The sequence below is a fragment of the Xyrauchen texanus genome, chromosome 40, assembly GCF_025860055.1.
Source record: "Xyrauchen texanus isolate HMW12.3.18 chromosome 40, RBS_HiC_50CHRs, whole genome shotgun sequence".
NCBI classification, from domain to species: Eukaryota; Metazoa; Chordata; class Actinopteri; order Cypriniformes; family Catostomidae; genus Xyrauchen; species Xyrauchen texanus.
The window spans coordinates 7,496,980-7,641,158 of NC_068315.1; the positions used below are offsets into that span (position 1 = coordinate 7,496,980).

Below are 144,179 nucleotides of genomic sequence, written 5' to 3' on the forward strand. Positions count from 1 at the left end.
CATCTCTACACTCACATGGGAGATCGAATCGAAGGTCAAGACGGCCTTAGAAGGAGTACGCCTCGGCTCGGTGCCCACCGAACCGTTTGTTTGTGCCGGAGGGATTACTGGTCCAGCGTTATTCAGTGGGGACATTGTTCTAATGTGGCTTGTCATCCAGGAGTTAATCGAACTAAGTTTTTAGTCAAGCAACGATTCTGGTGGCCTTTGATGGTTCGTGGCGTTCACAGTTTTGTTTTGGCTTGCTCAGTCTGCGCCACTGGTAAGAGTTCCAATCGACCCCCAGGCGGGTTACTTCAACCGCTGCGGTGCCATCGAGACCCTGGTCCCATATCGCTCTAGATTTTATCACCGCCCTCCCACCCTCACAGGGACACACGGTAGTTTTAACCGTGGTGGACCCGGTTCTCGAGCGGCCCACTTCATTCCCTTGCCCAAATTACCCTCTGCCAAGGAGACAGCGGTGATTGTCATTGACCACGTCTTTCGGCTACATGGCCTCCCGACAGATGTGGTCTCTGACAGAGGACCCCAATTTGTGTCCAAATTTTGGCGAGAATTTTGTAAATTACTGGGAGCGACTGTTAGTCTGTCCTCAGGGTTTCATCCCCAGAGCAATGGTCAATCTGAGCGAGCCAACCAGGATCTGGAGAGAACGTTACGATGTTTGGTATCCAAGAATCCTTCCTCATGGAGTCAGCAACTGTCTTTTGTTGAGTGCGCCCACAACACGTTACCAGTATCATCCACGGGCCTATCTCCGTTTGAGTGTAGTGTAGGTTACCAGCCACCTATTTTTCCTAGTCTGGAATCCGAGTCGCGGTCCCCTCGGCTCACGCCTTAGATCCAGAGGTGTCACCGCACTTGGACTAGGGCCGGGAGACTCTACTCCAAGTGGGGTCACGCACCAAGGCCAAAGCTGATCGCCACCGGTCTAGGCCTCCCGTATCGTCGTTGGTCAAAAGTGTGGCTTTCTACTAAGAACATTCCTCTACGTTCCGTATCTAATAAACTTGCACCTAAATTTATTGGCCCGTTCAGCTGTCACCAAGATCGTTAGTCCGGTGGCAGTCCGCCTCAACCTTCCTCCAGCGTACAGGAGAATTCACCCGTATTTCATGTATCCAAAATAAAACCCGTCTTTTATTCCGCATTAACCCGCCGGTTCGGTTCCCCCGCCGCGACTTCGTAGGCGGGAACCTACTTATTCGGTCAACCGTATTCTGGACTCAAGGCGGAGGGGCGCGGATTTCAGTACCTGGTGGACTGGGAAGGTTACGGTCCGGAGGAGAGAGGTTGGGTACCGACCAGAGACATTCTGGATCACTCCCTTATCGATGACTACAATCGGCAGGTAAGGGAGCCTGGGAACGCCAGGAGGCGTTCCTAGGGGAGGAGTACTGTCACGGTATTTAATCCTATGTCTCTTCCTTGTCTCGTGCCTTGTTCTTAGTGTGTGTTGTGTGGGTGCGTGAATGTGTGGGCGTGTTGTTTGTACCATGATTAGCGCTCTGCCGTAATCACTCCTCTCACCAGCTGTTACTCATTCCCATTCCCTTTAAATTCTCACCACTCTCTCATCTCCTTGTCAGATCGTTGTTTGTGATGTCCGGTGTTGTTAAGCTCTTCAGAGTTCCAGTCCAGTTCTCTCGTTGTCCCTGTTTCGGTGTCCTGTTTGCTGTTACCCGGATTCGCCGTGTCTGTTCAACACTTCTCTTCACTCTTCTCACCACGATCATCTGACCATTGGAGACTCTGCGCCACTAGACCATCACCCCGGACTTTTCCCCTATCTTCTCAATTTGACTGTCAATAAACTAATTGTCAACTTGCAACTTGCTTCCTAGCTTCATTACGTCACAGAAAGTTCATCGAACAGGCAATTCAGTATGTTTGTGTCTACCTAAAATACATTTTTGAATAAGATTTTATGTAAAACTAAGTGAGTGCCGCGAAGGAGTGGAAAGATGTACTGGAGTTCATGGTCATAGAAAACAATGTTTTCATGAGAAGTCAGAATTCAATGTACACATTCCGTTCTGAGCTTACACACCAAAAACACTAAAAGGTCTGTCTGTTATACAATATTTTGTGTTGTTATCAATTAAAATAATTTTTAAACAATATTTGAAAGGATTTTTTTATTTTTTCTGGTTAATTGAATCACGGCCATTTTTTGCTTTTCAAATGATTTCTGAAATGGCTTCGCTGGCCGGGAAAAATGGTCTCGAGGGCCTTATACGGCCCTGAGGCCTGATGTTCCCCACCCCTGCTTTACAGGAATGACATTGTCCACACAAAAATCCACATACCCACAGATAGAAGCATTTAGCATGTCTACATCATTTACACAGTCTTGAAAAAATACGCTCCAATCTGTAACATATCTGGATATTCATAGTTTGCACTTTCTCAGTTTTTCATTTTTGCCTGTATCGAGGTAAAAGGAGAATAACATGATCAGATCGGCCGAGAGATGGACATATCTTAGAGATGTAGGCACCTAATATATTTCCATAGCACAAGTCCAGTGTTTTTTCCAGCCTGGTGACAGACGTATCATATTGCATATTGCATATTCGGCAAAAGTGTGGTAACGTTGCATTGATTGAAATCTCGAAGTAAAAACACTGGCTGATCTCCAACTCTGTTCACAGTATTGTTAAAAATGTCAGCAATGCTCTCTGAAGCTAACATAAAGTCAGGTCCTGGAACATACAACAGTATGACTGTTATTTGATTAAATTCCCAAGGCAGATAATGTGGCCGAAAGGAGACCACCATTATTTCATAATGTTTTGAGCAGTCAGTGTCTCTCACTATAAATTTTGTTGCCCATCTATTATTCACAGCCATACAAAGCCACCCACCAACAATAGTTTTGAGTCTTAAAAGCATTGCGGTCAAACCAAATTAGTGTAAAGCCATCTAAAGGAAGTCTGCAGTATCCTGGGACAGCGATGTCTTGATAAAACAAAAAAGACTTGTACGATGATTATCCTCATCATACCTCATCAATGCAGACTTCTCTTCAAATGTATTCCTCAGGGATCTAACTTTTGATAAGATTATAGCAGGTAACGGAAATCTGCTACCAATTACCCGTAGCCTTTTGAGTACTCCTCCTCTTGAGCCCATTTTCCTCCATTTCCCTTTAGTCTGTTTGCGGCTTAGGCCGACCAATAGGCACTTTGGGACAATTTTTAAGAGTGTTGAGTTCTTGTTGGTGAAGTAAATGGCTGCAAGTCCAACAGTAGCCTCTGTGAATAAACCAGGTTTTCAGTGGTTGGAATACATGTTCCAGTCAGCGGTTTGCAGAATGTCACAATTAGGTGTAAAATAACTACCAGATGTCCAGAAGTTAGCCATCACATTTATAAATAAGAAAAGCTAAAAACACTTACTACAAAACAAAAACTCTTAAAAACACTTAAATGTGAATGCAAACAAACACACACAGAGCCTGCGTCATGATTCGCACATGCAGCATTGCACCCAGCCATGCAGAATAATAGTCAAGATAGTCAATAACATACACTTCCCTCGTGCCATTGTGAACCCTGACATTTCTTATTTTCCTTGTTAAACCTAACAATAATGTCTAACACCATACCCAGACACTTAACATAACTATGATAGTAATGTGAAAAAGCCCCGTTGTGTGCCATGGAAGATTGTCCATGCTTTGAATGCATATTTTCCTAATTTTAACCCCTAACCCACTTTTTTGATATCGTACAACTTTGCTATCTCGTACTAATTAGTACAAATTGTTATAAAACTGTGTTGGTCGCCCACCATCCACATCCAGTATGTGCTCTGATGGTTCGAGCTAGAATCTTAGTGCTGAACCATAGGACTGGGCTAACACCAATTGATATATGTTATCTCTATGTTCCAATAATCCAGAATTTTTTCTGATAAAAATATTCTTCTTTACTTTAAAATATGTAACATTACAGAAGTTAAACATGTTGTGAAAACTGTCTCATGTTTTTTTTTTACAAATTAAGTTATTGTCTTCAATTCCTACAATCTTCTCTCTTTTTATCATTTTATGTACGCCGTTATTTTTCAGTGGTGCTGATAAGCTTTCTCTCATTTCCAGTGATATAGTGGACAACACAGTCTTTTTCCAGAAGCATCTGGATGCAAGGAGGGGAGATGGGAGAAAGAGACCGAGATGAATTTTAGATTTCTGCTGAAGTGATGGCTTTCTTCAAAGGCAAAGGGGATCACACCTCATTTGTCAACCTTGTATACCCATGACAGTGCATGAAGAGAAAATGGACGTCTGTTATTCCAATCTGACATGCCAAAAGTCATGATGTATTGTTGCATGATAAAATCCCTCACATAGAACTCACTTCCCAAGAATTCATACAGAACAGACTTTGTTACAGTCAACATAGATAACCAGGGGTTTATATATTTCCTGCTGTGCTATTTTTCTCAGACAATATGGAATTTGTACCACCTATATCAGCAAAATGGTTTGGCTGGTTGTTAAAGATCAAGTGAAATGGCTCAACGCACAGTTTTCTTTCCAGTGTTGAAAAAAGATAACTTTAAAGCTAAAACTAACACACATCAGCTAAAACACATCAACTGTAAGCCACAAAACTCCAACTCCAATTTTGATTTGATTTTGATATGCTTTAAAAATAATATTTTTTGTTGTTGTCACAATATACATTTTCTGAGAGTAAGGACAATTAATTCTGTTCCAGCTAACCCAAAGGCTAGGTTAATAATATTATATACAAGATCATTTGTTTTCCTGTCTATGTTAAGCCTCACATATCATAAACAGTGGAAAGCAGTGAAGGATGGTGTGTGTTATCTTGTGAGAGAATGCATATGGCTGTTAACATAATGGAATAAACATTCAACTTCACTTCTCTTGTAAGGAAGTGCGGAGACAACAATGATCTGTTATTTATTTAACAACACAGCAGTGCTGGGAAAGCTTAAAATGGGGGGTGGCGGGGGTGGCATCGACTTCAGCGTAGAGAAGGATGGTGTGTTCATAGGCTTGTGTGCATAGTGGTTGTGTAGTGTAGATCCTCCAGGAATCCAGAGAGAGTAGTATGTTCGTTAGGCTTGTGTGCGTAGAGGGCGTGTGCAGAGCAGTTCTGATGCAGAGAGGAATCGCTGATGAGAAACTCTGGAGAAGCGTCAAAGGAGGTGAGGCAACCTGGTAACCACAATCCCGGCGCACACAGTGCAGACTGGAAACCAATACACAGAACACGATACAGGGAATACTAGGGCAAAGGGAGAGAGTGGTAAGCAACAGGACTCAAACAAACATTCGAGCAACGAACACAAAACAGAGTGAGGTAGATATAGCCAGGGAACTGATGGGATAAGGTGCCGCTCGCCTGCTGCAAGCTGGAATGATCAGTGTTACCATCAGTGTTACCAAACAATCAAGGCTTCCATGGCAACGCTGATTACACAAGCCAGCAACACATGAACCCAACAGAGAGAACATGTAAATCACAAACTAGAACAAAACCAGCTGACTCACCGAGACCATGACATCTCAATCCATCATGCCTAGTTTATTTCTAGAAAATTTTGGAAGAGGATGCTGGGGTCTGCAAATGACATTACACCACAAACAGGAAGAGGATGGAATGATTATGTGTTTTAAGAAAGTTGTTAATACTTACAAATCTAAAACTCTCTCATAAAGAAACATCATTTTAGTAACTTTTAGCCTACACTACCTCAATGTCACTCTGGTGCCATTTCAAGAGACACAAAGATATCTATATAAAATACAGAGATTAAAGAGGCTCAAAGATATCTATATAACAGTATAATTATACAAGAACATCAGTGGGATGAGAATGTCACCACAGCAACGTTTTGATGGTGTGTGGATAAAAATCACAACTGCAATGTCTCCTTTATGATGCTGCTCTGATTTATATAAAAAATACAACCGACATACTCCGCACTTTGCATGTCCATAAAGACTGTAATTGGAATCCATCTCACTCATGCCAGTGGAATAAACACTGAATTAGAAAGTTCAACATTCTGCCAAAGCTGCAATAGGGAGAAAATGAGATGTCATAACTCATCTTAATTTATAACACAGTCATGTCAGGCGTGAATGAATGCTGCTGAAATTCATACACATCATTTGTGGATTAGTAACTGGCCTTAATTAAAACAATCTCATGCAAGTCAGGCCTTTTGCATTTTGTGTACAGTGCTATGGCAGGGCTACAGTGTTGATGCATACCAGTCCCATAATGCAGTGAAATATGAAGTTGGCACTTTCAAAGGGGGAATTGTTGATCTTTATTTTTTCTTAAGAAACTTGGTTGGTGGGGCCGAGTTTTGTAGTATGAGAGTAGGAGGATTTGATGGATACAGAGCATTTATGGTTCCCTTTTAGGGAAACAACGATGTTGAATAATGACTCAATTGGGACAATATCAGTGCTCTGAAGCCTGTATAAAATCACACCAATTTATTGGCTGATGGCACTTAATCGACGCCCATAGGAAGCCACGTCACAGGCTCTATATAGGCGAACCTTAACTGAGTTACCCGTTCATGGTTGGTGTGATCACCAACCATGAACTATGAGAGCCGAATGCTCTAAAAAAATGTAATATTGTCGCTTGAATTTGATATTGATGCAGATGTGCGTTGTGATAAACAGACGACATTGGCAGCAGAAAGCCCAAGACCTTTAAACCATCCTCTAAATACGAATTTATGAATTTGATAGAGAACTTGTCATATTTCTGATGGGAATCAGTTGCTGCCTTGATGCGATGCTTTTGACGGCCTTCCAGCACCGGGTCCTGCATTCCGGATGCCGTAGATGCAGTGGCTCAACTGAGGGAGGTCTCTTACATGACTGAGATCTGGATGAAGATCTCGATTTGCTAATCGTTTACGCCCTGTAGTTTTAATGAAAGTTGACATATCTATTATTATTATTATTCAGAGGGCCACGATTCCACTGAGGAATTGCAGACATGCGCTGCAGCGAGGAGCTGCTGATACTGGATAAGGAGCAGTGATTAAATCCATATTAGCTTGTTGGGGAGTGAAGCTAGCTCGACATTGGACATAGTAAGATGTAGAAAGTCTTGCCATGTTAACACCTGATGGCAGCAGAGTGATTTGCTGCTGGCAGACCTTTAAAGCAAGAGGTGAACAGTGATTGGTTAAAGGAAATTATGAATGGACCAATCAGGTGTACTGCGAGTCTCCATGACCAAACTACAGTTTACGCTTCCATTTCTGTACTGACCAGTTGGATCATTGATGGATTTTTTTTTTCAAAAGTGTTTTGGGGCCACGGTTACCCCTGCAACACGTAAGTTTACATAACTGCTATAGCAGCAGAGCATGCACTGGCGAATGGAGTTTCTATAGGAAGAGATTCTCTTGTCTCTTTATGCACAGAGCATGCAGGCTTAGACCGTTTTGTCCCATCAGTGTCCTTTTGTGGGATTTATCTAGGGTGTAAAACGGCCATGTTATTAGCATTGGCATTATTTTAGGGGTTTGGTGATTTGCATTCCCTGTCGATCAATCCCTTGTGCATGGATTTTGCGCCAGGGTTATCTAAGGTCGTGCTGAGACCTCGTTTGAGCTATTTGCCTAAAGTATCTCTTCGTCCTTTCACTTGCAGATTATTAATTTGCAGCCCTTTTCTTCTCAACCATTTGAGTAGGAGGAACATAAGAGTCTACATATGTTATGCCCAGTATGGACTCTGTGGGTTTATGTTGACCGTAATAGCCAATGGCAAAAGTCAGAGCAGTTGTGTGTGTGATTTGTTCAACAGGGGTGTTTCTGTGTACATGCAGAGACTGTCTCATTGGATTGTGGATATTTCCTTGAAAGGGAACGTCTCGGTTACGAATGTAACCTTGGTTCACTCAGAGGGAACAAGACATTGTGTAGCTGGCCATACTCTCTAGTTGCTGTTTAGTCTCATGCCTTTTACAGAAAATCTGGAGATTTCGAGATGGTGCCAAGTGCTCGCCTATACTGTATATAGAGCCCATAACGTGGCTTCCTATGGGCATCGCTTAAGTGCCAACAGCCAATAAATTGGCATGATTGTATACAGGCTTCAGACCACATGAGACCACTGACAAACTGTGACACAATTGCCAAGACACAAAAATCTGCATAGCTTTCAGTATAAACTTCAAACATTTCTTCAAACAATTCATCAAAAATGCAAGTTATCTATTTTATCTATGTTATCTACACTCACCTAAAGGATTATTAGGAACACCATACTAATACTGTGTTTGACCCCCTTTCACCTTCAGAACTGCCTTAATTCTACGTGGCATTGATTCAACAAGGTGCTAAAAGCATTCTTTAGAAATGTTGGCCCATATTGATAGGATAGCATCTTGCAGTTGATGGAGATTTGTGGGATGCACATCCAGGGCATTATGCTCCCGTTCCACCACATCCCAAAGATGCTCTATTGGGTTGAGATCTGGTGACTGTGGGGGCCATTTTAGTACAGTGAACTCATTGTCATGTTCAAGAAACCAATTTGAAATGATTCGAGCTTTGTGACATGGTGCATTATCCTGCTGGAAGTAGCCATCCGAGGATGGGTACATGGTGGCCATAAAGGGATGGACATGGTCAGAAACAATTCTCAGGTAGGCCGTGGCATTTAAACGATGCCCAATTGGCACTAAGGGGCCTAAAGTGTGCCAAGAAAACATCCCCCACACCATTACACCACAACCACCAGCCTGCACAGTGGTAACAAGGCATGATGGATCCATGTTCTCATTCTGTTTACGCCAAATTCTGACTCTACCATCTGAATGTCTCAACAGAAATCGAGACTCATCAGACCAGGCAACATTTTTCCAGTCTTCAACTGTCCAATTTTGGTGAGCTCTTGCAAATTGTAGCCTCTTTTTCCTATTTGTAGTGGAGATGAGTGGTACCTGGTGGGGTCTTCTGCTGTTGTAGCCCATCCGCCTCAAGGTTGTGCGTGTTGTGGCTTCACAAATGCTTTGCTGCATGCCTCGGTTGTAACGAGTGGTTATTTCAGGCAAAGTTGCTCTTCTATCAGCTTGAATCAGTCGGCCCATTCTCCTCTGACCTCTAGCATCAACAAGGCATTTTTGCCCACAGGACTGCCGCATACTGGATGTTTTTCCCTTTTCACACCATTCTTTGTAAACCCTAGAAATGGTTGTGCGTGAAAATCCCAGTAACTGAGCAGATTGTGAAATACTCAGACCGGCCCGTCTGGCACCAACAACCATGCCACGCTCAAAATTGCTTAAATCACCTTTCTTTCCCATACTGACATTCAGTTTGGAGTTCAGGAGATTGTCTTGACCAGGACCACACCCCTAAATGCATTGAAGCAACTGCCATGTGATTGGTTGATTAGATAATTGCATTAATGAGAAATTGAACAAGTGTTCCTAATAATCCTTTAGGTGAGTGTATATACTGTACGTTATCTATACTTTCTGTCTATTTTTATTCCTCTTATAATTATTCGTGAGAGAAACATCTGAGACAAAGTTGATAAATAAATCCTCATTGAGAACTCCATTAGGTCTCCTGGTCTATACTGTTGGACAATGCCTTGGCAATTATCTTAAAAAAATTATAATTAGTATTCCAAAGCAGATTGTGTGTTTATCAGTGTTTTTATCTATTCAGTTTATACCTAGACTTATTCTAGGTTTTACTGAGTGTTAATTCTAAATTACACACCAATTTTAAACAAATGTGAAAAATTATTTCCTCATCCATTAGTCTCAAATTCAGCAAGGTGTTTTGCCTGTTAGACAATTCTGTGATCAGAGACTCCTCACATGGGCTAGGGGTGGAAAAGTCTTCAAACACATCCTTTGTCTGCCTGTGATCAGATCTGTATTAATGAGCAGGTCTTCACCCTATTTAGTGACTGACACTGAGATGAATAGCACTGGTGGCAAACTACAGGTGGCTGTCAAAGACAAACAAGAGAGCAGGCCACCAATGATCTCACGCCAGACAAGCTGACTGGGTGAAGAGAAAACTTGGAACAATTTGTCTTCTGCCTTAATATATCATAGAGATTGATAGGCATGTAGAGTGGGTCAAAGAGCAGACATGGAATTCCCTTGTGCTTGTTGAAAAGGGAGAGAAAGAATGAACAAAACAAAGCTTGAGAGTTTGATGGAATGACACTTGAGTTCAGGTTTTTGAGGTTTGATAAATTGGGTCAAAATGTAGTTGTGGTTGTATGTTTACAACACAATTATGTAAATAACCGAGCAGAACATCTTTAGGACAAATACTAATAGAATCATAGATTTCAATATGATATATGGTATTTTGACACAGTTTGACATGTCTTGAGAAACTATCAATGACACACTTACTTGGGTTTACTAGGGTTGTTTTCTCTGGAGAAAAATCGTCTCAGGTTACACATGTAACCTCGGTTCCCTGAGATGAAGGGAACGAGACATTGCTGAAACCCTTATACAATCACACCAATCCTTCTGATTGGAAATGGTGTCTGAGCCCCACCCCTTTAGTCGTGCAGTCGGCCTATATAAACGGTTGCTCAGTCACCATTTCTTCAGATTTTATGAGGGACAAGAGTGAGTCACTCGTATTATGACACTCTTAAATAGTAGTGCGAGCTTTCGCATGCCTCGTTCCCTTCATCTTAGGGAACCGAGGTTACATGTGTAACCACAAATGTTCCATTTCGATTCAATTTACTCTTCATTTTTGTAAGCATTATGGAGAACGATATCCTCTCATGCCGCAACACGTGACATTACACTCCCAGATTTATGACACTAAATAAAGATATTCATAAGGGGTCACGGGCCACAGTCTGTTGACTTATAAGTAGGGTTTCAAAAAAACTTTCCATGGGAATTAACGAGAATATATGGGAATTAACAGGAATTAATGGTAATACATTGGAAATTAAAAAAATTGCAGGTTAGCCTATAACAGGGAACTTAAATGTAGTTGAACAAAAATCTGGTTAAATCAACCAGATTTAATGCGAATTCAGTTGAATTTCTACCCCGGACATTCCTCAATCACATGCACAAAGCACACTACTTACTGCAGGCTACTTACTACAGCAGGACTATTGAAGCCACATAGCTAGCAAATACTAACTCAAAATGTGTTTATACAGTAGCTAGCTAGCCAGTAAATCAGATAAATTTAAGCTAGCTAATACCATTTCATTGACAATTTAAGAGGATATCTATCATGGTGCTAGCTAGTTCAACTGTGATGCTGTTTCTTCTGCCTTCTGCTAGCCAGTTTTATGTTATCATACAAGAATGTAGGTTATAGTTTGATTTAGCATGCTGATTCAGGAGTGTTCATCTATTCATCTAGCCTATTTCTATTCATTTGTCCAGCATCAATTGTAAAATATTTTTACTAATCCAGAATATTCAAATTGTTTAGCCAACTATTTATTTATATGTTCATGGCATTGCATTAGTGTTTTTTACAAGCTTTTTTCTAATCTTATTCTACAGAACAATGCCACATGCGCCATCTGATGTGTGTATACATTTCACCTCAGCCAGTGTAGAAGGAAAGGCTGTGAACATTTGAGCAAATACTGTTCAAAGACCTATGTTAAGAATGCCACAAAGATTCAGCAGCATATAGCCAAGTGCCCAAAGTTTCCCCAGGGCTCAAAACAAGCAACCCCAGGCAAGAGTTCTTCTGCTTCCATTCAGAAGTGAAAATTATTCCGATTCAGACACCCTCTCATCAGCTCCCGGTCACTCTGGTTGACACAATGGATTTATGTAGCTAGAGAAATGCTGATGACTGTTTTGCTCGAGCAGTGTATACAATTGGCTCACCTCTGATGCTTGCAGCCAATGTCTATTTGAAGAGATTTCTGAATGTTCTTCGCCCCGCATACACACCTCCCACCAGACATGCTTTATCTACTCATTTGCTGGATGGAGAGTTCAACAGAGTGCAAGCAATGGTCAAGCAACCCATTGACAAAGCAGACTCGACCACCTCGAGCAGTATTCTGTAAGAGCACAGACACAAAGGACAACAGACACACAGGCCCCAACATTGCTGATGAGCTGAATGCAGTCATCAATGACCTTGGACCAGAGATGGTTTTCACACTTGTAACTGACAATGCTGCGAACATGAAGGTTGCATGGGCACACCTGGAGGAGACCTACCCTCACATAGCAAGGATTGGCAGTGCTGCCCATACTCTTAATCTTCTCCTTAAGGACATCATGACACTGAAGACAATGGACACACTGTACAAGAGAGCTAAACAAGTAGTGAAATATGTGAAGGGCAAACAGGTAGCTTCAGCAATCTACTTCTCAATGTAAAAAGAAAGAAACAAGAGCACCACACTGAAGCTGCCCAGCATCACTTGATGGGGTGGGGTTGCCATCATGTTCGACAGTCTACTGGAGGGGAAGGAGTCTTTGCAAGAGATGGCCATATCCCAGACTGCAGCCATCGAAAGTGCCATCATGAGAATCCTGCTGGATGATGTGTCCTGGGAAAGAATGACTGTGGGGTCATAGGGTCATATTCAACATTCATTCATGACTATGGGGTCATAGGGTCATATTCAACATTCATGCTTTTTTGTTGTTCAATGAAAGAATCAATTAAAGTTCTACTCACATATAAATCAAAGTCAAAAATTTCATTTTTTACATTTTATATTTTGGAAGCATGTCTGATTATGACAAAACAAAATTTTTATATTTATGTTTATATATGATACAGTTTGTATGAATTCCTTTAAATTCCCATTAAGTTTCCAACTTTCCCCAGCTTAATTTCCCATGAAAAGTTTCTGGAAAGTTCCCAGAAATTTACCGGAAATGTTCTGTCCCTTTGCAACCCTACTTTTAAGTCATATTAAGTGTATATGAATAGTCCCACTTTGCAGACAACAGATGAAAATTAATCTAGTCTGAGATCTATATGAACCATTTACACAGTATGGATTATTAACCCTCTCACAACAAGTTTGGGAAAGTAGGTTTTATTTCTTATGGGAGTACTTATGACTTCTAAAGAAGCAGTTCAACAGCATATAATTAGGTGGCTGTGTGATTATAGTCGGTAGCCCACCCATAATTAGGGCTTAGCTCACCCACTTGAATGTAGGAAGTGCTATACAAAGACGACTTGTGAGGAGAGGAATGCCACGTTCAGATTATAAAATTTCACAAATGGTTTTTGTGAGGACAATCCTGCTGCCAAACATATCCTGTAAGGACACACCATTTGTCATGTTGCCATGTTTGTTGTTTACAGAAGCTTCGCTGGGTTTACATTGCCACGGGGACACTGCTTTCTGATGAATTCAGTGGAAGGACACGCGTGCAGTTACATGCCTCTCCAATTTCCACAATGTGAATGGCTCAACTGAAATGACTAGGTTTGTAAAAAATGATGGCGATATATATATATATATATATATATATATATATATATATATATATATCAAAAATTTTACTGAAAAAGAACCAGTAACTGAGAGCATCTTTAACGGCGATGTGGAGAACTCTTCACTGGAACACACAGGGGAGCAGAAAGCCTCTCTGTGCAGGTGCTTGGCAAAGGAGATGGTCATCCGGTTTGCTTCTTGCTGAGAAGTTCTGTCTGCTGTAAGTGCACATTGACGGCAAAGCAGAAAGGGTTTCAAGACAAAGACAAAGGTTGCCTATGGGCTGAAATATGTGCCACCAGAAACTGAATTTGAACCATTTATATTTGAATTTGAATGGCTAAACTTGAATAATTGCATTGAAAAACTGAATTTGAATTGTATCATTTGAAATTGAATTTATTCGTTTGGAACTGAAGTCCAATAAAATTTGATCCTCACTGAAATTTAAACTCTCTATATATCTTCACATTCACTTCTCACAATTCAGATTCAGTTCTCAAATTCAATTTCAAGTTACTGAGACAGACATCCGGGTAGTTGGAGGATGAAGGAAGAGCAATCGAGCGCAGATCGATAGATAGCGTTCATTGGCGCACAGGACTCCTCTTGGGCCAATCAGCACCAATGTTTTGGAGCACAGTACGTTACCCGCCATGAAACTATGGAATTACGATTGTGTCAATAATAATGAATGTAACTTTATAAAACTGAACGTAACTTTATAAAACTGAACGTAATTTTTCAGAAACTATCAAAAATATTCCATTACAAAACAAGAAAAACACAATTAAAATGAAAAAAAATGAACTCAGTCGCACGAATTTAACAGGCTCTTCAAATATGCTTCATTTTTTGTTAATGTTTTTCAAAGATTCGTTTTCGCAAATCGTGGATTCTGAATACATTGCCACAGATTTCGCTTACGCTTCACAGTTTTTCGTTTGCTGTTTTGAGACAAACCTCTCGTGGGGGTGGGCTTAACAGTGATCTACTCTGATTGAATAGTGAGCTTTTGATGGACAGGTGCTCTCTGACCTGGATGTACAGACGTCACTCAGTGGCGCGCATATTGGAAAGCTCTCGCGGTGATTTGTAGTTATGCAATACGTCGTGCTTTGTTGTATTACTTACTAACAATATGTAAATAATATTTGACCTATAATTATATAATTTAATATTATATGAGACCTTCGATCGTCTAATAATCGTCTTCGATCAGTCTGTAAAGATGAGCTAATTTAAAAAAAATAATAATAATTTTAATGCAAAGAACAGGAACATACAAAAGAGAAAGCATACGTACATCACATAATATCAACCAAAACAATAAAGAAGACAAAAATAAATAGAAAAAATAATAATAATAATAAAAAAAAAGATAATAATAATAATAATGTATATAACAATAAAAGAAGAGGTAGGGCATTACATCACACAAAAATGTTCACATGAAGAGATCAAATGCAGTGCGGATTCTAACAGTCCTTATGGCTTTCTTATTAGTAGATACTGAAAGCAAATTTAGATAATTTTCTATTTCTTTTAAGAAGACAGAGAAGATAGGTTTACAGTTTAAAAATTTGCATTTGTGAATATAGAATTTGCTTAGGAAAATAATTAAATTAATAACAAAACAGACATTTTCGTTTGTGGGGTCTGAATCAAAATACCCAAATATAATGTTTCTCATATTTATTGAGAAGCCTGGCAAAATCTTACACTTGATAAAAACATCAATATCATTCCAGAGCTTCTGAGTGTAATGACACGACCAAAATAAATGAACCACTGTTTCGTCAGAATTCACACAAAAAGAGCATGTTAGCTCAATGTCAGATTTAAATCTTTGTATAAATTTCTTAACAGGATAGAACCTGTGTATCAACTTAAAGGAAATTTCTTTACCTTTATTTGTGAGAATGAATTTCTGCTGTAAAGACCAGATTTTTTTCCAATTAAGGTTACCAAACAAATTATTCCAAAAGGAAATAACAGGTGAAACAGAAATCAAATCCTTAAGAAATAAAGATCTTATAGTTTTTAGCTTTCGACTCTGAAAAACAGATTTGACCAACAGAAGTATCACAAGGTTTAGGAAAGGATGCAGTAGATACTGGGGTGAAGTAATTACGGTTTTTAAAAAGCATACATAAACCAGAGGGAATAGCATCCATTACTGTAGCAAATTCTTTTGGGGTTACTGGTATTTGGTATTCAGAAAGAAATTCTGAATATCTGAATAAAAGACCTTGCTTATTAACCAGTTGCTCCACTCCTCCTCCTCTTGTCCTTCAAGGCAGCTTGAAGTAAGTTCGTGTTACTGAAGTAACCAATAACATCGCTAAAAGTTTTATTCATGTAACGTTACAGTGTGCAACAGTTCTGGCTTTATTTTGCAAATTTATTGTTTAACCACTTCAGCCCTAATTTTTTAGAGAATTAGGCATATCTGAATTTAAAAGAGCGTCCTGCCCACATACATTGGAGTAAATGGATAGAAATTGTCTAATTTTACAAAAAACACTCTAAATTTCAACACAGTGGTGGAATATTGCATATATTTTATTATATTTATTCACAATGTTTTGATAAACACATAAAAAATATCATATTTTTATATATTTTTTAATAATTTTTTATTGTCATTCACAAGTTTGCAATGCACTGATGTCATGTCATGATGTTATGTAGTTTGATTGTTTGCTCTTTTGCACAGTTATTATATTCAAGGACGTGTCAATGTAGACAGTGCAGATATCAAACTGGTCTTTATTCTACAGCAAGGCAGAAATCTTGGTGCAGATGCTGCATCTGTACATAACAACCTTGAAATTCTTAACCAGTCGCTCGGGAATACCAGCACAAGGCAGGGTCAGCAGCAGTCCGTTCAGCAGTCGGGGCAGAGTCAAACAGTGGACCAAGATATGGCCAGGTTTCAGTTTTGCAGTCATGACAATGACAAAACAGCAACATTTTATTTAGCATGCATTTACAATACAACAATAAATTTGCAAAATAAAGCCAGAACTGTTGCACACTGTAACGTTACATGAATCAAACTTTTATCGATGTTATTGGTTACTTCAGTAACACGAACTTACTTCAAGCCGCCTTGAAGGACAAGAGGAGGAGGAAGATGATGCCGCTCCGTGTCTCTCTGAGAGCTCATCTTTACAGACTGATCGAAGACGATTATTAGACGATCGAAGGTCTCATATAATATTAAATTATATAATTATAGGTCAAATATTATTTACATATTGTTAGTAAGTAATACAACAAAGCACCGACGTATTGCATAACTACAAATCACCGTGAGAGCTTTCTAATATGCGCGCCACCGAGTGACGTCTGTACATCCGGGTCAGAGAGCACCTGTCCATCAAAAGCTCACTATCCAATCAGAGTAGATCACTGTTAAGCCCACCCCCACGAGAGGTTTGTCTCAAAACAGCAAACGAAAAACTGCGAAGCGTAAGCGAAATCTGTGGCAATGTATTCAGAATCCACGATTTGCAAAGCGAATCTTTGAAAAACATTAACAAAAAATGAAGCATATTTGAAGAGCCTGTTAAATTCGATGCGACTGAGTTCATTTTTTTCATTTTAATTGTGTTTTTCTTCTTTTGTAATGGAATATTTTTGATAGTTTCTGAAAAAGTTACGTTCAGTTTTATAAAGTTACGTTCAGTTTTATAAAGTTACATTCATTATTATTGACACAATCGTAATTCCATAGTTTCATGGCGGGTAACGTACTGTGCTCCAAAACATTGGTGCTGATTGGCCCAAGAGGAGTCCTGTGCGCCAATGAACGCTATCTATCGATCTGCGCTCGATTGCTCTTCCTTCATTCTCCAACTACCCGGATGTCTGTCTCAGTAACTTAAAATTGAATTTGAGAACTGAATCTGAATTGTGAGAGGATTCGAATGTGAAGATATATAGAGAGTTTAATTTTCAGTGAGGATCAAATTTTATTGGACTTCAGTTCCAAACGAATAAATTCAATTTCAAATGATACAATTCAGATTCAGTTTTTGAATAAATTCAATTTTAATTAAACAATACAATTTCAAATTATGTGATTCAAATTCAGTTTTTCAATGCAATTATTCAAGTTTAGCCATTCAAATTCAAATATAAATGGTTCAAATTCAGTTTCTGGTGGCACATATTTCAGCCCATAGTTGCCGTCTTGATGGAAGAAAATTCTGAAGAAATGGTGACTGATCGCCCGCTCATATAGGACGACTGTGCACCTAAAGGGGCGGGGCTCAGACACCATTGCCAATCAGAAGGATTGGTGTGATTGCATGAGGGTTTTCACAAGGTCGTGTGAAGGACACTCACTCTAGTGCTTACAGCAATGTCGAGTGAACTGAATCAAAAGGGAACCTTGAAACATGAGACTAAAGCAAAACTCTTCAATTGGTATTCAATCTGTCATGGAGAAACATTTGAGGTATTAAAGGGATCTCACTTGTGATTTTTCTTTTCTATGGATTGGCCTAAAAAATAACAGACTAAACAACTCTGCTCTTAAAATGATATCATAATTGTGTAGCATGAGATCTAAAATGCTCTCAGCACAAAGCAGTAAATAATGGAATCGAATTAAATATCCTAATGACAGTGTTGAAGAATGACTGGAATCAGACCTTTTTTGTTTAGCAACGAAGAAAAGTAAAAACCTAATGCCAGGCAAATAAGCCCTCTGGTTCTTATACATTTTTCATAAAAATGTTTCTTTAATTATGACCTTTCAAAAGAAAGAGACAGAAAGAAGGAAATAAAAAGAAAGACACATGCTTTCTTTAACAATACAATCCGACTCACACTACTAATGTACGTTTAATACTTTGTTAATGTATGTTTAATGAGTCACTACCCTGTTCAAATTTTTAAAAGTATAGATCAGATAGAAATAACCTCTTGAATTAAACGGGTCATGACATGAGGAATCAAAATGTCCTTGATCTTTTAAAATATCCTGTAAGAGGTCATTGTACTATTAAAACATAATATAAGTTTTAGAACTCAAAACTCCCTCCTCACTGCAAAAAGAGCATTTGTTGAAACTATGCTGCAGAAACAATTAATTCTCTACTGTGGTAGACATTTGCATCTGTCACTTCCTTTGCCGGCCCAGTAGCAGTGAGATGGGCTAGGAGAGAGTGGTTCAGCAAGAGCACAGAGACAATCATAACAATGGGTATATACTGTCAAGTCTTAAAGGAGAAGCAGCACCAAAACTGAGTGTTTCTGACAGAGGGTCAGAATGAGGGTGGAAATTGGTCATGTTTTACAAATATTTGACTTTTTTTTCTGGCACTGTTTCTATCCATCCCTCGTTCCTGGCATTGTGATTGTCATTTGCTGTTTGAATCCTCTGAGCTTTTAAAGGCTGTGTCATCCATCCTTGCTCTCTGTCACTGCTCACAATCTCCTCACATCAACTCTTCTCCCAAACTGTCCAGCCTTAAAATGTTTCCCGCACATGGACGCTGACCAAAAGTGGTCAAATTTGAAGTGTTCATCTTCTTATCTCTTTTAAACCAGCGACAGTCTGGTGGCTTCAACACTATTATCACTTGTCTGGCCATGTATAAGTAAGCTGCGTGGGGAAATATTGCACTTGGCAGCAGAAAAGTTATTTTACTGTTGCCAGGAAAAGCGCCTCATGTGGCCAAGCCTGTTTTCTTTAATTTTCAAAGTGTGTATGACAGAAAGAGAGAGCGAGACAAACAAGACAAGTTTACAGAGTCCTAGTATCATAATCCAATGTCTCACTCACACATTAAATGTATAAATGATGTCAGTGTTGCAAGTTAATGAGAGCTGGCAACCAGAAAACAGTTGAAAAATGATTTTAGACTTTAAATTGTGACATCTCTTACCAAACAGTGAATGTTGCACACAAAAAACAGTAAGTAATGAGGATGAACATTTTAAAGATTAAAAAATAGTTTTCTATAATTGATTCCCTAAAGAATCATTATTTATTGTCAGTGCCGGTAAAAGTTTTTTCTGCAAATTTACGTATATGTCACCCAGCCCAGACTCACAAAAGAAAGCTTTCATATTCCAAAACGTCGCCTTGTTAAACTAATATTCCAGGTTTAATACAAGTTATGGTCACTCGACAAATTTTGAAATAGTGAGTTTTTCTCATGACGAGGATTAGTTGTCGGTCGCAGCATCAGAGGGTGGTTTTCTTGCTTTCGGAAGCGGACGAGTCTACTGAACTCCCGATCTCAGGCGGTAGAGATCAGGACGTAGCGGACGCTGAGATGGCAGCCGTGCTTGCCCGGGCAGATTAAACCATCAGGCTCGAGTGGAACCCTATGCCCTGCCCTGAGTGTTCGCAGCTGGATAATTGGTTTCTGGGCTCGGTGCGTGACTTACGGCCAACCCATGCTCCAGTGCCTTTCTTCCCAGAAGTGCATGAGGAGCTCTCGAACTCATGGAAGGCACCTTTCTCCGCCTGTACACGCTTCGCAAGCTCATCCACCCTGACTACCCACGACGGCGGAGTGGCCAAGGGATTTGTCAAGCTTCCCCAGGTCGAGCGCACCATGGCAATGCACCCGTGCCCACCTGGAGGAACTGACCAAGAACCCTTCCAAAGCATTTAAGATTTCTTCGTCGTTAGTGGTGAAGGCTTACAATGTCACGGTTCAGGCCGCCTCCACCCTGCACGCCATGGCCATCCTGCAGGTTCACAAGGCCAAGGCTCTTAAAGACCTGCACGATGGTAGGACCGACCCAGGGCTCATGCAGGATCTGCGACCAAATTAGCTCTAACGGTGACGAAAGACACGGCGTGCGCCCTGGGTCGGACGATGTCCACTTTGGTGGTGTCCTTTTGAAGATGCTTGACGCCGAGAAGGTCCACCCTCTTGATGCGTATGTGGAGTGTAGGTGTCTATAATGCTCGCATTTGCACCTTTCCACTTTCAAGGTGATAATGTGCGCTATCTTGTCCACAATAGTTCCCTGCAACTGGTGAACACAGGACACCTCTTTAATTTCTTAAGCACTATTCGGTGACGAACTTGGCAGAGGAGTAACGCCGCCAGGCCCAGTAGTCGTGTACTTGGGCTCAGTGCTCCGTAAGTGGAGATTCCCCCCTCGGTAATCCTGTATGAAGTGTTTGCACTGTTTGGTTTCCCCTTAGGAGAACCCTGTGTTTCCCCTCGATAGAGTTTTGCTCGTCCACTGTTGCTGTGTACCCTCTCCATAGATAGGGTCCTCCCAGTTGCATCATTCCATATGTGAACTTCCCCGTCAGTAGATATTTCGGCACAAAAACACTTGCTGATTCTTGTATCATTTGGTTTAGGAATTTCTTTTCTAACATTAGAAAGGGTAAATAGACCGTAATATCAATCCGCATGAGCGACAATCAGGTGAACACCAGTTAAGGCAAAAAAATGCGACTTAAGCTGGGTTCCGATGTCAAAAATGGAACAAAAGGCTCTTGGATAATAATGACATCATAAGTAATGCCTCTTAAGTAGCACCTAAAACAGACACCTTAACATGTTTGCTGAAGGTTGCGGATCAGTAAGCAATGTTTCACACTCTTGTACTAATCACTTTGCAGAGCAATAAAAAGGAATTTACTTTTAGGAAAATGTTTGGGTAATTAGGAGTTTCACATAGACCCAAGGTGGGTTTAAGTTAAACCTATAAGGTTTATGGGTGATACCTGTTATTCAGAATTCCTTAAAATCTGCCAGAATTCACTCCTCATTATTTAAGATATAGGCATTATTTCCCATTGCCAAAATTCCCAGATGCTGCTTGATGCACAGATGGAAAATATGAGCTCATAGTTCTGTCTGAGAGAGGCTTATCCACTGGAAAATGTCTCACTGTGTGAATGAATGACTTATAATGCTGTCATTCAGCTCAGCTACTATTCAAGTGCACCCTCACAAGTTCAAGAATCATTAGATTGGATGTGAGAGTTTCAAAATATTAATTTGATCTCCACTGGCAACAATGAAGTCATTCACATCTAGTGTCACTTCCAACACTTTTTAAGAGATAAGCTATTTTCTCACACTGCAAAAATCAGTTAGCATTGTTTGTTTGTTTATTTGTGTGTGTTTTTTCAAAAAGATAAATTTGCTCAAGATGTAAAACTGGAAAAGATAAAAAAAAAAATATTTTTTTTTTTTTTCAATCAGAAATCTCACAAAAGGTAGTAATAATATTATTTAAAGAATCATCTTGTGCAATTTTGTCTTCAACATTTTTTTAAAAGTTATCTGTGCTGGAAAACAAGATGAAAATACTGATAAGAATGTTTTTTATATTTAGTTTTTTTTTTTGCAGTGTCATAGAAGTGTTCGTGTTCCCATCTTCAAAATGTATTAAGCGTCCATAAATGCAAAAACAAAGAATGTAATAATAATATATAAAGACAAGATTTCAAGCATTCCTCCTCAAACCGAAAAATAAATAATTGTTCCTAAACCTTATCACTGTATGAACTGAGAATGAAAGAGAATCACTTCAATAATATTCCTTGCCAGTCTCTTCCACTCTTCTCCTGTTGTTTATTAACTCTAGCTCTATCGGCATGGCACTTCTCTGTTTTCATGTCTGCAGAATGTCCATTGTCATTTCAAGCTTGTTTTCTGTGGCTACAGGCGTATTATATTCCTCTTGCTGTCATTGTTAATCATGAGTGGTGGAATGCCTGTGGAATTAGATCCACCAACACAATCACTATAGCCATCCACTTACAGGTCTGTTTTTACACTGTTCCAAACGTGTTTTCTGGAGCAGTTTGCTTCAGTACACAGATTGAGCCTGAGCTCATGAAAAAATATGTTACATGGCTCCTTACACATATGCAGCAGTTCCGAGGTGAAATGTTCACTGAGTGCCACTTAAATTAACAAAAACTACCTCACTACCTTTAACCTAAACCTAACTGATGGTGTATAAAAAAGCAAATGTGACATGATCAACCATGTCATTTTGTGGTGCATTTATGACACTTTCATTTCACATATGAACTTGCGATGTGCAAGTGCTGCATCTTTCAGTTCTAGCTTATAAATGAGGTTGGTTTAATAATGCATCACCTTAAAAGTCATTCACTATAGCAAAATGTGCCTTGATTCAATGACAAAGCGTTGTATGAGGAACAGGGTGAAAAGTAAAGAATATGAAATGATAACCTGCCTTTTACTTGTGATTTGTGTAAAAGGGAATAAAAGTGATTGTTATTTTAGCACCTCAACTGTTCGTTTCACCAGGAAACTGCTGCGATTTGTTCACTGAGCCATGTAAAACAAAATTAAAAGTTTTGGCATAGAAACATGTTTCTATTAGACCAGGCTGTCCAGATATTACATTATACATCAAGTGGTGACACAACACATTGTCAAACTTGTTTATTGTGCAAAAGTAAACAAAACAAAAAACTAAACCTAACAATATGCAAATATATTAACATGATATAGTGTTGTCGTTATAGTTTGAGTGTTTAGTTCTAAATGTAGCTTGAATTTGGATGGTTTCATGAACTCAGCAGTCAATAATTCACTGCAAAAAAACACATTGTGGACAGCACCATGTTTCTTCATTGCATATGATTAAATGTAATAGTCATATCCTTTACCTTGCATAGTTCTGTTCAGGGTTTTAAGGATAAGAGTATGCCATGCAACCTGTCCATGTTGGTAACTGGATAATGTGGCAAACTTCTACCAAGGTGACAGATGAATTATTGCAGAGTTTGATTGGATGCACAGAACTGGACCACAAAGGAATGGGATATATGAGCATTTTCTCCTCCCTTTTAAAAGCTGATAAGCCTATGTATATGTCTATAGTAATGCACAACTATGTGGTTTGTTGCATTTTATTATTATTTGCATTTAGGATAGTTAATTTGAAGTCCACAACCCTTTCAGAACAGACTTGCAACCCACCAGTTGAGAATCAGTGTTCAATAGTGTGTTTTTTGCAGTCTGGCCCTTGTGAAATTCTTTACTTACTCGTTATTAGTAACCGTTATTAATAAACTATGATGTAACACCTCATAGTGTAAGAGAACTTACACTCTTTTGTAAGTCGCTTTGGATAAAAGCGTCTGCCAAATGAATAAATGTAAATATAAATGTTAACACCTTAAATAGGATTTTCACACATGACTGAAATTGACTCCAGACAATCTCATTCTCACAATTATCACAGTGTTTGTCAAAATTGGATTTATTTTCCACATGCATGGCCAGTGTGAAACTGATAATGAACCGGTTGAACCGATGTAAACTGTAAAACAAGGTTGAACATCTCACCTGTAGCTTACACTATGAGTGAGAAACATTATGCTGAACCCAAATATTAGGGTAGAACATTTCTGCCCCTTTCTACCCATGATGTAGACAGCACTAACACCCTTTCCATCATTCCAGGCATGTTTATATGACAAGTGCTATAGCCACAATTCAAAGTCAAACTAAATATTCTATGCAAATAAAAAAATGAAAGCTGAAACGTTATGCAATGCTCTATTTTGAAAATGGGAGTTGACACATAACATGCATGTGCTTTATCAAAATCTAGATGTTAGGTTCAAATTTCTGTAAATAAGGAAAGTCTAGGTCTATTTTATATGATTTATTATTTATTTAGATATTATTTTTTCACAATTTTTAGCGCATTAGTTCATTTTAAATGGCGAAATGGTCATATTATTTCAACCTAATATGACTTTCTTCTGTGGATCAGAAAAAAGAGAACTTCCAAAGTGAGTAAAAAAATGCAATGAAAGAGAATGGCAACTGAAGCAGACATTTAAATGCACATAGGCTGCATTATATCATGCTTCAAATAATGAATTAATTTCTTCTCATGTCCTCAACAGGATAATAAATACTGTCGTCTTATGGGTCATTTCCACAGAGCATGTTTGTTCTGTATATTAAACATTTGGATAAAACTGTCTCAGTATGGCTCTCTGCAGGTGAATGTCTATGAAATGTCTGCTATGTTGATTGTGGAATGGATAGAGGATATTGGCAGCTGCTGCAATTCCTTTCCAAAAGCTGCACAAATAAATGAAGACCTCTTGCTAATAACAGCAGATATTAGAGGAAGTAAGCCTGGCAGGACATTTTGACACTTGTAGAGCATAAACAGAGAGAGAGAGAGAGAGAGAGAGAGAGAGAGAGAGAGAGAGAGAGTTTGAGAGGGGACATTGGGTATGCAAACCACTAACCCATGGTATTTTTTGTTGTCGTGGGAAAAAAGGCCGCTAAAAGAAATGTAACTCTCCCGACCAAGAAAAACAAGCTTGCATAGGATCAATTGTTACAGCTTATGAGCGTTGGGGATTTGTTAGACTAAAACAGTACTATAGTGGGTCATTACTTTGTGCGAACACACTTAGAAAGGTAACGTTGCCAAGAAACTGGTATTTTGACAGATATTCTGTAGCCTGGGTACATTTACACAACTGGAATATGAACATGGAGCATTACAAGGAAAGACAAGCGAATGGTAGAATAGCTCCTTTCACTTCAACTATATCAGCTGAAATCTCTGGCAGTATCTCTTGCTGGCAGTGCCATGCTTGCTGCTCAAATGTGAGAATAGGTCCTTTTGAAAGGCTCTGGATTCATTTTGTGCAATTTTAAAACAACCAGCTCTCTTACTGGAAAAGGCCATTATTTAGGGCCCACTGACACGGCACAATATCATCTGAGAAGGGTAGGGGCGAGAGTTTCCTCTTAAAGCTTAGTGCTTGACCTTGATGATGACAGATTTAATACAGGCAGAGAGACAGAAGGCAGATCTGATATCAGTATTTTTATTTGTCTCCTTTGAAGCTATTTTCAGCTTGGCAATCACAGACACTTGGGTCACAAATATTGCGCAAATACAGAACTACAGTAGGCCGAAGGCAGCCATTGAAAGGCATGAATGCTTGAAACCACACTGTTTTGAGTTTTAACTTCTAGAGGAGATCTGAACGGGGAAGGCAAGTTTGAAATGATTAGCCATGGGTATTATTTCAAGTTGGTTTTCATTTTCCCACCTTGTTTATAAAACATTACATTCCCCAAGAGTCCCAAAACAACAGCTGAGGTTTCAGCAAGATTATACAGAACACTGTACATGGTGGGACTGGGATATTTGTTACTTTAGAGTAGGTCTTTGGGTGCAATTGGCTAAGTCAAACATTCAATTAGTTTTACTGAAGCATTTGTGGGCAGCCATTACTGTAATGTTTTAATTGCGCAGTCTGTTGGCAACTATTTTGTGCCCGAGCAAGAAAGCCGGCCCTCCTTTTGCTTTTTCTGGCTGACAATGGGCAAACCAAGGAGGAGGTAAAATAAAATGTAAACATCTATGTTCTCATCATGGAAAGGGCTCCTCTGTCAATGTTGTCAGTGCTGTAATATTTTCCAGTTTGATCATGCAAAATTGTGGTTTCATTAGAGCATTTGGTCTAAGTGATAAGAACAGCTCAAAAGGTGTGTTTTGGCCTCTGGTGATGTCATTATGCAAACACATCTGTATTAGAAGATTTATTTCATTCTGTGTTAAAGGTTAAGCAAATATTTCTTCAATGAACAAAATCAAATTAATTTATGATGTTTTTTGATGGTGGCACATTTTCAAGAAACACATGGCGTCTGTGCAATGGTAATCTATACATAAATATTCTTATGCTTATAGTGATAATAGTACAATATTTTCACTATTCAAAGAGGTTGTACACTGAATTAACATGTTACATTACCAATAAACTAAACTTCTGCATTTTATGAATCTTAGTTAATTTACATATACATAGTACATTTTTACCACTTAAAGTATTATTATTATTATTATTATTTTGTAAAGTTGCTTATGCAACAATGCATTTTTCATTTAAAAAATAAAAATAGTGTGGCATCTTAAAAAATAAAAGTTATTCATATTTTAAAGATTTATATCTTTTTAGAAATACATTCATTAAATGTTTACAGTTCATTGTTAGTCCATGATACCTAATACAATGATGCTACCAAATGGAACGTTATTGTAAAGTATTACCACAAGTTCTAGAATAAAGGTTTGTTCTTTTTAGTTATTTATTAGTAATAATAATACTGCTTGAACTTGATGATGACAGATTTATTACTGGCAGAGAGACAGAAGGCAGATCTGATATCAGACATTTCTCTTTTCTTTTTTTCTACTTTGGAGCTATTTTCAGCTTGGCAATCACAGTCACTTGAGTCACAAATATTGCACAAAGATTTATAATTTTTATAAATACATTTGTTAGTCCATGATACTTAATACATTGAATGCACGAAATAGAACCTTATTATTGTATTACCACAAGTTCTAACATAAAAGTTTGTTCTTTTTAGTTATCTATTAGTAATAATAATAATTAGTATTATTATTTTTAGTAGTAGTAGTAGTGTAATAATGGTAGGCACAGTTGTTGAAATTGAGTAGACTATACATCACTTGACTGCATAAAAGTAAAAATATCTTGCAGCAATCTTCCAGTTAGAGTTACCGAATTACAGTGTTGGCACAAGAACTATTGCACCTTAACAGGATGTGGATTTTACAATGGATCTACAAATGTCTAACTTTGAGCTGTGATGATGGCCAGCAATGTGCTTCAAACTGTAGCAACAGAGGTTGGATGCTTTATCCTTTTTCCCTTTAAAAGGAACATTAGCTAGAACTTAGAACCATTACAAAAAGTTCCAACACTGTCCCCTTAGTCTCACTCCTATACTGATTTCCGTTTTTACAACTTGAAGAATTTATGGTGTGGTAAAGATTTACGCCCAACTAACATTATCATCAAACAAAAGATGAAATCATTGTGGCTTTACATGGTGTACAATCAGGAAAAATTGCCTGTTTGTAATATCACATACATCTAAAATAAAACTGAAATGAGGATAAATACTGTATTTGAACTGTTTTGGATATTTTGGATTGTTTTTCAATTCATTTGTGTGTGGTGGTGGCATAGTGGGCTAAATCACATAACTGTTAAGCAGAAGGTCTCTGGTTCGATCCCCACAGCCCCGACCATTGTGTCCTTGAGAAAGCACTTAACTCCAGGTTGCTCCGGGTGGATTGTCCTTGTAATAAATGCACTGTAATTCGCTTTGGATAAAAGTGTCTGCCAAATTTGTAAATGTAAATTTGTCTGCTACTGTATAAATGAATAGTCCTGTTAGGATTTAAAGCTCAAGTGTGTAATTTAATGTTAAAATATATTCTCATATCCCAGCTTGAAATTCAGAGGCAGCTATAAGTAAGCCATTCGTAAGTTGATTTTCCTGAAAAGTGTAAACACTGTGGCACTATCAAAACATGATCAGCTGAACATGGCAACACTGGCACTACCAAAAGGTGTTCGTTTTTGGGTGGGACTGTTTGGTTGACTAGTGGAAGATGAGAGTGTTCAGGAAACCTGTTTGAAAATAGCTATATTATATTTCAATTCTGTTTAGTGATTCTAGTGACAATGGCATAGAAATGGCACACCACTTTTAAATTAATGAAAGTTAGCAAGAATGTAGATGTTAATTCAATAGGAAACAAGAGAGAGGCTCAAAAGTTTTTAATTAAGTGAATAAATCTAAAACCCAAATGTGACCCACAACTTCTGACAAAATGTTAACATGTTCAAAAATGTTTTTTTGGTTTGTGCCCCTATATAAATTTGACTATTGTGAAACAGTGAGATATATGTGCTTACTGGGCTATGCAGAACTGCCCAGTAAGTTTGGTTAAGTGGGTTAACTCTTGGTTAAATTCAGAATTAAATATGGACCTTGATCTGTATATTTATGGCATCATTACCTGAAGTTTTTTTATTTTTCCAACTTAGTATTCAAACGAAACAAAAAAGATTGATAAACAGCCTATATTTTGCTAGATAAAATTGTACAGTAAGCTGCCATATATCTTGTCACATTAGATTTAAAAAGTTTTTCCCTTAACATTTTACTCTGGAAACTCGTTTTAACTTGCCATTTTATTATTCTCACTCCTTGAGAATCACACACTTGCTTTTTAAAGCCAACCAAAACCAAACCAATCAGACCATCAAGCCACTATTTTAAAAAAGAGATGTGATCATCCTTAGATATGCACAAATCCCAAAATATTCCTCTAAGAGGACTTTTCCACTCACTTGGTTGAATTCCCTTGATATGGAACATGCATGTCTGGCCAGAAAATGGATTTGTAGCAGCCGTGGATTTGCAAAGATAATTTCTGACTTCTCCACATCAAATATGTCAGCGTGCAAAGCCCAACATTTGTGGAAGTTTGGCATATCTTACTTATCAAATCAGATCAGGTTACTGCTCTCAGGCACATTTTCTTGGGCTTCAACCGCACAAGGCTCTTAGAAGAATTGTCAAGATCCAAGACCTGAGGGCCCCATTACCAGCTTACTCAGCAGATTGCCACTGATATTTTTCAGGCCCTGTCACTTTGCTTTGCATTTCACTGGCAGACCTCCAGTATTTGTCTTAGTTAACTTGCATATAGCTTCTCTTTCCTGCTAAAAAAAAAAAAAGTTTAAATTGGCCTAAAGCGGTATGTAGCACAGCAAATGGAACAGAACACAAAAAAAAATTATAATAATAAAAGGTTAGCGAGATATATTGCAATGGTCAAAGATATCAATCTAGCACATATTAATACAGAAAAAACAATTCAGAAACGTGTCCTGTGTGAACTAAGTATTATCCTTTTTTTGTTTTTATTTTTTTGCAAGGTTGGCCTGTACAGTCTAATTCCAAAGGGAGTTTGGTTAAAACTCCAGCAACCCATTTACATGCCAACCCAACAGCGGCCAAGGTGCTGAAGGATCAATTTTGTTCCGTTCTTGTGCAATTGTGGCGGAATAAACACCCCAAACAATGCTGTTTATGCTGAGGAGAAGGTGGCCAGAAATATCGTTTTATTATCTCTAGTATTCAACTCTCTCCTCAGCCTCTTAATTTTTGTGCAGCTGTTAACAGATGTTGTGAGGTGAAACTCAGAAATTTGTTTCATTAGAACTGTTATAGGCGGCCAGGTCCAATAAAACAGGCACGTCAGAGCAAACTGACAGCCAAACAAATTCAGCCGTAAAAACATTTGCTCAGACCGAAAAAAACTGAGAAAAAGTTGCTTTTCTTGGGAAGGTTTAGCCCTCTTCATGTCTTTACACCAAGACCAACAACATTAAAACAGATATGAATCTGTGAACATGCTTTTAAAAGCACCAAGGGAGAGAAATGCAGTCTGTGTGTTCTACTGATCATTTTTAAAGTGAGAATATGAATTCAAGGTTAATTACTTGTGTTTAGTCCATTATTGATGTTATGGGGAAAAAAATTTATGATTTAAGTCACATCTTGAAGCTTTCCATTGGTCAAATACCTTTACGGTGTTATAGGATCAAATAATACATATTTTCATTTATCACTTTTCATTAAACTGTTTCAATTCTCTCTCACGATAGTCACAAATTGAAGCAATCACAAAATATCTACAACAGAAATAAATAAACTTTTGAATGTTGAGTCTTGACATTCAAAGGTTCAATCAGATTTTAAAAAGACATTTGATGGTCATTTAGTGCTTATACTATGTAAATACTTTGGCAGTTTGAAGGGAAAATTGAAGTTCGAAGGTTATTAAGCCTAGTGTAGTTTGAATATTTGGGCAGTTTGAAGGTTTAAACTCATAAACTCGATTCAGTTCAATTACCCTGAAATCACCAAAAATCTGTTGAAATATTGATAAGCACCACTCCCCCATCAGATATTTTTGCATCGATTCAGGAGTAATTTATCTCTTAAATTAAATTTTTACTCCACTGATGTTAGGTCTTAGTTTGGATAGGGGCTAGAGTAAATAAAATATACAATCATGTTGACTATAGTTTGCCTTTTGGTAAGCACAGACTGATTTCAGATGCAAAAAGTTTTACCAACAGTTGCTGAATATATAGTGTGATCAGTGTGTAATAACTTCTTTAGGGTAGATGTGAAAGCCAGATGAACTGAACTCTAAATGTATTATCATCACAGCTGCAAATACCTCAGTTGCAACCTTCAAAGATGTGTGATCTCTCCCTTCATCCAAGCCTTTGAATAAGACTATTATTGACCTCATCTCCAGTTCTTTCACTCAGCCAGTTGTGACATATCAATGCAGATCAGACACATAACAGAGACTGGAATATGAGGGTGCCTCTGCATTCACAGCAGGGAAAGAGACAGCGTAAGAGTAAGATTTGAGCGAATAGTGCAAAGCCCCCACAGAATGCATCATGACTTCTCCAATATGCACAGTAGGTACCCTCTGGTGTCCAAGACACCACCACAAACTCTCTATGATGCACAGGCTCTCCCTGGCTTTTAAGAAGAGACTGTATATAGCGAGGATGAGACAGACCTCTGGTAGACAAATGAGTGGAAGAAATTGTAACATTTACTGTAACAACTGTGTGAAAAGTAAGTGCCTCTCAGTTAAAAGAACAAATCAGTGTAAACTTTTTTTTACTCAAGAATGTGAATGTGCATAAGCTGGACCAACCTAAAAAATACAAATTTTGACATGATTTGAGTGAATGAAGTTTATACCATTGTTCTCCGATTATAATACTGTTTTCATATACTGTATGCTATTGAAACATGAACTTGAAGATTCTTCGAGTTTTTGGTTTGTACCATTCAAACAGATATGAGAAGTACTTGGCTATTGCCCACTTAGCCAAAATGGCCACAGTGGGAGGGAATGGTGCTGGGAATGTATTAAGGGTGTTATTGACCGACATTTTAGGTGCACAATTTAAGTGTAGTTTTGTGATGGCTATATAGACAGAATAAATTTGTCCTGTTTCAGCATACATTATTGTGAACATAAAAGCTTCAAATCTGAGAGTGAGCAACATAATTTGAAAGAGAAAAAGAGTTAATTCACAATTTAGCTATCTACAAGAAAAACACAAGTAATCTAATTTCAATGTTTACCACCACAAATGCTCCAGTAAAAACATATTGGTTACTATTGTAACCTCTGTACCCTGATGGAGGGAATTAGATGTTGTGTCGATGTAGTGACACTAGGGGTCGCACTTGGGAGCCCCAAACACCTCTGATATTTTATACACCTCTATTATTTTATTTTTCTCCCCCTTTCTTTTTTTTCTCGAAGAACGAAAAATCATTCAGCTGGGGCCAGATGTATTAGTTTCGGGGAATGTGTTCTTTTTTCGCAAACCACATCCTACCCGAAGGGGAGGTTAACAGGTGGAGAATATGTCACATGGACATACCAACCAATGGTACACATGTGGCAAGAAACCATTGTGGTAGGGAGGGGAGGAGCTCTACAAACATGGTGGCTGGGGGCTGTGGAGGCTCTGCCCAAGAGAAAACATATGTTTGCCATCAGGGAATCTGTACCGTGGAAAATAGATCACATGAGGCTACCACAGGCAACCTCACATGTGGAGCACCTACCCCATTATAGGGCATATCAGCACATGTACTGGGCCCGGCATCGAATTTCTCCACTTAACTCACCTGCCGCAGGGGTGAGAAGGAAAGACATCCAGGGTTCACCTGTCCCGGGAACTCACATGAGGGAAAAAGCACACGGCTTCCCCTCGAGGAGGGTAAAGGCACTGACTCCAGGCCAGTACGGTGCCACCAATACGACCTGTTCTTCTTCCTCCCTGATCTTATACAGAGTTTGTGCAAGCAGGCTCACTGGAGCAAATGCATATTTGCGGAGGCCCTGGGGCCAGCTGTGTGCCAGCGTGTCTTTGCCTAGGGGGTCCTCGGTCAGAGAGTACCAGAGTGGGTAGTGGGAGGATTCCTGGGAAGCGAACAGGTCTTCCTGTGCATCGCCGAATCGACTCAAATCAAATCAGCTGGACCACCTGGGGGTGGAGTCTCCACTCTCCTCTGAGCATCACCTGCCACGACAGTGCGTCCGCTGCGCGGTTAAGATCATCTGGGATGTGAGTGGCCCGCAACGACTTCAGTCGCAGCTGACTCCAAAGGAGGAGACGGCGGGCGAGTTGCGACATCAGCGTAAACCGCCTTTTCCATAGAAAAGAGATGCTCTGTGTGGCAAGAGCTTGCTATTTTCCCAGTTGACCCGAAGCTCCAGTCGGCTGAGGTGTCTGAGCATCAGGTCCCTGTGCACACACAATAGATCTCGAGAGTGAGCTAAAATCAGTCAGTTGTCGAGATAGTTGCATCCTCAACTATCTAGTGGGGCAAGGGCTGCCTGCGACTTCTGTAAAGATGCGAGGCAACAAGGACATACCGAAGGGGAGGATATAACACACACACACACACAAAAACTTTAGCACTTATTGGCTTGAACATACTTTGAACACAAACTGTAGAATGAAGTGGGTTTGCAGTTCGCCAACATAAAAAGCCACTGGTTAACAAAGCTGCTTAGATGGACTGAAAGTAATGGAAAGGGCATATTTTTTTTTTTTTCGAATATCACAACAATGAGATGGCTGAGAGTTTGTTGGTCAGGGTCCCTTGTATGGTCAATATGACAAATGCTCATTGTTGTGAGTGGAATATCATGGTTTTGGCCAGCTCTTAGTTTAGTTTAAACATTTTATACAGCTTTCCGGCTCACAAGAATGGCATGCAGATGAAGAGTTCTATGAATGAAACATCAACCAAAATCCAGCACTATGAGGCACAGATGTAAAACTAAGCCCTAAATTAAATGTATTACTCATCTAAACTGCAGGAGTCAGAACCACCCAACCAACCACATGAACCAGACAAAAGGAAAGATAAAAAGCCTCTGCTTTTAGATTTATTGGGAATAGCTAACTAATATAGAACGTTGTTGTCATTTCTGGAACCATGCTTTTAAAAGCAAATTTATTGATCATACTAATCATTCTCTTTTTTCAATATTTGAAATGTTTCATTCTAAACCAGCACACCGCTGATATACGTTCAGTAAGTCTTTGACTGTTTTCGTAAGAGAGTGAGAGGGTTGTGTGTATTGCACTCAGAACTGATACTCGCTACTAGCCACTCAGGTGCAGTTGGAGCGGTCTACCTCAGCATATAACCACTGGATCTATAGAGATAATTTAATTTTTTTATTTAATTTTAGTCAGCTTCACAAATATATGTGAATGCACTTTTGGATAATATGAATAGTGATAGCTTTGAGACTTTTTATGATGCTGATTCGCAAATATAACTGGTCTGATCTCATACCACACAAGGATGCCTTTGTAAAATGGTAAAATTGCATGACCACCTTTGTCATTTGTGCTCTGGGAACCTGTCCTTAATTTTAGAATTTCCAATAAGAAATGCCTGTTAAGATGAAACATGTTTGAGCCTGTCATTGATGGAGGGCCTAGACCTCTATCAGCATCACAGGGGAAAACATGAAAATATGAAAACTTCCTTTCCATTCATAGTTTTACATTTGCGTTTTTGTACCCAGTTTACCAAACCACATGATGCTTAAAACTCATATGATATTCTTTTCTGTTGCACTAAGTTACATGTTGCACTCACTGTAAATTTATCGTCAACGAAAGTTTGAAATGAATTAAAGGGATAGCTCTTTTTTTTTCAAATTGATTTGACCTTTTTCGATTTAACCCAAAATGAGATGTTAAGCAGAATGCCTTAGTCACCATTCGCATTCGTTGCTTAATTTTTTCCCCATATAATGAAAGTGAAAAGTGACTGAGGTTGTAATCTTGCATCTTCTTTCATGATCCACGCAAGAAAGCCATATTTGGAGCAGCAAGAGGTCGAGTAAAATAATGGCAGTATTTTCATTTTGGGGTGGATTATCCCTTGAATAAAGATCCTACTGTACAACAAAATGTTACTGTACTTTCTTCTTTCCTACACTGCTTATCAAACCCACATTCCAATACTGAAACAAAACTATCCAATATTATTCTGTCAACAAAATCCCACAAATCTCCAAATTGTTAAGTTTTTATTATACAGACTACATATTTCACACAGCTGCCACGAACCGTTTTAATGTGTTTCATGTTGTCACTATTTAAGAATTTTCAGATATTTCAGTAGATGCTTCTTGCAGCTAGATGAGATCCGAGAGAAGCATATTTTCACCATCCCCAGTGGAGGTGTCCATTACACATCACTGGAAATGAATTGGAACCACCAGACGAACAGTGCAGATTATTAAAGTACAGGTTTTGAGTACCGCAGTGGACAGGAATGTCAGTAGTAGAGAAATCCATGCCATTCACCACATCTCCCCAAAAGACACCCTGACTCACACCGCTTGGCACCTAAAGACCACACAGAAACAATTACGGTGTAATTTCTAGTGTTTTAACAGCTGACTTGGTGAGTGCATCTGTATGTGTGTGTTTTAAGGGGTGTTTGTGACTGCGAAGATGACAAGCACAATACTCATCAAGCCGTGTGTTATCATGCAGAGCTGTCTTAGGTGTCGAATCAGGGTCACTGCTCAGCGAGGGTTCATTTTCTCACACTTTAGCCCGAATAGTAGGCTCATCTTAACTTTGTGTCTCAGCTTAGTCCTGGGAAAATAAAACCTTTTGCTGGAAACCCTTGTGCATATTACAGCTGTTAAGCATTTGAACCTCAAATTTACTCAATTTAGATATTTGACAGACACTTTTATACTAAGAAATTTACAGTGCATTCAAGGTTTTAGACTTAGAACAGAACAATTATATACAGCTCTGGAAAAAATAAAGAGACCACTCTAAATGTTTCTTAAATCAGCATCTCTACGTGTATGGCAACCATTCCATTACAGTGCCTGTTGAATTCCTGCTTCAATTTGTGAGCAAGGAGTGGCATAAAATCATCCAACAGCAATGTGAAAGACTGGTAAACGCGTGCAAAGATGCATAAAAGCTGTGATTGATAATCAGGGTTATTCCACCAAATATTGATTTCTGAAATCTTCCTAAGATAATCAATATATTTGTGTTGTTTATAAATGAATATCTTTGCATTATTCAATGTCTGAAAACATGGCATCTTTTTTGTTATTTTGACCAATTTTCTGCAAATAAATGCTCTAAATGACAATATTTTTATTTGGAATTTGGTAGAAATGTTGTAAGTAGTTTATATAATAAAAAAAAAATGAACTCAAAAACACACATATAAATAGTAAATCCAGAGCAACTGAACATTTGGAGTGTCGCTTAATATTTTCCAGAGCTGTATTTTTATAAAACAGTTCTGGTCCTGGATGCTGATTGGTCAATAATCATGCTTTATTCACGATAAAGCACAACTATGACTTTTTCTGTTTGTATGCGCAATACCCAGAGCTGACAGTTATTGCTCTCACATAGCAACATTATTTGTTCTGTTTATTGTCAGGTATTATATTTTGTAATGGAAGGATGGCATTTAATGACTTTACTTAAAAATAATCATAATAATAATTTGTGACTAATATTTTTTATTATGTGGTAACCGTTTTACAAAAGCAATAAGGCACTCGAGGCTGTGCCATATACTGAATATAGTCACTCCTCTTCACTATAATATATATATATATTTATATATTATAAATGTCATGAAGAATATCACGGCACTGTTTTGCTGCCCCCTTCCATATCATGTCCCACTTTGGCATATCGAGGCCCCGTTTAGAGGCCGGCCCAAAGTCCCAGTTCTCCCGATGACCAGTCCGCCTTAGTATACTTTATACTATTCAGTATTGTATATACATATATACAGTGTGTATATATATATATATATATATATAATGTTGCACTAAGAAATCATTTTAAAGAGATAGTACACCAAAAATAAAAATATTGTCATAATTTACTCATCATCATGATTTCTTGTACATTGAAAGTGAACAGAATGATCCTGTCATTCTGCCTAACATCCTTATGTGTTCCACGGAATAAAGTATGTCAGATTGCTAAATACACATTGCAACAACATGAGGGGTGTGTGTGTGTAAATGATAACAGAATTTTATCTTTATTTTAATCGCTTTTGGGTGAACTATCCCTTAAATTGAAACAGTTATCTTAGTGGCTGTTCACACAGGACAGATTCCTGTGTTCCGTTTATGCTATTGTTTTTAATTGTATGTATATGTACACATGCAGCAAATAGACACCTTTGGCCATACTGCAGTTTTTAAGGCATCTTGTCAAGTTAAAAGTAGTTCATCTTTTCACTGTTGTGCTTCTAGCTTTGTCATTTAAACCCAAGAATACATCCTGTATGGAAATGTAACCACAAAAATACCGTCTATTTGAACTGTAACACCCAAACTCTCCACTCTAATTGGTGGAGGTGAACGTGAAACAGACTTTTGAACATCTGGTCATGGTGCATAGGTTGTTTCCTCCATCGCAACAATCGACAATAGAGCTCTTTTAATAACTTAATTTGAAACACAAATCAAGTCATTCTCTTGGTCCACTTTTGGCGCGACACTTGAGTTTATGTGAAAAGGATCGCTTGTGAACGCTGAAGTCAGACAAAGAGAACAATGGGCCCCTATGTTGAATGGCCCTTGAAGTTAACTTATGACTGAACATTAAACAGTGTGACTCTGTCACATCAGAAAAAGAGTCATGGACAGGGTAACCATAACTGTTTCTGAACAATGAACAACATGTTAACTGACATTTAAATTAAAAGCTGTAATCAATCATCAATGACTTCCTAGATCCAACCACCACATTAATAACCTCAGCGTAATTTATCTTCTGATCCATGAAACATGTTTGAGTCATGAAAAGAAGTGTAATTGATATTGCCATAACAGTGTGCTGAAGATTTACTCAGTGTTCTTATGAAACAATAATAAAATATGTATCCATTAGTTTGTACTTGAAGCTGATTGCCCTTAAATGGGGTTAGGTTGCAGGTTTTTATCACTTCATATATTTCAGCATTGATTTTCTCTGAGGACGCGTGGCTGTATTAAACTCAAGCCAAATCTTACAGCCTGCAGTCCCTCTTGGACCAAGTTAAAGCCTGTTAAAGCTCACAGCTTGAATTTAAATCTGATAGTCTCAAGGCCAAATTATATTTGGCACATCCGAGTTGGTGATCGCTCCACGCACAGTAATGCGTGTCATAAATTTCGTCATAATCTTGCAGCCAGATTTTCTGGACTCACGGACAGGCATTGTCTGTGCGCATTGTCTGCGTGTGTGCCGGACATTGACTTTACTAAAAGAAGTTGTAGTGGGCATCCGTCAAAGGCGTTCATATTCACTAGCAGTCAGAAGAGTATACACACAAATGCAATGCGTTCGTCCAGGTGAGAGCCGATCGGGAATGCTCAAAAACAAAGTATACCTGGGCCTTCAGGCCTTGAGAAAAATCAAAGGCAATGCAACTTGCTCTCCTGGTAGCACACCCTGATAAGTAGCCGCGTTGTTCTGCAATGCTTACATAGGTCAGTGTGGTTTTTTCGGTGTGTGAATGTGATCTGTGAATGTGTGTTCATGTCAATAGCTAGATTTCCATCGACAGATTTTAATATTTTTCTATTTTGGGATATCACAAATGCATTTAAATGGAAACACCAAGAAAACCAGCCATGCTTGCTTGAGGTGTATAAAGTTTTGTCTGAACACTCTAAACCGCAATAATTTATTACATTAAATAAAAGAGCCACAGTGGCTTCCTCAGTGGCTACAACCAATTTCCAACCATTTTCCAACCACCAATTTCTCTAGAAGCCTCGATTTCAACACGGGCTCATGAAAATGTTGTAGTAATTCATAGTTTTGTTCAAGTTGGATGGACAAAAACTTACAAATTTTACTCCCATAGAGGAAAATATATGAACCAATGAGCAATTTTTCAAAAATGTAACCCCTAACCCAAACATAAACCTAACCATAAACACCTTACTCACACCCTACACCTAACCATGATTGTAATAGGTTGTAATACCACAGAAAAAAGAAAGCGGGTTTGGAACGAGACGAGGGAAGCATATGTCAGGTTATTGGCATAATTGCATTAAGAAATATGGAACAAGTAATCAAATTTGTTCATAGACATTTCCATTCTTAAAATAAAGTGTTGGATAGGAGGCTAGCTAAAATTTGAAGCATGTAGCATCAATTTTACATTCTGTTTGTTGATTGTTTGGTCTCTATAAGTCATATGATGTCTTATGATTTCGCCATCTAGTAAACACGTGACTTTGTTTTCATTTGAACACATGGGATGGAAAAGATTTATTCGCAAATAGTTTTTGCGATATTTGCATAAATTCACAATTTCATCCATGTGTATGCACTCTTCTATATTTCTAAACTGCTCAGCCGAGCCCGACTGTCACTGACATATCGCACAATGTTCTTCTTTTGTCTCCTGTGCGTTTCAGGACCAAGGAAGAGTAACATTGCTGGGTAGTGTGTGGTAATGGCTAATTGGTTTGACAAACTAGAGTCATGCCTTCAGGATGTCTCTAACAGCACCCTTCATTAACGGTTCTGCTCAGTGACAGCTTTGTCTGTGTTAGTGGACTAATCCCAGTGATCATTACCATTACTTATAAAAACAGCCCTGATGTAAGGAGGCAGAAAAACAGAGAGGAACTTCTTGTTTTAAGGTGGTAATTAATGTTTAACCATTTTATTTTTAACAGTGATGCAGTACATACATTTTTTTTGCCACAAAACAACTTGCACAACAAAACTAGTGTATGTCTATAGAATGCTATGATCCATATTTGTTTTATTCCATTGCTTATTGATTTTTTATTATTTGTTTTTCTAGGCTTTGATTTTGAAACATAATTGGTAACAGTTTATAATAAGGATGTGTTCATTAAGTAAGGAATAATTGACGACGGACCGTTGAATTGTTTAAAAATAATGCACACTAGTCGTGGTAATGGCCTCATGACGTGCAGCGGAGTGACTGTTGCATCTCGGGTGTGCATTCTTTTTTTAAACAATTCAAAGGTCTGTAGTCAGTTATTCCGCTTATACCATGTTTACCACACCTTAAGACTTTCTCAAAACATTTCTGGTTTTCGTCCCTAAAACGCTCGTGATTCGAACTACTTTCTTCCGCAACATATTCAGCGTCTTGCTTTAATACCTTTAAGCCTTCATTGTTAATCCGAAAACGTCACATTAGAATTAGCAACGAGGCTTGTGCTGCTTTACTCGAGGAATTAATGGAGTAAAAGTTTAGTGCGTTTGTGCTTGCGTGTGAGAGTTCGCATTTGAGGGATCAAAAGAGACCGCTTCTGGGATTACCTTTTTTGTTGCAGCTTTTGTCAGAAGTAACATTGCATCAAAATCGGCATATTCCTGTTATAAACCTAACAACTTTTGTTCATCCCCACTGAGATACAGGAGTGCTCTGACATGACGACTCTGTTTTTCTCTCACGAGTACGTTTGGGCCATAAGTGTGTGGGTTACGCATATAATGTGTGTCCTCAAGGGGTTTTCCCATAGATATCTCAGATAATATAGAAACTGTTGTACTGATCAAGTGTATCTAGCATTAATACAGCTCAAGCCTGCGTTGCTAATTCGAAAATGTAATGTTAGAGCAACAGAGGATGTGCTGCTTCCCTTTATCTGAGTGTGTGTGTGTGTGTGTGTGTGTGTGTGTGCATGTGTGTGTGATGGCTTTTTTTTTTTTTACAGAAATTGAAATATATGTAGGATATTTGAAACATTGTTTGATGTTCTTAACAGATATACTTTAACCAATGACTTAGTTTTAATTGGTTATTTTTGTTTTGGTAGCCTGTAGTAGGGCTCTGAAATAATTTGGCGAAGTGATATGGAACCGTTACGCGGTCAAGACCTGGATCTACTTCATAGCCGTGCATTTCAAGTGTGCTGCACAAGCCCTCAAAAGTGAAGCCAAAACGTCTCGATCGCCCCCCGGTGACTGGTCCTAGTATAGGTCATAAACCCCGCCTCCCCATGTTATTCAACGAGATGTGAGACCAACTAAACAATTAAATTACACTTCACATATCTTTTTTCCAAAGATAGTTTCTGTTATTTACAGTAGTTTCTATCACTTTGATGTAATTTCAAGTGTTTGTTTTCAAAATAAGTTTGTTTTAGTTAGTTATTTGATGCAATAAAAACGGTGCTGTGACATCATGATTGACAGCTGTGATTGACAGGTTCTCTGAGCGAAGTAGTCACTGAAGCACCAACAGACTTTTTTCGGGATCTTCGGAGGACTGAGGAGATTGGAGCTTTAAAATTTATATCAAAATTTCTATAATTAATTATTTCACACCGTCATAAGTCAAAGTCAAAAGTGCAGGGGCGTGTGCTTGCTTTTTATTCAGCGAGAGTGAGGGCGGGGGCCTTGATTTCGCGGCTTTACTTCCTGCTCACTACTGCGCAGGTCTGGTCCCGAAATCGCAACTGCGCAGATTCAAGTCCCAAGATGTCAGCGCCATATCGGGACACTGGCGGCTTCAGTTCTCACCAATGGAAAAGAGTGAAGGGGCGTCGTCCATCTTTTTTTACAGTCTATGGTGCATTTACTTGAAAAATAATTGCCCGCCTTAGAGCATACGTGAACCAATCAGAATCAAGCATTCAACAGACCCGTGGTATAACATTAGTCAATGCAATTAGTTCACATGAGGTGATAATAAACTTTTACAGCAGTAATTAATCATGATTGTTAGCTTGACATTGCAGAGATTTTTTTTTTACATTTTATTTGTATACTTAACATCAGTTAATGCAACATGAACAAAAATGAACAGTGTTATTTGATAAATTACCATCAGCCAAGATTAATAAATGCTTTAAACATTAATTTGTATTGTTATTTCATGATACTGTGCCTGATGCATTTATAAATGGTAACTAATAGAACTTTATTGTAAAGTGTTACAACAGTATTGTGTAAAAATACACACTACTTATTTGAATTTATTATTAACATAAGTCCCAAGGCCTATGTCACACTAAATCAAACGCATGCATGACAAGACAAAACAATGCATTTAAACAATTTACTGCAGTGATCCATCATATTTTATTTAAAGGTTAGTTCGATTTGTGTTAGTTGTTTGGATGTTGAAGAATCCAGAAAGAAAAAGAAGAAGAACAAAAGCATGTTTGTGAATATCTTTCAAACTTTGGTCATTAAGTCACTTTGGACCTGGCGTTAACAGGCCATTCTTCAGCCAAAAATAAATCTATGAAAGCTTTACATGTGACCACAAGTCTTTTATTAAATAACAAAAAAAATGTCCAGAATACTTTAATTACAGAACACTCATCATCAGCTTCCCTGTAGCTTAGAATGACAAATGCAACCTGGTCACATTTGGCTGCCATTCATTTGAGTTCATTGTTAAAGTCAGCGGAAAAAGTAAAGACTGGAAATCTTTCCTGTGTGACTTGACTACTTGTTCAAGGTTGCCTCCCTCCCTCCATGTTTGAATCAGGAAGTTTTATGCAGTTCACCTTTGACTCTTCCGTCTTATGCCTTGGAAAACAGGAAAATTATAACAATCATCACTTTTGTCAGTACACCTCTGGGTCACCATGTTTGGCCAGGAATGAGAGCCTTTTAAAACCAAAAAGTCCAGTGTCCTTTGAGAATAATACCATATTACCTGAATAAGGTGCTTGTCTACAATTATGTGTTGCATCAAACACCTTGTCCTTATATGCAATTGCCATCATAGGTTTTCCAAATGTGTTGCTTTAAGGTATGGTTGACAAAATATGATAATTCTGTCATCATTTACTGACCCACATCATTCCATAAATAAATGATAAAATGTCTTAATTTACAAATATTTTTTTATTTTATTTAAATGGTCTTATATTAATTTGGAAATGTAATGCATTTAATTATTTCATTTAAGAATCTGTTTTTCATATTGATTGTATTGTTAACCTTCTAAGGATGCAACAAGTTTGTCATTTTAAATGTAACCCAAACATCACCAAAACAAGCAAAGAATAGCATAGACACTGAACAGATGTAACCAATCAACAGCAGATGAAAAACACAAGAAAAACTTAAATGTCTGCCATGTCCCTGCTTGTGAGGAAAACGGGATTCAGACAGTAGAATAAATGTCAGGCTGTTTGGTCGAGGTACGGAAGTGACAGAGGACTGGAAGGGAAAATGCTGTATTTATGTGGAAATAATGACATGCTGATACACAAAGTTGGTAAATCATTTATAAGTGGCAGTAGCAATAAGAATTATTTTCATTAAATGAGCCAAATGAGGTCATGTGTGGATCAAGAGCGCCACCCACAGGCTTGATCAATAAATGCCACATGGGGAAGTTGTCACAAGGTTCAGTCTCTATAAGATTGAGTCAAAAGTCCAAATTGTGCAAATGTGTTTTGTATGATGGTTTCAAACATCTAAACTAAAACTATAACATCATCATAAAATAAAACCACATTAACATACATTAAAGCAATGTTCAACAATATAATGAAAGTAGATTAAGGGTATTTTTCACAAGTCAAGTTGAGGGAACATTGATGTAAATGTTGTACATTTAAAACATTTATAAGAACAACATAATTTAAGTTGGCCAAAACAATGGTTTGATATTGGTGTTACCTTTTTTAAATTTGTGTCATTTCATGAATTGTTTTGTGTTTCTTATTTGTGTGTGTGTGTTTTTAAATTATGCTGAAAAGCCTATAATAAACTATATATGGTAAGCTTCAATGTGACAAATTTAGTGTGATATCATGCCCCAATATTTATTTATTCTGGATGATAACTGTCAAAATGTTCAATAACTTTTTGGTAGATATATATCTATATAGAAAATGACTTTTAAAAATAAGTGAAATATTCATTGGAGTAAAATGTGTGACAACTAGCCCCGGTCTCACCTATTCCCCTTCTTCTGTTTCAGTATTACTAGTCTGTAGGCACCAAACTCTCTGCTGTCATAGGTTGGCAGCCTGGAAACTCCAGATAGGCATAAATGGAATCTGTCAAGTGGAGAAAATCAGCCCCTTTTCTAAACAAGCACTTATCCACCATCAGCCTATCCTTTTGATCAACAAGCTTCTATCCACCCAGTTGACCTAATCAAGGACTCTTTGGACGAGTTAACGTTACCAAAACCAGAGAAAGTCTTTTATCGATAAACCAATCAATGTGAATGAGCTGGGAGGTAATCAGTCCAATAGCAAAGTTCAGGCATTAGAGGTAATTGCCCACCCATGTTCAGTTTACGATGTCAGTCCTTATCAACAAGACTGAGGAAGGCTAAATGATCCTGTTTCCATTCTTCTAGAAACATAACCTTAGCAAGAGTTGGCTCCTTCTGACAGTTGAAAGATCTTTAGATCCCTTTGTTAATACTACAGTATCTTCAGCCACATTAAGGCTCTGTTTTAAAACCTAATGAGCTGCCTTACAAATAAAGATTCTTAATTAGCATGCATGGTTCAGTGAGAAACCTTTAACATCCATGGGAACTTCCCATTGCACAAAAGTTTCTTTGTAAGGTTTTTCAACCTTTATTTTTAAGAGTGTGGCAGTATTCAATGGCATCACAGGCTCTCGGCGTAAATGCTGTTCCAAAAGGATAACTTTTAGCAAAATTCTAAGACAGCATTGCATGCATCCTTCACAGAGAAAGCAATACCGTAATGTACTTCGACATGCTCAGCGAAAAAGATGAGAAATCAAAATAAACTGAGGTAACAGTTAGGTAGAGGTCTGCGCACCCGAACGGTCCCTCAGAATTTAACTGCATGTTCACCCGTCCTCTGCCCGCAGTGATTTTCTTCCCTATAGCTCCAGTTCCCACATATGTTTTCCAAATACAGCAAAAGCCATACAAATTTCATAGAACATTAAATTTTTTTCTGTTATTGCTATTATCAGTTGATGCAAATTTGACTCGCCTGAAGTTGGTTTCTTAACACTAAATTGACCATTTTCTAGTTTGAGTTTCACAAGCTTTGATGACACAGTGTGCGCTTTGCTCTGTCATTCTATTAAAGCCCCATTGACTACCTGGCTGCCTACTCTAAATATTGGATAATTTAATACACAAGCTGTGTGCACATTTATTTTACGTTATAAAAAAAATATATTATCCTTTTTTTGTTGTTATTGTTGTTTTTTGCATTTATTAATTAATAAAATAAAAAAATAGATCCACATCGGATGTTTCAGGCTATTCTCTGACTGCCTGCTCCCGTCCACATCTCATGTAAGTACCGTCCACTCCCACCTTCAACTCACAAGAAATCTAATCGGGTCCCGTGGGTCCTGCAGGAATTTAGACCTCTAGAGTGAGTTAAAATAAAAGTGAATGGAACTGATTTTTGGAGGGTTTAAAGGCAGAAATGTGAAGCTTATCATTTACAAAAGCACTTATTTCATTATTCTATTAAAACTTGTGTATTATTTGAGCTGTAAATATGTTTTAACCATCGTTTTAAAGCCCACTTTAGGGTAAAGGCCCATTTTAGTGTGTCTCACTGTGACCCAAATTTTTGCTTTCAAAATAGTGTCAAAATAAATGTTTGTGGTAATCAACCTTTAAACCAATGGACATACCACAAGTGCTGTCCATTGAGCTTAAAGTACACTGAAAATAAAAATGTATTTTAAGGCTAAGTCTACATTAATCCAGATACATTCGAAAACACAGTTTTCATTTAAGAAACACTCTCCGTCCACTCTCTGTTTTCAAGCATTTTCCAAAAGTTTCCCGCCAACACTGAAACTTATGAAAATGTTTAAATCTCCTTACTGTGCATGCGAAAAATCGCTGTTGCACAATTTTTTTTGTGTTCAAAGTAGCATTAATCTTTAAATACGCTTTCAAAGTGAATATCAGGCACAAAAGTGCCACTATAACACAGGCCGCCATCTTGATTGTTTTGGTTGAATGGATCACATGACAGTGTCACATGACAACAAATACATCATCATTTACATATATATCTGTTTACCCAGTCCAACGTAAAGATGGCTTTTTCAGATTTATCCACTTGGAGAGCGTTTTCAAAAAGGTCAGTTTTGCTGACAAAAACGCTGTCTCAATGTGGATGGAAGGCCAAAATGTAGAGAAAAAGATGCGTTTTCAAACGAAAACATACTAGTGTGGATGTGGTTTAAGTTAGAATACTACCTTACTAGGCAGAAGACAGCAAGGCAGCTCACTAGGTTTTAATGCAGAACCAACGTCTTGTAATAAAAAAAAGATGTGGCTTTCAACTTCCACTGTTTACATATTTACAGTAATACATTTCATTAGGTTAAGACAATTGCATAACTATTTATTTATTATTTATTCATATATGTAGCTAAGGACAGCAGAAATAGTGAGAGTAGTACGCCATTCCGAGCTCAGCCAAGTCTCTAGTGATCCTGGTCTCACGACAAGTCGTAATATTAATACAAGATGGTGAAATCTTAAGAAATCTTACAAGTTGGATCTTTTACTCCCATAGAGAACTTTAGCCCCAACCCAAACATAACCATGAAGTCTATCATGAAGTCTAACATCCCTAAACCCAACCATTATTAAAACATATATATACATATATATATATATATATATATATATATATATATATATATATATATATATTTAAATGCATAAATAAAATGTTCACAGATGTTTCCTTTCTTTAAATGAGGTGTTTAAAGACAAGAGGCTGGCTTAAATTTGATTTGAAATTCTGTGTTAACTGGTTGGTCTAATATTAATACCTTTTCGTGATACCTTGTGATTTTGCACATACAAATTTATTACGGATTATTAGTTGTCATAAGACTATGTTGAAATATGTGTTGCAAAATTTTGCAGATTGTGTTTGCTCATTTGATAGGTTAGCAAAAAGGTTCAGAAATGAGGCCAAAATTTATGTAGCTACTCTGTCTGCCCTCATTCTGTCATGTCTACCAAGCCTAGGGACAACACTGTCAAATGTCAGTATAACCAGGGGGGAAAAAACTGTGGTTTAGGAGTTAAAATATAAGCCACTGGAACATTTAAGCAACAGCCTGCCATGTGCTTCCAACTGTCACCACCTTCTCTGTAGTTGCAGAAATTGATTTGACAGTTCATCATGGCTAAATCCCTCTCGCTCCCAGTCAAATGGAGATCACAAGGACCTCTGGTCATTCATATGCACCAGTTCCACCTTATTGTTCATCTTTTCAACCCACTTTTGAGCTGTTTTATGGAAAGCAGAGTCTTCTTTCAAGAACCCTTCCTGCTTTTTGCTTGCATCCAGCTTCAATGCCTCCCATCCCAGGTCTTGGAGAGGAACAGGAGGCTTGTGCGCACTCCTGCATGAAGCCTGTCTGTTGTTCACCTTTACTTTGATTTCATGCTCATTATCTCACCATGGAACCAGTGACCCCGCACAAGAATGACGCTACCTGGGGGAACAATGCTGGGTTTCCAGAATTTTGTTAGCCACTGAGGAGGTTTCAAAAGTTCTTGGTGGGCATTCTCCTCCCCTGATTTCAGACACATTCAGTGGACATGAGAGAAAGAAGGGACACCGTGAAACCCAATTTTCTGCAGATTAAAGCAAATTAGCACAAGAGTGCTCCTGCAAGAGTGGGTGAGGGGTGATTACTCTTACTGTGGCCCACCCCTCGATCTCCAGTGCTTTCACTTGTTGTTGGCTTCCTCCACAGCACCGCTGCACAGCTGTTGAATGCTTAAATGGATCCTCCCTCAAAAGGAACCACTTCCAGTAATGCCCTAAAGGCAATGGTGAAGAGCAGGTGGCAAGAAGAACGAACAGGTCAGGATGGGCCATCAACAGCTGCTGGACACAAAACCAATGGCATCAATGGTTCATCAGAAATGCACTGAAAAGTATCATGTAACTCATTTGTGGTCTAAATCACTTTGAGGTCTGACATTACACTAACACATTTGTTTAGAGTAAGTGAGTCAAAGAAAAATACACTCACCAGCAAGTATCCTGTGTCCAAAAGTATCCACAACTTGTTTGTTTCGTGATTGATCGATGAAGATTTTACCAAAGAAAATACTGTCAGTTTTCAGCAGTTGCTTTGGTGACTGAACATAATGGTTTGAGGAAGTCTTTGATTTGAATTGCTACACTACACATACACATGCCAGATAACTGGCCTTGACTTGTACTCGATATTGTTGTTATATTTGTTTTTACGCATTTGGCAATGCATTTATCCAAAGAGACTTACAGTGATCTTGGGATACACATTTTAAACAATTCATGCATTCTCAGGGACTTGAACCGGTGTAATTGCTCTATCCTGAGCTACAGGAACTATAATATTATAACAGACCAACAGGCAAAGCTTCTCAGGAATGTTGCACGTGATGCCTCCAACCCCATCTCATGACATGTCGAAAGGCTTGTAGTTGATGGTGAAATCATACATCAAGTTGCCTTGCATAAAAACGGATGACTTTTACTACCAAAGAAGAAAAAATAAATGAACCAACAAACTACGTTTATATTGACATACATCAGTCATTTGTGTAAATACATTTGGAAGAAGTTACCAGAATAGTTCATAGATGTTTCTTTTCTTTCAAATAAAGTGTTGGCTTGGAGGCTAGCTTGAATTTGATGACTGTGAAGCAATTTGAAACCTTGTTAGCTGATTGGTTGGTTTGTATGGGAATAAAAATCAAATGAGACTATGTTGGATGCCTCATCCAAACACTCTGAAGAGTGGGAGAGACAGCAAGCTGTCTATAACAGCCATGAAAGAATTGAGTTTTTGAATTTGTTTTTCTCAAACCTGGGAGTAAAATGGAAAGTCAGCTTGATGACACTGCTATTCTAAATTTAATTTAATTAATTTTAATTTCTCTATATGAGAATGTTTTTTGTTTTGTTTTTTCACTACAAATAATTCTGATTTATAGGACAGACCTAAAAATGCTATTTTATACTTACCTTTAGAGTTTGGGAACCTCAAGAGATTGTTTGCCAGCCAGTAGTCTGCTGAACAGCTTGGAAAAGCTAATTTGTTAAAAGGAAATTTGTCTTACTGATAGCAAAATTAGATTTCCATATCAAATCTGCTTTCAACAAAAATAAACCCCAGCTCTAGGAAAGTTTAGTTTTCTGTTTCAGTTTCTAGAACAGTTCCATAAAAGTCAGTTACATTCAAAGAGACTAAAAGGGAGAGATGTTTGATTGTGATGTAAATGTTCTTCAACGATCTCTAATAGTGTGTGTTAAATCAAATTTATTTTAAGAGTCTCTAAAATTCAGCAGAATATTATTTATATAACAAAACCAAAAAGGGGGTACTCTACTGCCCTTTAGCATCAAAAAGTATTTTCTATATTAAGTAAAGCCACTCAAATTAAACTTGGTACAAATAAATTTTAAGTACATTGATATAATGGTGCACAAATCCAATAAATTATATTAGAGGCCAAAGAGTATTTAAAAGTTTTAACTTACAGTATATTAAGAGCATAAAACGCTAATGCATTGAGAGCTCTTGACGAACACCTACACCAAATGAAAAAAATAAATCTATCTTAACATTTACATTTTATACCATGACATTAAGCATGTTACTTTTTAGAATACAAAATATTCTGAGAATTCAGTTGTGGTAGCTTCTTGGCTATAAGTGTGAGTCATGCCTTAAAGTGATAGTTCACCCCAAAAAAACTAAAAACCTGTAATTTTCTCACACTTATGTTGTGTCACACCAGTAAGACTTTCTTTCTTCCATGGAACACAAAAGGAGATGTTAGGTAGAATGACAGCCTCAGTCAGCATTTACTTGCATTGCATGGGGGGAAAAATATAAAATATGTGAATGGAGTGTTTCACAGAAGAAAGTCATTGGGTGAGTGAAGGACTGAGTTTTTATTTTGGGATGAACTATCCTTTTTATATTTCAGTACCTTCTCCTTGATCAGGTGCACACACCTAGTTTCCTTTACTGAGGACTCTAGCTGTTATTCCAAAACGTTTTATCCTGGTCACCTCTTCCATGTGTATGAATCTGCTGTTGCCTACTCTGCTCCTGAATGAATTCCTCTAACTGTGTGTCTGTCCTCAGCTGAAAAGTTCCCTTCTCCTTGAATGGGTCTAGTGGGTTGTGATATGTGCTGGATGCACTAGTCATATCAAAATCTTCAGGGCAATGTGGGACCATGGAAGTTCGTCTCATAAACAATCGCTGTGGAGCCTTGCCATCTTCCTGGGAAGTGCTAATTAGTGGGCCAATTTTGTTTATCCCTGCCCTAACTTTTAATGATGTATGAGATTGTTTGGGTGGAGCTCCTTTGGGGCATTCTGCCTCCAAATGGTCAGGAGAGTGGGTGATTAAACAGGTCTGTTTGGACTGTAGAGAGCGCTGTCCCATCAGCTTATGAGACAATGGGGTTTTGGGAATTAGGGAGGCAGAGTCTTTATATTGAGTTCCTATGGATGGACCTGGGTGACAAGGCCCCCAGGCATCTCGCACTCTGGCATTCAGCTCCATGTTAGACCTGGCTAGGTCACTGTACTGGCTCTGCTGGGAGGAGTTGGTTCTCAGTAGAGTTAGGTCAAGGGTTGAAGGGTGGTAAGGGCCTCTCTTTCTCACCCTGTCACTGAATGCCTTTTCGCTCTGGCTGAGCACTGAGTTTTCGGTATGATAAGTCTTCTTATCTATGAATAAAAAGCCATCTTAAAAATTCATGCATTAATCATCTGAGACTATTGAGTTTGCTAATATTATTGTAATACTAATATGTTTTCCTATCTTTCTTTTAAACCTGGAAATTAGAACTTAACTTTTTATAATTTTGAAAAAAGTATTGATGCAAAAAAATTAATTAAAAAAAAAGAGCTCTAGCTCACTAATTAAATTTAAGCACATTTTAGACATTGACCATGTTAACTCCTTTGTAGAAAGGGTCGGATATTTTTCAGAATAGAAATAAAAGAAGAGAGAATAAAAAAATATAATAATATGTGAACTGTGTTTTTTGTACTTAGTTGAATAATTAAAAAATGGTAAAATGAAATACGGAAATAAAATAAGGTATAATGAATACAACAAATGAAAATCACATGAAATATGGTAGAAGCTAATGTCAAAAGAAAATACAAACAGAACATCAGCTTACCCATATGCTTCAGCATACATGGCTTTAAGGGCAGGTATAATGATTTAAACAATAGAATTCTCATATTTTCACATATTTGGAAAACACTCATTAAACAAGATATGATCAATACTAATTTTACATACCCAGTTATTACATGTGTGCAGAGAACGTGGTCAAACTCCACACATGCATCCTTGAAAAATGATCCTTAACAAACTACATTTTAACATTAGACTCTTCTGAATAAATATTTAACGCAATAATCAATATTTTATGTCAAATTTGATATTGCCTAAATAATTATTTACCCATGAACAAAACAGGGAACTCTCTTGCGCAACACTCCAGTCATAAAGGGGCCACGTCCAGTTTATGATGAGTTAAATTTTTCCACTTGTCTACAATAATATATATATATATATATATATATATATATATATATATATATATATATATATATATATATATATATATGAAGTTTACAGATTACAATAAGGAACTTAAAATGGAAGAGAATTGGATCAACTTATTAACATTAAAATACAAGTGTAAATCAGACATAAACATTCTACGTATTCAAATTATTTTATTGTTATAAAATCTCTGTTCTACATGATCTAAGTGTGATTAAAAACTGTTTACAGGGTTTATCGAATTTGTGTTGTCATGGCAACAAAATTAAAATTTTTATATCTTTTTAGACTGATAAGAGATGTGTTCCAATCTGCAGGGTCATTACATACGGCATTACCTATGAGTGCCTGTAATTGCCTGCGGCCTTGTGCCTGCGGCCGTATCACAGTAGTGCTGATGTAGGGCCATATCGCACTCTTGCTTGTGTGATATTGCTTAAATATACTCATGTAAATGCATATAAATGAACTATAAATATCCTTACATCGACATTGTAAGTGCCTTAATATAACCAGCATTTTTGCTTTGAGTCGAAATTATGAAACTTTTTTTTGTGGTACTCAACATCATAACACAAATGGTGTCGAGTGAGCTGAACTTGCATTGAAACTTGAACATTCTTTTAAATACACATAAGAACATATTCATAGAGTGGTTGGATAAATGTTAATACAAAACAATCAATAGCAAATATACTTGAGCTAATTTCTTACCCAAGCTGGTGATGGCAGTCCTCTGTGTGTGGATGGCTCTACTTTGAAAGTCCTTAATGTGTCCACTGCCTGCTGAAAGAACAGGTCGGTCCTTGGTGAAGAACTCATTCTGAATTTCAGTGGCAGCTCTGCTGCGCCGATAAGCTTGAAGCTTACTCCATGTCGCCGCTCTTCTGGACACCTGCTGAGTATCTGAAGGCACAACAATCGAGAAGGGTCTTTCTGCATCCAGCAAGTCTACAACAAGGCCCACTACAAGGCAAACCCCCTTCAAAAAAATACAATAAAAATATGGCGAAATGCTTAAAGGGATAGGTCACCCAAAAATGAAAATTCTCTCATCACTTACTCACCCTTATGCCATCCCAGGTGTGTATGACTTTTTTTCTTCTGCAGAACACAAAATCTGATTTTAAGAAGAATATTACAGCTCTGTATGTCCATACAATGCAAGTGAATGGGTGCCAATATTTTGATACTCCAAAAAGAACATAAAGGCATCATAAAAGTAATCCATATGACTCCAGTGCTTTAATCCATATTTTCAGAAGTGATATGATAGGAGTGGGTGAGAAACAGATCAATACTTAAGTAATTTTAAGAAATTCTTCTAAAAATATTCATTTGAGTTCAGCAGATGAAAGTAGTGCCCGACCAATATATCGGCCAGCCAATATTAGTCTTTCACATATATATCGGTATCGTCGTATATGTTTACCGATATGTGCAGATATGAAAACTTTTTTTAGAACATATAATGCAGAAAACAATGCTTTAGAATTGGTGTCATAGCGTAGTTTGTCCAGCAGAGCATGCTCAGACTCCACAATTTACAGAGCTGAGCTGAGCTGACGGTGGCTCTGCAGACAGGGCGGAGTTAAGTGGTATCTTCTCTGTAAGTCCCTTTTCAATATAACTAATATAATGTTAACCTTGTCCCTGACTACCATGTCACTGCTGTTTATCACAACTGTTTGCTGTTAGCCAGCTATAGTTTGTCAGTGCAGTTAGTGATGTATCAGATTGAAAGGTAAACATCAGAGCATATTTTTGCAGCTCAGCAGAAAACAGTGCGGTGGTGGATTGTGTCTATTGAATGTTGATTTCACACTACGTTGTTACCTAGCTGGTGAGACGCAATGCTGGTCCATCTTTTACTCTCCATGACAACAAGCTTATAGCTAACTAGCTAACCATGTAGATACTTTCATTGCTTGTTAGCTGAGTGGAAGCTAATGTGTAAACATGTATTCACCAAACTGTTTTGTTCAGGATTCACATTTTGGTACCCCCTTCAACCGAACAATTCTAGTCATTGCATTTATAAAATGTAATATTTAAAGGGCTCATTTTCCATTGTTGAAAGTTTCACCTGAACCTGTATAGCAGAATACGGTGTAACACTGTTTTTCTCTTTTCTCGGCAGGTGTAAATACTTCTTTTACAAAATGACACTAATTGACTGGCAGTATTAAAACAGTCAGCATTTGACTGATACTAAACAGTAGCTATTTATTTTATTTGTATTCTCTATTTTCTGTTCATTTCTAGATTTTGTTGACAATGTATAATAATAATGTCAAATATACTTTGATAAAAATATTTGTTTAAGAAAGCAGCCTTCTGAGTCCCTTTGCATAGTCATATCGGTGCAAAATCTGTGAAAACTCCACATAGAAATGGTCTATTTATATTCCAGCTAAAAAATGAACTATATTGGCCACCATATCGTTAATGAGTGAATTTTACCCCTCTAAAATTGATATTGGTCTCAAAAATCCCATATCGGTTGGGCTCTAGATGAAAGAATGTCATACACATCTGGGATGGCATAAGGGGAGTAAATGATGAGATAATTTTCATTTTTGGGTGAACTATTCCTTTAAGTCTTGCAATAGTTAGATGTCACTTTCATATATAGTGTTTGTTGTGTTTATTTGGAGTCCCGCAGAAACCCAACACCTAAACCTAACATTACCTTTTTAGTCAGACATAGAATTGATTTTAAAATTTGTATCTATGTCTGCAAGGCCCTGTCTGGTCTTGCTCCACAATACATTTGTGACATTTTCCACACATACTCACCTCCTAGAATGCTGAGATCTTGTAACCAACTTTTTCTATCTGTTCCCAGTTGTCATTGCTAGTCCAAGGGAGATCGAGCATTCTCTGTTTTTGCCCCCAAGTTTTGGAACAATCTCCCTACTTATGTGAGGTTGGCCCTATCCTTGTCTTATTTTAAGACTTCTCTTAAAACGTATCTGTATTCCATATCTTTTAATCATATCTAGGGTTGTTTTATATAAAACTTGATTGTTTTAGATATTTATTTATGCTATGTCACTCTTTTATCTATTTTGTACAGCACTTTCTTTCAACTGCTGTTATTTTTAAATGTGCTTTTTAAAAATAAATTTGACTTGACATGACTTACCCCTAACCACAAAGTTAAAAAAAAATAAAAAATTACATTATTTAATTAAATTAAAAGATGCTTGTGGTGTGCTAAGCTAATAGGCTAACTGGTTAGATAATTTTTTTATTTCACCATTTATATCTTCGGTTTAATATGACATGCGAAATATAATTAAAAATGTTATTCTTTGTCATATTTAAAGTACAGTATCAGTACAGTATAATACTGTGATGCATATGATTTTACAGGTTTTTTCAGCCATTAGAATCACTTTGGGGTGTTACTTGGCATGGACATGCCGTTTAGTGGGTGTTCCTTATCATGTTGTGAGATGGAGTCTCAGACAAATACACTTCAGCAACATTAAGCACTATAGATGTCCCCATATAAGCCTCATTCTTTAATAAAACATGGTGTACTATTTTATCAAATATGACCAGTTCAAATCTAACTGCTAATAGTCAATCGTGACAAACCATATTAGACTAAAGAAAACCATAACCAAGGCAAGAATTGTCAATTCTAAATATAAATTTGGCCATTTGAAAGAAGATACCTTGTGCATGTTTCAGACTTTTTGGGCTGGATGGGCTCGCTCGAGTCCGTTCTGAACTCCAAAGTGCACACTCAGGGGAGATAAGATGAGACCAATCCAAAAAATCCCTCTCGGCACTGGCAGAGTAGTCCCAATGAACTTCAGTGAACTGTAGAATCAGAGTACTGCCTCTGGTGTTCACCATAACTCTGAGAGTGTGAGATGAGACATCAAACCTTATGCCTGTTTTAAATCGCACGCCGAAGCAGCGCTTGAGCCAAACAGAAGCAGTGCGTCACAACAATTTTGCAGCAAAAAACGTGTGGTTTTACACCAGCAGCATTTCTGCTGCAGAAACTGCTGCACTCTATGTGGTATAAATACCTATAAAGTTATAACTTTTATCATGAGTGTGATATTGATAAGTGTTACTAGCTTGATCGTCATGAAATATTATTTGCATGATGCTGGTGTAATCTAATGCAGTCTTGTAGAATTATTTAATGTAGTGACAGCCAACACAATAAGCTCTGCTCATTTTTAAACATCATTATTTAGTGGAAGGGGAGGACGATGAGCCTGAATGTTGTTTTTCACAACAGAGGATGGTTTGACCACATGGTTTGGCTCAATCACACTTAATAATATAGCTTAATAATATAGTCTGAAAAAAGTCATTATGCACAACCATTGAATAGCGTTATCTCTTAGTTCAAACACCAGCCAACATTTAAGTGTTGAATATTTTCCTCACGCACTTCCAATATGTTTAATCACCATCTTCATCAACAGCCAGGTAGTCTTAGAACTTTAACAGAAAGACTTCAATACAAGATTGAGGTCAATTCTGAATTTACCGACAACACATGCTGTCATGTCCATTTGTTTACATTTGGCAACAGTATTGCTGTTAACACTTTAGACCTGTTTTCAATGTAATATTATAAAAAAGGGCAGTTTTATTTTGTCTAAGTCTATGACTTAACAAATATATGTCTGCTTATGTATATCTAGTATTATAAAAAACATTATAACTAAAATAATTTAATATTGTTTTTGTGTGATTTTATTTTATTTTGAGTTGTAATTAAAATAAAATCACACAACACAAAAAATATATGCTTATTCTGTACAATATCTACTTTCTCGTATCAACTCCTCTTCATGATGTCCATCAACAGTGCTATGCCACTTTAATTCAGTGTGTGCTGCGCTGCAAAAATAAACTTGACTTGACTGCTTCCAATGTAAATACACTAATTTGTTAACATGGATGCTGACAAAAATATGCACTGCTTCTATCCTGGTTCAGCATGCGGTGTAAAACAGGCGTTGTTACAACACAAGAGTGGCATGACTGTTCCCTCAATGGGCAGCTGTATGTAATGCGCAGAAAATTAGTGAGGTAAACTCACATGTTATTGTGTGCATGCAAGGAAAGAATGGGGTTCTGCTGCATGTTTGTCTTGATAACTCTCAAGCAGTCCCCATTTAAGAAGTTGAAGATCCTGATCTTTCCATCCTTGCAGCCGGTGATAACCCGCAGGAACAGGAAAGACATTGTCAACACCTCTCTACAGATTATAAAATAAAATATGCATGAGAACAAATAATTATTCTTAAAGGGTTCATGACATGAGGAATCACATTTTCTTTAATCTGTTGACATATAAGAGGTCTTGTAATTCAAAAACACACTGTACTGTAAGTTTCAGAACTCAAAACTTTCTCCTTACTGCAAAAAAAAATCATTTGTTGAAACCAAGCTTCTAAAATGACTCGTTCTCTACTTCCTCCACATTGTGATGTCACACTGTGGTAGAAATTTGCATCTGACCACGTCCACAACAACACATCAACACCTACTTTCCCGTATCCCTTCCGTAGCCCCGCCCACTAGTGGTGAGCATTGAGATGGCAGGGAGAGAGAGCATGTCAGTCAAGAGCAGAAAGACAATCATAAAAGTGGGCGTTTACCGTCAAGTCTTAAATGAGAAGCTGCACCAAATCTGAGTGTTTCTAACAAAGGGTCAGATTAAGGGTGTAAATGTATCATGTTTTATAAATATACATGAATGTTTTTTGTGCAACAACAAGTGAACATCAAGAAGACATTATAATAATAACCCCTTTAAATGATGGAGCATAGCACTAGCAATGTAAAGGTCAAGGACTTTTTGCCAGGGAACGTACATAAATATAAAATGTATATAATGAATGCACTACACTTCACCTTGGATGAGAAAATGAAAAGCATCTGCCAAATTAATAAATGTACATTTATAGAAACACCCAGTCATGCTATTGAAGAGTGGCCAGAGTATGACTAATGCCAAAAGTATTAGTCATCATTGGATATTTCATGTTTTCACATCTCAGCAACTTACTTTGGATGCTGGAAGCTCATCAGACTCTTCTTGAAGTTACAGTTGGTGCTCCATGCCTTGACCACCCCATCTGACCCTCCAGACAGGATATGCCACTGGTCGAGACACAGACACAGCACTGCCCCCGTATGGCCACTGATTTGCTTTTAATGGGGAGCATTCATGTATTCAGTATTCGATTTGTTGAGTATGTGGCTAGTATTTGTGGTAAATGTATCGAATGAACAGGAATATCCATTTGTTTATGATCTAAGTCAAGGATGAAAAAACGGTTCTAAAACGAAAAAACAAGCTTGTACATAAAAAAGTTAATTTAGCTCCTCACCCTAATGAGTGATGCAGTTTCAATGCTCCACATCTTCACCAGACCTCTAGTACAGCTGCTGATCACCAGGCTTTCATCAGTTTTTACACACATGATTGGTTTAAGGTGTTTAAACTTGAGATTGTCAATGGACTTCCCCGTCAGCAGGTTCCACACTATTATTAACACACCCACACAGACACATATTTTCAAGCTATTAGGCTTGAGTCTGTTGGAAGTATACATACCCCAGTTAAAAAACAACTATACCATGTCTAAGGTAGTTAGTTAGTCTTCTAGTATTAGTTTGTTCTTTGTTTTAAGAAGATTTTGGGGCATTTGTCAGCTGGGAGACCAAAACCATTTTGGCCACTAAGACCAGCAAACCACCTTAGTATGCATAGTAAAACTGCTTTATGTAATAGACTCCTGTCTATCATAGGAGTCTATTCATGGGCATCATGATATTTTTACAATGATAGAATGGTTGTTTCTGTTATGTTGTTTCTGAGAATAAGTTGTGGCAATCTACCTTTAACTCGGCAGTCTTTGGCACCAGATACCAGTCTATCTCCATACAAATCCAGGCAGTTTATAGTGCCAAAATGTCCATGAAATATCATTGTACATACGCCTGTCTTCAGGTTCCAGCACCTGTAATAGAAGTACATAAATAAGTACCAAAATATTTTATTGTGCTCCATAATTTTAGTCTGTTATATTTCTTAATGATTCTAACCTGATGCTGAGGTCATAGCTTGCACTTATGACCAAGTCTCTTTCTTCACAGACTAGCACTGCTCTGACACTCCCTGCATGTCCTTGGAACACTGTAGGAACCTCTTTCAATGATGCCACATCCAACAACCTGACAGTACGGTCCCTGGACCCAACAGCCACAAACTGACCCCCAGCATAATGCATCACTCTACTGGAATCCTCTCTGTGTGAAGGGAAAGCGACAAGAAGAATTAAAACTCTGAAAAGAATCATCAAGGCTTTGTAAATTCATATGGCAGTGTTGCAGCTTAAAGGAACAGATTACCCAAAAATGAAAATTCTCTCATCATTTACTCACCCTCATGCCATCCCAGAGGTGTATGACTTTCTTCTGCAGAACACAAACAAAGATTTTTAGAAGAATATCTCAGCTCTGAAGGTCCATACAATGCACGTGAATAGTGACCAAAACTTTGAAGCTCCAAAAAGCACATAAATGCAGCATAAACGTAATCCATATTACTTCAGTGGTTAAGTCCATGACTTCAAAATGTAGCCAAATGATTTTGGGTAAGAACAGACCAACATTTAACTCCTTTTTTTACTGTACATCTTGCCACTGGAGTCTCTATCATGCATTGCAGTCCCTCATGATTTCAAGCTTGATTATACTTCCTAGTGCTTGACACAAAGGATAATAAACACTTAGGAAGTGTAATCAAGTTGAATTCATGATCGCCAAGGAGACTCCTGATGTCAAGATTGACAGTGAAAAAGGAGTGTTCTCACCAAACAACACTTGGATTTCTTCAGAAGACAAGGATTAAACCACTGGATCATATGGATGACATTTATGCTGTCTTTATGTTCTTTTCGGAGCTTCAAAGTTTTATTCACCATTTACTTGCATTGTATGAACCTTCAGAGTTGAGATATTCTTCTAAAAATCTTTGTGTTCAGCAGAAGAATGTAAAATACATCTGGGATGGCATGAGGGTTAGTAAATGATGAGTGAATTCACCTTTTTGGGTGAACCATTCCTTTAACCTTTTCTTTTCTAATACATTATTAATAATATCCAGGAACTTTGTTAGAAATACTTTGTTTAATATTCTTTAATGCAATATGTTTGATTATATTTTATATATTGGACGGACGGACGGACGGACAGACAGACAGATACCTTTCCAGCAGGACCAAGATGTTATAGACGCCACAGTACACATTTCGTTCTTCCATTTGCACTGTCTTAGTTTTAAAGCCAGTGTAAACAGATCTAAAGTCCTTTTCCTATGGAAAAAAAATGCAACAATCATAAACAGTCAAATTGGAGATTTCAACATGTAATTGAATTGAACTAAATTCCATTGCTTAGAAAGAGAGTCAAACATAGATTTTTGTACCACCTTATATTTGGTGAAGGAATCTCCATGACACAGGTGCTTTTCCTTCTCACTGATGGGCACTTGGACCTCACATATTCTGGCATAAAAAGGGTTGACTTTAGATGTAGAGTTACCCTGAAAATGTATGTAAATCATACAAATTTATATACTAAAAAAGGAGCAAACTACTGTTAGCGTTAAATTGTGAATGTGATATTTTGATGGGTTGTCAACAGACATAAACTGTGGATATTGTTAGTTTCTGCAGCATTACCTGCAGTATCATGGCCTGTTTCTCAACACTCTTTTTTACTTCCATCTCTGTTAAGATCTCGTCTGTTAGGCATCGCCAATGCTTGGACACACACTTACAACTGTACAGTGAGGCCTTGTCCAAAAGTCCTAGAAGTGTCAGACATTATAAACACTATCTATTGGGGTATATATTTCAAGGTTGAACTCCACACTTTTATGGCAACTAACATTGAAATTGCAGCACTTAAAGTAACAGTAATAATAGTAATTTATAGATATCAGTTTGCCCTTAAAAAAATCTAAGTAGATACTGTACAGATGGTCTCTTGAAAACAAGTATTCTCGAGGTAAAGAGTGTTTTTGGAATCAAACCAACCTATTTGCAATAAAGCCACAGGGAATAAAGTTGTTTGCACAAAAGCACAGGTCTAGGCTTCATGGGCCTGAAAGTAAGTCTACAAGCTCAGTGACAGTGAAAGAAAGCATCCAAATTCATATGAACTAGTCAAGTCTAAACTGGAAATACAACCATGTGAGAAAGTGGAAACAAGTCTATTTTATTTTATTTTATGAACTGTGACATTATGCAATGCCTTGGAAAGTAGACCTCTACACTTACCCAAAATCCTCTTTGCAATATCGACTGGCAGACTTCGGATTAAATCTCTATGGCGGCTCACCCCTGACAGAGATTTGGACGACCTGGGGACTACTGTTAGGGCCGGATCATCTGAGCTGTCACAGTCTGAATCTCTGTGTTTTCTCCTTGTTTTCCAAGGGTTCACATTCTGCATGTTCATTTCATCACAGCTACTCTTGAAAGATTTGATGTCCTTTGCTGGATAGCACATGTTAGTGTAATAAATAGATGGCTTTGAATTAGATTCAATAGGTTCAACCACTAATGCATTTCAAATGTCTTAATGGTGCAGCTACAATTTCACAAGGGTTTATTTAATTATTAACAAGAAAAAGCTCAACACTTACTCTGTCCTAAGCACTTCTGTTTAAAGACATCTGTTTCCATGCCCTGTTGAGTTTCTTGAGGAAGATCAACTGGCTCACATAAAGAACATGCTTGAAAGAGAAGATCCAGATCTGGGTGGTCATCCGAGTGGTAGGAGAAACGTGACTCTGTAACTGACAGATCTGCAATGATATCTGAGCCTAGGGGGAAAAGTCTAAAATCAGGCAAACTATTACATTTCAACAATAATTACATTTATTTATGTTTTATGGGGTATGTGTTTAAAGGGGTCATGACATGGGGTTTTTTATTGTATTATTATGTTCCCTTAGGTGCAATTATAGTATTAATATATTTTTTTTTAAGAAAAACTTTTAAAATCTAGTGATTTATGACCTTTTCCCACCCTGTTTCTCATCCTCTGATTCAAACAGTCTGTTTTGGGGGCATTTTCCATTTAAGACTTCAGTGTTAACGCCCACTGTTATGATTGGCTAACGTCAGTGCCTATGTATCAAATATTGACGCCCCAGCCAGAACAATATGCAAGTAAACTAAGTAAAAACACTGTGATTATTCATAATGAATGAAATTGCGCTTTAAAAAGTAGTTTAAAGTTTAAAATAGATTACTTACAGTTTGTGTCGTCGTTGTTCCCAGAATAGTCGGCACGGACTTATCTTTGAGCAACAGTTTTCTGGCAAAGCCAGCATCATATTGAGATTTGTTCTCAAAACAGTCATCCTTAAAATGTACAGAACAAACGCTTAAGTTAACACTGCCGTGACTGGGTCGATCCGCAAAAAATAAACTGCATCCATTTTTCCCTGACGTCTGGATCTTTCGGCAGCTTATTCAGAGGTTTTGTTTGACCACAGCCAGGAACAGCACATCTGTGTGGCATCGTAATTTTCCTGTGCACAAGTAGTCTCTGTCAGAGCTCGCTGTCCATCGACTGAACACTTGTGAGGCGCACGGCGATACTGAAATGAGCGTAGTTGTCTTGCGCTTAAAGCGTAGTTATCTTGTGCTGGAGGCGGTCATATGCAAACGCTGTTACGTCACTTCTAACCGACACGTCACTTCTAACCATGAATCCAGAACGAGCTGTATTTTGAGCTTGATTAAATAAATGATTCGTTTAGAATGGGGAGGACGTCTTAAAATATTAAACTTGCAGGACGTTTTAATGATACAAAGACCTCTTATATACCAAAAGATCAAGGCAAATTTGGTTTCTCATGTCATGACCCCTTTAAAGGAATAAGCACATGCCATCCCAGATGTATATGACTTTCTTTTCTCTGCAGAACACAAATAAAGATTTTTAGAAGAATATTTCAGCTCTGTAGGTCCATACAATGCAAGTGAATGGGTGCCAAAATTTTGAAACTCCAAAATCACATAAAGGCAGCATAAAAATAATCCATATGACTCCAGTGGATACATCCATATCTTCTGAATGATAGCATAGGTGTGGGTGAGAAACAGATAAACATTTAAGTAAATTTTTGCTTAAAACATTTCTTCCTGCCCAGTAGATGCCGATATACATGAAGAACGTTAATCACCAAACAAACAAGAAGAAGAATATGAAAGTTAAAGTGGAGCCTGACTGAGCAGGGAGGAGAATTTATAGTAAAAATGACTTAAATATTGTTCTGTTTCTCACCCACACCTATCATATCTCTTCTGAAGACACTGGTTTAACCACTGGAGTCATGTGGATTAATTTTACACTGACTTGTGTGATTTTTGTAGCTTTAAAATTTTAGCACCCATTTACTTGCGTTGTATGGTCCAAAAGACCTGAGAAATTCTTCTAAAAATGTTCATTTGTGTTGAAGAAAGAAAGTCACACATATCTGGGATGGCATAAGGGTAAGTTATTAGAGAATTTTCATTTTTGGGTGAACTATTCCTTTAATATTAAAGGGGTCATGACATTAGGGGAATCTAATTTTCCTTGATCTTTTCATTGTACTATGAAAACATACTGTATGTTTCAAAATTCAAAAGTTCCTCACTGCAAAAATAGCATTTGTTGAAACCAAGCTTCCTCCACTTTGTGATGTCACACTGTGGTAGACATTTGCATCAGACCACCTCCACTGCAACACATCTCTTTACCTCGTTATTTCTGTAGTCCCGCCCAGTAGTGATAAGCAGTGAGATAGCAAGGAGAAGGCAGGTCAAGAGCAGAGAACCAGTCATAACAGTGGGCATTTACTGTCGTCTTAAAGGAGAAGCAGCACCAAAACAGAGCGTTTCTGACAGATGGTCAGAATGATTGTGAAAAATTATGTTTTACAAATATTTATAATTTTTGGTATTATTTATTTATTTATTGTGGAAAAAAACTGCTAATATTTTGTGAATCTCAAGGAACATATGAAAATAATTTTAAAAAAAATATGTCATGGCCCCTTTATTTTAAAGCCACTGTAGTGAAGACCATAGTAAGGTTATGATTACAATTTTGAAATCATAGAGTAAACAATGTACAATAAACTTATAATTTGTTTATGGCATAAGCACAAATGCTACAGTATGTTATCAAATTAAATTATGGCAAAGTTTAATTGAAAGGAGATTATACTCACATTATATTCGCTTCATTCATTATTATATTCATTTTATGATCATTTTTTTAGTGTTATATTTTTGTAATTTAATATGCATTCTCACCAGTATTGCTGAACTGAAGAAATTTGTGTTTCTCCCAAACAATCAGGACACGCACCAGATTTCCTAACATGTGCAAAAGGGAGGTGTCACAAAAAGACAAGATGGACAGCAGATAGTTTGACTTGGTCCAGCTTGGGCTCTTCCTAAACCATTCCCAGGTTTCCAACATGTCCATGCCATGCATTTTTGCGTCCGGAGTTCTACCCATGCTGATGGTGGTGCTGATGGTGTCCTCAGGTTTTCTCGGCTGGGCTCTGGACCTGGCATAGGTGAAATCTTTCCCCGTTGTCACTTGCAAAACACTCTGGATATTCTCCAGGATGTGAAGATTCTGGCAGCGCACAAGAATGCCAGTAAGGAACCTTCTCTGGGATGCTCCACCAGACTTTTTCAGCCACTGAGTGTAATTGTAAAATTTGTCAGAGAGGACACAGGACTGACAGTGTCCGCAGATTCTGAACCCTTCATCCTCTCCATTGCAAGTCCATTCTAACATTGAATCGCCCGTTAAGCATTTCACTTCAGTCATCTTAATAAATGTGTGGGTTTGAAACCGAATTGTAGATTATTAGAGCTACTGCTTTTTCAAGCACCCTCCGAGAAACTTTGCCAAAGCTTTGACGCCTGTGTTGCCAGGCAACAAGCGCACTACTATACACGCTACTTCACGGAAAGTGAGCGACGTTCAGAGCTCACCGATTCTATTTATTTTCATCAAAGAAGCCAAAAAGATTGACATTCAACTCGCAAGAGATTTGTCTTAATGGCACAGTAACATTATTGTCCTGTTGGTCGGAACAATAGTACAGCGTTTAAACCGTAGAGGAAGAGGAAAATATTGTATTTGCTTGAGAGAAAGCAAATGTGTTGATGTCTTCGCTTATTCATCAGTTGTTGGCTGAAGAGTTCTGTATGGTGGCCCAGAGGTGCACAACACAACTCAACACAATTAATTTCGCTGTGCTGTGGCTTAAAGGAATATTCGGGGTTCAATTCATGTGAAGCTCAATCGACATCGTTTGTGACATAATGTTGATTTCCACAAAAATGTATTTTGACTGGTCCTCCCTATATAAAGCAATAATCTGGGTTCCAGTGAGGGGGCATATTTTGAACGTTGAAATACTCGCTGTTTCAAAAGTATAGCCACATCTCTCCTGTGAGGCAAAACTTCCGCTCAGTGAGGAATCTGTTATAGTGAATTGTTTTAAACATCAAAACAATGCAATAAACAATCCAACATAAAATATGATATACTATAAAATATGATATATAAAACATAAACAACAATACAGCTCAACACAATGTTACTAGAGTGGTAGCCTTCGACACACGTGGGATGGAATAAAGGGATGGATGAGCAATATTTACCAGTGCACAGTGTGCTTTTACCTTAACCTTTAAAAAAAACTCCTTATTTGATGCCAATCTGTGTGTTTTTGTGTTGCGTTTGAGATGCAAAAACTCATTTTCGATTTGACCACAAGATGTAGCACTTGCATATTATACAGCATTTATTTTTGTGTGTGATTACAGTAACTCCAAAACATATTTTTAGATTTATGCATATCAGTTTCATAACAAAATTACTTCAAATTGAATTGATTATTATTTAATAAAAAACAAAAACTAGATACTTCATTTGTATAAGTTAAATAAATGAAATTTAAAATGAAAATTGTTTTGTAATTGTATTGATAATTAGACTGAATTGATATTTAAATGACTACAATTAAAATTACCATAAATTAGATAGAATTTGTCAGTAAATCTTTATAGGATCAATAAACAATATCAGGGACTTCCAAATACCACCATTTTTTCCATCAACAATTTTTTTGCTGTGGGCGTGCAGCCAATGCACACTCTCCACATGCAAAATAATGCATGATAGAAAAACAAATTGTGCAATTATACCTAGTGGACATATTGTAGTTCAGCATTATTTTATTCAATGTTGTGAATACATATGGTCCTTCTTTTGAACCGTTTGATTTTTGTTTCCAGTCATTTTATTAAGTTCAGTAGAGAACTTTAAACTTTTTGAAGAACTTCTTGAGAACTTGGCCATTACTTGAAGAACAGTTCTCATGATCTTCCTTTTTTAAAGTTTGTGTTACATTTTTAATCTAGTTTCAATGTAAAAGATAACATGTTTTAGAAGCAAAATTTATCTGACATATCTTTCTTTACATCTCCCATTGATTTTCTTCCAACAGAGTTCCACACGATTGTTGCTCTGCGGTTGGAAATCTTTTCCTCTTCATAATGCAAATCAGCAGTGTTCTTCATATATTACTGCATGTTATCTGTCGATATGCACCAGAACTCCTCGTGCATTACAAAGACCAACTGCATCAAATGGTGCAAAATATTTGTCCTATATAACTACAGAGGGGTGATGTGTCAAACCATGGAAACTATGAGAAAACAGCATCCTGTCTGAAAATAACCAACCATGACTGTGCTGTGGTGATTTAAACTGTGGCTATATACACAAAGACGAAGAGAGAGTGGTATATATATGCATGTGGTGAGAGAGGAAGGAAGATGGATTGAAAGAACAAGAAGAGTGGTAACAGCTTCTGAAATATGAAGAATCATCTAAGTTTTGTACAGGAAACGACAACTTCCGCAACCTACACGAGAAACTGCTTGTATTTATTGAGACGTTTGACTCTTTGAAACGACAAAAAAGAGAAACAGGTAGTATTATACACTCACATTATATATCTAGTATTAAGAAGGGTTGAGTAATCGGTTGAGGACTATCTTTCATATGTAGGTCAGAAACAGCTGTAAAAACGAGCTTGCTAAAAACATGGTACCAGTCCAAGATGGGGCATCCACACATGGGGAAATGCTACTTATTCCCCCTAAAGAGGTTAGTATTTGTCACAGTTTTTTATTTAGTATATAAATTATATAAATGCATTTATTCTAATTCATAAAATATAACTTTTGACAATTTAAACTTTGAGTTGTATGCACTTAAGTAAAAAAGGAAATCTTAGCCAACATAAGTATATCTTGGTAACTGCCAAATTAAATAATTAAAAAGCTAAAACTTTCCCTTTTTATTTGAGTGCATTAAGCTAAAAAAGTGCTTCTGGGTCAAAGTGAAACCAAACATAGAGCAGGTCACATATTAATAGTTGTCAGTACACTCAAAACATTGCAATTTTATAACATATTTTTTACATATAGAGTTAAGTCTGGTGCAGTGCTACCTCCACATCCTAAGTAGTGCTATCAGATATAAATATGTACAACACAGCCTTGTAAAATATATTAGATACGAAAAATAGGATCATTGCTATCAGTATCTGTTCCATCAATCGGTAGCGCTTGTTTTGTTCCTTTTCATTTTCCAAAATAATAAAGGGAATATTCCTTTAAGGTGTTTCCCTTTAAACTTTAGACAATAACAAAGTGATCTCACACTTTAATAACAAACAAACTCATGCTGGTGGATCACTATGATGAAGTTTCCTTATTGCTAATAATAAGGAAGTGCACCAGAGGAGACAGGCCATCCTTCACATATTTACATGGGCATGTTCTGTTTGGAAACTTGCGTTTGTGATGATAACTGATCACAAAAGATGCCATGCACAATTATTTCCTGAATTATTCAGTTTCACAAGCTGGTTGTTTTAAAGCTATTTTGGAATATTAAGAAAAAAACACTGTCATTCAAACAAGTGCAATGTAGAGTTATTATGCCATTAATCTACATCTGTGAATAAAGTTCCCTTTACAAAAAGCTTCACTATGATGCTGCGCTTTGCTAAGCGCTTTTGGGAACAATCCTGCATTGTGACCAGCTGTGAATATGTGTGTAACACGTCAGTGAACACTGACCGGAATTTATAGCCTCGGCTGGTGAGATCATTAGATGCGCCTGTGACCAGGCTATGAATAGAGGCGTCACCAGCGTGTTGTCAGATCCGTTTTCTTCAGAGCAAACTGTGCTATGTGTCTCACAAGCCTGTCAGAAACTTTCTTTCCTCTGCTAGGATTTAGAATTTGTAATCAAGTTGTTCAAGTTCGAGATGCTAACTGTCAAGACGGTCGTGTCTCAGATCCAACATTACGATTGGCTGATCACGATCGATCTCATGGACGCATATTTCCATATTGGAATTCTGCCACAGCACAGGAAGTTCCTGAGGTTCACTTTCGGGGACGAAGCCTTCCAGTGTCGGGTTCTTCCATTTGGCCTAGCCCTATCACCCCGCACATTCCTTTGCGACTCCGGGGCATCCGCATTCTGAATTACATAGACGACTGGCTGATCTTAGCGCAGATCCAAGAACTGGCAGTTCAGCACAGGGATATTGTCTTAGCTCATCTGGTTTCTCCGGGTCTGAGACTCAACGTCAAAGAGCGTTCTCTCTCCCACCCGGGGAATCACCTATCTGGGGGGAATCACCTATCACAGTTGTCTCCCGCTCGTATCACGTCCATTCAGAACACCCTGAGCAAACTCAGGCTAGGTCAAGGTTGCACTGTTCACCAGTATCAACAAATACTAGGTCTAATGGCGTCTGCGTCCACGTTGATCCCTTTGGGCCTGCTCCATATGAGACTGTTTCAGCTGTGGCTAAAAGCCAGGGGATTTCATCCAAGGGCCAGTCCCCTAGGGCTACTAAGGGTTACACGCCGCATGCTTCATTCCCTTGCTATGTGGTTCAGACCCCGGTTTCTTACCTTGGGTCCCACTCTAGGTGCGTCTCGTCGTCGCAGGTTGCTAACGACAGACGCCTCCCTGACGGGCTGGGTAGCGGTCTTAAGTGGTCATCCAGCTCAAGGGGATGGGAGGGTCATCAGCTCGGTTGTCACAGTAACTGTCTCGAGTTGATGCCGTTATTTCTGGCCATGAAATACTTCCTCCAGAGGCTACCATGTCTTGGTGCGGGTGGGCAATACAGCGGTAGTCTTTTTTACATAAACCATCAAGGAGGTCCACGTTCACGTTCGGAGTGGTGGTGTAGTGGTCTAAGCACATAACTGGTAATCTGGTAATCAGAATGATGCTGGTTTGAGCCCCACAGCCACCACCATTGTGTCCTTGAGCAAGTCACTTAACTCCAGGTTGCTCCAGGGGGATTGTCCCTGTAATAAGGGCTCTGTAAGTCGCTTTGGATAAAAGCGTCTGCCAAATGCATAAATGTAAATGTAAATGTTCACGTCAGCTAAATTTATGGCACGTCGGATTCTCCTTGGGGCCCAGGGCAACCCCCTGTCACTCAGGGCAGTTTATATCCCTGGATGCCCATATGTGGGAGCAGATTTACTGTCCAGACAAATACCGACGGGTGAGTGGAAACTCCACCCCTATGTAGTGGAACAAATCTGGGTGAGATTTTACAGGGTAGAAGAGGACCTCTTTGCCTCTATGAACAGCGCAATGTCTCCTCTACTTCTCACTCACCCAGAGTCACCCAGCCCCCCCCCCCCTGGGTCTGGACGTGATGGCGCATACATGGCCCTGAATGCATCTGTATGTGTTTTCCCCCGGTTTCTCTGCTCCCTGGAGTCTTGGCCAGAGTTCGCCAGCAAGGGTCTTGGTTGAACAGGGTATGGTTCTCGGAGCTAATATCTCTCCTCGACGGCTCGCCTTGAACGATTCCGGACAGGAGGGACCTTCTGTCTCAGGCGCAGGGGACGATATTTCATCCCTGGCCCGAATTGTGGAAACTTCATGTTTGGCCCCTGAAGGGTACCAACTGAGGGACAGAGGGCTGTCAACTGAGGTTATCGAGACCATTCTTAGTGCGAGGGCTCCCTCTACCAGAAGAATCTACACCAATAAATGGGGTGTCTTCGAAAAGTGGTGCAGTTCACATGGTGCAGATCCAGTTAACTGCCAAATTGTTTCAGTTCTGGACTTTCTGCAGAAAAACTGTCAGCAGGCATATGCCCTGCTACTCTCAGGGTTTATGTGGCCGCCATTTCTGCTTGCCACGCCTTGATGGACGGGGTGCCTTTGAGGAGGCATCCTCTACTCGCTCGCTTCATTCGTGGAGCCATGCAACTGAGGCCTCCTGTTAGGATCAGAACTCCTTCCTGGTACTTAGCAATAGTCCTGGAGGGTCTGGTTGAGACCCCTTTTGAACCTCTAGAGTCAGCATCTGACAGACTTCTGACTCTCAAGATTGTCTTTCTTATGGCGATTACCTCTCTTAAGAGGATTGGGGATCTACAGGCTCTGTCTGTTTTGCCGGCCTGTTTAGAATTTGCCCCAGGTATGGCCAAAGCTATTCTGCATCCTCATCCTGACTACGTTCCTAAGGTGCCTTTTTCGACACTACATCCTGTCACTCTGGAAGACTCCTGCTCCCCGCCGTTTTTAACGCTGGAGCAGGAAAGACTTCACAGACTCTGCCCAGTCCGTGCCCTTCAGACTTATGTCCACCGCACTAGCCAGTGGCGTAAGTCAGGGCAATTATTTGTCTGCTATGGGGGTCGCAACAGGGGGGCGCCGTGGGTATTGCGTTCCCAAAAGCGCTTAACAAAGCGCAGCATCATAGTGAAGCTTTTTGTAAAGGGAACGTCTCGGGTTACATGTGTAACCCTTTGTTCCCTGAAAAAAGCGGAACGAGATGCTGTGCTTCTTTGCCGCACTGGGACATCCCAGGACTGCTCTTCAGAAAAAGATATCTGACGACACGCTGGTGACGCCTCTATTTATAGCCTGGCCACAGGTGTATCTAATAATCTCACCAGCCAAGGCTATAAATTTCCGGTCAATGTTCATTGACGTGTTACACACATATTCAGAGCTGGTCACAATGCAGGATTGTTCCCAAAAGCGCTTAGCAAAGCGCAGCATCTCGTTCCGCTTTTTTTCAGGGAACAAGGGTTACACATGTAACCCGAGTTGATTTCTGTTTAAATACATGTCTGCAAACAACAAGTATTTGCATGTTGTTTAACAATACAATTTCCAGCCTGAAAGTTGCCAAATCTTCCATCAGTAATTTTATTTTCATTTTATTTCCTCTTTCTTTGTTTATTTATTCCCATAGGCTCATGTGGAAAGTTCAGGGTCCAGTAGGATCCGACAGAGGCAGGTATGAAGGTTCCTTTTTATTTTATTTGTTGAAATTTAACAATTTATATTTTATTTTGGAATTAAATAATTAAACTGAATTGAAATACCAGGCCTCCCCTGCACGTAGAATTGGCATGACCAGAAGATGGAAGGATAGAAAGGTATAGAATTGTTCATTCTCTAATCACTCATGATATTTTTCGCTTTTTAAAGGGCTAATCATCTAAAAGTGATTTAAACTCTAACATTGCCAGGTTGATTTTTGAGTGGAGGACTTTTTATCATTTAAAATGACGAATAATAAGTATATTTGCTATATTATAATCTTTAAGGATTTTAAGGACACAGAGAACCCAGAGGAGAGTGAGAAGAAACATAAAGAGATGGAGGTAATGATCTAACCGGTTACCGACAACTTTCAAGTATGTCCTATGAGCTGTTTCGAATACTGACCATGATTGTCCCTGCAGCTCAAACCACTGTACAAGGAACTTCTGTACACAATCACTCACAGATTAGGAAAAACTCACACAAAGGAGAAATACAGTGCCAAGCAGTTACAAGACTACATCAGAGAGGTAAACCAGTACATACTATCGCACACACTTTTCACTCCTGAAAATCTGTTAGTAGTGTCAATTAATGTTATAGATTTTTGAGTCTGAAATATTCATTCTCACACAGGCATTTTCTATGACAGAAGCAGAGCATGAAAGCTTAAGTGAAAAAGTCCAAAGCTCATTGGTAAGAATAGTGTCAACATTAATTTGAACATAAATCACTGTGAAATAATATAATCTAATAATTTGTACAGGATGTAGTCAGCCAGTAATTGCAACAGATAAACCCTGACATGGTGATCAAAACCCTGACACCTGACAGGGTCTTCTTGTATAACTCTGAAGGCAAGGGCATAGCCAGGAAATTACTTTTGGGTAAGTTTTTGACCAATATCTTTCCTTTCTTAAATTCTCCTTAACAATAGAGAAGCGGCAAATTCAAACAGTTCTTTCACGCTTTCTGAAATCAGAATTTATGCATTTTCAAAACTTTTTTAATATATATTTGAAGTCAAATAATAAAATAAAATTCTGGGTGGGCCTGGGTCTTATTTGGGTGGACCCAAGCCCACCACGACCCAGCATTGGCTATGCCACTACCTGATGGGGTTTATTTTGCATTAATGACTGGCTGACTGAACATCATTCCACTTACACAGCTACTTACCAAATTGATAAATAAATGGATATATGGAGTTTAAATTATTTTACTATAATAAGAACATGAGAGATGAGTCCTGAAACTAGTAAAGCTACTGTATTAATCATATATATATATACATGATATAGAGGCTGAAACAACATACATTCACTTATAACGTGGCTCTCTGGAATACTTAATTCTGATTGGTCCACTGCGGCTCTGTGCAGTCAAATATGTATACATATGTCAAATATATATATTTGACTGCACAGAGCCGCAGTGGACCAATCAGAATGAAGTATTCCAGAGAGCCACGTTATAAGTGAATGTATGTTATTTCAGCCTCTATATCATGATGTTGCTTATGTTATTACTGTATATGCTGGATTATTTTATGTAAATCTCTCCATGGTTAGAATCCAGACTACTGCCTGATGGTTACAGTGAAACAAGCCAAGGGTATTCTTGGGAAAGACATCAGTGGTAAGATTTTATTTGTTTTGATGAGTGAGGGTTGTTCAATTCACTGTATAGTATGCATAAAATACAGAACGGCATGAATGTATTTACGTATCCTTGCAAAAAAGATTAAAAGTAAAAAAAACTGAAAAAACTTTTTAAAAAAGATGCAAAAAACTGTATATAGACATTTGACTACATTTATCTCACCCATTTTTATAACAGGATTCAGTGATCCATACTGCCTGCTGTCAATGCTACATGAAAACCAAAATTCTCAAAGTGGCGTCTCTTCACATAAACCCCAGAAAGCAGTAGTGCGGGACTCAGCTAAAGGGCAGGTGTTCCAGACAAACATAAAGAAACAGACACTCAACCCCATCTGGGACGAGACCTTCAAACTGTGAGTACACAGAACTCACTTAAAAATTCTATAGCTTTTTTAGAGAATTTGACCAGCTGTTCCTGCAATATTTTAAACTTTAATGCATTTTGAGCATGAATTAAAAATGTATTTATCATTTTGCACATTTGCTTTCTTTTAGGGAGTTTGTGGACATCTCAAGTGCCAATTTCCACATTGAGATGTGGTAAGTGATGAAAATGTTAACATTTTTACAATAAAGCCACAGTTTGCGTGCATACACCCAGCGACAGCGCAAACACTCCCACCCACGCCCACTTGCGCTTTGCACTGGCGTGAAAATTGCACTTAGGATTAACGCTTTCACAAAAATTGGATAAGCACTCTCTCCAAAATAGAGCCCACAGTGTTTACAGTTTTTGAGGAATTCAGCCGAGGAGTGCCTTACTTGCAGTTGACACTTCATAGTAAGCTGGGATAAAGTATTTTAACACATTTAACACACTTCAGCTCTAATGATTAGATTTTCATCAAGCGTCCTAGTAATCAGATTTCATTATATAAAAGTTTAATCTAAAAAAATTACATTACAAATTACAATTGTAGTCATGAAATTTGTAATCAGTATTGGATTACATTTCAGAAGTAATCTTCCCAACACTGAATATTGTACTGTATATTTTATATCATGATGTTATTCTAAGGATCACAAAAACTTTTGTTTTAAAGGGACAAAGACGAGGAGGTGTCACTGGTGCAAAAATTGGATGAGTTTTGCACAAACATCCATGGACTTAAAAGGTTTAAATCATTTAACGATTTATATATAACACACTTTAAAAACCTTTAATCCAAACACATGACCAATGTCTTTAAAGTTGTGTTGGCATTTCATTTTATGAATTTCTTGACAGGATGATAAAAGATGCAAAAAAGGAGAAAGGCCAGGATGATTTTTTGGGGAATGTTGTTCTAAAATTAAAGGTATTGTGCATCACACTGGTCAAGATTGGATCATTTTCGATTTCTATATATTAGGACTTACCTGTCCCGTTTTTATGTATGTTTGTTACCTGTTGTGCTTTACATTTGAATGTTGTTGACAGGACCTGCATTGCACAGAGGACAACTGGTACACCCTGGAGCCCCGAACAGAGACATACCCAGACAGAGGACAGTGCCATCTTCAGCTTAAATTCATTCATAAAGAAGTGAGAGCTTTGCATTTCCCCTGTGTTAATTAACAGCCCAGGACTGAATAAAGTTTGCCAGTGCTCAAACACTGTGGTGTATGTTTGGTTAACTGGTAAATGTTATAAAAGCATTGCACAATGTGTATTCTTTGTTCCAAATTTCCTGCAAAGAAATTATGAAGTGTGATTTTAAAATATATTTCTTTTTTTAAATGAAGTGCAACTGTGTGAATGCCCACAGCTGTGAAACTCACAGTTGAGACATTTGTTTTCAGTTCATCTTGTAATTTTTGAGAACTGAACCTAAATGCGCAGTTATTTTCATGTGCAATGTTATTCACAATGTCAGTGACAAGATACAAAATAGCATTTTGTCTGATTAATGAGCACATTTCTTAAACTCACAAAAATGCTGAATTTGTAGACTGCCTTTACATATCCAGACCAAACCAGAGAAGTACTGCATTTACTCAAGATTAACTGACTTAAATACACTTATAAAGCCATTATTCTAATGGTTGATTTATGATTGACAGCGAGATGAAACCTTGAGTCCTGGACGGAGTCATTATGTGAACTACTGTGGCATCCTGCAACAGTTTGTTCAAGCTTACATCTCTAAGCAACAGGTACATTCCCACCTCACATTGAAAGTTTGTACTGTACCCGTCATCCGTGTGTGATGAAAAGAGACCGTATTGATGAGAAGATAATGAATGCTTTCAATGATTCTGTAATATGAGAGCTGCTGTGGTATGATGTTTTCTATTCTGTCAGAAAGCCTTTGTGATCAAACTTAACAGAGAGTTAAATGAGACATTTATACATGTTTCTGTAGACCATATATGTAGATCCAGTTAATTTACTCAACAAATGACTGTTTTACCCTCCCGTTAAGGAAGTTTCCAGCTCAGTCATAAAGCATTGCCTGCCATGCAATACTGTTTAAATATTTTATTCTGTTTACCATAAAGGTTAAACTGTATATCTGTTAGAAACCAGACAGTGATAACAGATTGCTCTTGACATTCTGCAGCATAGAAGACCTTCCATGTGCTGGCATTTGCACTACCCTCCTTTGTTCAGCTTTAAATTTCCCCATCACGCCACCTCCTTCTCTTTTTCAATCTTACTCGATTCTTACCCCTCAGGACAGTAACCCGTGGAAAGGAGAGCTGTGTGGGGAGGGGACGGCCCTACTCGAGTACTACGCCACTCAGAATGACATTTCACCTTTTCTTCAAGACTTGGCGTAAGCACCAACATGGCACATGTCATGGTTTTTAAAGCAATATTCCAGGTTCATTACAAGTTAAGCTTAATCGACAGCATTTGTGGCATAATATTGATTACCACAAAAACAAATTTCGACTGGCCGCACCTTTTCTTTAAAAAAAGCAAAAATCTGGGTTACAGTGAGGCACTTTTCTGTGTAAAGTTATAGCCAATTTTAACTTCGTTGACATGACAATGTCATTTCATCAAACTGACTGTAAAAATGGTACTTTACAGCAAAAAAATCAAAAAACTGTTTTAACAAAATAATGAACACAATTGCTTCATTTTTGTGGTAATTAAAATTATGCCACAAATGCTGTCGATTGAGCTTAACTTGTATTGAACCTGGGATTAATGCTCTATCAAGTTTGAAATTAACAGAACTTACCTTCCTACCCTAAACCTTAAACCTAAACCCAAATGATAGTAACATAGCCTACATGCAAATCTGAGATGAAAAAAGCAATTGCTGAAGCAACCATACCATTTTGTGGTGCTTCTGTGACACATTCAGCAGATGCATCGATTCATGTGCTCATCAGGACTCGTGCACTGGTCTTTTGCATCGCAAGTGCAACGCTCTATCAACTGAGCTACTGTGCGCTTGAACAAGCTTGTAAATATAGCTGTTTTTGTAATACAAACATTAAATTGTTTTGCCTTACAAGTCATGCTATATTGTGAGTGCCTAGTGTGAGGAACAGTACGAAAAGTACATGTTATATCTACCGTTTTACTTGTAATTTGTATTAAAGTGAATAAAAGTGCATCAAATAAACATTTTGTTGTAGTGCATCTTGTTTATTTCACCAGGAAACTGCTGTGAAACATAATAGAACTAGAAATGAAATAGCCACAAAAAATTATTAGCAAAAATGTAGGTACAGTATAGTAACATGATTCATTGAGACTAGGTTGCAATGAAAATAATGTTTTTTACACTTATATGTTGTTCTACAACATACAACTCAGTGGCTCTCAACTCAGTTGAACTCAATAATGACTCTTATGCCTTTCAGAGTGCAGTTTACAAGTAACGAATGGAATAAATGCTGATTAATTTAAATTTATTTTGCATATGTGTGGGTTGTTTGTGGGCCTAAACAGGAAGTGGGTGGCATACAGTAAACTGTACCAAAACCTGGAGGTGGACTCAATGGTGCTTTTTCAGCAGCTGACCAGTATAGAGTATCACTGGGACCAACAGGAACTCCCCCAACAACAAGTTAGTAATTCTTGCAAAATATTTTGCCCATGTGATATGAAATTTCAACAGTTTTTAGAGTGGGTGTAGATGCACAGAATTAGAAAATAATTTCGACAGTACATCACGAACAGTTATGTTGAAACAATATCATATGATGTGTTAGCACTTAACCACAGTAATGGTCAAAGAGTTGATGAACTGTCATCATGCCAAAGCCTCACCCAAAGGAAATCTCTTTCATAGCTCTTAATAGTGAGCTCAGTTATGTTTCATTAACATAACTTTTTCTCCTAAAATTCCTTAGGAAAATAAATAAATAAACACAAATGAGACAATTGTTGAATAAGAGTATAGTGATATTATATTACTTTGGATTGCATAGATCAGATAATTTGGTCTTGGAAGACTTTGAGGACAAAAAAATCATATTGATATCTGTTTGATTGCAAACTTTTGTATCTTAGCAAATCTGAGCACATTTTGAGATATGTTGAAACTCTAGAGGAGACATGTGAGGTTACTGGGGTATTTTCTAAATTTTTCTTTTCATTTGCTTTAAATTGAATATCATTGTTGTGTAGGAGAAACAACAGAGTAGGGAAATCCCACTTGGGATTTTCTTTCCAATGAGCTGCAGTTAATTTGGTGCAGTTTTTGCTTTTACAAGAAAGAGTGACATTTCATAAGTATTGTCATGTACAGTTACACAAAAACAGTTCTGTGTTTCAGCGTGGTCTAAGTTTTAGTATTAAGTTTACATTTTTACAATGATCATACAAAGATCATGATGACGTTCGTTGTGTGTGTGTGTGTGTGTGTGTGGTTACAGAAACAGGAGCTAGGTGATTCTCTACATGGGTTTCTGCAGTATGGGCTCTGCTTAGTGTCCAAATACAGAGACATCTTTCCACCAACCCCCAAAACAACACCACGACTGCATACACTGCTCAGGTAAAACACACATTTTTGTTTTTCAGTTTTGGTGGGGACTTTCATCAAAACATGATTTAGTTTATTTACTAAGTAATTTTCCTCATAGGGACCATTGGCTGATCTATTTATCTTACTACCTACCTACCTTTCTTTTATAGCGGGGACACACATACAATCACGCATAACATTAATGATCTATTAATTATTAATAATATTTTTATCTATGTCATTATGCAAATCTCTCATAATGTATTTCAATGCATTTGTGTGTGTGTGTGTGTTTGTAGAGTTCTTGTCCAGATCTGTAAAACTCGAGCGTTTCAAAAGCTCAATCCTGCTGAATTTGACTTACATGTTGAGGTCACCGATGCTGTTGCTGTGAGTACCGAAAATAAAAATGAGATATATTAAAGCGAAATGAAAATCCCTGTTTGCACATGTCCAAAATATTGTGTATTTCTCATTAAAAAAATATTAACTTCTAAAGACATGAAATGCAATTTTGCAATATATGCAGGAAATCATGACCTTTGACATTACAGTGAAGACTCCAGTCATTATAAAAGCAGTTTTAGTCTATATGCAGAGGATACGCACATGGGGGCTGCCATGTTAGAGTCACATGATCAGCCTACTTTCTAAGTAACCGTCCTGCTATTTGACACTTACACTCATTGATTATAGTAATCATGGCTGACTGTGAATATTCATTTTCTAAAATGGTATCTGAAACTGAAAACTATTCATTTTAAATGATGCTGCATCCAAGCCGCTAGGTGTCAGTGTAGGTCCAAGATGACACAAGACAAAAGTTACTGAGTGCACCTTTAAAATTAGCTTAAATGATGGTGATGATGAAAGTTATGCCATCCAGTCATTTCAAGCATGCTCTTTGTATTCCAGACTGGCACAGTAGAGTGGTTTAACATAAAAAAAGGTTTACATCAGCCCATGACTAAGGTAAGAAATAAATTTTCTATATTCATACAGATTATATATTATTTATTCTATATTTCGTATTATTGTATGTTGCATTAACTTTGCCCATCTCCAGATACTGTGCTTCTGTGAGTGTACTGTAGGTTAATTCTGAGCACTCTTTGACAGGATCTGTTAGAAACAGTCAGCGCCCTCTCTAGGTTGATTGGAGAAGTGCAAGAAGACATCCGGCTCAGTAAAGATGTCTGGAACAAGGTGTTTCTCAGGTAAGAATAATAAAACATTTAGTCAGTTTAAACTCATTTTTGTATATATAATATAATTTAAATACATTTAGCTTGGATACAAGCCTTGCTTCTTCCTTTTCTGTTGTGTTTTAGTCAGGTCATGGACACTTCTAGCCATTGGATCAGCAATTAATTTTCTTTCTTTTTCCAGTGCAGTGCAGTTGGATGTTTTCACTGTGGTTTACCATAGGCTTGACTCGCTGGTGAGAATCAGGGATATACATCAAAACCATTGCATATTCTCAGTTCAGTGTTTCTTTCAGATCAATAGATGTACTGTAACAGTTGTCATATAACTATTGTACTTGTGTGCAGTTGGCTGATGAGTTAAAAGATACCTTCTCTCAGTTGGGGAATCAAATGGATCAGCTGCTGGCAAACAGCCTGTTCCCTGTGTATCTTACCTTACAAGCAATACACAAAGACAAAACCTGCTTACAAAAAAGGTCAGATATTCACCAATGTTAATGTTTTATCTTAATGCATTTTGGCTGCACTTTTTAGTCTCACAATCACCCGTGACCCCTGAATCGTCACATTTGCATAATAACAGTTTTGAAATCTGTTAACTGTAATCTCATGTATTTCTGAGCATCTGTAATTTAGATCACAAATAACTAAACACCAAAGACATATGACGTTTAATTGCTCTGTTCAGAGGGATGTTGCTGCAGCTTACAAGTTTCCATGAGAACTTCAGAGATGCACTTCCATACTGGTTAAACAAAGCCTTTAGCACCACATTGGAGAGGGTGAAAAAGGCTGTACAGGTGGATCAGGTACGGCCATCAATCTGAAACTGGCGTTCAACACTGGGAAAGACGATGTCATGTTTTTTCTCTCATAATTTACCCATCCTCATGCTATCCCTATGAGTGGTGGTGGCGTAGTGGGCATAACTGGTAATCAGAAGGTTGCTGGTTCGATCCCCACAGCCACCACCATTGTGTGCTTGAGCAAGGCACTTAACTCCAGGTTGCTCCGGGGGGGATTGTCCCTGTAATAAGTGCACTGTAAGTCACTTTGTATTAAAGCGTCTGCCAAATGCATAAATGTAAAGGTAAATCCCAGATGTGTATAACTTTCTTTTATGGAACACAAACAAAGATTTTTAGAAGAATATCTCAGCTCTGTAGGTCCTCATAATGCAAGTGAATGGTACCAAATTTTGTTGCTCCAAAAGCACATAAAGGCAGCATAAAATGTATCCATATGACTCCAGGCGTTACATCCATATCTTCAGAAGCAATATAAATGTGGGTGAGAAACAGATCAATATTTAAGTCTTTTTTTTACTATAAAGCTCTACTTTCACTTTCACATTCTTCTTTTGTTTTTGACAATTCGCACTCTTCATGCATATCGCCACCTACTGGGTAGGGAGGAAATTTATAGTACAAAAGGATTCAAATAATGATCTGTTTCTCACACACCTATCCTGTCGCTTCTAAAGACATATACTGTATTTTAACACTGGAATCGTATGGATTACTTTTATTCTGAATTTATGTGATTTTTGGAGCTTCAAAATTTTGTTCACCATTCATTTGCATTGTGAGGACATACAGAGTTTAAATACTCTTCTTGAAATGTTTGTGTTCAGCAGAAGAAAGAACGTCATACACATCTGGCATAGCATGAGGGTGAGTAAATGATGACAGAATTTACATTTTTGGGTGAACTATTCCTTTAAATGGTAAATGGTCTGCACTTATATAGTGCCTTTTTTAATCTTAGAGGTTACCAAAGCACTTTACACTGTTTCTCATTCACCCATTCGCACACACATTCACACACCAATGGTGTGTGAGCAGCGCGTCAAGCAGAACTAACTGTTATTGGTTCTTGCTAGATATTTCAGCTCATTTAAAGTCATTATGAATTCAAAATCAGCACTATTTACAAACGTAGAGCACATTCCTAGTCTTATTGAACTCAATTTATCTTAGCAAATTATTGTAAAGGGAAAAAAAAACCTTTGTCTTCCTTATCTTTATCAATATGTAATAATGTGCTCCACCTCTGAAACAGCTTTTCTTATAGGCTGACATCACCAAGCCCACTTATATTTAAACTCCTCCCCTCCAACTACCCATAGAGGCCACTTTTCAAGATCCAGTCACATCCTTTTTTTTTTTTTTCTCATTGAATTTCCTGTGTCCCTCAGAAATGTTTGATTATGGAGATATGGGGTTGTGCATGCCAACTATAAGATGTAGAATTACATTTAATATTTATTGTCTAAATGTGTACTAACCCTACAACTGTCACATAACAAATGTGTCATTTGAAAACTGCACTTGAAAACCTTTAAGGAGCTGTTTTGACCAAACATGCCTATGATTATCTGTCAAAAATCGTCAGTAATTTAGGCCTACAGCAAACTTTATTTTTTACATGCATGTTCCATGTAATGTTAGCAGCTGCTTGTCTAATACACACTCAGGAGCACATTCTTTCTCTCTTGCAGTTGCAGCCACTGCAAACCGGAACAGTTCCCATCAAGCACAGCTCTTCTGCAGTGGACATTGTGGCATGTTTACATCCTATCGCACAGCTCTGGGAACAGCTGAGCTGGCCTGACCCAGAGGAGGCCTTCATGCTTATGGTCAAACTCACCGAGGTAGGCGTAACCCTTTTTGTGTTGTTTTAGCATTTCATTAAACTGTTAGATGCATGAATTTAGAATATGCAATGTGTTTTATATAATGTTATCACATAATTCCACTCTAAATGTGTGCTTCTTGCGTTTTATTCATTTATTTATTTTACAGGATGTGTGTAAGATCGCGTCAACATACTGTCAGATGCTGAAGGCTCGAGTGAAAGAACTCTCTGTTGGCTCTGATCATGGCAGTGCTATAAATATGGTGAGCTGGCGATGAGAGAAAACCACATTCAGGTCAAACTCCCATTCTGTGTTTTTTGCATCTAAGCTCATGTAAAGCTTTTTGTTTTTGTTTTTGTTTTTGTATGTTTGCTGCCTGATGTCTGAGACTGGGCATAGTGGTTAGTGATCATAGGTTTAGTGTTCTTGAAAATATGTTGTATGGCATAGTGGTTAAAGAACTGGGCTGCAGGGGTGGAAAGGGGTACTGAAAAATAATACTCAAGTAAAAGTACTGTTACTTCTTAAAACAAATTGGTTTGAGTAGAGTAAAAGTACCTGTCCTAGAAACTACTCAAGTAAGAGTAAAAGAGTAGCTCATTTAAAATTACTCATGAGTAGTGAGTTTTGAGTAATGAGTTGTGAAAGCTATGCCCCTTTATAATAAAAACTCAATGCTGCAATTTAAAAATGTAGCATACATACCGTAATTTACATTCGCTTTTATGGCTGTTTACCAGAAAGAATAAAAAACATAGGTATTTTATACGTGTTTGTGATTGACAACTTTTAAAATACATCACTTATCTGCGATACTGTAAACACTACATGAATCTGATGGAAAATATAAAAATAAAAGGGCGACATGATTACAGAAATTAAAAGATGAAAAAGTTATTTTCAATACAATGATCCCCATTTTATATCATAATGTATGAAACAATTACATTAAAATCAGTTTATGTGTAATGTCTAAATTTCCCTTAATGTTGATAGAGAGTTACTGTTGTGCATAAAACATGTTCAAAATAAAGCAAGGAATGCAAAAAAAAAAACACAAAAAAGAAGGGTAATTTGGCATGTCATGGCACGCACAATAAATAGGGTAGAGCATTTGTTTGGTACAGGGGCCACATCAGGCTTCAAAGGAATTATTCACACAAAAATAGAAATTCTCTCATCATTTAGTCACACTTATGCCATCCCGGATGTGTATGACTTTCTTTCTTCAGCAGGACAAAAAATTAAGATTTTAAGAAGAATATCTCAGCTCTTTTGGTCCATACAATGCAAGTGAATGGGTGCCAAAATTGTGAAGCTCACATGTGTTACTGAATTGGTGTAATACTGTATTGTGAATCTCTATTGGTGTGTGATTTTTAATGGCTGCATCCAAAAATGTCTTGCTGCCTAATCACTTAATTGGCTTAACTGACAGTGTTTTTGAATTAATGGAGCTCTTAAGAAAACTGGTCTCAGAACCAGAACTGTGTCTCGTTTGTAGTATATGGTATGTGGTCTTTAGCTTTGCATAGTATTTTTATCTGATTTCTATGACCATCTGAATGTTGTTGTAATTTTTATCTCTTCCTGGTTTATGTATCTCCAGCTATGTGTAGTGGTGAATGATCTGGAGCATCTTCACACTGTTTTGACACGTCTACCACAGCAAATAAACTGGGAGAGGCTTCAGGAACAAACACGGCATGTGATTGGAGAGGCTCAGTTCCAGAACACACTTCATTCACAGCTGCAACACACACAGTCCGCCCTAAACCGAGAGATCCGCTCTGCGGTTGACACACTAGGGAAGAAGGTATTGTAACTTTTGGTACTCTTTCACTTGCATTGTGAGGACCTTTCAGAGAGAAGTTTCATTTTTGGGTGAACTATCCCTTTAAGGCTTCCAAACTCAAACGATTGACCATTACAGACCTTAAGCTGGACAGTTTAGAGCCCTTCCACAAGACAATGTTTTACCTTATTTCACTGAATTGCTTTTATGTTAAAAAAAAAGTTATACTTTTATGTAAAGTATTACTGGAATTAGTCTTAGGATTTTTTCAGTTTTAATTTCACTGGTTCATATAGTTGTGGAGTGCATTAAAGTAATCTGTCACATCTACTTGAGCTCTTCCTGAGGATGTCCTCAGTGAAGATATCTGTTTCTCTGTGAGAGAAAGCAAACTACAGTACACAAAAATGCTGACAAAATACACAGCCAAAGCATGTTATACCATGTATGTTTTCTCTGTATATAGTTGAAAAGAGATATTGAGACACATGTTGGCAACATGGCTACACGTCATAGGCTTCCCTCTAGATCGACAGAAGAGGTAAGGCCTATATTTTCTAGCTTTTAATGTTTTTAGTGTCATCAGCTTGATGTATACAGTGCCATTATCTTTAAAGTACTGAGTGTAAGACTCTTGTCTTCAGGCTGTGGCTCCTTTAATGAAATATCTGGAGACAGAACTTCAGTATATGAATGAAAATCTGGTACAGGAAAATTTTAACAGGTATATTAACAATTTCTTTCACACATATATTAAGTATGACTGTATCTGTACTGTTATATTTGACTTTTAACTACATTTTAAAAACATGAAATACGTCATTTTGATTGTCATTCTCTCTCACTATCAGTCTTCTTACCCCATTGTGGGTGAACTCGATTAAGATTCTGCATCAGATGTCTCAACAGGAGGACAGTAACCTGGTTTACTTTCAGAGATTACTGTACACATTGCAGGTCAGTTAAATCAGTTTTTTTTCTAAACAATCAGAATTTAGATTTTTTCCTTATAAAACATATATAGTAACCAGTATATCACAGAGACTTGTTGGTGGGCTCTTGGACCTGGACCAGTAAGTAACCACTTTGCAAACAGTAACACATTAATAACCACTTAGAACGCCATAACAACCTCATAGAAACATCCTAGCAACCACCCACAACACCTTAGCGTCAAGGTGACAAGTTTTGCATTGGCAAGCACAGAGACTATTTAGCCTGGGATGGAGCACTTGTATTAAAATGAATGGGAGAAAATGGAACGGCCAATATGGCGGATGTAGAAAAGGAATTACCGCCTTAAAGGTAAAATTACTTTTCAGATAAAGACATTGCCTGTCAGTCGACTCGAAAACGAGTATGTGTATTAGCAGAACCGAAAAATCGTTTTTTTTTTTAGCATGATCTTAGCTAAAGAAACACAATTTATGTAAATATTGTTGTTATCAGATTTGACTGCTAATTAGAAATAGACCTTATTCATGCTAGCACCATCTTTGATTATTAATGGGAATGACAATGCGGCTGAGTGGGATAGACTTTACTCATGTCATACTTTTACTCATGTTGTCTGGAGTTCTTTGTATACTGAATGTTCTTGGACACATATTTTATCAATGATTTGTCAGCAGAATGATCCAAAAACACTTTAAACTACAGTACACTACAGTTGTTGTCATCCCCATTAAAAATCAAAAATAGCGCTAGCTTGAATGAGGTCTATGTGTTATTTGATTATATTCTTGGCCAACCGTTTTGGGGATTTAGGTCTTTCTCCGTTCAAGTAGATAGGACTTGTACTTTTATGTCGCTTGTATCCATAGAAAATAGTTCCCTGGGAGCATTCCAAAGCTGGCCTATCTTGCCTTGAAAGGGACTTTGGCAAGCACCACTCATATTGTCTTCACATATTTAAAATTATGCTTTATATGTTTGTTCTCCATTATTGGCAGTGTTTAGAACAGTGTTTTCATGCTGAAGGGAATGGACTTACTCTTGAGACACTACATACTGATGAATATAAGGTCAGTCATTGTTCATACTTTTTATGTTTTTATATTTATTTTCCACTCTAACATTTCTCTTTCAATTTTGTTTCCCTAGACACTGCGAGCACACCTATCACAGAACTCTTTAAACTGTAATCAGCTGATAGAGAAATTCTTTGAGAGAAAAGTGTGCGAACAGGTCAGTACATAGTGCATGAAATCACCCATAACACCCAGCAAGGTGTTTGCATGTATGTGTTATCGAACTTCTATTGGTTACATTCTCAACAGAAAGTGTTCAATGGAGAGAAATATGGAGCCGTCACTCTGATCACTTCATTCAAACGCTTAGACCAGAAACTGCATGTAGAGGTGCTCAACGCTGTCAACCTCACCCCTCTCGACTCAAATGGTGAGAGGACAAATACATTTTCTTTTCTTTTTTTAATGCAGGTAACTGTCAAAGCATTTGAAAATAAAAAGAACATTATAAATGACATGAGGAAGGAGAAATTGACTCAATTGCAACCTTGAATATGCTGGTAGTAAGTGAAACGGTATGTTCCTAACAGAATACAGTGGCTCTAAAAAGTTTTTGGACACTTAAAGTAATCTTCTGGGTTCAATACAAGTTAAGCTCAATTGACAGCATTTGTGGCATAATGCTAATTACACAAAAAGGTATGTCGACTTGTCCCTTTTCTTAAAAAAAGGTAGAAATTTTGATTATAGTGATGCACATACAATGGAAGTCAATAGCCGCTTTTCCACTATCGTGCCAGTGCGAGCCAGGGCCATAAACTGGTCAGCCAGAGTCAATAGCCTCGGACAATGAGCCGCAAGACCAAAAACGCTCTGCATTCCCATCTTTGGGCCAAAAGCCCTACAGCGTTGCCCTAAAACCCACACTTAATACAATGGCCAGTTAGTGATAAACTCACTTTTATTAAATGATATCGATCAATGAGTCAAAGTTCCTAACAAAACAGTAAATTAAACTATCTTTTGATGTTCGTACACCTGTAGCACAAATGCTAGCGTAGCAGCATTGTTTATTAGTAGGGTTGGGAAACAGCCAATCCCCTGTCATGCTAACGGGAGTGTTGCAGTTTTGTTTGTTTAATTGTAATTTTCCAAGCATCTGGCAATGGAATTTTATGGTTGGAGTTCTTAGAATTCTGGTAGGAATATCCCACATCCAACATGAATGAAATGCAGCACACATGTCTTGCTAAACTTGGCGGGCCAAAAGCCATTGGTCCTAAATAAGCCAAGAGCAGGCACGATTAAGTGCTGGAAATGGCAGTGGGAATGCAACTGGCCTTGACACACACTAGCACGCCTTAATTTGGCCTGACAGTGGAAAAACCGGCTAATGGGGCCTATCCGTAAATGTTGAATACTCACTGTTTTAAAAGTATGGACACAAGACATAAACAGTATGTGTTAACATGATTTTAGTGCGGAAAAAGCTAATTAACCTTTTCTGCATAAAGATATTTCCAATTTTACAACTTCATTTCCATTACAAGGTAACACGTACAATCCTAAAACTGTAAAATCAATGATTTAAACAACTTTGCAACTCAATTAATACATACGTTTTAACAGAAGAATTCAAACAAGCGCTTTCATAAAATAATAAGTTTCACATTTCTGCCTTTAAACCCTCCGAAAACTGTAATGTAATTTTTTCTTTTCTAATAAAACAAATACTGTTGATTGAACTTCAGCTTGAACATGTGTTGTACACCGAATATTCCTTGAAGTCATTGCGTTAGAAAAATACAAAACCAAGTGGAATTTATTTTTAAGAAAGTTAGCACAAGCAGAATTTTCACTCAAACCATGAAACAAAAAGAAGTTAGTTCTGAAGTTACAGTAGTTCTGAGAAATGGTCGAGCCTTATTTGTTTGCAGATGCCAGTTGGTTTGATAGATTATCTAATGCAGTGGACACATTCTGGGGCACTTTCTGTGTATATCCTTGTTCATTCTATCAAACTTTATTGTCTCGTCCTTTACAGGTTCCAGTGATCCTTTTGTTCAGCTCTCTCTAGAACCAAAGCATGTGTTCCCTGCGATAGAGTCACGCTCCACAAAGATCAAGAACTGTGATCTCAACCCACTGTTTGAAGAGTCCTTCGAATTGTGCGTAAATACACGCACCACTTTTAAATACAACACCAGTTTTGCAGTTTTAGTTGCAAATCAAATATCCTACAAAGTTCTTTCTTGTAAGGCAATGACATCTAGGCCATTTTATATGTAATACTTGCTTTTTAATGTCCAACTATGATCACATTTTTAAGCTCTTCTAGGGTGAATCAAACAAAAACTTGTCCAGGTCACATTGTTTTTTTTCTCATAGAAAATGAAGCTTATTTGTAGGGACTATTAGGATTTTATTTGTATTTTTTTTACATTCTGACATTATTTTAAATAAATGTATGCACATTTTCCCCTCAGATTCTCATTTCTGTAATAAGGTTGTTTTACTCTTTATTTTATTAGTAATTCTTTGTATTTCTGAATATTCTGAATGATGATTCTCATTAGATGCTCAATACTGTTAACTAATAAGGTTCTATTTGTTAACACTAATAAGTGCATCAGTAACCATTAAATAACAATGAACCATATTTTTATAACAGCATTTATTAAAATTGGTTAATGTTCATTTATAAAAGCAATTGTTCATTGTTAAATCATGTGAGGTCATAATGCATTAATGGAATAGTTCACCCAAATTCTCTTCTCATTTACTCACACTCATGCCATCCCAGGTGTGTATGACTGAATGGTGATCAGACTTTAGTAGCACCACAAATCGCATAAAGGAAACATTAACATAATCCATATCATTCCATATCTTCAGAAGCAATATAATAGGTGTGAGTAGGGTTGCCACACTTCTCGTAAGATATGGGATCGTTCTGTTTTTTAAGGATGAATAGTCACGGGGGCCTGGGTAGCTCAGTGAGTATTGACGCTGACTACCACCCCTGGAGTCACGAGTTTGAATCCAGGGTGTGTTGAGTGACTCCAGCCAGGTCTCCTAAGCCATCAAATTGGCTCGGTTGCTTGAGAGGGAAGAGTCACCGATTAGTGGTTCTCACTCTCAATGGGGCGCATTGTACTTTGTTCGTGGATCATGGAGAATAGCATGAGCCTCCATGTGCTTTGAGTCTCCATGTTGTCATGCACAGCAACCCAGGTTACCCAGATTGAGGTAACTGCGCCACCACGAGGACCTAGTAAGTAGTGGAACATGGGCATTTCAAATTGGGGAGAAAACGGGATTAAAAAAAAAAAAGGATGAAAAGTTGCGTCACTTATCGAATTAATGCGATTTGTCCTGTATTTTAAACTGGACAGATGGCATCACTCCAAAATCAGCCAAGATTATTACTTTTTGGGTGAACTATCCCTTAAGGAGGGGGATAGAACTGACTTGATCTTAACAGTTTTGAGATTCACTCTATACACCATATTTTATATTCTGGTTGTAATGTTATTTTTGTCCTCTGGGGGGCACAGTCTCATTACATTAGAGCAGTGTCAGTTTCCGGGAGCATGTCTGTTGGTGACAGTGCTGGACCATGACACCTTAAGCAGTGATGACTTCGAAGGAGAGGCGTTCCTCTCTCTGAAGGCGGTGCCTGGAGTTGGGGGCGGAGACAATAACCCTACACCTGCACAGATCCGCCTACCTCTGATGCACCCCAAACCCAATGGTACGTCACTTCCTGTTATATGCACCCCATTTTCAACATTAACAGTCAGATAACCAATACTTGTATAACATTACAAGTATACATGTTTTTGTTTAATTTTAAACCATATTATGTTTTGACTCAAATGGCAAAATTTCCCCACATAGATCACTTTAACTGTCAACATATAGCGTTTAAAGGAATAGTTGTCCCTGTATTAATTTATTTCTTCCATAAAACAATATAGGTGTAAAGTGGAATCCTAAACTTCTGCTGTGCATAAAACAAAAAGTAATTGGTGATTTATACTGCCAAGATTTAAAAGGTCAAAAAAGCACAATCAAGCACCAGAAAATGAGTCGATGCGACCTGAATATACGTAGTTATTCACTGATAATATCCTTCTCACTGGAGCTCACTTAAGGCACCTTCAGATGTGTCGTGCCATGTTATTGATGGTAAACACCATTGGCTCTGTGTCATAGCCCGATTTTATCATGGTAAGTTTGAATATACTCAACCGCAAATGAGATTTGAGAGCTACAGCAGAGGGGAAGATTATCAGTGAACAGTGACTTAATTTTCAGTCGGTTCCTTACACAAGTCTCGAATGGCTTCCGAAGACATTGGATATAGCGCACAAGATATAAGGACAACTTCTATGGAACGTATTGTCCTTTTTGTAGCTTGGCAGCATAAAACACCATCCATTTTCCTTGCATAGAAAAGAGCAGTTTGAAAATTCTGCCAAACAGCTTTAGTTTCATAATAAAATTATACACGGTTGGAAGAACAGCTGAGTATAGGGTGACGATTTTTTCTTTATGCCATTTAGATTTAGGCTATTATGGTATCTAGAGATTCAATATGACATCATGTTATCGGTTGTGTTTTATAGGTGACAATATCTTGAAGTTACTTGAGGCCAGGAAAGGTGAAAGAGATGTGCAGGCCTTCGTTAAACTACGCAGACAGAGAGAAAAGAAGTCTCAAGAAGCTTAAGGGAAAGAAAATGGATAACATCAGTCTAAAAACAAAAAAACTTTTCTTTCATTATTTAAAGTTTTAACTTTTAAGGGTCTTGTTTAATTATTGTACAATGTTGATATTGTTTGTAATTAAAAAGTATAAATACACCCTTTTCATCCAAAAATATACATTTGTTTAATGTCTTTACAAAAGCAGACTGAAACACTGTATATGAACAAAACTGAGCAGGTGATTTCTGAATTCACAGTGAATCTGTTTTAAAGAGTCATCAGTTGAACCTCCCATACATCTTTACCTTCAAACAGAATTCAACCAAAATCATCCAAATAAATCTAAACACACTGGACTGCTCTCGTGTTTGTAATCAGTGCAGATGAATTCTATTCTTTTCCGAAATCTGTTCACATAAAACTTCTCTAAATTAGCCAAAAGCTGCTGTTGGTTTAGTTAACAGGCAAAATTACTCGATGCAAATGCAACTTCAAATAAAATATGTGCATAATAAGAACAAGATCAAAATGTGTGTGTGTGTGTGTGTGTGTGTGTGTGTGTGTGTGTGTGTGTGTGTTCGCCCTTCTTTCTCCGGGACTCCAGTTTCATGATTCTGAAAACAAAAACCTGAGAATTAGTCACTGAACTCCTGTAGAACACCCTTGGAACTTAAACTTAAAAAATCCTATAAAATGGTAAATTTCCTATATAGCTACCTATTATGCTAATGTGTATAGATTACAAAATGTCCCCGGCCTGACAGTCATTCCAGTTGTACTAAAGACATAACTGCATTTTGTCTGTAAACATTTCGGAATGTTCACGGAATGTTTTGTAAAGACATTCCACACTTTGTTTTAAAAGTTTGTTTATAAAAAAAAAAAAAAAAAAAAAAAAAAAGTACGATTGTCTTACTATATAAGAGTCATCCTGTATGCGTGTGCTTCTACATATAGCATATAGGGAATATCACTGTTTGGTATCATGGTTTTCATTTAAATATTTCCTTAATTTCTCTAAATGTGCTGTAATTGAAGCACTAACTATATTTTATTAGTACTTCAGAAAACCTAGACCAGGCCTTAATACTTGTTCAGCTTATGACTGCTATGTTCCCATTTAAAAGAAAATAACAATTATAAAGAGACATAAGCATAGCCATATATCTGTGAAGTGTTTATCCCCACAATAAACATGAAAATACCAAAAATTATAAATTCGTTAAGAACAAGAAGCTTCTCTTCTCAGTCATTTCTCTTGTTTTGACCCCGCTGAGGTCTTGCTCTGGTTGTTGGCGTAAAAGATTAGAGCTGACGAAACTTTGTTTGAGAATCTTTTCTGAGACTAGACAATGGAGTCTAACCTTCTGATATTGTCAATATGAAGCAAAAAAGATTGTACAAAATCATATTCGAATTTAGTCTCAGCTTGAAGCCAAGATAAGGCCAAGGAGGTTCAATTCTTCTGGATATGGGTCAAATTAAATCCACATCATGTCTGTTTTACCAGTATAAGTGGCTTTCAGAGAGGGGGAACAAAAGAGCAGAACAGATGTTTGGGGAAAAAAAATATTTAGCCCTAATTTTGTTAAAAAATGTATTAGATCATGGTAATACTCAAGTGAGAGAAGATACTGTGAAGGACGAGGGTTTATGTCTAGTGTCTGGATTATATTAGATTAGGATTAAGTCTCAGTTCATGACTGTGGGATATTTAGGCTCTGCTGGTGTTCCGTGCACAGCGGGCATTCTGTCGAGGCTGCACATCGCTCACAGTGCAGGCCGTGTTGGCATGGCAACGTCACCGAGCCCATTTCGTCACAAGATACACAATATAATCTCTGCTTCCTGAACACCGCCTGTAAGAACGAAGGAGACAGATAGATAGTGAAGAGGCGATATTAAATAAAAACCAACATGTTTTCTTATTACTCAACCTGTACATCAGATTATTGGGTGAATCTTACAAAGAAATGTCCAGGTCATATTGCATTTTCCAAGGAAATGTCTATCTTCATATTTACTTGAAACATTTTTTTTTTTTTTTTTTTTTCAAAAATGATACATTATATAAAATGTAAACTACATTTATAAAAGTACAATCGTATTTAAGAGGTATTTTCATTTCATTTAAAATAATTATTATTAATAATAATTATTGGTCACCTGGACATTTGTAATTAAATTAGCCTAAATTAAATTCAGAATATGAAATTCTAAGATGTAAACTTACAACTGGATTCAACACTTGTAATTATAATCTAAATAAATAGCTTTTTATTTATTTTTTTCACATTACAGTAAAGGGAATATTTTTTTAACAATATAGGCTTCTACCAATTTTTCAAGGGGGTGTAAATGTGCATAATTGCACAATGTCACAAAGAAAAAATCTTAAAGGAATAGTTCTGAAAATCACTTCTTCAGCCTCATATTGTTCCAAACCCATAAGACTTCAAGTGTGAAACAAAAAGAGATGTTAGGCAGAATGACAACCTCAGTCACCATTCACTTTCATTATCTGGAAAAATATGTAATGAAAGGGAATGGTAGAAAGAAAGAAAGATAGATATACGTTTGGAACAAAGTTAATCATGACAGAATTTTAATTTTTAATCCTTTAAATGTGTACTAAGTAGTTTTTAGCTGGCTTTTAGTTGTCCCATCGGTCCCGGTAGTACTTGTGGTTTTGGACTCTACTGACACCTGATGTCTTGGATACTGGAAGTTTGATTACCAAATGCTGCCACAAAGATATTCATCTTCTGTTTTGTTACTTTTAGTCTTGTGTTTTTCTCTTGTCCAATTCCACACACATCCCTATTATGGACATTCTTGCATTTAATCCAAAAACATTTTTGCATGCTGGACTGTAACCGGGCGGCCGCTCAGGAGCTCTCTGGCGATTATATAATTTTCATATTTTAAAAAAATTATATTAATATCTTTGTGTAAAAATAAATTGAATTAGCAAAAAGTTACTGAGTGCAACTTTAACTGCATTGGCTTCATTTTTTATGTAAATTCTAATTACAATTATTGGTAGGTGAAATATGAACTGAACATTTCTAGACAGTTTTTGTAAGATTCATCTATTTTCCATCAAAGTGTGTGATGGGTGCAGATAGCAGGTGTGTGCATTACCTGTTCTACAGTGCGTAAGCAGGTGCAGATCTGTGCCTGCAGGCTGCAGATAGAGCTGAGCGGTAATCTGTGCAGTAACTGCAGCTGGTGAAGTTGTAGATGTGGGTTTTCTGCGTGCCTCAAGCTCTCTAGCGCCTCCTGCAGGAAAGCAGCTTGCTTCTGCGCCTCCTCTTCAGCCTGCCGTGCTCGTTCGGCCTCCATACCCAGTTGACCTGCTAGAAGACGCGCCTCTTCCGCATCTGCTTTTAAGACTGTCCATGACTGAACCAAAAAAAAAAAAGAGAAAATGTTGTCAAAACAGGGCCTGTACTAGCATGCGATCTGTGATGGGGCACTTGTATGTTTGGTGGGGGGGTTCTCTTGAATCACAGTCAACTGTCAGTCAGGGCAGGAAAATCAGAAGTTTCTGTGGGGTCTCAAGGCAAATCTTTATACCCAGCCATGACTTATAACACGATGATATATACTTATTATTTATTAGTTTTTACTGTTCTGCGTTGCAAGTTACATATGGATTCTGGGCAACAGAAATGTACATATTAAAGGAATATTTTAGCCAAAAAATTGTATTATCTTATCATTTATTCACTCTCATGCCATCCCATGTGTGTACGACTTTCTTTCTTCAGCAGAACACAAAGATTTTTTTAAAATATCTCAGCTCTGTAAGTCTATACAATGCAAATGAATGGTGATCAGACCTTTGTAGCTCCAAAAATCACATAACGGAAACATGGAAGTAATTTTTACGATGCTAGTGTTTTAATCCATACCTTCAGAAGCAATATAATACATGTTAATGAGAAACAGAACAATATTTAATCCTTTTAAACTCTAAATCTCCACTTTAACTTTTACTTTCAAATGAAAAAGTGAAACTAAACAGGCATCACATGTGACTTTTAGATGTAAAAGCGAAAGTGAGATTAAGAGCAAAAAAATGTCTTACATTTTGATCAGTTTCTCACCCATTAGATCGTTTCTGAAGATATGGATTAAATTACTTGTTTCATTTGTGATTTTTGAAACTACAAAAGGTCTGATCATCATTTACTTGCATTGTGAGGACTTACAGAGCAGACATGTTCTTCTACAAATCTTTTTTAGTCATACACATTTTGGATGGCATGAGGGTGAGTAAAAAATTAAATGATGCATTTTTGGGTGAACGTACATTACAGAATCTACCAAATGCCCTAGATAAAAAAAAAAATGTAAAAAAAGTTTTCAAAGATTGCTTTTATGAATATCATAAAAAAAAAATTTTTATTTCATGTGTGTACATATCAATTGCCACAATTAAATTGCTTTAGACCATCATATATCTGCATTATATCAACTATCGGCAACCCTGCTCTCGTTCTCATAATCAGCATTTCAAAACCTCTTAACGGTCAATAACTAACTTATGTATAAAAGTCTTAATGGTACAGTGAAAACATCCTTGTTAATTCTAAGGTTAGAGAGAGGGTGGAAAATAGCTATGGAAAACTAAATTATGAAGAAACATTGGTTAACATTATAACTGAACTACAAAAAAAATAAATCTAAAACTAAAATGAACATGGCCCCTTTAAAGTCCCCTATATCTTCCCCATAAGTAAACACAGCTTGTGTCTGACCTGAGCCATCTGTCTCCAGCTGTGATCCCAGTGTTTCAGCATCCGGTGTGCCTCCTCCACTTCCTGTTTGAGACGGGACGCTTCTGCGTACATGGTCCCTGTGGAGAGCAGCGCAGGAGGGGTACCTGGAGAAGTCTGACCTGTAGGAAAATGTTCCCAAATACTGCTGCTCATTCCATTTAAACCTTAAAAAAAGAAGAAAATTTAGGTTTAGCATATACCCTCCCCCAAAAAAAGCAGCAGCAGAATGATATTTTTATTTAAAAAAAACATATAGATCAACACAGTTTTTAGTCAAATAGATGCCACTAAAGTCAATAAAAATAATGCAAACCTAAAGAACCATGGGAGGTCCCTAAAAAGCTGCTATCTGATTGGCTATGTTGTAGCAGCTGTGCAGAGAGGAATGGAGAGTGGTGAGCTCTGATTGGAGGAGAAGGTGAGGGTGATCTGAAAGGTGAGGGGCTACTTAAAGAGCCAGGAATGTTGACAGGTGCTGAACTCTGTAACTGACTGCCTCCTATGAAAAAATAAAAGAATAAAAAGTCATAAGCTGTGTCCAAATTCACATAGAGTCAGTATGTATCTCATTTGAAGAAGACCGTAATTCGGACATTTTTTAAAGTACATTTTTTTTAGGTATGCAAGCGAGTAGTATAATTACATTCCTGGACATACTTCATATGGGAATGTGGGCATTGTTCTGTGACCCGAATACATGACAGTAACAACATCCACAAAAATAATCTATTCTGATTTGTAAAACAAACAACTTTTTTATAGTATGCTTTTGGAAGATCAGAACTATTCTTTTAATATACAACTATAATAAGGCTCAAATGCAGTATTTTCCCATTCACATTCAGGAACAGAACTGTCAGTTACACTACAGTTTATCTGACAAAACTTGTTACCAACCCAACATGAGCCCCATGCTCGGGAGGTTTGAATTCTCCAAACTTTTCTCAAGAGCCGAGACTCCAAAGTCATTCAGGTCCAAATCATCCAGTGCAGACTCTATAATAAAAAAAATAATACAAAAAGAGAAACAGATGCCGTTTCAGTAATACAGCACAGAATGTCAAAGTCATTCTAGCCAATAGTGAAGTTTAAAGTAACACTAAAACCAGGTTCCAAAATGAAAATTCTCATTTAATTACCCTCCTGGCATCCAAGATGTGTATGACTTTCTTCTGCAGAGCACAAATGAATATTTTTAGAAGAATATTTCAGCTCTGTAGGTCCTTAAAATTCAAGAGAATAGTAATATTTTGAAGCTCCAAAATCCACATAAAGGGAGCATAAAAGTAATCCATATGACTCCAGTGGTTAAATCTATATGTTCAGACACAATATGATAGGTGCGTGTGAGAAACAGATAAATATTCAAGTCATTTTTTTCATAAATTCTCCTCTCTGCCCACTAGGGGGCGAGATGCACAAATAATGTGAATCATCAAAAACAGATGGAGAACGTGAAAGTGAAGGAAAAAAGGACTTCAGTATTGATCAGTTTCTCACCCACACATCTCATATTCAGAAGATATGGATTTAACCACCAGAGTCGTCTGGAGTACTTTAATGTTACCCTTATGTGGATTTTGGCGCTTCAAAATTTTGGCACCCATTCACATGCCTAGAGAGCTGAAATATTCTTCTACAAATCTTTATGTTCAGCAGATGAAAGAAAGTCATACAAATCTGGGATGGCATGATGGTGAGTAAATTATGAGAGAATTTTTGGGTGAACTAACACTTTAACAACTTTAATTAAACTAATAATGGCCAATACTTTTACAGCAAGTTACTGTTAGTTTCAACATATACCAATACATTTTAAAAATAAAAAAATGCATTTGTTAACATTAATGCACGTTATAAAATGACGAACTAACAATGAACAATTGTCTTTTTATTAACAAACATTAATAAAGATAAATAAATGCTGTAAAGAATCTATTGTTAATTGTTTGTTCATGATGCATTAACTAATGTTAACAAATGGAACCTTATTGTAAAGTGTTACCAGAAAATCTTAAAAAGCTCAATATAGTCACAGTTATTGTCAATAACTCTTAATCTGCGTCTACATAGCAAGTAAACAGAACAACAGGATGCTACCAAACTAGATGGCTACCATTAAAATTAAACAAAGCGGTCTACACTGCAAGTCTAGTGAATTCAGGGTAGACACAGAGAAACTCTATTCTAGTATTTAGTCTCAAAGATCACCCAAAATAATGATATGTTTTTGCATTTTCTAGGGTGATGGGGGTATGTAGAATTCTGCAGAATGGTTAAATATTTCAAATGTTTAATACTAGCCACTTTCTGCATAAAGAGTATTCCAATTCTGCAGAAATCTTCACAGCTTTCTGCAGAAACTTTACATGCGGGCCTGCCCCATCACTCACCCACTACAGATTCCACCGTGTCACTTGTGGGGTAGAAGGGGAGAGCATTGGCGTTCATGCCAGAAGAGGGACCAGGTGGTGCAGGGCTGGGTGGGGTGGCTGCCAGGCTTGATGGTACACTGGAGGACAAACTTAGAGGACTACCGACAGGAAGAAACACCAACAAATCCTGAAACCACAAGAAAAATTACAAGGCGTATTTGTAACTTTCATAAGTGTCTTTCTGTTTTGAATGTGTCCAGTACCTGTTTACTGTGCATGGAGGAGAATTCTCTGCTTCGTTGTTCCATTGCAAAACTTTTCTGTTTGGCCTAAAAGAAAAATTGTTTTATTGAAATTAAAATATATGAAATGGCAAACTCAAAATACACATTATACATCTCACAAGCTTGTCTTTAATTGGTGTAGTAATTGTAGGGATGTCTCTAATATATCACATTGGCTTAGGGTGCATGTTTTGCTTTAATCTTATAAACAACCACTTCCAGGATTGCCTTGACAGTGGGAAGCCTGTACTTATTGCAAGCATACAGAATTTATCCATTAAATGCCTTCAAATGAGTGTTGAAAAGCTGTCATTGCTGTACCTGGTCTTCCCTCTCAAACCCGGGGGCTTTCCCATAACCGCCCTCCCCTCCTGAGCTGGCTTCAAATCTGGAGGACTCCTCAAACAGACCCCGTCCAAGCAGCCCTTCCTCTGAGGCGGCACTTGGGCCACTGTGGGTGGAGTCTTCAGATGGGGCAGGGCAGGAAGTTGCAAGAGGAGGTGAACTGCATTGTAAAGCCAGCTGGTCATCACTGACACTAAATTCTGTCAAGAGAAACAGGAAATAAAATAAAACATTGACCTCATTGTGGTGAACCATCAGACCAGATGACATTCCATGAGATAGTTTATGGCAGAGCCCCTTCTTTAACTGTCAAGGCAAAGAAGAGTGTCTCCATTTTGACTGAATCATGGCAGGACCAACACAAACAAATGCCAAGCACAGCAACCAGATAAGCTGCTTGAACAACTGCCAGACACCCCTCAAAAGGCAGGAAAGACCTTTCAACAAGTTAGAAAAACTTCTCATTGGTCCATCAGTGGTTTCTTAACAACCTCTCAAACCCTCAATCCAGAGTTGAGATAAAGACCATACATTTTCTTCAAGACCTCTGAAGCAGCATTAACTACCATCTGGCAAAAGTTGAAACAAAGATGCCACGATAACACATTTTTACACAATCTTTTAATCCTAACCTGGACACCAACTGCAACACATCCACTCCACGTTTGTTCACTGAACTGTTTATGTATATTGCAGTTGTTTGATTAACACAATACTTCACACAATCTGAACTATTAAAGTCCCTCTCCAGTCACTGGTTTAACCTCTAAAAACCCATCTTTGTTAATCCCAATTACATATTTAAATATATATATATATATATATATATATATATATATATATTTTTTTTTTTTCCCATGAAAATAATCCCTTCATACCTTAAAATAACTTTATACATTTGGCTAAATGAATATGCAAATTAGTCCCCACCTCCATCTCCACTCACCCCTGCACAGCAAGCCCAGCAGCAGGCGAGCGGTGTCCCCAAGATAAATTGATGGAACTGCGTTGGGCTTCAATATAAGTTTATTGGCAAAACCCATCTATTTTTGGGTAAAATCTTCAAAGCATTTCTCTGGAAAATGTATACTGCAAACCAGAGTTTTCTCTGGAAGATTTGCTGGGACATTACGATTTTTCAAAATAAACTGCACTCATTTATCTCAGATTTTCAGATAATTTGGTAATACATGAAGGCTCACCATTTGTCCTTTTGCAACTTTACATCTGAAAACAGAACATGTCTTGCAAAATACTGATACATAGCTACACTTTGCTTCGCCGTAGTGCATGTATGCCATTGATATGGAAAGCCCCACCCGCAAGTTGAAGGGATTGGTTCCTTAGGTTTGTGACGTATGAAACCCTGGCAGTCTGAATCAAGCATTTTTTATACGTAACAGAATATAAAGCATCCAACATACGAAGTCTCACTCCATGAGAAGAGGATAACATCATCCAACATTCCCAGTGTCCATCCGAGAGACAGAAGAAGATCGACCAAGTACCAAGTGTCAATACAGGGGTCTATTGCAACGGCAAGTTTGGAATTCCTATACCAGGGAGATAGCTACATCGACAAGGTTTAACTCTGGCGGGCAAACCTTCTCTTGAAATTTTATGCATCTGCATGTTCCAGATGATGAATCTTTCACCGATATAAGGGCTGTATATCTGCGTGTTCCAGATTGCAAAAACCCTCTCGGTGCCTCCAAGAGTTCAGCGTTCCTCAGCTCCTTAGTGTCAAAGGCTGCTGAAATGGAATCCAGCTCCTTCCCCACTGTAACGTCGCCCTGAGCCCCAGTGGAAGACATCGACATCACCAAACTCATCGATCGATCAAGGAGAACGTAAATATCACAACTTAACCTCTTTCCAGAGACCTTGGCATTAGAGTATACAATCAGTTTATGATTTTCTAATGTTCTTTAGATTACATAACCTGTATTTGTTTCAATAGAAATAAGGTTTTCACCTTATTAATTAATAGAGAAACAGCAATTTATCTTTACATTATTTCAACCACTTGCATCTTTCAATCCTATGCACTTTTATTTACCTATTCATTTATATTAATCTTTAACATATTAGTACCATTTTGTAGTTTTTGCTAGTTATTCATGTTCATCTTTTTGTAAATAAAATAAATTTTATTACGACTGTGTGTTTCTTGTGTTGATGACACAGAAGAGTTCTAAAGGGTTAGGAAATCTCACAAATCCTTCAGATTCATCCGATGACCATCTCCCTCCAATTTACATATATTTAATTTATTGAATGGTCCATTTGGATCATTATTTTAGTGTTAAGGTGAAACTCCTTAGCTGGTGCCCCGAGAATGGAGGAAGGGGTCATCTGATAATAATAAACACACTTATACACACCTTAAGTAACGTTTTCAAAAATCACCACATACTTTGGTGTCTTGTGTGAGGCCCAGTTCATTTCAACTGGTGCCAGTGTACAAGTACACCATCATAAACCATAAAAATTTTAATAAACTGTGTCCCCCTTATTACTTGTTAACTTTCCAAAATGTGGCACTTACTTTCTAAATGAGCAAAAGCACAGAACGGCCCTCTGGGACAGTTGCCACTCTGCTGCATGTCGTTGCATTTAGTAGATTTGTATATCTGTGGAGGTAAAAGTGTAATTCATTCAATAGATGTTTACGTTTTCTGAAGAAACTCTAAAGCCTAATTTAAACAATGGGAGAAGCCAAACTCAAGAAAATTAAATAAAAGATATCCTTAGCAAGCACCACTACAAAAATATAAATAAAACAAAAATATAAATAAAACAAATATATAAATATCATACATATACTCAATACCTAATAAGTATCACAAACATACCATAATCAAATGGTCATGATTTTCTTGTATAAAATCCATTAGGGCACAAGAACATGTGAAGTACTGCTCCTCTAAATAGTGTTTGTGAAGTACCTCTGGATGAAACTGTTGTTCTGTCCGAGTGTGGCAGTACTGGCAGCTTTCTCCGCTTTCACATTTACTGGGGTCTCCCCACTCGTCACTGTGCTTGACTGAGGGACACGGCAGGGCTCTTTACATACAAACATGAACAAGACAACAGCAATCAGCAAACTTATGATGGACCTTCACTCCCCTTTCTTTAAAGCAGGAAATTGTGCATTAAAGGGATAGTTAACCATAGTAACACCATCTAAATGATTTAATGATACAAGCGTCAGTCACCATTCACTTCCATTGTATGGAAAAAAAGATGCAAACAAAGTGAAAAGTGAGGGTGAGTAAATGATTAGAACCATTTGTTTCAATTTAGATTTTTACAAGTAGCAGCTGTACCTGTCAAATTGATCTATTATTATTATTTTGAAACTATATCCCCCCCAATAAATGTCTTCCATTATTTACTCAACCACAACTCATTCCAAACCGATATATGGCTATTTTTTACATCAAGTTTTTTTTTGTCCTAAAATACAACAAAACCCATTAAAGAACAATTAAAGTATTCCATATGACTCAGACTTCTGAAGCCATATAATATCCTCACTTAATTTGAGGAACAGACTGAAATTTAGGTTGTTATTCACTGAAAATATTCCCTTCCATGGCAGCTCTGCAATGTGAGAACCAATGGTATTTCTGCATCAGTGCCTAATTATATTATAACAAATATCAGAATTCAGATTTGGAAGAACATTAGGGTGAGTTTAAGGAATATTCAGGGTTCAATACAAGTTAAGCTCAATCAACAGAATTTGTGTTACAATGCAGATTGCATCAAAAAATTATTTTGAGTCATCGGTCCTTTTCTTTACATGAGAAACAATGGAAGTTAATAGGGCAAATCTTTGGAGGTATTAAAGAGAAATGTGAAGCTTATAATTTTATAAAAGCACTTACATTAATTCTACTGTTAAAACTCATGTGTTATTTGAGCTTTAAAAAATTTTAAATTATCATTTGTATGGTTGTTTTAGGGTTTACTGCATTACGTTGCCATGGCAACAAAGTTCTAAAATTAATATAGCTACACAGAGAAAGTTAGTAATCAATTTTATCACACTAAAATGACTTTACCATGCATATTGTTTACATTTTGTGGCTATATATTTGAAACAGTAAGTATTTTAACATTTATGAACTGGCCCCATTTACTTCCATTGTAAGTGCCTCACTGTAACCTCGATTTTTGTAAAAATAATTTTTTGTGCTATGCCACAAATTCTGTCAATTGAGTTTAACTTGTATTGAACCCGGAATATTCCTTTCATAAAGACAGAATTGTATTTTTGGATTATCGGTTCCTTAAATGCAATCTATATAACGGAGAACTTTTATTGCAAACCTGTATTTGTGTTTGTGAGGACTCCGTCTGCGGTCCTTGCTGTTGTGATAGTAGGGACATGCATAGCCCTGTCGGCACAGCCGTGGAGGTTTTTTGCAAAGCTCTGTCTTGTAGTGGGAGAGCACGAAACTGTTGTCTGCATAAAGAGAGGAAGAAATGAGCAGGACATCATGGTGAATGAGACATGATATGGAAAATTAGGCATGACATTTAAGCTTTGTGTGTACATTCAGTGTGGAGCAGGGTTATTAAAATTTTGAATTTAGTTTTCATTTCTTTATTATTCTCAACTTTTCCTTCCAAATTAGTTCAGTTTTCACTTTTTTTCAGTATTTTTTATTTTCAGCGTATTATGTTTTTAATTTAGTTTTAGTGTTTGTAGGCTGCCAAAGTAAAAACTTAACTGATATTATTAAAAAATGAAAATGTAAAAACTAACATTTTGTTATCGCCATCGCCATTTTATTAAAGGTTTTCAAATTGCGTAGTATACAGTGTATCAAAACTAAAATTAAATTGAGTCATTTCATTTTAATTTGACCGGTTAATGAAAAAAAATTAAAAAAAAAAACCTTCAGTTTTTGGTAACAATTATTACACTGGTGTGGAGAGGTTGATTTCACCTTGCCAGCGTGGATCTTCACTCAGGACCTTTTCTATAAGAGCAGTGCTGGCCACAACGCCTGACTGTCCTTCTCCAGATGGCCCCTCAACCAATCCTGTGGCAACTTGTGCTTCCAATACATGAACCTCTCTGTGCAACAGGATATTGAGTACACAAATGTCAAGACAAGGAAAAATAAATTAAAGCAAACATCCAGCATGAGCACACAACAAAATCTAAATTTATTATAACTCTGTGTAATGAAAGGATATTAAATAATTTACCCTGTAATGACAATTGTCATTGATTACTCATCCTTACATGGTTCCAAATCATTCTTTGTTCCCTTCCATACAATGAAAGTACAGTACTGTGCAAATGTTTTCGGCACTTGTGAAAAATGTTGCATAGTGACGATGTCTTCAAAAATAATGCCATAAATCGTTTTAATTTACCAAGTACCAATTCTCCTAGGTACACCTGTAAGATGTTTTTTCTTGGTTGTTAGCAGATAGGATGTACCAAGCTTCTTAGTTAGAAGAACTGTGGCGAATTCTCCATTTAGGTTGTCTCAATTGCTTCCGTCTCTTCATGTTATCTCAGACTGACTTGATGTTCAGTGGGGGGTTCTGTGGGGGCATTCATCCTGTTCTTCTATTCTAATCTTTTCTATTTGCAAAGTAATGTTTGGGAGTCTAACATGGGTTTTTCCTATTGACACACTAAAGCTGAGGATATAAAGAACCATCTTAAGACAAATGTTTTTGTGAAACATCTTAAGTGCCTAAAGCTTTTGCACAATACTGTACATAATAAGCAGAAAATAAAATAAAAGGAATAGTCCACCCCCAAAAAAACATCTATCCCTCGCCATCCAAGATGTGTGCGTCTTTCTTCTGCAGAACACAAATTAAGATTCTTAGGATATATCGGCTCTGTAGGTCCAAACAATGTAAGTGAATGGTGAACAAAACTTTGAAGCTCCAAAGAGCACATACAGGCAGCATAAAAGTCATAAAAGTTTTAATCCATGTCTTCTGAAGCGATCCAGTCGGTTTTGGGTGAAAACGGACCAAAATATAACTCCTTTTTCACTATCAATCTTGACATCACAGTCCTTCAAATCATATTTTCGATCGCACATATTCAAACTTGTTACGTTAAGACACGTCACACCAGGTTCAACGTCAATGATGTCAAACGCAGTTGGTCTTCCTTCGTTATATAACCAATCACAATGTGCAAAATTGAAATGTGTTAAAGTATTAATGAGATTTGAGAGCTACTGCACAGGGGAAGATTTTCAGTGAATTAAGTAATTAACTTAAGTTTCAGTCTGCTCTCGCACAAAACTCTCATATGCCTTCAGAATACTTGGAAAGTTGCGTTTGTGTCATATTGACTACTTTTATGATGACTTTTTTTTGCCCTTTTTGGAGCTTGATGGCCCCTGATATATAATTTCATTTTATGGTAAAAAGCAGCAGGAACATGTTTCAAAATATCTCCTGCTTTGTTTCATGAAGAAAGGAAGTTTGGAACAAGAAAGGTGATTAAATTGACAAAACTTTCATTATTGTGTGCATTATTAACTTATCGATTAAACACAAAAACACACACTTCTTGGTTGCAACCCACCTGATGTCATAGACAGGGCTTCGGAGGTCATGGGAGCCATGAGCAAAGGCACAGTGAGGGCCATTCTTACTGCAGTGGCCCTTCCCATCAGTCTCATGTATACATGAACCAGTTTTATAGTAGCGCAGGTGATACCGCCTCTCTGTGTCTCCAGCTGTTCGGTGCAGAAATGGACACCTATCATCACAAATTAAAAAGATATATTAGCATAAATTCAGATAATGTGGTCAAAGCGAAGTTTCTACTGGTTCTTACTCGTCTCCATCGGGACACATCCCTGTGCCCTCGTCGTATTTAACACAGTACACATCAGGGCTGTAATTAAAGGTTCCATCTCGCCGGCGAATCGGCCTCCGTCGTCTCTGGTTTAGAAAGTGCCAGTGGAAGCAGGTGAAGGGACGGTGCTGGGTGCACTTGTGCTGCACAAACAAGGGACACTGCTCTGTCCTAAACTCTTTCAGGTATCTAAACACCAGAAAGAATGAGAAAAAATATTAAGAGATGATGAAGGAAACTAAAGAGGGGGAGAATAAAATGAAAGTGACTACAAACTGTAATCAAAACCTGGACACAGCTATATAGATCTTATAAGTTGAAAAGTTATATTCCACTAAGAAATACAATATCTAAATATCTGTAATATCTACCATTGCTTTGGCCTCTGTGGCTCTGTAAACAGATGCATCAATGATCTTAACGTATGTCTATACAGAAACATGTAGCTTAAATCAGGATTTCATCAAGCATACTTATAAGAACACGAAAAGATTGCATAGAGTAGTATGCATTCTTTATTATTGTTACACATCAGCAGATCTCTTGCAAAGATGTTAAAAGTACATCATCTAATTTCAATGCATATCAGCATCACGGTACTAGGCCTCCATCAAGCAAGCACAGCTGTTTATAGATCATATAACCCCAGTTAGGGGCGTTTAATAGGGCTATTGCATGAAGGATGTGTGATTTGCATGAGAGATTAGGTGGGTGTAAAGGTGTTTCGTTACGTACGTGTAATGCTGGGGCTTCTCGGGCTGTGCGTGCAACACGTTAGCGGGGGACGTCGTGCCGCCTGCGGAGGGAGAGGAGCACGAGGAGGACGATGAAGGTCCAAGGTTGGCCGCAGCACCCGAAGAACCGGACTGAGATGGCGCTTTCGACATGATTAATCGATTGAATGGCCATCAAACAATTTAATATTGAGTGAGCTGCGAAGTCCGCATTCTTTTTCCATGTGCGCATGCGCCAGATCTGGCAAGGAGGAAATTCCGGGCCATTTTGATGACGTTACAGGGGAAAGATTTCGCAGTTGTCATTTTCCAAATTAAGAACGAGAATTGTTTCAAATTAAAAGTTGCACATAAAAAAAAAAAAAAAGAGCAAAAAAAGGTGGTTCATTTGTTACTTCACCTTTTGTTATGGAGTATTTCGTCATGACAGCATTTAGGATGAATGTAAAGTGGGGTCTAAAAGTGTGAGACCACTAGTAAAATAATAATAATAATAATTTAATACTAATTTATTTTAATATTAAATAACTGTAATAATGTAACTAATTTTTAAATAATTAATAAAAATGTTATGTTTGCAATTTTATTTTTATTTTTCATTACAAATGTTATTATTGGCATGACAATTTGAGTGAAAATGTCAATTGAAATTAGCATAAAAAATAGTTTGTCCCCCTTTTGCTTAAATGGCAGCATGCTTTCGAGCTGAAATGGAAAATGGAATCTAGAAATAAAGCAGAATATTTCTTTAGTGCAGGATCATAACATTTATTTGTTTTATTTTGTCAATACATAAAGAAATACAGTAAATATAACTTTGTTTAATTTCATAAAAAAAATCTTGGATTTTAAATCTGTTTCAGGACTTTTAGACCCCACTGCATACTCTTATTTTAGAGGTGATTTGTTTTAAAGTGTTTTAAAATGCTTGTGTATTATTATTAAAACAGACAAAAATAATCCAGGTTCTTTTTTTTTTTTTACATACAATCTTGACTGGAACAAAAAAGACAACATTGGCTCTGTCTTTTATGTATTTCAATCAAAATAATATTGCACAGGCTATTACGTTTTTAGAATATTCTTATGTCATAAATGCTAATACAATCAATAGCATATATTTTCTTTATAAACACATGTAAACTTCATTAGATCTTCAGTCCACTCAAGTGTTGAGGTTTTTCATACAAACCATTCTGTGTGTTTGAACCCAGCAGCTGTGAGGATATAAAAATAAAGAATAAATATATATATAGAAAATGAAAAATTAACTAAATGAGGGTTGGCATGATTTGTCATCCTTTCATTATATTAAACCTGTGAATTATGGTGGTACCAGACTTACCTATACGGTTAACAATTTCTTCACATTCACTACTTGTGGCAGCCTGTAGGACCACACAACAGAAGCCTGCTGGTCTGCCCGCTTGTGGTGGATCTCTGAAACAGGCAATGCATTGCTAACATTTAACAAAAAGTAAATGCCAAGTACAAAAACACTAAGCCTGTCCAAAGTCTGGAAGGATATATCATATATAAGCAAATGGAATGCAGATAAATCAGTCTTATAATTTGCTTGCCATTTATTAAAATTCAAACACCATATCACTTTACGCTAAAAAGGATTCAACACGGCATGAAACAGCAGGCCTAGCACCTCATTAAAGGGTAACTAAACCCTAAACCAACTTTTTTTAGTTAATGATCTGTAAGAATGGGGCTTTATTAGTACTGGTCATTAATTCAAGTAATTTTTTTGACATTTGTGTATAAAGTGTTTTAATTCTACAATATATGGTGCAAAAACGTCTGAGTGCTGCCCTCTTCAGGTTGAACGGTGGCTACTGCAGTTGAATTTTCCTATTGGCTGTTTGCGGTACTTCGTGACGTAAGTGGTGACAGCTGATGTAAGCAGGTTCCAGCTCACCCTTAGTCGACTACGCCATGGCAGTATAAAAACCATCTCATTTCGTCAAAACCACTGTAGCGAGTCAGGAGTTGGAATTGCGAGTATTGAAAACGATCAGGATAGAGTATTTTAGCATCTATTTAGCATAGCATTTATATAGTTATTTAGATTATTTCGTGTAGCCTAGGTAGTTAATTAGCATATTTGTTAGTGTAGTATTGTTAGAAGCATAGTTAGTTAGTAGCATAGTATTGCGTCAGTTAGGATAGCTTCAAGTTAGCGTAGATTATCTGTATTTAGTACAGTGGTCAGGATGGTACGTAGGTGTAGTGTTTCTGGACTGTATAGCTTTCCAGCAGACTTGGAAATTAGGCGCCAGGGGTTGCACGTCCTTGTTCTGGAAGACCGCGAGTTCCCGCCTAGAGCTGGAGGAGTGTGCAAACTGCATTTTACGCGGGATTGCTTCTCCAACGCAATGGAGGTGGAAATGGGCTTCTCCAAACAGCTCGCGCTGAAAAGCGACGCAGTGCCAAACACTGCTCCTCCTGCATGGACTCCACCACCTCAGCGGCGTCTTGAGGTGAGTGATCATATATATTTGAATCACAATTTATGGTTAGGCTAAAGTTAATCCTCTGGGGTCGACAAACGCGCGCTCGCGATGCGGGAGTGTTAAACGTATTGCACCCTTATACATTGTATTACGGTATTGACTACCTGTATAGTTTTATTTGGAGGTATACGGTTTTGTACATGATGACGTTACGCTTTACGTCACATTCTTCTAAGTTGAGAGAACAGCTAACTGATGTTATGTTCAAGTGAAGCTTGCTAAATAAAAATCCTGCTAAAAGGATAAACATCACTGAACAGCGTTTCGTTTGTTTTTCCTGCACGCGAGTGAAGGTGAATGCGCACTCGGATGCTCAACAGGGAGTTAAACCCGCAGTTTGAGCCAGCAGCTCGAATTGATATGGCTCCGGCCCTGTGTCCACAGAAAATTCACCATCCTCCACTTCAGGTGAAGGTGGGGGAGAAAGGTCCTCGATTTCAAAAGACCGCTCCGTGGCAAAGCTACTTGCGTCACTCCAGTCACTCTCCATTTTAGAGTCTGACAGCAGCTGTCAATTAATCTGTCACTACGGGTCTCAGATGCACGTCCCCCCGCTCAGCCCCGCCCTCGGTTCGTCCCCTCTATCCCCGCTGGGGTCTGCCCACTTTTCGAGCATTTTTCAAATATTGCTAGTGGGTGGAGTCAGACTCTGAGCAGGGGTTTAGTTACCCTTTAAAGCAAGTATATAGTATATGAACAGACGTTTATTATACAACAATTTCTCAAGATACTTACAATACACAAAAAGCAAAAATGGTCAAATCAGGTTGGCTTCCAAACCTTCCAACACATGATATCTCTGGGAAGTGGTGTTGAAACAGCTCCTGTTTGAAAAGATTGACACTGTCTTAATTATTCTTTACTTTCCACCAGTTATTCTCATGCAAAAATGTATAATACAAACCTGCTTATTGGTCTTATCAGTGCAGGTAAGGTGAGTCTCCTTTACATCCAGCAGTACTTCCTATCCAACATCAAAACCAGAAAGCATGCATGAAAATTAAATATAGGTGTCAAGACTAGCTTATGTATGAAAACTCACTTGCTCAATTGCAAATAAAATGCAATTTTAAATACCTTTCTTGCCTGTTTGCTCTCCATGACAGCAGGAATGGCATGCTGCAACACCTCCTTACCTCCATACTTAAAATGAAAGAAAAGTAACGTTAATATTCAATATTTGCATTGGATCTAGTTCACTTTTAATAGTGTACAACTGTTTTTACATTGTAAAATGTGCACAACATGGGTTCTTGTCAAAATAAGTATGATTTTAGGATCAGTTATTCACTTTAATACAAAAATACACATGTATGGATTAAAGCCAAGCAGGAGCACCACAAAAAGAGAAGTTTACACAACTACCATTCCTATGTTTGCTTTTCCTAGGAGGTGCACGGCATACAGGATCCTGTTAATAAAACATGATCAAACAGTTACAAGCTGAGGCTGTTTATGGTATTTGAGAATAATACAGTTGCAAACACACATGTCATCTTTATTGAGAGTAAATTCAATGGGTCCGCTTGTTTACCTGCCGTCTTTCACACACTGCGTCTGGCCTTTCCTCTGACCCACAGTTCTATCCTGGTGAGAGGCTGGTTTTGGGCCAAACTGAAGAGATGGTTTTTCCTGTTTGAGTTGTCGTAAGTGTTTGACCAAAGGCTGGTAGATGGATCCATCTCCTCCTCTCCAACGTATCAGACGAATGGAAAGCGGCTGACCCTTTAACTTAGAAAGAACCACACCTGCCTTTGGAAAAAGTGTGTGGCATGTTAGAAATATCTTGAGCTCTATAATGCATATTTTAATTTAAAGTAACAGTTTACCCCAAAATGAAAATTTGGGGTATGCCAGTATGTAGGGTCATGCAGTACATTATCTGGGTCATGATTCTGCTGACCTGTCCATTGCTAGCATTCCTTAATGATATTCCATTGATTTCATCAATGATGTCACCAGGCTCTGCAAACATATCCACCTGAGCTTGACTACCCTGAAGCAAGTCAAACACAAACACACGTCCATCTAGGTACCTTTAAGAGAGAAAGATTATTACTATTTAATTATAATATATAATATGACATTGGAATGCATTACAAATTCTAAGTAATTTGTATATCTGTATTGTGTAAAAGACTTTTGTACCAATGTATAAGCCTTGTGTTTTCTCAACACTAATAGCAAAAAGAGGATTAGAATGTTTGTAAAAATAACTAATATCTACACAATCTCTAATAAGTTAAATAAATCCAGAATTCAGAATTGGAACAACATGCTAACCTGAGCACCACCCCCAACTCTCGACATGGAACAGTCTCATAGATTTCACAAACCTAAAACACAAGCAAGGTTTGCAACATGCAGTTCAACATTACATCTTCATGCCGAAACAGCCAAATTAAAGGAATAGTTGGGGTCTATTAACAGCATTTGCACATACCTATATACATTCAACTAAAAGTTAAATTCCAGTTAAGATTCAACTCGTCCTTCGTTTATTTAAAAAAAGCAAAAATCATGGTTACAGTAAGTCACATAATGGGGCCAGTCAATAAACACTAAAATAAAAGTTTCAAAGATATAGCCACAAGACATAAATATTATACATGTTAACATGATTTTAGTGTGATAAAATCACGTACTAACCGTATGTGTGTATAGTTAACCCCAATATTACCACTTTGTTTCCATTACAATGTCACCCTGTGATCCCAGTATTGGCCATAACTTCACACAGATAAGGTTAGTAAGCAATTTTACCTCACTAATATCGAGTTAACACAAATAAAGTTTAGGTCTTGTAACTATACTTTTCAAACAATGTGTATTTTGATGTGTAAAGATTGGCCCCATTCACTTCCATTGTAAGTGCCTCACTGTGTCTAGGATGTTTGTATAGGATCAAAATCCCGTAAAAATTATTGCGGTCACCTATCCAAAAATAATAAGTGTGAATCAAAACAATAAGTGTGAATCAAAAAATAATACACTCAAATAAAAAAATAATAAGTGCAAAAATAATTAAAAAGCGCAGATTAAAATAATTAGCACAGATCAATAAATAACAAGCATGAATCAAAAATAAATGAACACATTTATAATATGCTGCAAAAAAACAACAACAACAACAGAAAAATTAAAGCAAAGTCATCAGAATTGCAAACAAAATCATGTTTTCCTTGGTTATATTACTGTTTTTTGTGCCTTCTGACAATTTTGCTCATATTTAAAAAAAATTGTACGCTTATGCTGTAGTTTTCTTTGCTTTTGTTTCCAAGTTCTACGCTTAATTTTCCAAAACTTGTGAGTAGATTTTCATCTAAATCTGGGGGCGTATTGTGTCCCTATTGGTCCACTAGTTCATGATCGACAGCTCCTCCTCTAGCCAATCATTCGAAGAGGGGAGGTGACGTCACTCAAATGCAACTCCAACGGCTGCTGCTCAATATCATATTATTTGTGGTTGATAGATACGCTGCTTGTGTCTGTTTTGAGTATTTTCTGCCAGCTCTAGGAAACAAAGTGTTGTCCGAGAAGGCCATTATCATAGTCCGTTAACACGTGTATCGAGTTAGCTGAATTTAGTTAGCAGAGTTTTAGTTTAGGCATATTTTTTTTCTCCCCTTTTCTCCCAAATCTGGAATGCCCAATTCCCAATGCGCTTTAAGTCCTCGTGGTGGTTTAGCGACTCGCCTCAATCCAGGTGGCGGAGGACAAATCTCAGTTGCCTCGGGAGTTGTTGCCTTTCGAGTTGTAGTCGTGAGTTCAGAACTGGCTACATGTAGTTTCTTTTTCCACGATACTGCAGTGAAATCAGAAACAAGTGACTAAGTGTCCCCACATCAATAAATAATTCAATAAAGTTGGCTTGATGTTCTTTATTTACAAATAGTCACAAAGGGACCATCTCTAAAGATACAGGAAACATTGGAGCATACATATCCAAAACATTTACAAACATTTCCATAACATAGAGTACACTACTTCAGTAACATTTGAAGCAAATTACTTACAGGCATAAAACCAACTCCAAAGTGTGCATGTAGGTGTCAGTAATAATGCACACCTTTTTTATTTTTGATATAATAAAAATAAAATGTCAATATATATTTTAGAAATTATATGTAAGCATTTATATATTCATCAGTATAGTAATAGGCCTTGTGTCGGGATCTGGATTTTATTTCATGGAAAAGCGGATCAACTTGGGTTCTGAACTCGTGACTAACATTGGTACAGCTAGTAAAAACATGCATCAAACATCCACACCAACCCAGCCATTTTTTTTATTTTTTTAGATATGCAGCCAATAACCTACAAACCAGGAAGTCTTAAATAATGCCTAATTTGTGACTATTTTTGAATAAAGAACATCAAGCCAACTTTATAGCATTATTTATTGACGTGCGGACGCTTGGTCACTTGTTTCTGATTTCGCTGCAGAATTGTGGAAAAAGAAACTACATGTAGCCATGAACTCGTGAGGCAACTGAGATTTGTCCTCTGCCACCTGGATTGAGGCGAGTCACTAAGCCACCACGAGGACATAGAGCGCATTGGGAACTGGGCATTCCAGATTTGGGAGAAAATCCCCCAAAAATTTTAATAATGCCTAAATCAAAACTCTGCTCACTAAATTTAGCTAACTCGATACACGTGCTAACGGACTATGATAATGGACTACTCGGACAAAACATTGTTTCCTAGAGCTGGCAGAAAATACTCAAAACAGACACAAGCAGCGTATCTATCAACCACAAATAATATAATATTGAGCAGCAGCAGAGTGACGTCACCTCCCCTCTTCGAATGATTGGCTAGAGGAGGAGCTGTCGATCAAGACCTGTGGACCAATAGGGACACAATACGCCCCCAGATTTAGATGAAAATCTACTCATAAGTTTTGGAAAACCAAGCGTAGAACTTGGAAACAAAAGCAAAGAAAACTACAGCATAAGCGTACAAATTTGTTTAAATATGAGCAAAATTGTCAGAAGGCACAAAAAACAGTAATATAACCAAGGAAAACATGATTTTGTTTGCAGTTCTGATGACTTTGCTTTAATTTTTCTGTTGTTTTTTTGCAGCATATTATAAATGTGTTTATATTTTTTGATCTGTGCTTATTATTTTGGATCTGTGACCACAATACTTTTGACGGTATTTTGATCCCATTTGATTGCCCTTTGTTTTGATAAACACGGGGCTAGTCAAAATAATTTGTGGTAATCAACATTATACCGCAAATACTGTTAGTTGAGCTTAACATGCATTGAACCAGGAATATTCCTTTAAATGTGCCAGATCATTGAATTCATACCGGTAGCAGCCAGCTTTCATCCAGGAAGCTGCAGTTCTGACATGAAAGTTAAAGAGAGGAAATGTCCAATCATATCATTGCATGACATTGACATTGTTTTCAAAAGGATGCCAACATACAGAAACAGATGGTAACGTCACTGAACACAAAACATAGAAAAGCCTTTAGCAAACGCAGAGGTTTAGCATTATGGTTCATACATACCTCAATACTAAGCTTAAAATCCATTTCTGACAATACCATAGACAGTGAGAGAAATGGTTCTGTTTGGAGACAGTTAAAATATGTTAATTATGGCAAACGCACAGTAGGATGTCTTACTGCATAAAGCTGAACGGTGTAACTTTTTCAGTGTTAAATTACTTTTTCCTATCCCAGCTGATTTTGCACAGACCTCTTAAACTAAGACATTCGAAGGTTAATTTCCTGGAAAACTGTAAACACTGCATCACTTTGGCAGTGTTGACTGTTCATTTTAGCGGCCTGTCCAGCTTAGAGGGTCAGGACAGAATTAGCTGGTTAGTAGTCAGTAGGTCCCTGATAGCCCTTGCTCGTAGATGCAGGAGTGGTGGTGGCGTAGTGGGTTAAAGCACAGAACTGGTAAGCAGAAGGTTGCCAGTTTGATCCCAACAGCCACCACCATTGTGTCCTTGAGCAAGGCACTTAACTCCAGTTTGCTCTTTGGGGATTGTCCCTGTAATAAGTGCACTGTAAGTCGATTTGGATTCTGCCAAATGCATAAATGTAAATGTAACTGCACACTATGATTTCAAAAAGCATGTTTCTCCACTGACAGCCATTCAAAAGTAGCCTTGTTTTCCCGAGAAACATTTCTATCAAAACGTTTCATTACATTATAGAATTTTTTTTGCTAGTGACAGATTGCTTTTGAAGGGCTTGTAGAGGCGTCATATGGCCTACATATTTCCCTATCTGTCGTTATTGACGATTGATCAGTCATATTGTACCCGATCCCAGAACTGAGCACCCTTGAGCAAAGAGGGTAGCCTCCATTTTGCATGCTTCAGTTAACCGTACGCTAGCTGAGAACTGCCATAGAGATAAATGGTTATGATAACAGATAGCTTCTCTAGGTATTTATGTGCCCATCAAGTGGAATCGGATTTATCATAATTAAAAGTTCCAAGCACATGAATGATCAAGCAAAGTTGTATTTACATGTGGGAAACTCTAGATGGAAAAAAACTATGATTGACTAATGTCATTTATTTTAAAAAATATTAATTTGTTATATATGACCCTCAACTTATGACTCAGCCTTCCCAGTTTGTTTTAAGTAATTATAAAAATATATATTGTGTATAAGTGATGCAGGTTTATTCACGTTTTTTACTGGTATAACAGAAAAAGAGCTTTTGCCAACGTTTGTAATGTTTCTTCGTGTGTTTGTTTGAGTCTGGCTTCTTCTGCATATTGTTTCCCAAAAAGGGCCATTTCAGACAATTCTGGTGCCTTAGGCAATTTTGGGGAGAGGGGGGTGTTTGGGGTTGCGTGGCGGCGGCCTACACTTTGGCGCCCCCCAGTAGGTGGTGCCCTACGCGACAACCTAGTTTGCCTATGCCTATATATAGCCCTGTATCATAGTAACAACCACCCATCACAGAGGTAGGAGATTTCTATGTCTACTTGAAGGTAGCACTAAAACTTCTTGGTCCACACAACAACATTGGCTCAACCAATCAAATGCATATGGGGGGTAGGGGTAGGGTGTGTTTGAAAAGTGGTTTGAAAAACAATGTATATTTTTGCAATTCTGTTTGGTGACACTAGTGCCGCAGAAATTGAACAATTTAGCTTTACGAATCTCATCTAGAAACTTACACAAACAAACATACAGAAACTCACCCACAAACTCCTCATTTCTCAGAATAGCAATGTATGGGCTATACAACTGCGAAGAAAAGAACTGACATTCATTATCTGTGTACACACAAAAAGTGATTACTGAAAAGGCCTTACACAAACAAACATACAGAAACTCACCCACAAACTCCTCATTTCTCAGAATAGCAATGTATGGGCTATACAACTGCAATGAAAAGACACTGACGTGTACACTAACCTCTATTACTCTGTTTGTGTGTAATAGATGTTTTACTACATTTCCCAGAGTTTTTCTCATCAGCATCAGGCGTATGAAGAAGCGTCCTCGGGCCTGAGAGTTAGTAAGTTTGGTGCAGGCTGTAGTCTGTTGTACTGCCAAAGAGATGGAACTCAACCTTCAGGAACAGACAGAAAATTCTGCTCAGATAGGCCACATTTATTTACTCATTCATTTTAATGAGTACAGACTGTGTGCATATTAATAAGACAATTGAACTACAAATCACCTTGCAAGAAATATTTGTATCTGAAGTGTGTCATTTATTATTATTATTATTATAAATTTTATTTATAGGTGCCTTACATGACTCTCAAGGACACCTTACAACAAAACAACAACATTAAACAACAATTAATCATTTTTTTTCAGCCTGAACAGACATAATACAAACACAAAAGCAATCACTTAAAAGCCTGCCTAAAAAGATGGGTCTTAAGGGAAGATGTCTAAAGGCTCTAGACCCCATATATGTTGTGCGAACTTGAGGGAGAACAAGAGTGAGTGCGGAAGAAGATCTTAAAGTGCGAGGAAGAGTGTGGATTTAAAGAAGGTAAAATAAGTATGAAGGGGCAAGATTATTAAGTGTCTTATATGTAAGGAGAAGAATTTTAAAGTCAATGTGATATTAAACCAAGAGCCAATGCAAGAATTATAATATGGGAGTAATGTGAACAGTTATAGGAGTTCTGCATATAATTTGTGCTGCTGAATTCTGTACTAGCTGGAGTTTATAGAGAAGTCTTGATACCATAAAAAGAAGACCATATAAAAAGAGCGTTACAATAATCAATACGGGAAGTTACTAAAGCATGAACAAGAATCGTGGTGTTCTTTACTGAAAGAGATGGACAAAGTCGATTAATGTTACGTACGTGGAAATATGCAGAGCGAATAACATGCTCAGACAAATAGCTCAATGTTTGAATAGACAGTTCAGTGTTTCCATTTTTAGGGAAATCAACCAATAAATGGCCAACTTATATATATATATATATATATATATATATATATATATATATATATATATATATATATATATATGTGTGTGTGTAGCTGGGATAGGAGAAAGTGTTTTAACATTGAAAAAAATGACACTTCAGCTTTAACTGTTAAGGCAGATTTTAAGAGTTACAATCTCACCTGCCACATGAGTCATGCTGCAGAAGCTGTTCAAAACAATGCCAGTAATCTCTATGTGCCAGACTGAGAACGGGCTCTAAAAACATTATACAGTATATGCACCATTGTTTATTACACAGAGAAATGAAAGTATCATTTTATTCACTTTTATTATTTATTTATTTTTTTCATCCTTACTATCTGTAGATTGTAATAAACATCATCTTGTATTTCTTTTCTTTTTTTTCTCGTAATGTGTGCAAAGTCAATGATATAATGGCCCTTGTGTGTGCAATTTGTGACAACTGATGATTTGCGTTCTCATTTATGCATGTTTATGTATTGGAGAGTAGCCTAATACTATATGTGCTAGTGTGTGGAGCTCACGCTGTAGTCCCTTTCGCAGTATGAGTTCGAGGAACTCACAGCACGATGCCAGGTGTAGGCTTGAGTCAGTCACTGTGCCCTCCAATTTTAAATTCAGAATGCACACTGTGAATAAAAACAGTACAGATGATGGTTAACATTTGTTTTTCTGTCATGGTGAATAGGATTACGTGATATGGCTGGAACAATACCTGCATCATTAACTCAACAAAACAGCATCGTTGGCATCCTGGTTGCCGTGGAGCTCACCAGCTGTGTGTGTTGCCTCCACATTCACACAGGACACGTTCTTTACTATGAGCGTCGCGTTTTAAAGACGGCGCGTCACTGCAGCTACACGGAGAGCAACGGAAAAACAGGGGCCGTCCACAACCGAACACGAACTTATGCAAAGAAAAAGAGACGCAGCGCCACGAAAAGAGGAGAACGCAGGTGTCTCGATACGCGTTTTCAACAGCTGAACTTATTTTATTACCATGACACGACGTCTAAAAACGGAGAAACGCGGCGCTCCTGCACGAAACGTCTGAACGGCCACTTGTTTGGACAAGGCGTTTTTGAAACGTTTATAATCGCAATAAAACGCTTTCAGGACGCGACGTAATGGCTAAATTGTCCTTCTACTACGTGTGCACAGACCAAAAATTAAAAGAAAAAAATAACGGAGACGGAAACCATGTACGCGTCCTGTGTGAACGCGCCCCACGCCTCACGTCCAACCTCACTAACTCAATTTAGGTTGTCTGATTGTGTAAAAACAAGTAGCCGGTCTCAGCCTGAGTCATCATAACAACTGGCAGCGCTGGTAGTCCACCAACCACAAGCTCTTCAGTTTTGAGCGAAGAGAGCAACAGCTGAACTATAAGACAAAACCCCTCAAATTGAAGGCCCAGACACAGTCTTTGCAGATGCATATGATCATATACTCTTTGGGATATCCTACCTTTAAGTGTTTCAATTAGCGGGTCTTTCGCCGGCATTATTGTCAATGGGATCAGCTCGAGCTGGAGTCTGGAGTCTGCGCGAATATAAGCGCATATTCTGCGACATTCATCGAGCTCCTCTAGGCTGAAGTGCGCCTTTAAAAAAAAAATCAATAACCCGTCATTTGAGGCTTGTTTTCTTAAGGCTGGCTGGTTGATGAGTGAAATTGAAAACACATTCAGAGGTGCTGTCATAAATGTAGGTTGATGGCGTGCAGTGAAGTCTCATATGATAATATGCATAATTATGATGACTCTGGCGCCCTCTTGTTGAGTTCAATGAATTTACACATCAGATTTAGCCTATTAAATTCTTCACTCAAAAAATCTGTCTGTCTGTCTGTCTGTCAGTCTTTCTGTCTTCCTGCCAGCCTGCCTGCTTGTCTGTCTGTCTGTCTGTCTGCCTGTCTGTCTGCAAGCAACCATTTAGTGCACCCAGCTTACATGACATTTCATTTGACTCAAGCTAGCAAGGAGCCTTTTGAGTATTACCCTGGTAACTGCCTAGCAACCAGATTGGATCACCCTAGCAACCACGTAGCAAAAAACACAAGTCTGCACCAGAACATAGTAGAGACTTCCGGGTTGGGTCACTAAGCAAGGAGCCTTGTTAGTATCACCCTAGAAATGCCTAGCAACCAGATGGGATCACCCTAGCAACCAAGTAGCAAAACACACATCCCTACACCAGAACACTGTTTATACTTCTGGGTTGGCTCATTTGAATCAAGCTAGCAAGGAGCCTTTTGAGTATCACCCTGGTTACTGCCAAGCAACCAAATAAGCTCACCCTAGAAACCAAGTATCTAAGTGCTTAAACATGCTAGAAAAATGCTAGTAACATGCAAAAACATGCTAGTGTCACGCTCCTGTTCTACCCACTCTATACGGGATTTGAACCAGCATCTCCGGCATGGGAGGCGAGCGCGCTAACGAGGAGGCTAAAGGCATAGCCTCTAATGTCAGTCGCTAGTGCGCCTCTTGAGGTCAGGAGAGTGAGGTTTATACACATTGCACAGCTATCTATCAGCTGGCTCCCTTTACACTCACCCCCTCTAAAGCTAACTACAATCCGGGTCACGGCACCATTGTAGACGGGACTGGTCGACCCGCTCTGAATGGGACTCGAACCGGCGTCTCCGGCATAGGAGGTGGGAGCGCTAAAAGGAGGCTAAAGGCTACAGCCTCTAGCATCAGTCACTAGTGCTCCTCTTGAGGTCAGGAGAGTGAGGTTTACACACTGCACAGCTATCTACCAGCTGGCTCCTGTTACACTAGCAACACATAGCTAAGTACTAAAACATGCTAGCAACATGCTAACAATATGCTAAAACATGCTAGCAAAACCTAGCTAAGTGCTAAAACATGTTATTAATGCTTATCTATCTATCTATCTATCTATCTATCTATCTATCTGTCTGTCTGTCTGTCTGTCTGTCTGTCTATCTGTCTGTCTGTCTGTCTGTCTGTCTATCTATCTGTCTGACAGACTGCATGCCCTTTAAATCCTTCAAACTTCAAGATTTTAAAACTACTTCATAGTTTCTGGCCAGACTTGTCAAGCCAACTTTTATCCAGCTATTATAATATTATTGCTGTAATTACAAGGTCAGATATGTGGGTTCTTCTTTTGTCACATTAACAAATGAATTAATTGAATTTACTCATTGCCAAAGGCCTAACACTCTAAAAAAAAATGGAAAGAAATTGGGTTTGTTCTATAAATGTAAATTAATAATAATATTTTTTTTTTATTGTAAAAGAAAATACAACAATTTGTATTGTATTGTTGTTGTTGCTACTGCTGCTGCCATACTTACAAGGCCAGAGATATATTCTTCCTCCATTACCTTCACAAACTTACAAATACATGAATAAATATCATGGTCAGCTAGGAATTAAGGTAATTAGAGTAGGTTATCATAATAAAGAGGACATAACAGATGATGTTTGTGTTCTTATGTTCACAATTGTATGATAAAATGCAGTTTATCTGAATACATACAGCTAAAATAAACCCCTTCAATTTCCCTTTGTAAAGGGATTTGAAGCATGAGGGTAAAAAAATTCCCTAGTGCATTATCAGTCATAGCTTGTGCTTTTTAAATTAGAATTTCAAATGAGAATGACAATGACAATTTTCTCATTATGATTACAGCTTAGTTTATGCCTGGTTACATGGGGAATAATGTTGCCAATTGCCAGTGAAGACATCATATATAGCTGTATAGCACATACACTGGTTATTTTAAAAATAGAATTTGTCAGTATGTAAGCAAATAAATATAAATAAACCCTAAGGTTTAATAAACCTTATGGTTTATGGTCACAGCTGCACATTTTCAATAAAAAAATGTTATAGCATTTTTCTTTCTTATATAAACTATTGACAATTCCTTTAGTGAAATGTTGGCCCTTTGCATAACTGTATTTAAGATGTACTTTGTATTGTTGTAGAAATCTTAATTTGTTGTAGTTCATCCTTATTTGACCTATTTCTCTGGAAGCACAAACTGTCTTCTGGGAGGTAAAATCTCTTTTCAATTCTCAGAGCATGCTTTAACTCAGAGGTTAGTTCAATCAGCTCTGATTGGAAGTGTGAGGTGTAGGACTGTCCCTACCCGTTATGTCCCAGTGTGATGCCCTAAATGATGAAGCTTATGTGGGATGCAGCAGGATCTCTAAAGCATCTAAATATACTTCAAGAGTGCTTCACCAAGAGCACTGCCATGATGACAAATCACGATGAAGCCCCCTGAATAGATATCCAGATGTGATACATGTGCTACATGTCACTAATGACAGCATTGTATTCAATAATTTTAGCTCTAAGAAACAGTACAAAAGCAGATTTGCATTTCCTGAAGGAAATACAGTGCTTGCAAGGCTATTGAAAGAACAGTATTAAAGGGATAGTCCACCCAAAACTGAAAAGTCTCTCATTATGAATATTTTTAGAAGAATATTTCATCTCTGTAGGTGAATGGGTGCCAAAAATATGATTCTCCAAAAACCACATAAAGGCATCATAAATGTAGTCCATGTGACGCCAGTGTTTTAATCCATATTCTCAGAAGTGGTATGATAAGTGTGGGTGAGAATCTGATCAATATTTTAGTAATTACTTTGCTAGAAATTCTTCTCCCTGCCCAGTAGGGGGCGATATGAATGAAGAGTGTCAATTATCAAAAACACAAGAAGAAGAATGTGGAAGAGATCTGTTTCTTGTCCACACCTATCATATCGCTTATGAAGATATTTATTTAACCACTAGAGTCTTATGGGATACTTTTATACTGACTTGTGTGATTTTTGGAGCTTGAAATCTTTGGCACCCATTCACTTGTATTGTATGAACCAAAAGTTTTCTGTCAGCTGTGTATAATAATTAACACATTTTCAGTGTAATGACTACATGGTTAAACAGATGAATGAAAGAAAAGATCAATCATAATTTAGAAAGCAAACAAGAAAGTAGATCAATCAAGTCAAGTCAAGTGGAATTTATTGTCGTTTCAACCATATACATTTAGTACAGTACACAGTGAAACGAGACAAAGTTCCTCCAGGACCATAGTGCTACATAAAAACAACATAGGACGAACACAGAACCACATGAGACTACACAACTAAATAAAATACCTATATAAAATACCTATATATACCTATATACCTATATAAAGTGCACGTGCAAACATGTGCAAAAAGTACGGGACAGTACTTTTTACAGTAAAAAGAAGCTGTTACACAGTCTAGCCGTGAGGGCCCGAATGCTTCGGTACCTCTTGCCAGACGGCAGGAGGGTAAAGAGTTTGTGTGGGGGTGTGTGGGGTCGTCCTCAATGCTGGTTGCTTTGCGGATACAGTGTCATTCCTGCATACTGAATCAGAATTCAGTATGCAGGAATGACATCATTGATTTTGTTTACATTTTTAAGGTTTACTAGATTACGATTTAAGATTAAGGTTCAGGGTTTAGAACAATCTAACCAGGGCTGTGTTTCCCAAAAGCATTGCAAGCTTCAGTTGATCGTAGAGACCATTGGCGGAAACTGGCAGGTTGCTTCTAACAAAATGTAATAATATGATAGCTATTCTTTTTTTCAGAGAGTGATGCATCTTGCAGAATGTCATTGTTTTAGCTGGAAGACAAACCAAACTTTATGACATCCATGAAGACAATATCAATATCTTCATTCTTTTCCTTTCCTCTTTTGATGGATGGTAAGATGAAGAATGCAACAGGAAAAAGTCTGTACTAGGAGGTGTGAGGTGGGCTGCTGTGACATTGTTAGTGAGAGAGAGGCAGCCAGTACCTGCTATATCAACATTAGAGGAGTCATCTCATGGCCCTGATAGACTAGACAGAACAATGTGGTTTAATTGGTGAACTTTGGCTTGACTGCACATTAGGCTATCACATAGTATTTTCAGGAGAAAACCATTAAAATGTGTGGGGGTTGATAGTGTGAAAAACACACATGAGAACACACTAGAAGAGGCTAACTCAGTACTAGACACTGCAGTGTGCTGTCTCTCCTGCTGCTTCTTTGACTTTTCTTTTTGTAAAATATGTACACTGGTGGCCAAATGTTTGGAATAATGTACAGATTTTGCTCTTGTAGAATGAAATTGGTACTTTTATTCACCAAAGAGGCATTCAACTGATCACAATGTTTAGTCAGGACATTAATAACATGAAAAATTTCTATTAAAATATGAATTTTTTTTTTTCCATAACTTCTTAAACTACTACATGCAGCAATGACAGCTTTGAAGATCCTTAGCATTCTAGCTGTCAGTTTGTCCAGATTCTATGGTGAAATTTCACCCAACACTTCCTGTAGCACTTGCCATAGATGTAGCTGTCTTGTCAGGCACTTCTCAACGCACTACAGTCTAGCTGATCCCACAAAAGCTCAATGGGGTTAAGATCCATAACACTCTTTTTCAATTATCTGTTGTCCAATGTCTGTGTTTCTTTGCCCACTCTAATCTTTTCTTTTTGTTTTTCTGTTTCAAAAGTGGCTTTTTCTTTGCAATTCTTCCCATAAGGCCTCCTGAGTCTTCTCTTTACTGTTGTACATGAAACTGGTGTTGAGCGGGTAGAATTCAATGAAGCTGTCAGCTGAGGACATGTGAGGGGTCTATTTCTCAAACTAGAGACTTATCCTCTTGTCTACATTTGGCCTTCCACATCTTTTTCTGTCCTTGTTAGAGGCAGTTGTCCTTTGTCTTTGAAGACTGTAGTGTACACTTTGTATGAAATCTTCAGTTTTTTTTGTGTTAATTTCAAGCATTGTATAGCCTTCATTCCGCAAAACAATGATTGACTGATGAGTTTCTAGAGAATTACCATTTTTGACCTAATATTGACCTTAACACATGCCAGTTTTTTGCATACTGTGGCAACTCAAATACAAACACAAAGACAACGTTAAGCTTCAATAAACAAGCCAAATTGCTTTCAACTGTGTTTGATATAATGGCAAGTGATTTTCTAGTACCAAATGAGCAATTTAGCATGATTACTCAAGGATAAGGTGTAGGAGTGATGGCTGCTGGAAATGGGGCCTGTCAAGATTTTATCAAAAATTACCTTTTTCAAATAGTGATGGTGCTGTTTTTTACATCAGTAATGTAATGTACTATACTCTGTGATCAGTTGAATGCCAATTTGATGAATTAAAGTACCAATTTCCTTCCGAAACAGCAAATACTGTACGTTATTCCAAACTTTTAGCCGCCAGTGTAGACATTTAACTACAGAAGGAGGAATCAACGTGGCCTTCTAGTTGCCTATTCACATTAATTTGGAATGGGAGAAAGAATCTAAATAAGAGGTCTTCAACCATTTTAGGCAAAGGACCTCTTGGTGGACAGAGAAAAAGACATTAAGCCTACATGTGTAATTTATTAATGTACTGTATTTAAAAACTTTGCTATAATCTTTACATAATTAAAACACTTAAATGTGGTAGAGACAACAAACCATGTTAGCTTTTTAGAGTTAGCTTTGGTTGTACTTAACTTGTATTTTTTAATATATGTTTTTATTTTTATACAAAAATTAGTTTGAGATTAATCAATAATTGGCAGACCACCTGGAGTACTGCCATGGACCCCCTGGTGATCTATATATTCTGTAACCATTAGATTGTGTGTGTGAGGTACAGACTGCAATTCAATTGAAAGTCGCTATTCACTTATAATCTTCAAATTCAGTGAGCTCTTACTCTCTGTGACCAGATCATTGACTTCAAGAGCAGTCCGATTTGTGAACAAATCATTCAGACCGGTTTGGTGAAGTGGATAAATTGATTAATTGAAAAGATCAGACTGAAAAGAATGATTTGTTAACAATACAGATATTACCCCTTCTCTCACGAATGTAGCAAGTATACTAGCGCTAGGGCAGATGTCAAGATTTTTACGAAGACTTAATATGTGCAGAAGTCAGATGGACTATTATATGATAATTTATGTTTTTGTGTTTTTTATGTTTTTGTTAATCTTGAAAGCCTCACTCCCTATGTATTGTAATTATTGTAATTGCATGAGATAAAAGATCAGTACAATTCTCAAAAGTTTCTCTTTTTCAGTTCCATGCCAGAAATAAAGTCACACAGGTTTGGAAAAACGTGAGTGAAAAATGACAGAATTTTCATTTATGGGTGAACTACTCCTTTAACGCAAACAACCCATCTTTTCCTATCTATTTCATAAATGGAATCCTTTCCTCTTATTATTTTGCTCAGAACCTCAAAGCATCTGCCTTAATTTTCCAAGTCCACTATATGTCCAAAACTCAGATAAATGATTGGATAGGAAGTATATTCATCAGTAGGAGGCCACAAGTATTGCTTTTGCCTCTCTAGAGAAGTCCTCTGTGCATAGGCCAATCAATTTTAGATTGACCCTTCAAGAGGAACCATAAGAATGTGAGGGATTGGTTCATAAGTCTGCTGCACAATTACATTCTGCATTAAGAGATGTTTGACCTACATGAAGATGTAAATCAAACCACTAAAATTAACACTCTCAAGAGTCAAATTTAGTGCATGATGCCTTTTTGGTTGTTGCAATTCTACAACAACTAGAGAGATCCTCATTACATACTTTCACATACTTTCAGACACATTCTTTTTCACTCTTTTCAACAAATCAGTAGCGTCACGGGGAAGTATGAAATAACCACAATACTGGTTAAATAGGGATGCACAATAACGTCAGTTGTTAAATGAGGCTGCAACACTGGGATTTTTACACTGATGTTGCAAATCAGCGAGCACATATTACCCATAAACTCCCTAAGCAACAGCTGAGACTGAAGCAGCCACATAGTAGAATCAGCCAATTGGCATATTCTCCAGGGAGAACAGAGATATGTGGATGTACGTCTTAGAAAGATCAGTTTCATAACAGCTTAATTGATGATTCATCTGAGGATAGGGTGATGTACTGTATATTGTATATTTTCCATTGCTTTCACCGTTCAGACCTAAAATAACCATGTTCATGCACAAAGAATAACATTTATTTTTTATTTGTTATTTTTTTCTTTGTATAGAATAGTTTATTTATTCAGCAACTGGCTTGGCATACACCTGGATGCAACCATCACTCTGCAAAAGGGTATCTAGAAGAGAGACACTGTCTGCAATGCCCTGTGGAGTCAGAGAAGGCATACCCATCAGCCTTCACAGAATTCCTCTTCTAAACCAAGCTTCTGTGTTATGTCACACAGGACTTTAGAGTTTTGTACCCTTACAATGAGTGCTGCCTAAATTAATTCTATGCTCTAGTCCTAGCTGAACAGATTTTTTTTTTGATCGACTCTTGGGCACCGGCTACTGTGAAATATGGAGAAATACCCTCGCTTGGATGCTATTTTTCCACTGAGAAAGCTGACCTTCAGAAAGCTGACAGCATCTCTGCTTGGGAGTGGCAACAGGTGATCGCACATGCTCTGTCTCTGTCTCTCTCTCTCTCTCTCACACACACACACACACACACACACACACACACACACACACACACACACATGGGTGTCATCCTTGTTTATCCAATAACTTGTTAGAAACGGCACAAGCCAATACTATTTCTGAAGTGACATTTTTAAATTACTAACGGGGGCTTGGGCTTGGAGCAATATCACACACGCAATCGTTCTATATGGCCCTAAATCAGCACTGCTGGGATTTTCAACGGCACTTGGCCTGCGGCCGAATCACAGCAGTGCTGATGTAGGGCCATATCGCACTCTTGCTCGTGTGATATTGCTTAAATAGCATACCGTAGATTTGTGTTTTGTTCATTTTTGAATGTCTGTTTACAAATGTTTTGTACACCCTTTTCAATAAATATTTAGGAAACGCTACTGTAGTATCATCAACATTTCTGTAGATATTGGTATGATTAATATTTTTTAAATATATTTCCACAATATTTTTTAAATGTAATTTGTTAAATGTTTTCATATTAAATAAATAAAAATAAACATTTTGTGTATAGAAAACAGAGCATCATTTTGAACACTTATATAAAAATCTCCAAAATAATTCAACCCGACTAGGGGGTTGGTGCTATATCAAACCACAACTGGTTTAGCTACTGGGTTATTTTTAACCCAACTGTTTTAAATGATTATTGGCAATATTAATTTTAGATATCTATTACTTTATTGTAACTAGTAAGAAAGACCTTTCAAATAACTTAATTACTATAAAAAATACTTACAAACTATAAAAAGACAATAATAAACTGAAGTAATGATATCTAAAATCTGAAATTAACATTGCCATAAGTGAAAACAAAATTCCAGATATAAAAATAGCATTTTTTACTAGTTGTAATTCAATTGCTAATATCAGGAATGGAAAAATTATAATTTTACAAGAAGTACATAACTGATATGTGAAATTGGAATATAAACTAGTTAGAAATGTATGATACATATTTGTTATAACATTAAGAACAGCATTAAATTACACATCTTTGTGGAATTCTACAGGTGAAAATGCAGTTACATCAATAATATCGTTTTTTGTTGAAATTCTACTTTTGATATCAAGAAGTCACTAGGTCAACCTAATTACTGATATACATTTTTTTAATTTACCCTAGTAGTAATTCCATTGCTAATATCATTTATTAGCATTTTAGCTAGTGAAAATTTAATTGTAGATATTTATAATTCTTATCTTGTATGTGATTAAATAGCATGTGCTTGCAATTGAAATGATGATTCATACAAAAATAGATTTGGTTCCCATATATGTACGAATAAGAGAAAATTAAGACATTTATAGTATTGTCTTTTACCTTTGTCTAACATACTTTACAGAAATCATATAGAAATATGAGATCACATAAATTAGACACAAAGATGTACAGATAGGTCTGCCAGAACCAGAAATATCCATTATGATCTATAACACTGCATACAATTGTATGGCATCTATGCTAATTATTCTATTTGTTTCCATGTCTCAACCTCGGGATTCATATCCAAAGGTTACCAGAGCCTGCCATATCCAGCTCTGTTCCTGCTTGGTGTCGGACTCCACTGCTACATGTCGCTGAGAGATGACGACAAACTATAGCCGGTGCAAGCCAGACATCACTTCAGTTTCCTAAACTTCAGAGTATAAACTGATGCCAACTCCAACTGTAAGATACTAGATACTTCATATGCCACTGCCTGAACCTTGGACTTTGGATGAATCTCAGCGAACCTCACTGAAATGACCTGCTGGTTGAACTGTGATGCATCTCATTGATCATCTGCCGGCATAACCTTTGTCTGTTGATGGACTACACTCTTGAAATGGAATACATAGACTGTAATTGAATTGCCAACAAAAGCATTCATCAGCCAACTAACAAAGGACAATGCATCTATGTGAACTTCTGCAGTCAATCCAGGGTGGACTTCAAATACATTAGTCAGTAATCTTACAGTTCATCAAAGATCCCAGCAACTGGAAATCGGATCTCTGTGACAGACATGTGATAAAACCTACCTCATAATGTTGCCCCAAACCGGAGATGGCAACCAGCACCATACTTTATCACCTTCAGCCGTGTCTTCAGAGGTCTCTGACTTGACATTTACACCTGCCTGTGTAGGCCCAGCATGGGATTCTCTGAAAACCTTGGGCCCAAATCCTGGCTTCATCCTGCAGGCCCTGGCTGTCTCCAACACAAGCGACAGCTTTAATCTGGAGAGGTTGGAAATGTTGGGGGACTCTTTTCTGAAACACACCATCACCACCTACCTGTTCTGTACATATCCTGATGCCCATGAGGGTAGGCTGTCAAAAATGAGAAGCAAGAAGGTTAGCAACTGTAATCTTTACCGTCTTGGCAAGAAAAAGGACCTTCCTAGTCAAATGGTGTTGTCCATCTTCGAACCCCCTGTGAACTGGCTGTCTGCGAGCACAATGGAAAAGCCAGTGATGATGAAGAAGATTATAATGAGGGAGAGGATGTGGAGGTTAAGCCATCTAAGGATGAGGTGAATACTGACGATTAGCCTGAATTACAACTCTGATCACATCAGGTTCATCGATAACATGCTGATTGGCTGCAGCGCCTTCAGGAAGAAGATTTCGCTCCAGTTGTCCGAACCCCGATACGAATGGAAAGTGCCCAAAAAAACCCCACAACAGCCCGTTCCCCCAGACAGTGGTGCTGAGGAGTTTACATTTACATATTTGGCAGATGCTTTTATCAAAAGCGAATTACAGTGCACTTATTACAACCTGCCGTTAAGTGCCTTGCTCAAGGACACAATGGTGGTCGAACAACTGTTTGACTACAGTTTCTGGGATGCCATGTGCTACCTGGACCCCAGCAAACCAGGTGAGCAGGATGACTTCATGGTGGTATTCTGGAACCCTTCCGAGGAAAATGATGGCACAGATGTTGGAAAGCAGTCCATCTCCTATGTCCTCCACACTGAGCAGTGCGTCGCAGATAAGAGCATTGCTGACTGCATGGAGGCCCTGCTGGAATGCTAGCTCACCAGCTGTGGGGAGAGGGCAGCCCAAATATTCCTGTGCTCCCTCGTCCTGAAGGTGCTCCCCGTGGAGAAGAAGAGTTCCATGGGGTCAAATTAGTTGCTGTATGGCTGGGTGAAGATCCCTCCACGCTGCATGTTCGACCACCCAGATGCTGTACGGACCCTGAACCACCTTATATCAGACTTTGAGAACAAAAAAAAAGGTGTGTCTTCTGCAGGCCTTCACCCACAACTTGTATAATTATAACACCATCACAGATTGTTATCTGTGGATTTATGGAGTTCCTTGGTGATGCAATTTTAGACTACCTGATAACAAAGCACCTCTATGAAGATCCGCGGCAGCACTCCACGGGCGTGCTGACAGACCTGCACTCCGCACTTGTCAACACCATATTTGCTTCCCTGGCTGTCAAGTACGATTACAAAAAGTACTTCAAAGCTGTCTCACTCCAAATGTTCCACGTGATTGATGATTTTGTGTAATTTCAGCTGGAGAAGAATGAAATGCAAAGAATGAATTCTGAGGAAGAGGAAGACATTGAGGTCCCCAAAGCCATGGGAGACATATTTTAATCACTCACCGGTGCAATTTATATAGATAGCGGGATGTCACTTGAGACAGTTTGGCAAGTATATTATCCACTCATAGAAACATTTTCTGCTAATGTTCCTTGTTCACTGGTGTGTAAATTTTAAACTATTTGCCATTTGGAGGAGGAATCCTCATTGCTGCTTGCAGCTATATTTATTTGTATTATTATTATTATTCTCCTTGCGCCCCAATATCTCCAAAAGTCACTGGTCAAACATTTTCTAATTTGGCACATTGATACTTCAGGGCAACGGGTACCCCCACACCAAGAATGACACACATTCGCCCATAGAGGGCGCTACAGGCCACGCTAAATGGAATCCTTTCCTCTTATTTTTTTGCTCAGAACCTCAAAGATTCTGCCTTGATTTTCCAAGTCCACTCTATGTCCAAAACTCAGATAAATGATTGGATAGGTAGTATATTCATCAGTAGGAGGCAACAAGTATTGCTTTTGCCTCTCTAGAGAAGTCCTCTGTGCATAGGCCAATCAATTTTAGATTGACCCTTCAAGAGGAACCATAAGAATGTGAGGGATTGGTTCATAAGTCTGCTACACAATTACATTCTGCATGAAGAGATTTTTGACACACATGAAGATGTAAATCAAACCACTAAAATTAAAACTTTCAAGAGTCAAATTTAGTGCATGATGCCTTTTTTGTTGTTGCAATTCTACAACAACTAGAGAGATCCTCATTACATACATTTCAACCTTTTCAACAACTCAACAGCGTCATGGGGAAGTATTAAATAACCACAATACTGGTTAAATAGTGATGCACAATAACGTCAGCTGTTAAATGAGGCTGCAACACTGGGATTTTTCCACTAATGTTGCAAATTAGCGAGCACATATTACCCATAAACTCCCTAAGCAACAGCTGAGACTGAAGCAGCCACACAGTAGAACCAGCCAATTGGCATATTCTCCAGGGAGAACCAAGATATGTGGATGTACGTCTTGGAAAGATCAGTTTCATAACAGCTTAAGTGATGATTCATCTGAGAATAGGGAGATGCACTGTATATTGTATGCGTTCCATTGCTTTCACCGTTCAGACCTACAATAACCATGTTTATGCACAAAGAATAACATTTCTTTGTGATTCGTTTTTTTTTGTATAGAATAGTTTATTTATTCAGCAACTGGCTTGGCATACACCTGGATGCAACCATCACTTTGCAAAAGGCTATCTAGACGAGAGACACTGTCTGCAATGCCCTGTGGGGTCAGAGAAGGCATTCCTTCTCTGCAATTTATATAGATAGCGGGATGTCACTTGAGACAGTTTGGCAAGTATATTATCCAATGATGAGCCCACTCATAGAAACATTTTCTGCTAATATTCCTTGTTCACTGGTGTTTAAATTTTAAACGATTTGCCATTTTGAGGAGGAATCCTCATTTCTGCTTGCAGTTATATTTGTTATCATTATTATTATTAATATTATTATTATTCTCCTTGCGCCCCAATATCTCAAAAAGTCACTGCAGAGAGCACCTACGATGGAAAAGTATGAGTGATGGTGGAAGTGGTGGGCAAAGGCAAGTTCAAAGGTGTGGGCCGCAGCTACCGGATAGCCAAGTCAGCTTCCAATCAACCAATCAACCTCAGATCCAAAACAACTGAGCTTCAGACAGCAGAAACCCTCTCAACACCACATGAAGAATCCTCAATGACATCGTTCTCAATGGGGTTGCCAAATTACATAAATTAAGCATCAAAAGATTTCAGTATAATTCACATAGGGTTCATTTTTCATTTTATTCTTACGTGCACAAACACAATCTTTATTTTTGTCCCCAGTTTTGTTTGAGGACAAGTGGTTTTTTTATGTATTGCAAGTGTTAAAACGGTCAGGTATTTTTCACTCTTTTTATTAACATTAATAAATGATATATGCTTTGCTTTGTGTTAGTGAGTAAAGAAGCTAAAGATTATAGCTTGTATTAAAATGTACATATTTAAACTCCAGTGTATCAGATAAATAAGAGAAAAAACAAAACTGATTTAAAAGAACACAATTCATCAATCTGTGCACTAGTGCCAGTTTTGTAGCGGTTTTTAAACACTTTGGCAGAATGCCAAAATTTGACATTCCTAATTACTGTAATCTGTGTAGCTGTAATCGGCACTTGAGGATGTATGTTTATGTAGCTGTTAACTAAGCCAACTGGATCAGTTGTATAGATGTCATAAAGCTACCAATCTACATTATAAAGAAAACACAATATTAAATGTATATGCCACATTGGCACTTAGGTTTCAGTTATGTCTTTTTGATACGATGTTTATATATAGTTGATAGTCTTTATGAATATTAGATGTCTCCATAGACTGATATCTATAAAGATATGAATGCTAAAGATACAAAGATATGAAACAAACCAATATTTTGCTAGATGACTTCACTTGTATCAATTACCAAAGTCGATGCTGATGCAACATTGTGAGGCTGCCTTTAAATCAATTGCTCAACATTCACACATATTTCGAGATATGGTAACCAGCCTTTATTTTAGTGTAAAAGTGTTGTAGCCTCTTGTCTAGCATAAATGTTTTCATATTAATAGGCATACTTCACTTGAATACCTCAGTTAATTGCATGCATTTTTTGTCCTTCGGTGCTATATTTAAGCTTAAATTTCTCATCTTTTTCCACTGTAACTGTATTACCTCATAAATTAACTTTTGAAATCTGTTGGGTTGGTTATACTGTTCGGTCAGCTGTCAAGCTGTAGAAATTAGTTTGAGAATTGTTACCACATTTATATTTCTTTTTGATTTTTATGCTTGAAGGGGAAATGCTGAGAAAATTGTTCTCTGCACATAAGCTTGATGCTTCTCTATCATTGTGCATCTGAACAGTAGAGTTACTTAACGCTTGAGAAAATCAATAGATTGCACTCTGAAACGTTCTGCGTTTCAATCTTAAAAGCCACGCATCTTGTCTTTTCACTTCCCTCTTTCTGCAGTCTTACTAGGTTGCCAACTGTACTGATGTTTTAGTCAATTATTAAGTAGTATGCCGACAAAAAGTGGGCACTCTTAACCATGTTTACTTTAGGAATAAAGGTGTGAAAATTATGTAAACTATTTTTGATTTTGTGGGGACACCTCTTGAAGGCTACTTAACTTTTCCCGCACCTCATTCTGTCTATCTCCTTTACATGATTCAGTTATTATGTTATGGAGAATCTATTCCTGAAGTTACATAACCCCAGGCATTGCTACCTCAGAAGACCCCTGCGAATAGTTTGACCTTATCATAAACCAATGGTGTGTGGATATACTGTACCTTTTTACAGTTATGAATGGCAGTTAGGCACAAAATGATGTATATATATATATGTATATATATATATATATACATATATATATATATATATGTGTCTCTATATATAGTATATGTATACACTCATGACTATTTGCACTAGAAAACATTCCCACTGGCATTGAATTTGCATCTTTTAATGGAATATGCTCCAAAATAGTGCCTTTCAACCCTGAAACAATAATGTAACACCTAGACATGTGATTCAATGGAATTGCAGCCTTTGCTACTATAGCAATTCTTTACTTTATGGTTTCTATACAGTAAAGGACTTTTGGTGCCATGCTTCATTCTGGATATTTCCTTCAGATGTTTTGAACATGTGGCATACTAATCTGACGTTTTTCTGATTCTGAAAAACTTAGATTTATTGGCTACAGATTGTGTTGTGGGCCAATTTAGCCAAGATTTTATGTTAGTTTGAGGCTGTAATCAAAGTAGGCCACTGTCCCATCTCGACAGTGGATCTGGTCAGTTTTAGCAAGAGTTGAGTGAGCCTCTTTACATTGTCTTGGTCGCAACCCCAGATTGATCTTGCGATGTGAATATAGAAGGTCATTGGAAATTAATAGCATTCCACACTCAACCCTCAGACTATTGTTACGTGTTTTTTTTATAGCTTGTTACAATGTTTTTCCAAGCTTCTGAATGGCACACAACTGTCAACTTTCTGTCAACTTTCAAAGAATGTGAAATCACACATATGGTTGCACCACATACAGTAGATAGAGATTCATTTTTTTTTTAACAAAGCAAAATAGACTTTTCACAACAATTAATGAATTATTTATGCCAGTGCTAGTCCCACGAAACAGATATCAACCTAAGTAATATCTTAGTAAAAAGAAAAAGCTGAAATAAATGAGTTTTGTTTTTTCATTATCTGTGAGTGAGTGTTAACATAAAATGGTCCTCCATCGTATCATAAGCTGCAGATTGTTTCCTTCATGGTGGAGAATAATTATTGTGTTTTCATTTCTTCTTTTTTTTAATTACATGTAGCACAAATAAGTATTCCACTCCGGCGCAATATCAGAATGAACCTCATTTCAGAATGAAAGAAGAAAAAAACGAAACAACACGTAAATATGATGTCATAATGTTTAAAGTAATAACTTGTGGTTTTGGCCTGGCTGCTGTTTGCATCGCTGGTATTTTACCAATGTATTTAAAAGATCAGAGAGTAAAATGTTGCCTGCAGGATATCAACAGAGAAAATAAACTGTAAAAAAGTTTTGAGTCTCTACAATCTGGGGCTACATATGTGTCCTATGTGTACATTCATGTCCTGCCTTAATGTAATTCTTTAAATATGGATTTGTAATTTAATCCATCTAGTCCTTTGACTGACATGATTTTCAAATGTTTGGGGACCACACAGTCTCTCAACCCATCACCCCCTTCCTGCCCATAATAGTTCAATTAATAGTCCAGATATGATAGTGCATGTCACCTTCTTCCCACCCGTGTTTTCTTTTTTAGACTGAAGCATTGAACAGATCTGATTAAATCAGCTCTAATCTATTTAAAAGGCCTTTATTTCATAGCAAAGTGTCATACTTTTGTTTTCTCTTTAAGAAAAATAAATTGTCTGCTTCGCAGTAGCAAGGTGTTCAAAGCGAACATAGCAGCACATGTGGCAATCTCCTATTGACGCTCCTATTAACCGAATGGGGAAGACATCTGTTTGGATTTTAAATGGGGAATTATGGGCTACAAACTGCAGCGGAATCTGTTTTTTTAAGGGAAGTGCATTTAAATGACCGTATCCGTGCTGCAGTGGTTTGAATTCAGCCCCTTATGGATCGCAAAAACTTTAAAAATTCTGTTCACCCCCCTCTTTTTTTTTAAGTAATTGTAGCTGAGTGTATCTACAATAAATGTATATTTATTTATGTAAATATACATTTATGTAAAAAAAAAAAAAAAAATCTTCCAGTTCATAAAAAAAAAATATATATATTTTTTTTTTTTTTAAACACTGGACCTTAATGCTTACTTAATTAAAAATAAAATAAAACCATGACTTACACTGCACACAAATAACTAATATTGGCATTATATTCATGTTGTTTAGCCAGAGGGGAACTGACCCCCACAGTGAGCCTGGATTCTTCCAAGGTTATTTTTCTCATCTTATGGAGTTTTGTGTTCCTTGCCACAGTCTCCTTCAGCTTGCTCACATGGGTTCTAAATACAATTATTATTTAATTTCTATACACATTTTACAATCATATTTAATCAAACTACACAATGATCACTGTAAGACATTATAGACATTACATTTTAATTTTTTTGTCAATGCACAATTTCCTGTAAAGCTGCTTTGAATCGATGTGTGTTGTGAAAAGAGCTATACAAATAAAAATGACAACTTGACTAGATACATGACACATTTTTAAACATGCCTTTTCTATTGTGGCTTTTTCTTTGAGCTGTAGGTACATTGGTTACACTAAAAGAAATATTTTTTCAAAGATATATGCATTTAAATTACATTACAATATTCCATATGATTTAATTGTGTTATTTTCAGTGAAATTAAATTAATAAAACTTAAAATATTACATTGTTTTATTTTATTTTGTTAAAGATTACTCTATTCAATTTTCATTTTTTTTTTTTTTTTGAGAGAGAATACATCAACAGCTAATTTATAGCACTATGCCTAATGGAGCTGAGAATGCCAAAATACATTTCAGTTTTTCTAAAAATAAATTTGATGCAATTAAAAATTATTAAATAAATAGCTCAAAGATCTGCTTGATGAAATTGTTATGAATGTTCAGTGTGTGAACATTTGGACAAAACAACTTAATGACAGCACTGTCCATCTATAATTTAATTTGTATCATACCTCCGGAAATCCTTACTGTGTTTCACAGTGGTCTGCAGCCACAAAACACACAGTCACCACAGCACAGTGAAGAAAGCTGCCAACACTGACAAAACACAGGAGCAAGATATAATTTTAAACATCAGTCACTGTCCTCATCAAAAACACAATAAGATCAGCTCTTTTCCCTCTCTGCATCTATGACAACTTTTCTTACATAACCACCATGTTAAATGCTTTTAAAAGCCACCGGAATGGAACAATTTTCTACTTTGGTGAATGCTGATTTGACATCGGGTTAGAGTAAGAGAGTTTTATGTCACATTAAATGTCATGAAGGCACTTGTCATCATTTTCTTTCCACTTTTTCTCCACAGCCAACCCCGGGTTGACCCTTCGCTATGATTGAAGCTTTCGCTTGAGGCAGCTTCCACCAGGCTCACCATCTGTGCCGGCTGCACAGTGTGGACCCGGTTATCGACTCGGTTATTTAAGGCACAGCTAAACACCTTCTTGAAGCCCTTCCGAAAGTGCTTAGACACCAAGGCGTAAACAATGGGGTTCAGGCAGGAGTTGGCATAAGCCACCAGGTGAGAGAGAATGCGAAGGACATAGGTAGTGTGATTAAGCGGGAAGTGACCAAACCACATGCATAAAATGACCAGGTGATGGGGCAACCAGCATAAACAGAAGAGCACAGCCACGATGATTATCATCTTGGTCACTTTACGCTTGGCCTTGCGGGATTCAGACATGTCCTGCATGGGCTCCACAGAGGTCCACAGGTAACGGATGGTGCGGCTGTATGTGATACCAAGAATGAGGACTGGGATTAGGTAGCCGAATATGAAGGTGCACACATCCATGGCTCTACGATGCTCAATGTTCCAGGCTGGAATGCAAAGGGTGGCTCCATCCAGATCCATCTGCTGATAGTAGCTGAGGTATGGACTGGAGAAGAACAGGGATAAAGCCCACACCAGGCTAATGGAGGTCAGAGCATTACGGGGAGTTCTCATCTCTCTTGAACGCAGGGGGTACCGAATGGCGAGATATCTTTAGAGAAGAGTGCAAAACAATCAATATACTGTATATAAATGCAATCAATATCCAGTCTCAATTCCAACAATAAGTTGACATTAGGGTATTGGCAATCTATTGTGGACCCTAAATGTGTAATGGATTATGATTACATGCTACATGTGATAGCAGAATGTTTGTTGTATTGCCTTGCATATAGCAAAAGCATTTGACATGATTGGAGGAAGTGTTTTAGCATCTGTATTTTGTGAAAGACCTTGTAAAACATGGTAACCTGCAATTGTTAAGGAGCTCTTCCTGATTCCGGACTAATCTAACCATTAAAATGAGTTTTGTTGGTGTAACCTAATGCATTCAGGATGATTCTGTGATGGTAAATCATATTTTTGACTTGAATAAAACCAATTAATTACATAGTATCACATGAAGTACATTTTCAGTGCATTTTATTCAAAATTAGCAATAATATTTGAAATAACACCATTGTAATAAAATCACATCATTTCTCCTAGGTACTCTACATTAATGATGAATATAGAGTTTTCAATTTAATCAATATTAATCCTACACTGTATAAAAAACCAAAAACATTCCAGCTAACCAAAAATGTGCTTCATCTAAATAATAAAAAAAAAGAATAATATCTAAATTAACTGGTTTTATTTAATTCAAAAATATCATTTTGTATACTGACTCAACATGATAATGAAAGTCATTTTTTAGGGTCAGATCAGTTATAAATATCTCCTCAAGGCTCAATGTAGGCTACTGTATATGTAACAGCATATTTTCACATTATTTGCGGTGCATTTAATAATTGTATTAATCTTATAAGATGTCCCTCGAAGGACGTCCATTTAAAAAAACTGAAAATGTCATGATTTTTTTATGATGTAATTGTTATGTGTCAAGCCGAAAGAACAGTTACGCTAACAATAAAAGTGTATCGCTGTTCTCTAAGTGAAGGGCATCAGTTATAACTGGTAAAATGATTAAATATTGTTACCATTAATAACTAAATCATTGCATTGGAAAGAAAAGCGCACGCTGATTGCGCGCAACAGGACGAGGACGCACCTGTCCACAGACACAGCAGCGAGCGTAAAAATACTCGCATACATGGTCAGGTAGATGATAAAGTGCACAGCTTTGCACACAAATGGTCCAAAGACCCACTCGTCCATGGTGTAGATGGTGGCTTGGAGAGGCACGCAGAAGACGATGAAGCAGAGGTCCGCCAGCCCGAGGTTCAGGATGAACAGGTTGGTGGTCTTCGTGTTCATCTGCCCGTTACGAATGAGAACGGCGAGCACAAGACAGTTTCCCATGGTGCCAACCAAAAAGATAACCGAGAATATGACCGATATTATTACCAACTCTGCTTTCCAGTTGGATGAGAAATTAATCTGTTGAGATGCGTTCATCGTGGACACTTTCTTACCACTGAAATGTCCAAAAAGGCTTCAACAATACATAGAATCCATATGGACTCGAATAAAGAACTTTCACTCCGTCCTTTTTGCTTATAGTCTTGTAAATACCCGATAAACACAACCTAAGAAAGAAACGCATTGTAGCATGTCTGGATGGTTTTCATGCACATATAGATGAGGTGGGAGGAGTTGAACATCGGGTGGTCATTCAAACCTTCCCGTAATCATCCAAGAACTTTCTTTCTTAAGCTTGCAAAAATATGTTTATTTGAATTAATTTACAATAAAAAAATTGTACTGATACAGAATGAGTTCACAACTTTAGTGCGGCTTCTAAAGTGTTCAGTCGGCTTGTATAGGAGAAATATATTTTGAGTAATAACATTTTTTACACACACACACACACACACACACACACACACACACACACACACACACACACACACACACACACACACACACACACACACACTCATGTTGTGTTTCCATGTTTTATGGGGACTTTCCATAGACATAATGGTTTTTATACTGTACAAACTTTATATTCTATCCCCTAAACCTAACCCTACCCCTAAACCTAACCCTCACAGAAAACCTTCTGCATTTTTACATTTTCAAAAAACATAATTTAGTATGATTTATAAGCTGTTTTCCTTATGGGGACCAACAAAATGTCCCCACAAGGTCAAAAATGTTGGGTTTTACTATCCTTATGGGGACATTTGGTACCCACAAAGTGATAAATACACACACACACACACACACACACACACACACACACACACACACACACACACACACACACACGTTGTGTTTCCATGTTTTATGGGGACTTTCCATAGACATAATGGTTTTTATACTGTACAAACTTTATATTCTATCCCCTAAACCTAACCCTACCCCTAAACCTAACCCTCACAGAAACCTTTCTGCATTTTTACATTTTCAAAAAACATAATTTAGTATGATTTATAAGCTGTTTTCCTCATGGGGACCGACAAAATGTCCCCACAAGGTCAAAACTTTCGGGTTTTATATTCATATTTAAGTTCATATTCATTTTTAAATAACACAATATTCATGTTTTAACTTAGAGTTCAGAATTCAATATTTGGCGTAATAACCCTGATTTTCAATCATAGCTTTCATGCGTTTTAACATGCTCTCTATATCAGTCTTTCATATTGCTGTTGGGTGAATTTATGCCACTCCTGGTGCAACAATTCAAGCAGCTCGGCTTTGTTTAATGGCTTGTAGCATCCATCTTCCTCTTGATCACATTCCAGAGGTTTTCAATGGGGTTCAGGTCTGGAGATTGGAGTCTGGCCATGACAGGGTCTTGACTCAGTGATCCTCCATCCACACCTTGATTGACCTGGCTATGTGTCATGGGAGCATTGTCCTGCTGGAAAAAACAATCCTTTGAGTTGGGGAACATTGTCAGAGAAGGAAGCAAGTTTTTCCAGGATAACCTTGTATGTGGCTTGATTCATGAGTCCTTTACAAAGATGAATCTGCCCGATTCCAGACTTGCGGATTCATCATCAATCCTCCACCAAATTTCACAGTGGGTGCGAGACACTATGGCTTGAAGGCCTCTCCAGATATCCGTCTAACCATTAGATGACCAGGTGGAGGATCAGTGATGATCTGTAGGTGATAGAACAATAAAAGAGGAATCTTTAGGCTATGAAGAGGAAAAGAGCTCTTTATTGAGAATGTGTGAGCATCTTGTGCATGTGCAACGAGGGCTGTATTCTTTTTTACATTTATTGAATTTTTTATTGCATTCAGATGAATGAGACACAGAAACAACATATTTGACAATATTGTAAACAGCAATATTCGATTGGGTGGCTCAGTGGCGGCGCTGTGCAAATTTTTTAGGCACTTGGGAATAATGTTACATAATGAAGATGTCTTAAACAAATAATGCCATAAATAGTTTTCATTTATCAATTAATGTCATACAAAGTCCAGTACAAAAAAAAAAGCTAAATCAATATTTTGTGTGACCACCTTTGCCTTCAAAACAGCACCAATTCTACTAGGTACACCCAGATACAGTTTTTCTTGGTTGTTGGCAGATAGGAAGTTCCAATTTTCCACAGTTCTTCTGTCTGTTTTGGCTGTCTCACTTGCTTCGGTCTCTTCTTGTAATCCCAGACTGACTCAATTTTCAGTGGGGACAATGCCATTAGTTGCAGGGCTCCCTGTTCTTCTATTCTATTCTATTTGCAAAATAAATGTTTGGGAGTCTAAAATGTATATTTCCAATTGACACACTAAAGTTGAAAATATAAATAACCATCTGTGGTGAGCAGGGCGGGGCTGACCGGCATCTGGGCAGAGTGAAGCCGGGAAGATAAGTGGCGAATGACTTACACCTGCATGCCACGCCAGTCTCATGCTCCAGTGAGGGGCGGCAGGGGTACTTAAGGACAAGAGACAGCGGCAAACAAGAGAGAGAGACGCAGGAAGCTGCTTGTGTGGTTCTGCGTGTCAGAAGCGCCAGTGCTGAAAAGAAGAGCATATGTTGATGTAAGGCTGAAAAGTTTTATTGTGGACTGCTGAAAAGTCTTAGACAATAAACATCTGTGTGCTTTGTCAACCCGGTCCCAGCTTCCTCCTTACCGTCATAATTGTTACCCCACCTTAAGACAAATGTTTTTGTGAAGCATCTTATGTGCCTAAGGCATATATATATGTAAAGTGATTAATGGAAAGGAGGAGGTGAGAACCATCTTGATGATATAAATGATAATTTAATAGTGAACATAACCAAAAAGACAAACACATAAAGGTGTCGGATAGCTGTCCGTAAATCTCTCTCTCTCCCGCACGGCAGCTTCCAGTCGGCCTTTATCCCACTCTGAGGCTTGATTAGCCTGATTAGGGGCCGGGTGTGCAGAAGACACGCCCCTCCCCAGGGAATGGGGGGGTGTACGTCATGCCGGGGGCTCCCCGGCCTGAGAGAATGAGGGAGGAATGTGATAGGGCGGAGGGCGGGGCCAGGGAGGGATTCCGCACACCAGGCCACTAATCAGGCTAATCAAGCCTTAGAGAGGGATAAGGGCTGACTGGAAGCCGCAGTACAGAGAGAGAGAGAGAGAGAGAGAGAGAGAGAGAGAGAGAGAGAGAGAGAGAGATTTATGGACAGCTGTCTGGCACCTTTGTGTGTTTGTCTTTTTGTTTAAGTTGGTTATTAAAATATTATTAATATTGTCAAGCCGGTTTTCACCTCCTCCTTTCCATTAATCCCTTAACAATATATATATATATATATATATATATATATATATATATATATATACAGACAGTATCTCAATATACAATGCTATAAGGATACACAACTCCTGCTCTGCGGGGAATCAGGATGCTGAAGTGGCCCGGTCACCAGCGAAGTGTCAAGCGGCAAGGTGGAGTGATGTTCACCGGAGCACTGCAGGTGAGCGGAGAGTCTTCTCATTGCCATGAAGATCCTGCCCGCTGACAGACTTTAATATGCTATATAACAGTGATTTTGGGATGTCTAATATTTTGCTTGTGCCATCTAAAGTATATGCCTTTAAATCTGAACTTATTTATATTTTTATAATTTAAAGTGAACATGAATGACAGAGCTAGTACCTAGCATTAGCCTGCTGTGTAGATTAGAATTACTGAGAGGTTGGGCGCAACTATAAAAAGGGTTATGAAATAAACAATGTGTGACATTCAAATCTTTCAATTCTGCATAATTACAAATAAAGATGTGGGTAGAACAAGAAAAGTTGTATGGAGCAGTTGTAACACTTTGAATACTTCCCTTCTCATGCAAGTTTGACCAGATGTATTCACTGTACACCTTAATATTAGCATCCTCTCTCTGAGTGGGAAATTTAAAGGAGCCAGTCCACATTGCTGCAAAAAAATATTAGAGAACATCTGTTCATCTGGGGTGGTCATTATTCCTGAAGGACCGTGAAAGAAAACATTCTTTATTTACATGATTGATTTGTCTATTAAAATGAACATGTTTTGTGACATGTTAGGATGCAAGGACACTGAGAAAATTAGGTAAACATACAATAAGTTGGCCAGTGGGGAACAAATGTAACACTGTGTGAAACTGCACCAGCTGAATAAGAAACATCCAGCAAATACTCCTGCTAGAATTTTGCTAGCATCTAAAATTGGAACTATGTAGGTTTTTCACATTTAGGACTATTTTATTGGTAGACAGATAAAGGCATCTCATGTGGGAAAATGGCATGTTTATTCTGGTGAGTATTTGTGCAAAAATTGTTATAACTGTAATTGGCCTACCCTATAATTACATATAATCACAGTTTAAAGTGTTTTTGGATCATTCATTCCGCAGGAAAAAACATTGATAAAATATCTGTCCAAGAACATTCAGTATACAAAGAACTCCAGACAACGTGAGTAAAAGTATTACATGAGTAAAATCAAACGTGATCTAGGAGCTTTATACCGTTCGTGCCATTGAAGAGTCTGTAAGTCTATCCCTCACAGCCTCATTGTCATTCCCATTAAAAATCAAAGATGGCGCTAGCGTGAATAATATCTAACAGGAAGCAACACATGTGATGAATGAACTTGTAAGCACACAAGTGTACCACAAGAGGGCAGCACTATCACAAAAAGTATAAACTGTAGCAGTGGAGTACAACACAACACAACACACTGATGTTTTGCAGATTTAGGACTACGTTTCATGGAAAACCTGGGAAAATCAATGAATTTCATAATTCTTTACTTCTCTTTTTTTCAGGCCAGGAAACATCATGGAAATTAACAAAATATTTAAAAGTCATGGAAAAATCATGGACATTGTTATAGTGAAAACACATTTTTGTAGTTATGCTTTCCTCTAAAATATTTCATTAGCTAGATATTGCTTGTGTGTAGAGTGAAATATGCTTGCAAGCCAAAGTGCAGTCTGATTTTAGCTCAAGTCACACTTTTGAGTCATTTATTTTCAATGAATCAGTCAAACTGGCTTACAAATTTGTCTAAATAATTAATTAGTGAACCAATCTTAACAAAAATTATTTTTAAAATAAAATTATTTGGTCAAAAATAAGGAATGAAAGAACCATCCACCTTCTTTCATTCCTTTACAATATCTGACCCATTGTAATGATTGAATGAAGACAGTATGGTATCAATTAATCAAGAAGCTCCCAAGCATCTAATGTTGCTTCAGAACTTTGTGGATGACAAACCACACATTTTAAAAAGTGTAAAATATTTGACTTTATTAGAGTCACTGTTTCACATTAGTCTCTTTCTCCAGACTTTTGCTGGTTGGTTACTATTTTTCAAGAAATGCCTGAAATATCTCAGTCTTGAAAGTGGCCAAGGATGTCTCTGTAATTACTTAACCTGCTGTTGGTGGGTTTCTGTCAAAACAATGACTACTGCCATTGGAGTCAACTGAACAGCGCTCCATTCATACAGAGCGAGGAAAAACTTCCTTTCCTTTGTACATTTATCACTCTCTTTTACGTTCTTTACGTCACACAGTCTTTTTCTGGACATTTGCTGTCTTTTATTGGCTCTGGTTTCCCAGCCCCACAAATCCTAAAGAATTAGAGGTGCTACATTTTCTGATGGCCTGCTTAACCAACTGTAACTGCATTGAGGTTATCATATCAGGTGAGCTTGGCCTAAATGACCCCTTTATGTGTATATTCACCAGAGGAAATAATACAATAGGCTGTGAACTTGTTGTTCTGGTGAGCTTGGCTTGTTCAAAGCTGCTGGGTGATATAGAGGTAACAAGAGCTGACATTCTCATGCTGGCCACATATGGGAATATTCTGAGGCCCTGTCATTAGAAATCATTCAAATGTGCGTCAGCTGGGTGACAGAGGAAAGAGACACTATGGAAAGTATAAGCTATGCTTAAGAACTATGAAATTTAATAATGAAAAAGAAAAAAAACAATAACTTTGAAAGCATTCATGTATGCATGTCAAAATGATCACGGCCTCTGGATGTGGTGAGAAGATGATGTCGACAGGGTTCCCATAGTCATTGAAAACCTGGAAATATTAGGAAATTTTGTTGAGATTTAGGAGTAAGATTGTGATTTACAGGAAAAGTCAAAGAAATTAATATAATCTTAAAAAGTAATAGACATTTTTGTTATACAAAATATATATTTTACAAAAGGTCTTAGAAAGGACAAAACATAGTGGGCTGCTTAATAGTCACTATCAGACTTTAAGTAATGGTTTGTGTGTGTTTAGGCCATGTGTTCTGTGGAGGAAGGTTTATTTCATTACTAAAGTGGCAAGGAGATGTCAGGAATCAACATAAAGGATTTTTTTCTGCTGGCCCTGTAGTTGAAGTAGTGCAGGGCCATTTTCATTTCATAGATTGTTAGCATATATAACATATATTAAATATAGATTTATGTTTATACCTGTATATAACATAACATATTTATGAGTCAGAAAAATGTTTCATTAAAAGTTAAGTTTTCTTTATTAAAACAAACTTTAATATAGCACTTTCACAGCTATAAATTTATAAATATCCTTTTGCTGGAAAACGATACAAAATACGGTAGGAAACATTACCAATTTGTTTATCATTTTTAAACAATTCTAAGTGATCCATACTATCAAGTTATTCTTACAGTTTTGACAATCTTCATCTATATTAGCCAACTACAAAATGT

The 144,179-nt window shown here is 37.6% G+C and overlaps 5 protein-coding genes and 1 pseudogene across 9 annotated transcripts; 2 read left to right on the forward strand and 4 right to left on the reverse strand.

Moving 5' to 3' along the window:
- Window positions 1-46,612: 46,612 nt before the first annotated feature.
- fbxw10 (F-box and WD repeat domain containing 10) lies at window positions 46,613-63,896 on the reverse strand. The gene is made up of 16 exons (XM_052112024.1): window positions 63,368-63,896; window positions 60,700-60,879; window positions 60,332-60,550; window positions 59,732-59,859; window positions 59,476-59,592; window positions 59,256-59,362; window positions 58,092-58,295; window positions 57,885-58,006; window positions 57,374-57,528; window positions 57,049-57,191; window positions 56,077-56,235; window positions 54,683-54,870; window positions 51,711-51,902; window positions 49,472-50,140; window positions 46,857-46,973; window positions 46,613-46,767 (listed from the first exon to the last, which is right to left on the reverse strand). The coding sequence occupies exons 1-16, from the start codon at window positions 63,894-63,896 to the stop codon at window positions 46,613-46,615; spliced, it is 3,384 nt and encodes a 1,127-aa protein (XP_051967984.1).
- A 1,910-nt stretch (window positions 63,897-65,806) lies between these two features.
- On the forward strand, window positions 65,807-89,433 carry unc13d (unc-13 homolog D (C. elegans)). Its single transcript, XM_052112535.1, has 35 exons — window positions 65,807-66,073; window positions 66,153-66,251; window positions 70,402-70,446; window positions 70,538-70,588; window positions 70,760-70,816; window positions 70,898-71,005; window positions 71,112-71,171; window positions 72,047-72,113; window positions 72,315-72,492; window positions 72,635-72,679; window positions 73,183-73,254; window positions 73,368-73,437; window positions 73,560-73,664; window positions 74,183-74,275; window positions 74,798-74,898; window positions 76,032-76,149; window positions 76,961-77,082; window positions 77,352-77,442; window positions 77,968-78,024; window positions 78,172-78,269; window positions 78,442-78,493; window positions 78,606-78,736; window positions 78,949-79,069; window positions 80,761-80,913; window positions 81,065-81,160; window positions 82,508-82,714; window positions 83,160-83,234; window positions 83,338-83,417; window positions 83,545-83,650; window positions 84,646-84,717; window positions 84,797-84,880; window positions 84,973-85,093; window positions 86,708-86,831; window positions 88,221-88,417; window positions 89,295-89,433. Exons 2-35 carry the CDS (start codon window positions 66,189-66,191, stop codon window positions 89,396-89,398), a joined length of 3,324 nt encoding a protein of 1,107 aa, XP_051968495.1. The 5' UTR covers window positions 65,807-66,073; window positions 66,153-66,188; the 3' UTR covers window positions 89,399-89,433.
- A 1,623-nt stretch (window positions 89,434-91,056) lies between these two features.
- On the reverse strand, window positions 91,057-105,024 carry unk (unk zinc finger). Its single transcript, XM_052112536.1, has 15 exons — window positions 104,759-105,024; window positions 104,003-104,212; window positions 103,748-103,924; window positions 102,129-102,259; window positions 101,506-101,641; window positions 100,116-100,233; window positions 99,716-99,800; window positions 97,144-97,367; window positions 96,802-96,867; window positions 96,557-96,725; window positions 95,061-95,159; window positions 94,477-94,662; window positions 94,143-94,327; window positions 92,521-92,781; window positions 91,057-91,235 (listed from the first exon to the last, which is right to left on the reverse strand). The coding sequence occupies exons 1-15, from the start codon at window positions 104,908-104,910 to the stop codon at window positions 91,074-91,076; spliced, it is 2,361 nt and encodes a 786-aa protein (XP_051968496.1). The 5' UTR covers window positions 104,911-105,024; the 3' UTR covers window positions 91,057-91,073.
- A 581-nt stretch (window positions 105,025-105,605) lies between these two features.
- On the reverse strand, window positions 105,606-117,426 carry LOC127633446 (uncharacterized). Of its 5 annotated transcripts, none has more exons than XM_052112540.1 (16): window positions 117,177-117,426; window positions 116,234-116,338; window positions 115,868-115,943; window positions 114,686-114,842; window positions 114,469-114,652; window positions 112,807-112,865; window positions 112,603-112,638; window positions 109,563-109,615; window positions 109,183-109,315; window positions 108,814-109,031; window positions 108,645-108,690; window positions 108,357-108,422; window positions 108,184-108,243; window positions 108,015-108,103; window positions 106,103-106,197; window positions 105,606-105,974 (listed from the first exon to the last, which is right to left on the reverse strand). In XM_052112540.1, the coding sequence occupies exons 1-16, from the start codon at window positions 117,409-117,411 to the stop codon at window positions 105,940-105,942; spliced, it is 1,647 nt and encodes a 548-aa protein (XP_051968500.1). In that variant the 5' UTR covers window positions 117,412-117,426; the 3' UTR covers window positions 105,606-105,939. The 5 variants fall into 5 exon arrangements, with proteins under 5 accessions (XP_051968500.1, XP_051968499.1, XP_051968501.1 ...); XM_052112543.1 differs by having other exon boundaries at window positions 105,611-105,974; window positions 114,469-114,514; XM_052112542.1 differs by having other exon boundaries at window positions 105,611-105,974; window positions 114,607-114,652.
- A 9,446-nt stretch (window positions 117,427-126,872) lies between these two features.
- On the forward strand, window positions 126,873-128,940 carry LOC127633144 (endoribonuclease Dicer-like; annotated as a pseudogene).
- Window positions 128,941-135,325: 6,385 nt separating this feature from the next.
- LOC127633145 (galanin receptor 2a-like) lies at window positions 135,326-137,476 on the reverse strand. The gene is made up of 2 exons (XM_052112025.1): window positions 137,130-137,476; window positions 135,326-136,067 (listed from the first exon to the last, which is right to left on the reverse strand). The coding sequence occupies exons 1-2, from the start codon at window positions 137,474-137,476 to the stop codon at window positions 135,326-135,328; spliced, it is 1,089 nt and encodes a 362-aa protein (XP_051967985.1).
- Between the last annotated feature and the right edge of the window lie 6,703 nt (window positions 137,477-144,179).

What these genes read in the sequence shown, in the direction of transcription:
- fbxw10 (XM_052112024.1), bottom strand. Translation starts at nt 63,896, where the DNA reads ATGACTGAAGTGAAATGCTTAACGGGCGATTCAATGTTAGAATGGACT. An exon ending in CAAAGACTGCCGAGTTAAAG is followed by an intron (nt 57,529 to 57,884) that starts GTAGATTGCCAC and finishes TGTTAATAATAG; the next exon opens with TGTGGAACCTGCTGACGGGG. An exon ending in GACTGCCATCACCAGCTTGG is followed by an intron (nt 50,141 to 51,710) that starts GTAAGAAATTAG and finishes TTTTATTCATAG; the next exon opens with ATAAGAAGACTTATCATACC.
- unc13d (XM_052112535.1), top strand. Translation starts at nt 66,189, where the DNA reads ATGGTACCAGTCCAAGATGGGGCATCCACACATGGGGAAATGCTACTT. An exon ending in CTTACATCTCTAAGCAACAG is followed by an intron (nt 74,276 to 74,797) that starts GTACATTCCCAC and finishes CTTACCCCTCAG; the next exon opens with GACAGTAACCCGTGGAAAGG. An exon ending in AGGTCACCGATGCTGTTGCT is followed by an intron (nt 77,443 to 77,967) that starts GTGAGTACCGAA and finishes TTTGTATTCCAG; the next exon opens with ACTGGCACAGTAGAGTGGTT.
- unk (XM_052112536.1), bottom strand. Translation starts at nt 104,910, where the DNA reads ATGTCGAAAGCGCCATCTCAGTCCGGTTCTTCGGGTGCTGCGGCCAAC. An exon ending in AACAACAGTTTCATCCAGAG is followed by an intron (nt 99,801 to 100,115) that starts GTACTTCACAAA and finishes TTACCTCCACAG; the next exon opens with ATATACAAATCTACTAAATG. An exon ending in GGTTTGAGAGGGAAGACCAG is followed by an intron (nt 96,868 to 97,143) that starts GTACAGCAATGA and finishes TTTTTCTTTTAG; the next exon opens with GCCAAACAGAAAAGTTTTGC.
- LOC127633446 (XM_052112539.1), bottom strand. Translation starts at nt 117,411, where the DNA reads ATGACAGCACCTCTGAATGTGTTTTCAATTTCACTCATCAACCAGCCA. An exon ending in ACTGCGAAAGGGACTACAGC is followed by an intron (nt 115,944 to 116,233) that starts GTGAGCTCCACA and finishes TAATGTTTTTAG; the next exon opens with AGCCCGTTCTCAGTCTGGCA. An exon ending in CAGCATGACTCATGTGGCAG is followed by an intron (nt 114,843 to 115,867) that starts GTGAGATTGTAA and finishes CTGTTCCTGAAG; the next exon opens with GTTGAGTTCCATCTCTTTGG.
- LOC127633145 (XM_052112025.1), bottom strand. Translation starts at nt 137,476, where the DNA reads ATGAACGCATCTCAACAGATTAATTTCTCATCCAACTGGAAAGCAGAG. An exon ending in GCTGCTGTGTCTGTGGACAG is followed by an intron (nt 136,068 to 137,129) that starts GTGCGTCCTCGT and finishes TCTTCTCTAAAG; the next exon opens with ATATCTCGCCATTCGGTACC.